The 144,179-nt window shown below is 35.6% G+C and overlaps 1 protein-coding gene and 1 pseudogene across 1 annotated transcript; one reads left to right on the top strand and one right to left on the bottom strand.

The window, feature by feature from the left end:
• The first annotated feature begins 45,725 nt into the window (after positions 1-45,725).
• Positions 45,726-143,789, top strand: UGT8 (UDP glycosyltransferase 8). Its single transcript, XM_004480884.2, has 6 exons — positions 45,726-46,303; positions 77,726-78,549; positions 124,177-124,319; positions 125,809-125,885; positions 131,310-131,529; positions 141,206-143,789. The coding sequence occupies exons 2-6, from the start codon at positions 77,728-77,730 to the stop codon at positions 141,567-141,569; spliced, it is 1,626 nt and encodes a 541-aa protein (XP_004480941.2). The 5' UTR covers positions 45,726-46,303; positions 77,726-77,727; the 3' UTR covers positions 141,570-143,789.
• On the bottom strand, positions 89,596-107,793 carry LOC139440182 (large ribosomal subunit protein eL6 pseudogene; annotated as a pseudogene).
• Positions 143,790-144,179: the final 390 nt, after the last annotated feature.

Here is a 144,179-nt window from a genome sequence, read left to right as displayed (position 1 = left end):
GAGCCTATAAAAATAGGATATTTTAGAAAAAGAAGTCTGATAATTATATGATGTACAGTATGGGTTGAAGTAGGTAAAATATATATGAGAATTGCAATAGCCCATGTTTAGATTTTCTAAGGATTTAGCACTGGGCAATGGCAAATGAAATATAAAAGAAAGGATGTTGGGAGCAAGGGGTGAAGAACTAATGAATATAATAGTCCTTGGGGAAAAGAAAAACATGTCATTGTTAAAAACTGAAAGGTAACAGAAAAGAGAAGGCATTTTCATAAGAAGCACTCTGCTTCAGTTATTTGTAATTTGTTAAATAAATATGTAATTCCCAGGTGCAAGAATTCTTTGGCTTTTATATCGCAGAGAAGCATAAATGACTCTAAACCTGTCAAAATAAATTAGCTAGATAAACCAATCAGATTTTAGTAGTTAGATTGGTCGAATTGTCTCAGAATAAGGTTTTACCCTCCTGGATTTTTAAAATCACTTGTGCAGAGATCACTTTAAGAAGAGATAATAAATCCAAAGAAATATAATGGTGCCTAATATACTTTCAGACAAAATTCTAAGTGGAAGATCAGAAAAATATCATGTATACCCATTCACAGAATATTTTGTTATGTATATAAGAAGGAATTTTAAGCTAACTTTATTCTCTTGTCCATATTTTCTGTACTGTTTACCTTTTTTTGCAATGACTATTATTTTTTATGATCACAAAAAGATATAAAACTATTCTCATTAAACTATAGGAAAATAGCAGTAGGTTAGATATATACCAAAAAAAGCTCTGTAATGTAGATTAATTTTGATATTAAGAATAGATTCATACTACATAGTAATTATTTTCTGTTCAAGGGTGTTAGTAAGTATTTAGTAAAGTGTGGGATAATAAGTAATATTTGAATAAGTTAACTGCTAAGTACAGTTTTTAATCTAGTGAGAACAGGTAATGTGACTGATTAAATGGAGGTTTTAGTCTTGGGAGATCAGACTTGGTTCCAATCTCAAAGACCATCTTACTTGCTGCTCGTCTCATCTTTAACATGGGGATGATGATCCTTTTTCAAAGGGTTAGTCAATAGAATAAATGTGATATTGGATATAAAGCTATAAGGGATATATAACTAGTGTCCAGCTGTTCCCAAAACAGGAGCTATTATTCTTAAGAAATGAGTAAGTACTAAAGAAAAGAAAAAAACAATGAAGCAAAGTCTGAGAATCAAGTTACATTTAATTCCGCACTCAATTTGGTCTACTCATTGCCAAGACCTGTGCTAGGTGCTGGAGATATGGGTATGACCAAGGCCCAGCCCTGTCTTTAAGAAACTATTGATACATTTAATAAGGTGTTGCAGAGGTCATGACTCAATTCCTGCAGGATAGAGAATTTAGACCAGGCTGACTGTCCAGTGGAAATTCAGTCCATGCAACCATGTGCTTTTGTGTGCCTTGGTATTTTTCACTAAAAATATACATAAAGCACTTTTATTAGGAAGTCATTCATTCCTTCATTCATTATTCATTCAACAGTTACATATTGAGCATCTTCAGTTTTCACTCTTCTTGCAGCATAGCAATGAAGAAGAAAAACCAGGTTTCTTCTCCCATGGAAGGTTCAGTCTAGTGAAGGGAGAACAAAATAAACAAATAAATAGACAAAATAAATTGAATTAGTAAGAAGTACTATAAGGAAGTCAAACACGATGGTATGATTGATGGCATCTGGGAATGAGGAGACACTTTAGAACTTGGGTCTGATAAGCCTTCTCTGAGAAAGAGCCATTTGAGCTAAAATCTGAATGATGAAATACCAGACATGTAGAGAGAAAATGTGGAAGGGCTTTCTAGGCTGGGGAAATAGCTAGTGCAAATCACTTTGTGGGAACAAACTTGGTCAGTTCAATAAACAGGACTATTTACCATAGTGTTTGGAGACACAGGGGAATGGGAAAATCGCAAAGTCAGGAAAGTATTCTCAACTACAAGCTTAAATATGAGCTCTTCCATGTAGCAGAAAGCTACGGTGACTGCCTACATTTCCAAATGCAAGAATTTAATGCAATGTTCTATTAAACTTGAGGCCTTATACTCTACCTAACCATGTTATCCATATTTATTCACTCAAGAAATATCTGTAAACACCAGCTACATACAAAGCCTTCAATAAATTCAATGCAAAGATAGTTCAGATGCATACACTTTGTGCCAGACGTAAAGGTCCAATGTAAGTGGACAAATCTGAGAATGCTTCCTAGTGCAGCTAGGATTTGAACGAGGCTAGGAGGGTAAGATTTAGACCTATAAAATACAGTGAAGCTGGAGGACACAAAGGGGCATTCTAGGAAATAGTAAGCTTCCTTGTTTTAAATTTTTATTTTAGAACAACTTTGTGTTGTAAATTTCAACATATCATTGCCAAACATAACATGACCTTAACATACTTTTCTGTCCCCCCTTTTCTTAACAATAAATTATATATGTGTTAATCAGGACTCAGTGAGATAGCTCACAAGTTCTTCTAAAAGCATTGAGCAGTAGGGGCAGCAGAGATCATTATGCTAATCCTCTTAACATCACCAAATTGTCATGGTGGGTCTTCTGCCCAGGAGTAAAGTGCAATGGAGGAGGAAAAAAGGCCAAAAGAGTGAGCTGAATACACAGTTCCACAGGGTTCTTGGAGATTTCTGAGGTTACATGTCACTGTGCACCCCAGTGCTTACCCAGGTCTAGTAAACCAAGAATATTATGGGAGTAGGAATGGCCTGATTTGTATGAATTTGTTTAATCTGTTCTCAATAGGTAAGATGATTTGAATCAAAAGATCTATTTATGACACACCTGGATTCAGAAATGAGGTCATTAAGTTGTGAACCTTATCTGTGTTCTAAGAATTTCAGGTCATGTATAGTCCGTTTCTGAAATAGCTTTTCTAAATTTTGCTACATGTCTCAATAAAGCCTCTTCAACTATTTATAAATATTGTTTCACAAAGTTCCCTTATTTCTAAAGTTTTTAGTGGGCTTTTACTATGACATTTCAGGTTGATGAATATGAGATCAAACAAATGATGACTTACACTGCTGATCTCTTGTGGGTGGGGTGGGGCTGGGACTGGCTGCCAGCAGAAAAATAGCTGAAGACAGAACAAGATTATATTTATAATAAAAGGACTGGTCTTAGATTCCTAAATAGTAACTCCTTTAGATCTATTTATGCAACTTGCTCTCTTCTACCCTCTTGTAGCTGTCCAGTACCTATTATTTATTAAATAATTAATAATGGGAAAATCTGGTAAAGAGAAAGATATCAATCTTTTGTGCGTGGTAGTGAAGGGGTAAATTTTTCATTCCTTAGACGATCCTTTGTGTCAGTGGCAGCAACAGTCTTCTATTTATTTATTTAAGGAATGTTTATTGAGGACTGTAAAGGTTAGTTTTATGTGTCAAGTTGGCTAGGCTATAGTTCCCAGTTATTTAATCAAACATAGAAACACCTGTGAAGGTATTCTGTAAATGAGATTAACATCTACAATCGATTGGCCCTCAGTAGAGTAACTGGCAGCATAATGCAGGTGGACCACAGCCATTCAGTTGAAAGGCCTTAAAAGCAAAACTGAAGTTTCCCAGAGGAAGAAGACATTCTGCTTCAAAACTACAGCATCAGCATCTGCCTGAGAGTTTCCTGACTGATGGTTTGCCCTATGGATTTCCAACATGTCAATCCTCACAATTGTATAAGCCAATTCCTGGAAATTTCTCTCTTTCTGGTTGTTTCTCTGGAGAATCCTGACTGATATAAGTGCCTACTGTGAAACAGCTACTGTACTGTATGTTAAGGATCAAAAACAGAGATAATCCTTGTGTCACGAAACTTGTAGGGAAGGACATAGGAATGAAGTAATAAGCAACTACATTAACTATGGCTGGAGTGTCAGGATTGGGATCCAATCTAAATTATGTCGCTCTCTAGTATTCTTTCAATGTGCTGTCTAGTTTTCCGACATAGCACTTAACACAATACCTTAGCACAAATTGTCTTTTGTCCCACCTATTTCTGGTGTTGATGTTAAATACATGCCCCCTTTATGTGATTCATAAATATGTACTGTCTCCCCACTAGGTTATAAGTGAGAATATGAGCTCTTGCCTGTTTTGCTCACCCCAGTTTTTGGTATATAGTAGGCACTCAATCAATATTTGTTGGGTCAATGGAAGAACAAATGCAGAGACGTGAGGGAGGGAATTGGAGAAAAGATGCTAGTGAGGTAACCAGGAAACAAATTAAGCAGGGCTTTCTTGGCCCTATTACGAAGACATTTCATTCCAAGAGTGTAGGAGACAGGGAAGAACTTTAAGCAACAGATTTGCATTTTAGAAAGATCATTTTGACTATAATGTGAGGAACAGATTATGAAAGCACAGACATCCACCTGTCAGTAACCTGAGCAATCTGTAACACAACTGCACATGGAGTTGAGAGAGATTTAGGAGAAGAAATTGGTAAGACTTGGAGATTGGTTCAACAAGGAGAGGTAGAATAATGGAGTTCTCCAGAATAACCCATAGGTTTCTGCATTGAGCTTCTGGGTGAATGGTGAAGAAAAACAGTGTTTTGTCTTCGTTCTTGGTGATGAAGGGAGATGTCATACTCATTTTTTAGCATATTGGGTTTAAAATGTCTATAGGCTATCTGGAAAATGTTCAAGAGGAAGCAAATTTAGAGATCTATCTCTGAAGCTCATGAATGAATGAAAGCTAAGTTGGAGATAGAGATTGTGAGCCATCAGAATATAGATTATAATTAAAGTTGTTTTGCACTGCTGTAGCTGCAAGGACTTCTGCAAAACTGCTTCCATTGCTAAACTCAAAGTTCTTTTCAAGTTGACTCCAATCAGCCCATGAACTAAGAAATCACACAGGGTTTATACTGGCATTTACATAATCTGTAGGAATAGAGTAATTTATCTGGTTATTACTGGAATGGGGAACAGAAAAAATAATTACCGGAACGGGGAACAGAAAAAATATTGTTGGCACATTTCTTATTTCACTTACAGATCAAGTAATTTTGCAAAATAATTGCAAGACAGGATGGAAGAAAACCACAGGTAAACTTTCCTGGAGTCGAGCCACAGCTTTAGCACTTATATTATTGTTTAAACATTAATTGCTGTAAGTTATTTTGCACAAAATATGTGGATCCAAAATCAGCAAAGTAATCAATTACAGTAAATACACAGTCTACTATGGAGTCTGTCCTAACACATATCCTATGATGACACAATTATACCCCATTTTTCTTTACTTGAACTACTGTAGAACTTTCCTTCCTACAGCATCCTGTACTGTTAGTTTGCTTTTATTTGATAGGAACACAACTATGAACACAAAAATAAATGTTGGTACTGAAATTGAGTAGTGTTACCAGAATAAAATGTTGTAATCCAAAAGATCCAGATATATTGAAATTAATTTTAATTTTTCACAGAGGACTCTAGGATACAAAAGAATACATCTGAGGAAACCAGTTGGAGAATTCTGGCCTAGATTAAAATCAGACCATTCCAAGGAACCCATAACCTGTTCAAGGAGTTAACATTATAGAGAAAAGGAAAACACAAGGGAGGAAATGAGTGTCAAAAGAAAGTGAAATCATCTTAAGGGCTAGAACACAGCTTACTAGCTTGTTCACTTCTTTACTTTCCATCTCAGGCCCTGACCTTAACTCCGAAAGGCACAAGGGAAAGAAAAGACAGAAAAGCCCCTCAAAGGGCACAGCACAAGCAAGGATTTTTTTAGCCCTTTTGAACAATAAAAGCTCTTTCCCCTTAGCACAAGTATTTAATGGTTTGGTTTTTACCCTTCTCAGCACTCGCCTCCTCAGAAGTTAATGGAGAAAGATGTTAGATCTCCTGAGTTTATACCAGAGTAGAGTGTGTAATTACAACGAGCCTAAGGGTGAGTGTGTTGGGCCAGAAGATAGACCCTGGGGGCTTTAAGACTCCAGGGCTGAGATTTAGTGTTTAACTCATTGTGTGACTTGAGGCAAATCATTTAATTTGTTTCCCAGTCTCCTGCTCCTTCAAACCAGCAAGCAGAGTTTGGTGATAGCAGGGTCTCTATTGTTCATTGAAGATTTAAGTTTCTCTGATTCTGTGAGATGACTGCAAGGCTTGATGCTACCCTGGATTCTGTGCTGTAGTTTTTTATTGAGGTCTTTTACAAATAACCCTCTGCCTCCTTGGATAGGTTTTTAAGACGTAACCTACTTATACTGTGCACATTGTATTCCAATGTACTTTTTTGGGGAAGAAGGGGTGGTATTTTTAACTCCTAGGAACAAGTTTCTATGCTTTCATTTTTAAAGGGCTAGTTGGAAGTGAATCATAAGTTTAAACCAGGAAAAGTAGTTTCAACCCCACACCCTGAAAATCATCTTTCAAGGGTGTAATGGTTTATCACATTAGAAAAGTAGCGGCAGATTTTATTAAGATAATAAATTGTCATTTGTGTACTTAGTCCTTATTTCCCAATAAGAATGGGCAAATGCTACAGTGTGTGCAAATAATGCAGATGATGATGACAACTAAAGATGGCCAGTTTGAGCTAAAGAGTATAACCTAATTGTGAAAACCCACCTTTTTTGCACTGTACATTGTGTTAGTAAAATGTAAATAGTTCTTTCTTTCAGTAATTTGAAATAGATGCAGATCAAATTTTGTATTCATAAGAATCTTCCGGAGAATAAATGCTGGACTAGAGTAGACTTATTGTTATTCTAGCATTGGAAGAACTTTTATCATTTAATCAGTGGCCACCATAGGTTTTAAGGGGAAAGAGAGGGAAAAATAGGTATAATATGGGAGCATTTTCAGGACATTTGAATTGCCCTAAATGACATTGCAATGACAGATACAGGCCATTATGAATCTTATCATAACTTACACAGTTGTGCATGAGAGAGTTTAAACTACAGTGTAACTATAATCCACACTTAGTAGCGATGCTCCAATATGTGTTATCAGTTGTAACAAATGTACCACACTAATGAAGCATGTTGTTAATATGGGAAAGTGTGGGAGGGGTAGGAAGTGGGGCGTATGGGAATCCCCTACATTTTTTATGTAACATTTATGTCATCTAAGTATCTGTAAAAAAAATTAAAATGAGTGTTTAATAACAAAAAAAAAATCTATTCTTTGTCACCACCCTGACTTCCTAAATCAGTCTCTGGGAAGTGATTCAAAACTTTGGTTGCATATTGAAATCACAGGGAAGCTTTAAAAAAATACTCATGCCCAGGTCTCAGTCCTTGAGATTTTTTTTTAATTGTCTTTAAAAAAAAAAAAGATACATAGATCACAAAAAATGTTCCATTAAAAAGTATAAGCGGGTTCCATATACCTCACACCCCAATCCCCCCACTCCCCCCACATCATCAACCTCTTTCATCAGTGTGGCACATTCACTGCATTTGGTAAATACATTTTGGAGCAATGCTGCACCGCATAGATTATATTTTACTTTGTAGTGTACACTCTCCCCCAGTCCATTCAGTGGGTTATGGCAGGATATATAATGTCCTGCATCTGTCCCTGCAACATCAGTCAGGACAACTCCAAGTCCCGAAAATGCCCCCACATGACATGTCTTCTTTTCTCTCCCTGCCCTCAGCAACTGCCGTGGCCACTGTCTCCACATCAATGATACCATTTCTTCCATTGCTAGAGGCACAATAGTTTTGATTTAGACTGCAGCGTGGTCTCGGTATATGAATTTTTAAATGTTCTTCTAATGATTCTATTGGACAGCCAAGGTTGGGAACAACTGCTCTAAGGATATGAAGCCAGGAATGATCTGTTTTCCAGTGTTCCCCAAGTGATAGTTATCAGGCAGGGTTGGAGAACAATGATTTATTTCCGACAGGACTTCAGAACCCATGCACTTAATCTTTATAATGTTCTGAATCCTAATCCCAAATCCCATCAGAGCATCTTGACCAGCTGCTATTACTATTATCGTTTCTAGAAAATAAGTAGCTGTGCACTCTTACATACAACAGTTATGGGATGATGTTTCAAAGGCTGTTTCATCAGTTTTTTCCCTTTTTTTTTTTTTTTTAGGTTTTTCCCTCTTTGGTCTTTGGTTTCTAACTGCCAATGTATTGTGCTACAAAGTCATGAAAGAACTATTGTTCTTAACATCTCAACAGAATTATCATTTCAGAAGGAAATGACTCTACCCATTCTTGGCTTCTTTTCACAATGGAAATAACTTATTTATAAAAGAAAATTTTTTCATACCTGATGCTATTAGTTGTAATATATCAAACTGGTCAGGAAGCCTAGATCTCTTAGTCAATTTCTACTCTCTTGTAATCATCCTTTTATTCTCCAAGTCAAAAAAATTACACATTATCCTAGATGAATATTTCTAGTAAATATAATGTGATAATCTATAAAATACATGTAATATTTATCATTAAGAAACCTTCAAGAATTATACAAAGATTACTGAGACAATGTTTTTAAAGCTGCCTGGTCTTCTTGGGTGGTGGGCAATACAGTGCATGAAATAAGCATTAATGGCATCAAATTGGAGAATACATCCACGTACAATGAGAAATAAGGAAAATTATTTATACTTTGTGCATTCTGAAACTCTATAAAGAAGGTAAGAGAGTCTTTTTTATAATATTCTCTTTCAGGAGGGAAAGGAGGCCAAATAGAAATGTACCTGTGTATTATGTGTGAGTTGAACAGAAGCTAGCATGGAAGTGAATAACTGGAAAACACAGCCAAGATTCTTGATGTCTCCATTTTACCAGAGATGGAACACACATGCATAATGGGACTAATCCTAGCAGGTACAGTCTGACCATACATTGTTTAGTAAACAAATGAGGGAAGACTCAGAAAGGAGGAGCAATTTTCTCAAAGTCATACAATTAGAGACAGTGGCAGAAAGAGGATTCTTAGCTACTAATCAATCAAGATGAAATCAGTGAATAATAAGCATGTTTTAAGCACCGTCTTTGGGAAATGTGGGAGAGAAGAAAATGAATAAGGCACAGTTCCTCAGAAATGTACAATCTAGTGTAGTTCTCAAGTCCTTATACACTTATATAATATTAAGGGAAATGATTTGAAGGAAAGGCCTGAACTGACAGCCTGTATGATAAGAATATATCATTTTGAGGGACCCAAAGTGATGTGTTGGGAGTTTCCTATATAAATAGAAAAGTTAAAATAATTCTTTTGAAAAAACAAGGTAGGGAAATCCAAGAGGTCAAAAGCATCCAAAATCTGCAATGGAGAATTTTTACACTAAGATAAAATGAATACTCATCAAATATAAGCACAATACCACAATACACCAAAATGCTATGTCAGTTTTATTTTCAAAATACCTGATTATCTTTCACTATTTTCTATTTACCCATTTTTATCTTGTATTAATTTAAAGATAGGAGTAGTTCTTTTTCTTGGTGGCACTCACTGATAAAAATATATCCCTTTCTTTGTAGACTAATTTCCCTTCTTATAGGTGTAGTTAAAATTATACCCACTCACTTTGTTAAGTAAAATACACTATAGGTTTAAAGGGTCTTTTCCATAAATAGTACTGGTGAAAATTATTATTACCCATTTGTGATGGTTAGGCTATTTTGCCAACTCGGCCAGGTAATTGGGCCCAGTTGTTTGGTCATGCAAACACTGCCTAACTATGATATAAGGGCATTTGTGGACTTTAGTCACCATTGACTTTACTGCAGTTGTAAATCATAGATAGCTGGTTATAATTACATCAATCAGGGAGATTGCCATCAGCAGTGAGTGCCACTTAATCCAATCAGTAGAATGCCTCAAAAGGGGAAGTGATTCCAGCATAAAGAGAGAATTTCCCAGCTTGTCTTTGGACAGCCAACATCTCCCCGAACTCATCAAAAACCTTCATTGGTCTTTCACTGCAGCCCCTGGTTGCAGCCTGCCTGCGGAATCTGGACTTGTGCATCCCCACGGCTGTGTGACAGACTTTTATAGAATTGCATACTATTGACAGATATCTCTTGTTGATTCTGTTTCCCTAGAGAACCCTGATTAACACAACATCGAAAAGACTAAATGATTCAGTGATCTTTTTAAATTGTTTACCACAGTAATTAAGACATGTACATGAGGGAGTGAAGTATTGAAATCTTCAGGGCTGCACCAACTACTGAGATTATTTATTGTGAAAGTGATTTCACAGTTGCTACAAGGTTTGCAGGTCAAATCCATGGTCAGTTACTTCATCCTATTTCATCTGCGTAGTTTTATTGCAGTTAAAAACCTAGGCAATTGTTCTATATTAATGAAACCTCTCTTGCCGGAATGTATCTTTGCATATGACTGTATTTTCTATTAGTTTCAATTTGTAGGCAAAGTGAAAATTATAGGTTCTATTATGATACACTTAAGCAGGTTATTCTGCCATCAGCTGAGTTTCCAAATACTGTCAGTAGAGAGTTACTTTTACTACCAGATAATAACAGTAAATTTAAACAGTACTTTAAACACTTATATTTTAAGCAAGCATTCTTCAATCTATTTCCTATTTGAGTAAGACTAAATCATTCATTTACTAACAGCATTTATTAACTGCCTATTATGTACTAAGCACTTATGATAAATAACTCTAATAGCTGAGTATCTCACTTCAAAGAGAGAATATATTTTATACTTTGAATGGAACCGTCTGTTTGAGGCTAAAGTTATTAAAATTTTGTTTGGTATGGATGTGACTATACATGTATAAACTGACTTAAAAACATTCAATGTGACTGTCTAAAATGGCTTTGCCCCTTCATCTAAGTCTTAAGAGACAAGACTTATTTCAACTATGTTTCCTTTTTTTAAAGTACACTTTTGATTTCCCACTTAGAATTGTTTCTAGATCATATTAACAAGCTACATAAAAAAATGTAAGATGTTTCTTAGTAGTCAAATTATTTTTTACCAAAATATGGCCTTATCCAGCTTAACTGCCTATCTAATTAACCAATGTTGGCTCTGAATGGCATTAATTACCAGCAAGCAAATCCATTTACAATAATCTAATTAAATATCTTAATTACTGAAGATAAGTGTAAGAATTATGGCACAGGCTCTGTAGGTGACTCCTCAGGTTTAGTTTTGGCTTTCTTTGACCAGTCACTGCTTTGGAAGTCTGTAGTTTCCCAAGGTAAGTACTTTGTCTGGAAATGCTAATTAGAATGTCTAAGGTCTGGTATTTTGTTAGCATGGTCTGTTTCATTAGCTTATAAGGGTATTTAATATAGGTGTGAGAGTTAAAATGTAATGTTCCTCTGCTATTTACAGCTATTTACACATTCTATAAGCAACTACCAATTCATCCAGGCTATGAATTCTTTTGGAACTTAACAGTAAAGCAATAAAATATTTTCAGAAGAGGCAAGTGTGACTGTTTGCAAAAAATTATAAAAAACATAAAAAATAAATTTAAAAATTAAAAACATTCAGGTATTGTTTACTATTTAATGAAAATCAAGGCCACCGAATACTTGCTGTTTATGTCACAATGCTTGTGTAAAATATCTGGTTTCCTATCCAGTAGGTTCTTGTCTTCCATCATTGTTTTTTGTTTGTTTATATATATATATATTTTTAGGAGGTACCAGAGATTGAACCCAAGACCTTATACATGGGAAGCAGGCATTCAACCACTTGAGCTACTTCTGCTCCCCAACCATCATTGTTAACAGAACCTCTATTTTGATTAGGCAGTGATATGTCCAGCTATCTGGGGTTAATTTCACATGGACCAAACAGATAAGAGCTTATCTTTCCTCAGTGTCAGTTATTAGTCTTATAACCCAATTTAGCCCATGAGAAGAGGAAATCTGCTAAGAAGGGTCTTCTGAAAAAGATTTTCCTCCCTTATAAAAGAGAGGTGCTCAAGAAGAAAGCCTTTCTTTCTGTATGCTCCTTACCTTCTTGCTTAGGAGACTGGACTTGCTGCTATGGCATCCATACTGCAACTACAAAAGCAGGAAGCTAGAAAGAGTCTAAAACCTTCATGGTACTATTGAGTCAATGCACCAAACCAGAGACCACCCACTTCCAGACTTCCTATTATATGAACTAAAGATCTTATTGTTCAGGCCTGTAGATGGGTATTGCAACAAGCATCCTAATCTATATAAGCAGTAAGTGGCATGCAACAGCTCCTGGCTGATCACCATAATGCATTTTGATGATGTGTAGGAACTATTGTATCCAAAGCTATCTGAAGCAGAGGTATTGCCTCCTCTAAGAAAGGAGCAATATAAATTTTCTAATATTGATAAAATATATGTCTACCAGTATCAGTGAGCATTCTTAGTACTGTATCATAGGGAAATTTTTAATTTTCTTTCCATTTTTTCCCCATAGCTATCTTAAACTTTATATCTTGCAGTTCATTGACCCACAGGAGCATTCCATTATAGATTTCCTTTATTTAAAAAAAAATAAACTCAAGTATGTTTTTCTCTTAATACATCAGGCTACAATTTTCTTGCAACATTAATTTAAGAAATGTTTATGGGTGCATAAAGGGAAGTTAGAAGAGATGTTGCCAGATTCGAGAATAGAAAATTATAGTTCACATGCACAAGGAATTTCACATCCTAATAGGAATTGAGATTAGATAAATAAGTATAATACAAAGCAGACATATTAATTCAAAAGAAAGATATAATCAAAGAGCTATGGGAGAATAAAGGAAGGAGGGGTATTTCAGGAAGCCTTTACTGATGTCAGTATAGCTGACATTTGAAAGATGGTTTGGAGTTTTAACGATGGAAATTGGGAAAATTCACTTTTTCTTTGTATTATTTCTATCATACACCACATGTCCACAGTTTTGGGACTCTTTAGTTTTGCTGGAGTGAAGGTTTATCAATGGGACACAGTCAGTTCAGACTATATCTTGCCTTGAAGAGCCTATGCTTTTTAAACATCTTGTTTCTGTTCATCTGATCCAAGAAATTGATCTAATAGCTTTGTCACATAATATTGCACTTGCTGAATTTTAGTACAGACCAGGAAACCTAGTGAGTGTATTGATGTGAAGAATTTTAGTGGGAGAAGTAGGTCTACTTGTCTCTTCTCCAACTTCAGACTGTTTTATTCATTTATATGTCATTATTATGGACCTTTTCTATTTTCTAAAACTCCTCAGGAACCCACAGAAATCCAAAATATCTGAGTCAGAGTCACCAGTATATAAGATTGATACAAGATACATTTAAAATTATTATGCAAAAATCAATAGTGTTAAGAGCTGTCTTATACATTTAGGCATGATTTTGCCATTTAGCATATCATGAACCAGACAGTATTTTAGGCACTGAGGATACAACAGTGAACATGAACATCAAAGTCCCTCTTTTCATGGAGAGTAATTCTTATAGTAGCCTCTATTTACTTGAAAATAACTTAGATATCAAATTTCTGCTCAAATATCATCTCAAGAAAGCCTTCTCAGACTTTCACTGCAATTTCTGTATTTCCCTGTATAATACACTGTATTTTGCCAGTTCTGCTCCCATATTGTTGTTTGTTCTTAGCGCTATGGAAACATTTTCACATATTATTAACATTTTATGTTAATTACAAAATTAAATTAAATTATTAATACAGTACAATTGTTACAATTAACAAACCGTTATTGATACATGATTATTAACTTAAGTCCAAAATTTATTTAGATTTCCCTAATATCCTTTTTTTGATCCATGATTCCATTTAGGACACATTACATTTAGTTTTCATTTATCATTAGGCTCCCTACATGGTAACAATTTCAGACTTGCTTTTTATTATTATTATCATTTTTAAAAAATACTTTGATTACATAAATGTTACATAAAAAATGCAGGGGATTCCTATATGCCCCACTCCCTACCCCTCCCACATTTTCCCACATTAACAACATCAGTCTTGTTTTGATGACGTTGATAGAATGTAGGAGTATTGCTCAGGTATTTTATGGACAGTACCAAAACTGAAGTTCTTCTTATATTTTTCTCATGATTGTAGTGGAGTTATAGGTTTTCAGGAGAAGAAAAAAAGCTTTTTAAAATACATACTCCTGTATTTATTTTTAATTTAATGAGTGTAGAATGGGATTTATAATTTCTCACAATCTCCCCAGGGACCACTGTTGGCCTTAATTCTCTCCCAACTGAATGATCTTGGCAAACTTGTCAAAACTCAATTGGCCATAGTTGTGATGATCTATTTCTAAACTCTCAATTAGATTCCATTGATCAATATGTTTATCTTTGTGTCAATACTATGCTGTTTTGACCACTGTAGCTTTGTAATATGCATTAAAGTCAGGAAACGTGAGTCCTCAGCTTTTTTTCCCCTCAAGATGTTGTGGGTATTCAGGGCCCCTTTTCCCTTCCAAATAATTTTATTTTTAAGATTTATTTTTATTTATTTCTCTCCCCTACCCCCTGGCCCCGTTGTCTGCTCTCTGCATCCATTCACTGTGTTTGTCTTGCATTATCCAGCAGCACTGGGAAACTGCGTCTCTTTTTTGTTGTGTCATCTTGCTGCGTCAGCTCTCTGTGCGTGTGGCACCACTCCTGGATAGGCTGTGCTTTTTTCATGTGGGGCTCACTCTTTGTTTGTGGGGCACCCCTGCATAGGGGCACAGGACTCCTTGAGCGTGGGCCAGCTTACCACATTGGTCAGGAGGTCCTGGGGATCAAATCCTGGACCCTCCATATTGTAGACGGATGCTCTATCAGTTGAGCCAGTTCTGCTTCCCCCAAATAAATTTGATAATTAGCTTTTCCATTTATGCAAGGGAGGCTGTTGGAAGTTTGATTGGTATTACAGTGAATCTGTAAATCATTTCAGGTAGAACTGACATCTTAATGATATTTAGTATTCCAATCCATGAACACAGAATGTCATTCCATTTATTTGATTTCTTTGAGCAATGTCTTGTAGTTTTCTGTACGTAAGTCCTTTTTGCCTTTGGTGAAATTTATTCCTAGATATTTGATTCTTTTAGTTGCTATTGTAAATGGAATTTTTCTTGATTTCCCCATCAGATTGTTCAATACTAGTATAAAGAAGCACTGGTTTGTGTGTTGATCTTGTACCTCGCCATTTACTGAATTAAGTTTATTACTATAGCAGCTTTGCTGTAGATTTTTCAGGACTGTCTATAATAAATATAGGATCATGTCATCAGCAAATAGTGAAAGTTTTACTTCTTCCTTTCCAATCTGGATCCTTTTATTTATTTTTCTTTGCTAACTGTTGTGGCTAGAACTTCCAGTACAATGTAATATAACAATGGTGGGTGTGGGCATCCTTGTTTTCTTCCAAATTTTGGAAGGAAAGCTTTCACTGAAAAACCTAATTTGCGGGTTTTTAATGTATGCCCATATTATGTTGAGGAAGTTTCCTTCTATTCCTATTTTTATAAGTGTTTTTATCGAGGAAGAATGCCAGGTTTTGTTAAATGCTTTTTCTACATCAATGGAGATGACCATGTAGTTTTTTCCTCTTCATTTGGTTAATGTTTCGTATTATATTAATTGACTTTCTTCCGTTACCGTTACATACCTGGGATAAAAGCCAATTGATCATAGTGTATAATTCTTTTCTTTGTAATAATAAACTTTATTTTTAGAGAAGTTTTAGATTTAGATTTACAGAAAAATTACTTCAAAAGTGTAGGGTACTATTGGATTTATTTTGTTGAGGAGTTTTGCTTCTATATTTATAAAGTGCTCAGAGATGTGTTCACCGAATGCAGTGTGTGTCCCACGATGTAGGAGGAGGTTGTTGTTATGGGAGGAGCGGGGTGAAGGGGGTGGGGGGATATATGGGGATCTCATATTTTTTTAATGTAGCATTAAAAAATAAAGGCAAAAAATAAAATAAAAAATAAAATAAAATTACCAAGAAAAAAAAAGAGAAATTGGTCTGTAATTTTCTTTTCCTGTAGTATCTTCATTTGGCTTTGATATTAGGGTGATATTATTCAAAGAACGAGTTCTGAAGTGTTCCTGACTCTTCAGGTTTTTGGAAAAGTTTAATCGGGATTGCTAGTAATTCTTCTTGGAAGGACTGGTAGAATTCACCTGTGAAGCCATCTGTTCTAGGTATTTTCTTTGTTGGAAGGTTTTAAATGACTGATTTAATCTCTTGCTTGTGACTGTTGTGTTGAGGGCTTCTTTCTCTTCTAGAGTGAGGGTAGGTTTTTCAAGTGTTTCAAAAGGAATGTGACCATTTCATCTAGGTTGTCTAAATTTTTGGCAAAGAGTTATTTATAGTATTCTCATAATATCCTTTTCATTTCTACAGTGTCTTGGTAACGTTTCCCCTCTCAATTTTATTTTATTTATTTTCTCTTTTTTTCTTTGTCAGTCTAGCTAAGGGTTTGTCAAGTTGATTGATCTTTTCATATAATGGACTTCTGGTTTTGTTAATTCTCTCTAACATTTTTTTCTCAATTTCATTTATTACTGCTCTAATCTTTGTTATTTCTTTCCTTGCTTTGGGTTTAGCTGCTGATATTTTTCTAGTTCCTCCAAGTATGCAGTTAGGCCTTTGATTTAGCTCTTCCTTCTTTTTTAATGTAAAATTTAGGGCTATAAATTGCCCTCAACAATGCTTTCACTGCATACCATAAATTTGATAGGATGTGTTCTCATTTTCATTCATCTAAAGATATTGATCGATATTCTTGCAATTTCTGCTTTGACTCATTGATTGTTTTAGTGTGTTAACTTCCATATATATGTGATTTTCCAGTTTTCTGCCTGTTATTGATTTCTAGCTTCATTCTATTATGGTCAGAGAAGATGTTTTATAAAAATTTTCAATCTTAAAATTCATTGAGAATTGTTTTGTGTCCCAATATGTGTTCTATCTTGGAGAATGATCCATATGCAGTTGAGAAGAATATTTATCCTGCTGTCTGGGGGGTACAGTGTTCTGTATATGTCTGTGAGGTTTTACTTCACTTATCATATTATTCCTTATTGATCATCTGTCTAGATTTTCTATCTATTGGTGAGAGTGGTGTATTGAAGTCTCCAACTATTATTTTACAGTTGTCAAATTCTCCCTTCAGTTTTGCCAGTGTTTGTCTTGTGTATTTTGGGGCACTGTGGTTAAGTGTATAAATATTTATGATTATTATTTCTTCTTGGTTAATTGCCCATTATGTTAATATAGAATCTCCTTCTTTGTCTCTTATAACAGCTTTTCACTTAAAGTCTATTTTGTCCAATATTAGTATAGCTACCCCATTTCTTTTTTGGTTACTGTTTGCATGAAATATCTTTTCTAACTTTTTACTTTCAACCTCTTTGTGCCTTGGGTCAGAGAGGAGTCTCTTGTAAACAACATATAATTGGGTCATGCATTTTTATCCATTCTGCCATTCTGTCTTCTGATTGAGGGAGTTTAATCCATTAACATTCAGTGTTGGGAAGCGGACTTGGCCCTGTGGTTAGGGCATCCGTCTAGCACATGCGAGGTCCACGGTTCAAACCCCGGGCCTCCTTGATCCATGTGGAGCTGGCGCATGCGCAGTGCTGATGCGCGCAAGAAGTGCCGTACCACGCAGGGGTGTCCCCCGCGTAGGGGAGCCCCACGCGATAGATTCCTGTGCCACTGACAACAACAGAGGCGGACAAAGAAGAACCCGCAGCAAATAGACACAGAGAACAGACAACCGGGGTGGGGGGAGGGGAGAGAAATAAATAAATAAATCTTTAAAAATAAAAATTCAATGTTATTATATAAAAGCAGTACTTACTTCAGCCATATCATCCTATGGTTTTCACATATCATCCTTTTGTGTGTGTGTCTCTTTTCCTTTATTGCAACTCATTTTCTGTAAATTGCTCTTTTGTGGTGTACCTGATTGAACCCTTCCTCATTTCTTTTTCTCTCATGTTTTACTTAGTGGTGAAGAACAACCAGCAAGATGGCAGTGGAGTAAGGTGCTCCTAGAGTCAGCTCCTGCTACAGGGCAGTTAACAAACACCAGAGCTATCTGAAACACCTGTTTGGGGGCTCTAGGAGATCAGAAGAGCATCCTGAAACATCTTTGAAGGAATAGAAGGAGGAGACTGCCCATCTGCAGAGAAGACTTGTAAATAGAGCACGGCACGCCATGGAGGCCGGTGCCCATACTCCATTGCAGACACAAGCCACCTCAGGAGCTGATCCACAGCTGGAATTGAAAACTCCACCTTCCAAAAATGGGGGAGGAAGAGACAGTTGGGCACCAACTTCAGCTACTGATGAGGAAATTCAGTGGGCTACAGTATAATCCTGAGAACAATTAAACTTTGAGCCTGTCCAAGTCAAAAAGACGCCAGCATCCGCCATCTTAACTTGGTGCCTGGCACAAGGGGAAGCTGGCAGACTGAAAACCATAGTGCTGGTGGGGACCAGCTTCTTTTCATCCAGATCAAATTGCAGCTCTGGTCTAGGCCCCAGTGCCACCTCCACAGAGAGGAAGATATGGGAACCTGTGCCAGCCTCTCCGGGAAATTACTGACCAAGTTAGGAGGCTGGTGATTATCATACTCTGGTGGCACAAGTCACCCCAGGAGCTATTTTGTCACTGGTTTTGGAAGTTCCATTTCCCAAAAATGGGAGGAGATGGTTAGCTGCCGATTTTGGCTACAGATTGGAAAACTCAGCTGGCTAAGATATAACCCTGGGAACAGCTGAGGTGTGAATCTGCCCACTTTGTAAAGAGCCTGGTAGCTGCCATTTTGTCTCTGCCCCCAACCTGAGGGGAAGCCAGACTCATGGAAAATCACAGTTTCTTTCACCCAGATTGGCCTGCAGCCCTAGACTAGGCTTCATTTCTGCCTCTGGTGGGGAGGAGGTTGGCAGGTCCTGCACCAGCCTATACAGGTAACTGCAGGTACATTTGGCTGGCACTGACTGATAATTGGAAGGCTACCAGGGCAACTGAAGTCATCTTGGACCCACACTGCATAGATTGCTGCTCACACCTGCTGCTCCATCCCCACCCCAGGCAGGGGAGAAAGGGGCATGAAGCTTCATCGGTCTCTCTGGGCAACTACATTCTAGGCCTACACATGGATTATTCCACATAGCTGTGACTCTGTCCCTACCCCTGGCAAAGGAGAACGTTGGAAGAAGCTACATTGGTCTCTGGCACGAGGGCAGACTGACCCTCCACAGCTTATAGCACCAACTACATCCTTGGCTCCTACTGCACAACCAACAAGGGAAAAAAGGGTAGGAAACCCTAAACTAAAGAGAAAAACTGTACCAAGAATAAATATTCCAGTAAGTCAGATGCCAAGATACCAACAAAAAATTACAATCCACACCAAGAAAGAGGAAGATATGGCCCAGTTAAAGGAAAAAGATAAGCCTTCAGATGATATAAAGGAGTTGAGACAACTAATCATAGATGTTCAAACAAATCTCCTTAATAAATTCAGTGAGATGGCTAAAGAAATTAAGGATATTAAGAAGACATTGAATGAACACAAAGAAGAATTTGAGAGCATACATAGAAAAATAGCAAATCTTATAGGAATGAAAGGTGCAATAAATGAAATTTAAAAAAACAACATTGGAACCATATAATAGCAGATTTGAGGAGGCAGAAGAAAGGATTGGTGAACTTGAGGAAATGGCCTCTGAAAGTGAACATACAAAAGAACAGATGAAGAAAAGAATGGAAAAAATTGAACAAGGTCTCAGGGAACTAAATGACAGCAAAAGGCATGCAAACATATGTGTCATGGGTGTCCCAGAAGGAAGAGAAGGGAAATGGGGCAGAAGGGATATTTGAAGAAATAATGGTAGAAGATTTCCCAACCCTATTGAAGGACACAGAAATCCCTGTCCAAGAAGCACAATGTACTCTCATCCAAAAAAAATCTGAATAGACTAACTATGAGACATGTACTCATCAGAATGTCAAATGCCAAAGACAAAGAGAGAATTCAGAGAACAGCAGCAGAAAAGCAATGCATAACATATAAGGGATACCCAATAAGATTAAGTGCTGATTTCTCACCAGAAACCATGCAGGTCAGAAGACAGTGGTCTGATATATTTAAGATACTACAAGAGAAAAATTTCCAGCCAAGAATCTTACATCCAGCAAGATTGTCTTTCAAAAATGAGGACAAAATTAGAATATTCACAGATAAACAGAAACTGAGAGAATTTCTAAGCAAGAGACCAGATGTTCAGGAAATACTAAAGGGTATGCTAGAGCCTGAAAAGAAAAGACAGGAGAGAGAGGCCTGAAGAAAGTCTAGAAATAAAGATTATATTGGGAAATGGACTTGGCCCAGTGGTTAGGGTGTCCACCTACCACATGGGAGGTCCGCGGTTCAAACCCGGGCCTCCTTGACCCGTGCGGAGCTGGCTCACGTGCAGTGCTGATGTGCGCAAGGAGTGCCGTGCCACGCAGGTGTCCCTGCATAGGGGAGTCCCATGTGCAAGGAGTGCACCCCATAAGGAAAGCCACCCAGCATGAAAGAAAGTCCAGCCTGCCCAAGAATGGCACCGCACACACGGAGAGCTGGCACAACAAGATGACGCAACAAAAAGAGACACAGATTCCCATGCTGCTGAAAACAACAGAAGCGGACAAAGAAGACACAGCGAATAGACACAGAGAACAGACAACTGGGGTGGGGGGGAGGGTAGAGAAATAAATAAATAAATCTTAAAAAAAAATAATAAAGATTATATCAATAAAAGTAACTAAAAGTGTCAAAAGAGTGGTGAAAATAAAATATGACAGATAATACTCAAATTGTCAGGAATAAACTTAACCAAAGATGTAAAGCACTTGCATTCAGAAAACTGCAAACCAATGTTAAAAGAAATTTAAAAAGCTCTAAATAACTGGAAGAACGTTCCATAATCATGGATTGGAAGACTAAATATTAAGATGTCAATTCTACTCTAGTTGATATTCAGATTCAATGCAATCCTGATAAAAATTCCATGAGCATTAAAAAAAAAAATTGAAAATATGATCATTAAATTTATTTGGAAGGCTAAGAGGTCCTGAATACCCAGGAATATCATAAAAAGGAAAAGCAAACCCTCACCTCCAAATTTAAATTATATTACCTAACTATAGTGGCAAAAACAGCATGGTACTGACATAAAGACAGACACATAAACCAATGGAACCAAATTGATGGTTCAGAAACAGACCCTCACAACTTATTTTGGACTAGCCTTTCAAACCCACACAGCTCAGGCAGAACAATCCATTTAATAAATGGTGCTGAAAGAACAGGATATTCATAGCCAAAAGAAGGAAAGAGGACCCCTATCTCAAACCTTATCCAAAAATTAACTCATAATGGATAAAAAACCTAAAAATAGAAGCATGAACTATAAAACTTCTAGAATAAATTGTAGGAAAATATCTTCAAGACCTGGTGGTAGGTGGTGGATTCTTAAAGGAGGTAAGAGGAGGACTGAGTGGACTACTGATGCTTAATGTATGTAGAAGTTTTAATAAGCTTTACTGTAAAAGTATGGAAATGTGTAGAGTGAATGGTAACACATAGTGAGTAACAGCTAGTTTATAAATGACTGAAAATAGTAGTCTAGGTATGTAAATGCCAATTAAAAGAATGCTAGAGAATAATCTAGGAACTGAATAGCACAGTAAACCACGAGGTGGATGAGAATTGTTGTTGATGGTGTAGATGCAAGAGTGTCCTTTGTGAGCTAGAGCAAATGTACATCACTACTAGAGGGTGTTGGGAATGTGGAGAAGCATTGGAAAAAATACAGCCAGAGTGACCTGTGGACTGTTGTTAGCAGTAATATTATAATATTCTTGCATCTATGCCAAAGATGTAATTTGTTGATATTGGGGTAGTATGGAAAATGTGAACCAAATATACACTATGGACATGGTAACAATCGGATGATATTATCTTATCTGAAGCAAATGTTCCACCACAGTGTGGTGTGGTAATGGAGGGCGTTATTTGGAAATTCTGCACATGCATGATTGTTTTATAAGTTTACAACTTCTGTCTTAAATATTTAAAAATTAATAATAGGGAAGATTGGGGGGAAATATGTCAAATGTAACATAAGGACTATGATTAGTAGTATGATTAATAGTATGATTAGTACTATGATTGATAGTAGTATGATTTTGACAATATTCTTTCATAATTTGTAGCAAACATCTCACAATGTTAGGTGTTGGTGGAAGTTTGATGCAGGTTTGCTTTGTAAGGTCACAACTTTTACTATACACTTAATTGTTTATGTATGTTCATATATAAACTATATAAAGATAATAATAGGGTTGGTTGGGGGGAAAATCTTTGGTTAGTAGTGATATTTTGACAATGTTCTTTAATCATTAGTTAAAAAGGTTTAACAACAATGCAAGTTATTGGTGATAGTGTGAGTTATGAGAGTCCTATATGATGTTATATGTATTTGTTTTGTAAGTTCACAACTATTATTATACACTCATTGTTTTTGTATGTTTATGTATGAGTGATATACTTCAAATTAATTTTTAAAAAGTTAAAAAAATTCTTACTTAGTGGTTATACTGTGTTTATACTACACAAAGTAAATATAATATCAACTTAGTTTCAATAGCACAGATGCACTCTGCTTTCATATTCTTTTGTTTCCTCTCTTTATGTTGCTTTTGTCCCACTTTACCACTTTATATTTTGCATGTTCTTTATCAAAAAATGTTTTTGTCTTGTTCAACAGTATTTTATCTTTTATTGGAATTACTAAAGAATTGTATATTGAGGACAGAGTATTACTGGGTTTTTCATTTACCCTTTTAGTTACCTTTACTGATGATCCTCATTTTTTCACAGTATTCCAACTCTTTCCTATCTTTTTATTTCAGTCTTCAGAACTCCCTTTAGAAATCCTTGTAGGAAAGGTCTCTTTTGACAAACTCTTTCAGTTCCTTTTTATGAATATTTTAAATTTTCCCTATTTTTGAAGGACAGTTTTTCTGGATAAAGAATTCTTGGCAGTTTTTCTCTTTCATTACTTTAAATATAGCTTACCACTGTCTTCTTGCCTCCGTGGTTTCTGATGAGAAATCAGCATTTAGTCTTATTGAATACCCCTTGTAAGTGATTCCTTTTCTCTTGCTGCTTCCAGAAATCTATTTTTTGCATTTGAAAATCTGGTTAGTATATGTCTCAGAGTAGGTATTATAGCTACGTTGCACTTCTTTGGCATGTACATTTATGCCTTTCATAAGAGTTGGGACATTTTAAGCCATTATTCCCTCAAATATTTCTTCTGCCCTTTCTTCCTTCTGTTTTCCTTCTGGGACACCGATGATTTGCATTTTTGTGTGCTTTGTGCTGTCAGTGAAATCTCTGCAACATAGCTTAGTTTTTTCTATTCTTTTCCTATCTGTTCTACTGACTGTGCTTTGATTGCCCTATCTTCTAGTTTGCTGATTCTTCCTACCTGTTCAAATCTGCTGTTGTATGCCTCTAGTGTATTTTTAATCTCTACTATTGTGGCTTTCATCCCCTTAGTTTCTGTTATGTCTCATTTTATGCTTTCAAATTCTTCTTTATGCTCGAGCATTGTATTCTTAATACCTTTTATCTCTTTTTGCATATCCTTCTTCATCTCCTTCAGTTGATTTTGGTGATTTGTTGAACTTCTTTGATTAATTTATCCAAATTATGTGTCTCCCATGAAGTTTTGATTGTTCTCTATTTCTCAGTATGGCTTGTAATTTTTTGCTGCTGTCTAGATATATGATTATTTTGATGAGTTAATGCTGATAGTCAGTTTCTCCCTCTGGCTTAGGGTTGTATTGTTGATTGCTTTGTATTAAGGGTCTTCCTTGGTGCTTGGTCCAACTTACTCTAGATAAAAACAGTCATGTTTTAACTGATTCAATTTTCTCAACTCTTTTTCACGATTCTGCCCCTGAATATGTCATACAATTTTTAAGACTGTACTTTTCATGTAATTGTTTCATCTCCAGGAGAAAACTTCCTTTCCTCTTCCTTCTCTGGGAATCTTGATCTGTTCTGTTGGTGCTTGTGCAGAAATTTCTCCCTAGGTCTTACAATTTGTTTATAATTTCTCACTCTCTCAATGACCCATTTTCCTTACTCTTTTCAGTTCTGTGACCCTCCTCTCTTACAGCAGTTCAGTATAAATGCCCCCTTATTGGTTTCTTCCCCATGAGGATGTCAATGGTCTCAATCCAGAAAGGTGGGTCACATCAAGAAAGTCCATTTTGTGTTTAGGTGGTCCAGTCAACAGATATTGAATTGAGTGCAGCCCTTTACAGTTTTACTGTGGTCTCTTTCTTTTTTGTTTTTATTTTTACCTTTGTATTTGTATTCCAGAAATCTGTTGGATTTCATAAAGGGTATTTATTTAGGGTAGCAGCTTACAGTTAAAAGGCCCTAAAGAGTCCAACTCAAGGTCTTTTGAAAAGTAAACTCAAGGTTACTTTTCTCACCAAAGTCTGTTACCGAGCATTGAAGAAAGGTGGTGGATGATGTCTGCAAGTGTTCAGCTTTCCTCTTTCCTCTTAAGGCTCTATTGGCCAGCTTATTCCAATCTCAGCTGTAGGCTGACATAGGCTCAGTTGCTCTGTACTCTCAGCTGCTAACTATCAGGCAAACGGCTCATCCTTCCCTGGAGCCGCAAGAAAAAGGCCCTCTCCTCTTTTGTGACTATGGAGTTCTCTCTCTTCCTCTGTGTATCTCTTTCCCTTTCTTCTTGATTGAGTATCCATTTATACAGCCCACAAAGGGGGTGGGGGCTCAGGTCACAGAAGAACACACAGCGAATGGACACAGAGAGCAGACAACTCGAGGAGGGGAGGTTAGGGGAGAGGAATAAATAAATAAATAAATCTTAAAAAAAAAAAAAAGAAACTATTAGATAAAAGTGGCCTGGAGAAAGAACTACAAGCATTAAATTACAAGACTGAGTACCCTGAGGGAATGAAAGTCTATATCAGGTGGTGTAAAGGAGGTATTTGAACTGCAAACAGGGGCATTCTTAAAGCCATGAGCAAGTTTCTGTGCAGGAAAAGAAATAGGCTCCATGCCTCCATGTAGGCTCTGATAAAACTGAGAGGACCCTACACTTCACATTGCCCTCTTAAAAGGAGGTCTAAGTTCTGAAGGAGATCACCAATCAAAGCAGAGTCAATTTTCATATACTGTGAAAGGTGTTCTTTGCATTGGTTGTTTATTATGGAGCGCTCAAAAATGTTCAGTGTGCAAAAAAGATTACATGATAAACAAAGAAATAGGAAATGATAGCCAAAGGATTAAGATAAAAATTCAGAAACCATCAACAAAGTGGACCAGATTTTGGACATGCCAGATAAAGACATTGAAATAAATGATCTTCAGTATGCTTAAGGAAATAAAGAAAAACTACGAATGACATTCATGAGAATCTCTTTGAGATTTTCAACAGGAACCAAACAGAAATACTGGAGTTGAAGTCTACAAAAATTGAAATGAAATATTCCCTTGAATGTTTCAACAGTAGACTGGAGCTGACAAAAGAAAAAAAATCAGTGATCCTGAAGACAAGACATTTGAAATGACTCAGGTTACGAAGGAGAAAGAATATATAATTAAAGTTTGAACACTGCTTAAGAGACCATGGGGGGAAGAGGACTTGGCCCAATGGACAGGCATCTGCCTACCACATGGAAGGTCAGCGGTTCAAACTGCGGGCCTCCTTGACCCGTGTGGAGCTGGCTCATGCACAGTGCTGATGCACGCAAGGAGTGCCCTGCCACGCAGGGGTGTCCCTGCGTAGGGGAGCCCCATGCACAAGGAGTGCGCCCCGTAAGGAGAGCTGCCCAGCACAAAAAAGTGCAGCCTGCCTAGGAATGGCGCCACACACACGGAGAGCTTACACAACGAGATGACACAACAAAAAGAAACACAGATTCCCTATGCTGCTGATATGGCTGGGAGCAGTCACAGAAGAACACACAGCAAATGGACACAGAGAGCAGACAACTGGGGGGGAGGGGGAAGGGGAGAGAAATAAATGAATAAATAAATCTAAAATAATAATAATAATAAAAAAAGAGACCATGGGACACCATTAAGGGTACCAATATATACATTATGGGAGTACCATAAGGAGAAGAAAGAAATAAAGGGACAGAAGGAATATTAAAAAAAAAATAATGACAAGAAGCTACCCCAAATTAATGAAAGACACGAATAAGCAAATTCAAGAAACCCAACAAATTCCAAACAAGATAAACTCAAAGAAAACCATGCCTAGACAAATATTAACCAATCAGTACAATGCTATACAAAAGGAAAGTGTTTTGCTGGCTGCAAAAGAAAAATAATGAGCTATATACAAGAAAATCTCAATAAGTTGAAGTGTTGATTTCTCATTAGAGGCCATGGAGTCATGAAGGCAGTGGTTACAAAATATTTAAAGGGCTGAAAGAAAACAACTGCCAACCAAGATTTTATATTGGCAAGACTTTCTTTTAAAAATGAGGAAGAGATGATCACATCCCTAGATAAATAAAACCTGAGGGAGTTCATCACCATTAGACATGACAAAAAGGCAATGTTAAAGGCAGTTCTTCAGATTGAAAGGAAAGGACAATAGAGTGTGGAAGAGGGTAAGAAATAAAGATCTTTGGTAAATATAATTATAAATGCTAGAACTATTATATTGTATTTTTTGATTTGCAACTCCACGTCATACTTCTTATAGGTTCTAAAATGTAAATGCATTGAAAAGTAATTGCACACAATGTACAAACATATAATTTGTCACAAGTACAAAAAAAGTGGGAGGAGGTAAAGGGAGAGTGGTATAGTGCATGTTATTGAGGTTAAGTTGCTGTAAAGCAAATATGATTGCTAGAGATTTAGGATATTAAATTTCAACCCATGGTAACCACAAAGAAAATATATGAAAAAATTTTTCAGAAAGAACAAGAAAGGAATAAAAATGGTACAATACTAAAATAAAATAAATATGAAGAATTATGGGTCAAAATGTTATAAGACACACAAAGACAAAGTAGGAAAGTGGCAGAAAAATTCCTGCATATCATTAATGATTTTATTAATTTTTTTGCATATGATAAACTATTTTTTCAGTAATGATTTTAAATAAAATGGATTAAACTCTCCAGTCAAAGTCAGAGATTGGAAAAATGGATAAAAAAGCATGAACAATTTGCTGTTTATAAGACAGTCACCTTAAAATATAAGACACGAGTGAAAGAATGGAAAAATATATGTCATGCAAATATTAATCAAATAATAGATGGGGTACATATATTAATACCAGAAAAAATAGACTTAAGTCACAAACTGTTAGGAGAGAGAAAGTAGGTCACTATATACTGATAAAGGGGTTAATACAACAGAAGACATAACAATTATAAATATATATGCACCTAATGGCAGAACCCCAAATTATGTAAAGCAAATAGTTCTACATTAATATTAACAGACTTCAAAACATCATTTTCAAAAATGAATAGAACATCTAGAAGATCAATAAGCATACAGAAGATTTTTATGACACTCTAAATTAATTAGATAGCAGACATATATAGAACACTTGACCCAAAAGCAGCAGAATACATACACTTCTGTAATGTACATGGATTATTTTCAATGACAGACTATATGTTAGAGCACAAAACAAGACTCAATAAATTGAAAAATGTCCATGACAGACCATATGTTAGAGCACAAAACAAGACTCAATAAATTGAAAAATGTTTTTGGCCGCAATGGAATGAATCTAGAAAAAAAAAAGAGGGAAAAATGATATTCAAAATATGTGGAAATTAAACAATGTACTCTTGACCAATGGGTCAAAGAAGAAATTACACTAGAAATTATGAAATATGAGGTGAATAAAAATGAAACTAGAACATACCCAAACTAACAGAATGCAGCAAAATCAGTATGGAAATTCATGGCTCTAAATCTGGGGTTCTTAACAAGGGGTCCCAGAGCTTGAATTTAAATTAAAAAAAAAACGCACAGTATTCTAGTGGGGATGTGTTGGTGTGGGTATGATATATTCATTAAATAATATAAAATATAACATGGACTTAGTAAGGGGTCCGTGATTTTCACCGACTGGCAAAGGGGTCTGTGGAACAACAACAACAAAAGGTTAAGAACCCCTCCTCTAAATGCTTCCATTATAAAGAAGAATGGTCTCAAATCAGAGAACTACCTCAAAACTGGATGATCTAGAAAAAGAAGAGGACCCTAAACCCAAAGCAAGCAGGAGCAAGGAAATAACAAAGGTTAGAGAAAGAGATAAATGAAATAGAGAATTAAAAAAATAGAAATAATCAACAAAACCAAATGTTGGTTGTTTGAAAAGATCAATAAAATTGACAAGCCTTTAGCAAGACTGACAAAGAATAAAGGGAGGATACAATAACATCAGAAATGAAAATGGGACATTAATACCAAACTCATAGAAATAAAAAGTAGTATAAGAGAATATTATCAAAATCTGTAAGCCAGTGAATTGAATAGCAGGGTGAAATGGACGAATTCCTAGAAACACACAAACTACCTACACTGACTCGAGAACGAGAAGATTTCAACAAACCAATAACTAATATGGAGATTGACAGTCATCAAAACCTCCCCAAAAGAAAAGCCCAGGACCATATGGCTTCACAGGTGAATTTTACCGAACATTCCAAGAAGTAACACCAATCCTGCTCAACCTCTTTCAAAATATTAAAGAGGAGGGAACACACCCTAATTCATTCTATGAGACCAAAATAACCTTAATATCAAAGCCAAGCAAAGATACCACACACAAAAATTAAGGCTAATATCCCTTATGAGTATAGATGAAAGTTTGTCAACAGAATATTAGCAACCCAAATCTAATGGCTAATTAAAAGAATTATACACTATGATCAAGTGGGATTATCCTAGGTATCCAAGGGAAGTTCACAGAAGAATTCAATTATGTAAATAGTGAAAGGAAGAAATATTAAAATAGTGAAAGAAAGAAAAGACCACATGATCATCTCAATTGATGCAGAAAAGGTATTTGACATAAGCCAGCACTCTTTCTAGAGAAAAATAGGAATGGAAGCACATTTCTTCAGCACTTATAAAGGACATATATTAAAAACCCATGGCTAACATTATTTAAAGAATGAAAGCTGTCCATATAGAACATATAGAAGAAATAACCAGGTTGCCCACTGTCCCCACTGATAGTGAACATTTTACTGGAACTTTCAGTCAGAGCAATTAGGCAAGAGAAAGACATAAAAGGCATCCATGTTGGAAAAAACATGAAATATTCCTTATCTGCAGATGACATGACCTATATACAGAAATCCTGAAAAATTCACAACATAGCTACTAGAACAAATAATCAAATTCAGTTAAATGGCATGGTACAAAACTAACTTGCAAAAATCAGAAGTTTTTCTATATACTTATAATGATAATATGAAGAGGAAATCAGAGAAAAAACCCATTTATATTAGTGACAAAAATAATAAATGTCTTGGAATAAATTTAACAAAAGACATTAAGGACTTGTACCTAGAAAATCACAAAACATTGCTGAAAGCAAACAAAGAAGGCATAAATAAATGGAAAGACATACCATGGTCATGGATTGGAAGACTGAGTATTGTGAAGATGTCAATTCCATCCAAAGTAATTTACATATTGAGCACAATCCCAGCCAAAATTCCAACAGCCTTCTTTGCAGAAATGAAAAGCCAATCATCAAATTTATGTGGAAGGATAAGTGGCCCCTAATGCCTAAAGTCATCTTTAAAAAAATAGGTAAAGGAACCTCTTCAAAATTAAAAAAAATTTTGTGCATCAAAGCCTTTGTCATGAAAATGAAAAGACAGCCTAGTCAAAGGGAGAACAGTATTTGGAAACCAAATAGCTGACATGGGTTTAATATCCAGAATATATAAAGAAATCCTAAAACTCTACAGTAAAAGGACAAACAACCCAATTAAAAATGGCAGAGGACATGAACAGACATTTCTTCAAAGAAGATATATAAATGGCCACAAGCACATGAAAAGATGCTCAGCATTACCAGCCATTAGGGAAATGCAAATAAAAACCACAATGTAATACCATTTCATAACCATTATAGTGGGTACTATTAAAAAAAAAAAACAACCCAGAAAACTACAAGTGTTGGAAAGAATGTGGAGAGACAGGAACACTCTTTCATTGGTGGTGGGAATGCAAAATGGTGCAAGTGCTGTGGAAGACAGTTTGACAATTCCTCAGAAAGTTAAATATAGAATTGCACAAAAAGTAATTGAAAGTAGGGACTCATGCAGTTCTTTGTACACTGATGTTCATAATATCATTATTCACAATTGCCAATAGAAGCAACCCAATTCCAACAGATGAATGGCTAAACAAAAAGAAGTATATACATACAGTGGAATATTATTCTGCTGTTTAAAGAATGGGTTTCTGATAAATGTGATGTGGATGAATATTGAAGACATCATGTGAAGTGCAATAAGCCAGGCACAAAAGGAAAAAATATTGCATGCTCTCGTTGATAGGAAATAATTGCTATAAGTGAGTTCACAGAGTCTAAACTATAATATAGATTACCAGTGTCCAGGGTGAGGATAGAGAACAGGGACTTATTGCTTAAATTCTACATTTTCTATTTGGGGTGATGGACAAATTTTAGTAATGGATGGTGGTAATAGTAGCACAACATTGTGAATGTAATTAACACCACTGAATTGAATCTTTCAATGTGCTAAAAGAAGAAATTTTAGATTACATATATGTGAGTAGAACAAAATTTAAAGAGAAAATAAACAATTTAGGATTATACAGCACACCTAAGGTTAATCATGGACTATAGTTAACAGTGCAATTATGTAATATTTTTCATTAATTAACTATCAGATGTTTTATTCTTTTAGTTGCTATTGTAAATGGAATTGTTTTCCTGATATCCTGTTCACATTGCTCATTGGTGGTATATAGGAACACCACTGATTTTTATGAGTTGATACAGTACCTCACCACTTTGCTGAATTCACTAATAATTTTTTCCTTCTCTTCAGTTTGATGCTACATATGTCTTTTAATACAGGGTGAGTATCTCCTGAACAGTTTATAGTTTGGTCATGTTTTTAAAAAATCCATTCTGCCAATTTCTGACTTTTTATGGAGAGTTTGACCCATGCACTTTTACAGTAACTATTGATAATACAGTAGTTACTTCTGACATTTTGCTCTTTGGTTTTTTAAGTCTTATACTTTTGGGTTTCTCAGTTTTTCCATTACTGACTTTCTTTTTTTTCAATTTAGTTGATTTTTGTAGTGAACTCTTTAGAATCCTTTCTCATTTCCTCTGTGTGTATTTAGTTATTTTCTTTGTGGTTACCATAGGGCTTAGACTTACCATCTTAAATCTTTAACAACCTCATTTGATTTGATGCCAAATGAATTTCAATATCATACAAAATCTATATTTCTCTACCCCTCTTTCCACCCACTGTTTTGCAGTTCTTGTCACAAATTATATATTTATGTGTTGTGAATAGAATAACAGACAAATCACTAATTTTTTAAATTTCTATTTTGGATCCTGTAAGATATAAACAGTGGAGTTATAAACCAAAAATACAATACTACTCGCATTTCAGTCTGTTTCTCAGACCGAATAATTTCAATAGTCTTATATTCAAGTTCATTCATGCTTTGTTCTAACAGCTCCAATATTTATGCATGTCATTACCTTTACTGGAGAATGATATTTTTTCATGAAGCTTTGATCTATTATCTCATGTCCTTTCCTTTCAACTTGAAGAACTTCATGTAGCTTTTCTTGCAGGGCTTCTCTTGGTGACAAGCTCCCTCAGCATTTTTTTATCTGCAGTGTCTTTAACTTCTCCCTCATTTTTGAAAGACAGTTTTGCCAAACATAGAATTCTTCTTTGGCAAGTTTTGCTTTTAATACTTTAAATATGTCATCACACAGCCTTCTTGCCTATATGGTTTCTGATGAAAATCTACTCTTAACCTTATTGAGCCTCCCTTGTACACAACACATTGCTCCTTTTTTAATGCTTTCAGGATTCTTTCTTTGTCTTTGGCATTTGATAATTTGGTTATAATGTGTCTTTCTATGGATATTTTTTAGTTTATTTGGTTTGGAATTTGTCATGATTCTTGGATATTGTTTTAGTTTCCTCATCACTAAAGCAAATACCATGCAATAGGTTGATTTTGATGATGGGGATTTATTAGCTCATGGTTTTGAAGGTAGGAGAGATCCAAATCAAGGCATCACTAAGGCACTGCCTTCTCCCAGAATACTGTTTCATTCTGGGGCTGGATGCCAGCTACCTATGGCCCTTGACTTTTCTGTCACATAGCAATGCACAGGGAAGCCTCTTCTCCCTTCTCTTCTGTGTCCATTGACTTTCATCTTCTGGCTGTTTTCTTTCTTTGGATTTCATAGTAAAGACTTTATAAGATTAAGACACATCCTGATTCATTTGGACTACACCTTAACTGAGGCAACATCATTGACAGGTCCTAAATACAATAGGTTCACACATGTGCCACAGTTCTCTCAGGCTCTGCTCACTTTTCTTAATTCTTTTTTCTTTCTGTTCCTCAGACTGAATAATTTCAATGGTCTTATATTCAAGTTCATTCATGCTTTGTTCTGACAGCTCCAATTCGCTGCTGAACTCCTCTAGGGAATTTTAAATGTTTGTTATCATGGTCTTCAGCTCTATTAGTTCCTTTTAATGATTTCTATCTCTTTATCAATATTCTTGTATTGTTCATCTATCAGTTTCCTGATGTCTTCAAGTTCATTTTCCGTATTTTCCTTTAGCTCTTTGAGGATATTTAGAATTTTTTAAGTCCTTGTCTGGTTGTCCAAGGTCTGGTTTTCCTCTTTGATGGTTTTTAGTGCTTTATCTTGCTCCTTTGCATGGGCCATTGTTTCCTGTAAAATAAAATAAAATAAATAAAATAAAATGTAAAATAAAGTAAAATAAAATAAAATAAAATATTCTTTTATTGTGCCCTGGATATTTTGATGTTTTGCTGTAATATTTCTGAAACTAATCAGTGAGGTGTTTCCTCACAGTTCCAGGTACTACTCTGTATATGCAACAGCCTACAATCCCAGGCTGCAATTTTTAAAGTAAATCAATATTATTGATACATATAAATAAAACATAAATTCATCCAAAGTGTATAATAAATGGTATCTGGTGTGATCACATAGCTGTGCATTCATCACTTCAATCATTATTAGAGCATTTTCACTATTCCAACAATGATAATAATAAATGAAAAGTAGACAGACAAAGAATCATCACCTCTCAATTTCTCTATGCTTACTCTGCCATACATAGCTGCTATTGTTTCTGTTTCTCTAGTTTATTTGCATTTTTATTTTGTAAAAACATTCATATATGCTGTATTACTCATATTCGTATTTCACATGAGGTTTCACTATGTTATACTGCCCGTTACAGTGTAATATACATGTTCTTAGACATATCCTTTCAACCACTGTCACACCCACATAATAGGTCTGCTAGTTAGAAGCACATGATGTGCTTTCACAAATTGATTCACTTCTGAGGATTTAAGAACAGCCTTTTTACCAATTATGCACAGATTAATGCTCAACTTCCCATTCTCTACCTTCATTCTATTTTCTAGTGACCTATATTCTAATTATTAACTTTGTGAGTTTACACAATGTATTTAGCTCATAATAGTGCAAACACACAGTATTTGCCTTTTTATGTCTGGCTTGCTTCACTCAACATAATGTCCTCCAGGTTCATCCTTGTTGATATATGCTTTAAAACTTCATTTCTTCTTATAGCTGCATAATATGCCATTGTGTGTATATACCATAATTTGTTTATCCATTCATTGGTTGATGACATCTGGGCTGTTTCCATCTTTTGGTAATTGTGAATAACACCACTATGAACACTGGTGTGAAGATGTCTTTTCATGTCATTGCTTTCTGTTCTTCTGGGTATATACCTAGCAGTGGTATTGCTGAGTCACATGGTAAATCTATATTCCACTTCTTAGGGACTGTCAAACAGTCCTCCACAATGGCTGAACCATTCTACATTCTCACTGTATTAGTTAGCCAAGTGGGTGCTGATGCAAATACCAGAAATCTGTTGGCTTTTTAAAAGGGTTTTTATTTGGGGTAGAAGCTTGCAATCACAATGCCTGAAGGGTCCAACTCAAGGTTACTTAAGAGGTACTTTTGCACCCAAAGTCTGTTGTCATGTGTTGATGCAAGATGGAAAGCAAGGTCTGTGACAGTTCAGCCTTTCTCTTTCCACCTATGGCTCTGTGGTCCAAGCTGTAGGCTGAAAAAATGCTCATCTCTCTTCCTGAGCTTATTTCTATGGAGCACTCTCTCTTCTTGCCTATCTGCTTCTATGTTCTCCTTCTTTGTGCATCTATTTCCATGTGAGCATCTGTCTTATCCCCAAGGGAGCTGGGACTCTATGCTGAGTCGCACTCTAATGACGTGGTTGGGTCAGAGTCCTAATCTTAATATAATTTAATCAGACATCTCAGCTGAATCTAATCCAGTTAAGAGGAACAGACCAGTTTACAAACATAATCTATGTTTCTTTATGTAATTCATAAATAATATCAAATTGCTACACCCACCAACAGTGAATAAGTATTCCTATCACTCCACATCCTCTCCAATACCTGTAGTTTTTCAGCTTTTTAATAGTGGCCATCCTAATAGGTGCAAAAGGATACCTCATTGTAGTTTTGATTTGCATCTCCCTAATCACTAGTGATGTTGAACAATTTTTCATGTGTTTTTTTGCATTTGTAGTTCTTCTTTGAAAAAATGTCCTTCAAATCTTTTCCACGTTTTTTAATTGGGTCATTTGTCTTTTTTATGGTTGAGTTGTAGTATCTCTATATATATCATGGATATTAAACCCTCATCAGATATATAATTGCCAAGTATTTTCTCACATTGAGTAGGCTGCCTTTTCACCCTTTTGACCTCACCCTTTTATTTGAGGTGCAAAAGTGTTTAATTATGATGAGGTCCCATTTATATATTTTTTTCTTTTGCTTTGGGTGTGAGGTTTAAGAAACTACTGCCTATCACAAGATCTTGGAGATTTTTCCTTACATTTGCTTAGAGTTTTATGGTTGTTGCTTTTACATCTAGGTCCTTGATCCATTTTGAGTTAATTTTTGTATAAGGTGTGAGATAGGAGTCCTCTTTCTTTTCTTTGGATATGTATATCCAATGCTCCCAGGATCACTTTTAAAAAATAGATTGTTCTGGTCCAGTTTGGAGGGCTTGACATCTTGTAAAAATCACTTGACCATGGATGGGTGGGTCTATTTCTGAGTTCTCAATTCAGTTCCATTGGTCAATCTGTCTTTATGAAAGTACTATGCTGATTTACCAAAGCAGCTAAGTATTATAATAAGCCTTAAAATCAGAAAGTGAGTGGCCTCCAACTTTGTTCTTTAAGACATTTTTGGCTGTTAGGGGCCCCTTAGCCTTATAAGTAAATCTGGTAATTTGCTTTTCCATTTCTGAAAAAAAGGTTGTTGGGATTGAAGGTGTAAATTAGTTTGAGTAGAATTGACATCTTAACAATATTTACTCTTCCAGTCTAAGAACACAGAATGTCCTTCCACTTAAGTCTTCTTTGGTTTCCTTTAGCAACGTTTTCTGAATGCAGGTCCTTTAGGCCATTATTAGGTTTATTTCTAAATATTTAATTCTTTTAGTTGCTATTATAAGTGAAATTTTTTTCTGATTTCCATCTCAGATTGCTCATCAGTAATGTATAGAAACACTACTCATTTTTTGTATTAATCTTCTGTCCCACCACTTTGCTGAACTCATCTATTAGTCCTAGAAGTTTGTTGTGGATTTTTCAGGATCTTTTAGATATAGGATCATTTCATCAGTGAATAGTGAAAGTTTTTCTTCCTTTCATATTTGGGTGCCTTTTAATTCTTTATCTAGCCTAATTGCTCTATCTAGACATTCTAGCACATACTGGAAAACAGTGTGACAGTAGACATCCTTGTCTTGTTCCTGATCTCAGTGAGAAAGCTTTCAGTCTTTCACCATTAAGTATGATGCTAACTGTAGGTTTTTCATATATGCACTTTACCTTATTGAGAAAGTTTCTTTGTATTCCTATCTTTTGGACTGTTTTTATCAAGAAAGGATGCTGTATTTTTTCAAATACCTTTTCTGCATCAAGTGAGAGGATCATGTGATTTTTCTTCTTAAATTTGTTAGTGTGGTTTATTAAACTAACTGATTTTCTTGTGTTGAAACACCCTCGCATACCTGGGATAAAACCCTTTTGATCGTTGTGTATAATTAATTTAATGTGTTTTTTATTTCTGTTTGCAATTATTTTGTTGAGGATTTTTGCATCTATATTCATTAAAGCTATTGGTCTTTAATTTTCCTTTTTCATAATATCTTTATCTGATTTTGGTATGAGGATGATCTTGACTTCATAGAATGAGTTTGGTTGTGTTCTTTCCTGTTCAATTTTTTTTTGCAAGAGCTTGAGCAAAACTGGTGATACATCATTTTTGAATGATTGGTAGAATTCAGTTGGGAAGCCATCGGATCCTGGGCTTTTCATCTTTGGGAGGATAACTGTTTTAATCTCTTTACTTGCAATTGGTTTATTGAAGTCTTCTTTTTCTTCTAGGATCAGTGTAAGTTCATTGATTTCTGCTCTGAACTTTACTATTTCTTTTTTTGGCTTTTGGAATTAGTTTACTTTTTTTTAACCCAGGCTTTATGTCTTGAAGGTGGGTGATGGGAGCCCTTCTGGCCACTGCCAGCAAACTCTTGTTTAATGGTTTTGGGTTCTTCATCTCTCTGTCCCTTGCCCTTCTGGGAGTTGTGCAGCACTGCCCTGGTCTCCTGACCACCAAAGCAAGTGCTTTGGTCAGCTTTTGGTCCTTTCCCCATTGTTTTTGTGAGAGAATTGAATGTTACCTGCCTACTCTTACACCATCTTCCTGGAGCTCCCCCAGGCTGCAATTTAACTGTTCTCCTACAGCATTCAAGCTTTCCAATGAGCTGCCTTTACACGTGGAAGTTCTGGGCAGATGAGCCTGCAGATAGTGTTCTGATTTAGTTCTTCAGGCTGCCACCAAACAGACTTACGGACATGCATGCAGCCTAGTAAATGTACTAGGTTACTCTGCTTCCCTGGAACTGGCACTGGGGCCTGTACTGAAAGCCAAGGCCATCTCTACACCAGGCCAAAGAGGAGATGTGTCAAAAGTCAGCAAGGGCACTAAAAGCTTTTCCTGTTTTTACTTTGCTTTTTTCTTAATTCACTGCACACTGTGTTACTGCAATCATTTACCTCTGTTCTAGAGCTTTGGTAAAAATGGTTCTGCCTGCTTTTGCTTGTTGTTTACAACTTACGTTGGAGGATGGAAACCTGGAGCATTACACTCTGCCATTTTGGTGACACCATCCCCAATTTTTCTTCCTGCAAAAAAAATTATTTCATAATTCTACATGTGACTATCTGAAAATTATTTATATTAAAAATCCATAAATCTTGCTAATTCTCAAAGTTTCTTTATTTTGCACTAATTTTTTAATGGGAGTTTAGCTTGAAATAAAATTCTAGGTTTACAGTGATTTTCTATCAGCACATTGTTACTTGACATATTATTATTGATAAGAAATCCTCTGTTAGCATAAATGGTATTACTTTATGGGTAAAGAATCTTTACTTTCTAGAATCTTTTGAGATATTTTTCTTTAACTTTTACCTTCTGCTGTTTCACGACAACATGGTCAGGTATAGATTTTTCTTTATTGTGCTTGCAATTGAAGTGAAGATGTGAGGACTTTTGCCTTTCTTCAATTTTGGCAAATTCTTAGTTTTTTTTTTTTAATTTTAAAAAATATTTTCTCCTTTCTTTTCTCCTGAATGTCCTATTACATGTATTGCTAAGCATTTCCATATATTCTCTAGGTATTAACTTTTGTACGTGTGTATGTGCTTTTATATAGATATGTGGGTTTATATTCTCTCTTTACTTCATCCTAAATGAATTTCTCAAAACCCACTTCTAATTTACTTATTTCTCTTCAAAAAGATGCAGAATTTATCTTATACAATGAATTATCTTTCATTTTTAAGATTTCTATCTTTTTTCATGTTCCATTTTTCAATGGGACATGCTTTTGATCTAAAAATTCTTATGGATTTTAATAGATGCTATTCCTTTATTACATGTATTTCATAGTCTTTGTCAAATCATTTCATGAAGTTTACTTCATCTGCAAGGAATTCTTGTTTGAAGCATTGTGTTTTCTGTTTGTCTTTCTTTTATTAGAGCATTGTACATACTTCTGGATTTTGTGTACATTTTATTTTGCCTTTTCTCTTGGTCTCTCTTCATTGTCTAGTAGTTTTGTAGTGCTTGCTATTTCTTTAACTGACCTTCCTGAGCTGTAAATCCAGAACCAAGTTTTATAACAGCATACTGAGCTCCTGGTCTGGGGAGATCTTGGGAATATCAAAAAGACGATCACAGAACTATTTGGTTTGAGTCCTAGTTTTGAGTCCTTCCCTCTGCATATAACCACAGTTTTCTATATAGCCACATGTATTAGTCAGTTGCATTGTTTCTGATGCAAAATACCAGAAATCTGTTGGCTTCTATACAGGGTATTTATTTGGGGTTGAAGCTTATCAGACCATAAAGTGTAAGTTACTTCCCTCACCAAAGTCTGTTGCCATGTGTTGGAGCAAGATGGCTGCCGACGTCTATGAGGGTTCAGGCTTCCTGGATTCCTCTCTTCCTGGGGCTCATTTCTATCTGGGCTCAGCTTCTCTACTTTCTCCATAAGGCCAGCTATACAATAGTGGGCAATATGGCTAATCTCTCTTTCCAGGGCTGTGTCCAATTGAACCTTCTCTCCTTCCTCACATATTTGCTTCTCTATGTGTTTACTTCCCAGGCTCCAGGATCAAAACTCCAACTCTCTTATCTGCCATGTAGTTATCTCTGTGAGTCTGTGTGGGGACTCCACATCCTACTGATGTGGCCCAATCAAAGCCCTAATCATAATTTAATCATGCCTAGAGGAACATACCAGTTTACAAACATAATCCAATATCTATTTTTGGAATTCATAAACATTATCAAACTGCCACACCAGGTCATTAACCTTTTATTCAGGCTTCATTCACATATGTGGGAATCCTGGCCCAGCCTCTGTTTTCCAGTACTGAGCCTGGCTTTAGTCCTCTTCCTGTATGGAGCCCTGTATTAGTTATTCTATTTATGTATAACAAATTACATAAATTCAGCTGATTAAAACAGCACACATTTATTACATTTTTGTGGTACAGGAATATGGGCATTGTTTAGCTGGGTCCTCTGCTCAGCATTTCTCAAGCCTGCAATCAAAGTAGTCACTAAGTTAATTCCACAATGAACAGTCTACTGGGCAAGAATATATTTTCAAGCTCATTCAGTTGGCAGAATTTGCATACTTGTGGCTGTATATGGAGGAATGTAGCTTTTTGCTACATTAAGGACCATCTCCTGATTAAGTCAGGCCCACCCAGGATCATCTCCCTTTGTTGAACTCAACATAAACAGATTTTGGGCATTAAATACATCTGCAAATTTCCTTCATCTTGACCTTATTCTAGTGACTAGATCAGTCACAGTTCCCACCTACACAGACAGGGAGGGATTATAGACAGCATGAATGCCAGGGGTGGGAATTACGTACTCACTCTAGGCTCTGGGTACCACAAGCACCTTTAGTTCTAAGACTAACATCTGTGCCCATTCACAGAGGTCACAGCCCTTGGCTCCCTGCTTTGTATTTCTGTTCTATTTGTAGTTTATAGAGATTCTGAACTTGTTTTAATTCCTCTGTGTCTTATTAGCTTTTTGTAGGGAACAGAGCAGTAATATGAAAGCATAAACTTATGAAGTCATCTTGCTCAACCAGTATTTTGTAGAATTTTAGAGTTAGGATAGGTTTCTGACAACCTAGGTGTGTTTTGTGGTGGGCAATTATTTAAGCAAATGCTTTCATAGTGATTATTTTGGTATGGGGGGATGTGACTTTTTGAATCTGGGTATATCTCAGAATACCATATCCTTTGAGCTAATCCATTCCTATGGGTATAAACCTATTATATATGGGACCTTTTGATTAGATCAGTTCAGTTAAGGGCCTTTGATTAAAGTTACCTTAATAAGATGAGACATAGGATGGATTTTAATCCTCTCACTGGATTCCTTTTTAAACAGGATGTATACAGAGAGACAGAGCAGAAAGAAAAGACCCAGAAAAGAAAGTGACTTTTTAAGCAGTATGATTTTAAGAGAACCACATGAAATAAGGGCCACAAAATATTGCTTATACCAGTCTGCCAGGGCAAATCCCTTATTTCAATCTTGAAACCCTATAAAATTAGTTGTTTCATTTTTTTTCTATTAGAAGGGAGAGGGTGTTTTCCTAAAAAGAACTGTGGATTCTGGAGGTTTTCTTTAATCTTCCTGGTAAGAGCATGTTGAATATGTAGATAAACTAGTCTTTACCTTATGAAGGATAAAGACCACTATGTGAAAGTGATAAAGCCCAGAGAGTTTATTTTTTAGAAATATGTTCAAAGGATCTGAGACCTGCTGTAGAAATGCAATTAATAAAAGGTTATAAACAAAGGTTAGCATCTATACAAGTATATAGATATGGTGAACATGACCTCATTCACCTAGTCCTGTAATGCTAGAACTAGTTGGTTTTCCCTGGAGCTTACAATGGATTTAGGTCAAATAAAATAAATTACAGTATGGCAGTTGTAATATATTATGAGGGTTTATTTCTAAGGGGCACTACAAGCTAAGCATAGGCTGGAATTAGTTACATCTGCCTAATGGTTGGGAAAAGAAGATAAAAAGTTTTGTGGACACAGCCTTAGCTTTGATAGCATGTAGTATTGCCTTACTCTCATTTAAAACCTTATTTGCTATCAATGCTATCATAATAAGAGACTCAATAAAGAGATATAATAATCCAAAATAGTAACCTTTTCAGTCCTGAATGGCCTAAGAGTATAGAAGACAAATGTGCTATTTCCATAAATTTCCTATGACTAACTCTGAACAGGGTTTATCATAACATTTTTGAAAGTATCTAAAAAGATTCAACTTACTGGGCATTGGAATTGGAAACTAAGTTTTGATGACAACGTTTACTTATCACAAAAATAAATATTTCTTTAGAAGGACATAGAAGATAGTGATTCCAGTGGTCATGTAATCAAAATTATAACTAGACTTTTTTGGCTAAAAAATAAATTAATTCACACATATAATAAATACCATGGAGTAGAACACATAGAATAAAGCGTGTAGTTGAAACTGACAGCAAAAAGGTGAGGTTTAAAAGAAAATAGAGATGAGAAAGGAAAGGGGAGGAAGGAGCCAAAAGGAAAAGTTAAAGCAGTGATGGTGTGCCTATTTTCATCTTGTGGATTTCATTCACAATCTACATTCTGCTTACTATCAGGTTTAGTGCTCTTATAAATATGGCAAGTTAGAGCCCATAGGAAATGTGATTAAAACATAAATTTAAACCTGTACACATATGAAATTAAACCTGTTTCATGGGGCATATTTGTACTTTCACTTGTTTATAAAGCAATGGTTCTGGAGGTAAAAGCAGACTGAGTTCGTTGTGTGCTTCTTGAATTTGGAGGGTTCCACCAATTGCCAGGATGAATCTATGTATTTCCACCTTTCCTCTGACAGGGTTTATATGGAACTATAAGATTCAGTCTGGCTATGCTAGTGGTCCAAGTGTTCAAGGGGTGATCTTCGAATCTAACAGATCTCAGTTCATTCCTTATTCATCCCTGTGGCTGGATTAACCATCGGTGTCTACACCTGTAGTATGTGCTCAACTGTCTATTTGTATTTAAATATTTTGAAAACAAAAACCAATTTAATAGGGAAGCGGACTTGGCCCAATGGATAGGGCATCCGCCTACCACATGGGTGGTTCAAATCCCGGACCACCTTGACCTGTGTGGAGCTGGCCCATGCGCAGTGCTGATGCGCACAAGGACTGCCCTGCCACTCAGGGGTGTCCCCCATGTAGGGGAGCCCCACACGCAAAGAGTGCGCCCCATAAGGAGAGCTGTCCAGCGTGAAAGAAATTTCAGCCTGCCCAAGAATGGTGCTGCACACACGGAAAGTTGACACAATAAGATGACGCAACAAAAAGAAACACAGCTTCTAGAGCTGCTGAAAAGGATAGAAGCGGTCACAGAAGAACACACAGGGAAGGGACACAGCAGACAACTGGGGCTGGGGGTGGGGGGTGGAAGGAGAGAGAAATAAAAAATAAACCTAAAAAAAACACAACAATTTAATAAAGTAATGTATTTCAAGTTTATATCATAGAAGTTGCTTATTTTATTTTAATATATGTACTTGAACCTAATAGGCTTTTTTTTTTTTTGGCTTATACAAATTTTGAAGAAGAATTAATAAACTATTTTTATCCCCCACACCCTGTACAGTATCATTTAGTTCTTAAAGAACTAAAAACCATATCTCTTCTTCATGCCCCAAATCAAATACAAACTTTTCTAAGATCCTTTTTCCAGCAAGCCTAGATAATATTAATCCCTTTTTCTCCTTTCCCTCACTATTCCTTGTCTTTATCATGCATTTGACACTTGATTACATTCAAATAAGCTATGATTACATATTTATATTATTTTCTAAATGATTATGAGTTTCTTCTCTCTCCACACTGTAGAGAGCAGAATCCATAAATTAATTTCTGTGGGGGGTGGTAGGGAGTGAAAGAGCAAATTCTCTACAATGCTTATTAAAATTGACTATCAATGGGGTGTTTAACAAATTTTTACAACTGACATGTTAAACTGATAAAAGAAGTAGAACTAGTGAACAAAATAAATTTAAGAATTTTTAAAAACTCAGGACATTAGGTCACATGTTATAAGAGGCAAAGCATTAGAAGAGTTTATTGATTTTATTTAATAAACTGTTGAGAAATAAGTCCTACAATCAAGAAAGGCAGCAAATTCTTGTACTATATTGTGCTGCTTTCAATACTAGATAATCCCTTGTTAAAATTGTCAATAAATATAACAGTCTAACAAACTTACAAAGCCAATTACAATTAGTGTTGTAAAAGGATAATATGGATAGCCAGCATTTATTGAGCACTTACGTGCCAGGTGCTGTGACTTGTGATATTTGTTTTAACTTCTGTAATTCTCATAAAAAAATTTATGAACTAGACACTATTATTATATACTGTACATTATCACTGTGTAGGTAAGGAAATAAAGGCACAGAGAAGTTAGCTAACATGTCAAAGAGCACACAGCTGGTGAGGCTGAAGTTCAGTGTTGGAAGTTCGGTTCCAGAGTTTATGGTTAATGAACCAGGCTAAGCTAGTATCTCTCATATGGTTATTGATTGTTTTCCAATTAAAATGATAAGAACACAACTGGCTGAAGAATCATAAAAAACATTTTTTTAAATAAAAAACCTGGGTGTCCTGATAAATGTTCCCTACAGAAAAAACAAGGGAAGTTTTTATCTTACTTCATACTGGCTTGAACTTCCTTACTAAAGATATGCTGTCCAAATCTGCACTCTATCGAAATAACACAGAGAATCTTGTGTGAGTCTGGATGTGTTTGGAGAATGAACTAAATATAAAAAAATTTCTTACATCCTTAAAAAAGTAGCAATGCTTCATTATTTACTTTATCCAGCCACTCAGTCAATAATAATAAGTGCCGAGTGCTTGGGGATTAAAAAAATTAACCTTAATAATTTATTGCTTTTATAATTTCGAATTCCAAAAATGTAATCCATGTACTTATACAATCATTGACTTAGCATGTTTTAAAATTTGCAGTTTTTTAAATGAGCAGAGCTGTAAGAAATACAATAATCATTACAAAAAGCAATAGACAGACATGTAGATATCCATACATAACATATAATAAAGTTTCTTCTATCTAAAAAACTGACAAAATTGTTACATGACAGTCAGTTTACATAATTTTATTCAGCAAATGGGTGTGAAAAACTTCATGATGATTTTCATGAAATTTTAAAAATTAAAATTTTCATTAATTTCAAATGATCAAGTTTTTATTAAGAATTTATATATGCCTTATCAAAACAGTAGCTTTCAACTGAAGCTTGATATTTCAGCAAATAGAACTATTAAATTAAAAGCTCAAGATATTTTAGGTCGGTTGTTATCAATGTTTTAAGAAATGCTTATTGTTGAAGCCGATGTGGCTCAGTGGTTGAATGCCGGCTTCCCATTTATTAAGTCCCCAGGTTCAATACTGGCCTGGTACCTCAAAAAAAAAAAAAACAACACACACAATTTCTTGTTATTTTAAGTTTTTCTAATGAAAATTTAAATAAAAAATAAATATAAGTTATCTCCCTAGGTCAGACACACAGGCTGGGAAAATATTTTCAATGTTTTCACAATATTTCAAATTTCTAATACGCAAAGAAAGAACATGCGTTATCCTTTTGAAATCAATTATTTGAAAATCTCTCCATTGGATAACATTCTGGGTTTCAGTTCCTGCACTTATTAAATACAGGATTAATAAAATGACAACAATGGTGCATTAGTTTTTAAAATTTATCATTAATAATATATAATTTCCATTTTCCTATCTAAAGGTAGAAAATTCCAACCTATTTCTGAATGTCGGTGTGGAGCAAGGAAAGAATGATTAGAATGAGCTCTCTTTAGATTTCCAGTATATAACGTTTGTGTGCGGAGGTAGCATATGTTTTTGGAGGTTATGCCAGACATGATTTTGCTTTCTGAAAGTTGGAACGTAAATAATACAGTGTTTGAATGAATATATATACTGGATCCAAGATCAATCAGGCTCAGAGGAAAAGCTAACTTTTGGGCTTTCCGAGTTCCCATGAAGTTTAAAATCTCCCATCAACTTCCTAAAGACGCTTGACCTCTCATCTGAGCCGCCACACGAAGGCTGCTCCAGCAAGCCTTGGGTACGCAAAGTTGTTTCCTGGCAGAGACGCCAACTCGGCATGGATCTCCTGCTGGCAAACAGACTAGTTAGATTGAAGTCGCCACAGACTCAACCAGGCAAATCCTAAGTATCACTTTAAGTAAGAGTTTGCGGGAATGGATGTTTCAGAGCCCACCAACCCAATTTACTTTTTCTAGAATCTCCAAACCCCGGCTCTTAACGCTTTCTGCTGCACAGGAGCCAGAATTGGACCTTGAATTGGCCACAGCACAGGTGCCTGATCGTCCAAGCGGCCCCCTCAGCATTTCTCCACCCGTTTGCTCGAGCGCAACTTTTGAACGGACTAGGGAGAAGTGAGGCAGTGGGAAGCCAAGAAGGTGTGAGAAGGCGCGCTACTGACACGCTCAGTGCGCTGCGCTGGCGACACTAAAAAAAAAAAAAAAAAAGGCGGGCAAGTGGACCAGAGGGAGGTGGCAGACAGGGCACAGGAAACGCCTTTCAGGGGCAACGGGGGCGGGGCCACGTGCCAGTCCCAGAGTTCGCAGCTCCACGGCGCCCTAAGGGATCCGGCGCGCCCCAGCCTGTGCGCCGTCCGCCGTTTTCGGAGGCGAGCATCCTTTTCCCAGGACGCTGTTCCTCGCTCAAACGGCGCGTGAGTGGCGCGAAGGCGCGTCCGCATCCATGCCCTAGCCACGGGCTGTGGAAGCGCTCGCAGCCAGAGCCGTGGGGGGCGAAGCTGAGCGCGTGGCGGCCAGCGTCGTGCCCCGCTGCGCCTGGCGCGGGAGGAGAGGGGCGCTCCAGCTTTCCTGGCCGCGCGCGGGGCGGGGCGCAACTGCGGGGGCCCGGCCGCCCGCGGGGAGCAGCGAAGGAGCAGGCGCGCTGCGGGCCCGAGGGAGGGCACGGTTAAAGCATTGCCAGCCACCGCGAGCCCAGAGAGCCCGTCCTAAGCCAAAGTACTAACTCCGCAACCTCCCTCACGCCCCCAAACCACCGAAGACGGCGATACCTGACCCAGCCTACAAACACGGGTGCCTTCTGTCCCCGGATACACTTACACGACAGAGACCTAGACAAACTCACGCGCAGCAGCTTCAAGGCACGAGGTAAGCGGAGGAACCACAGCGTCCCGCGGGTGGAAGGGGGGCGGGCTGCGAGGAGGAGAGGGGCGTTGTTTGTTCTGGGAGGTGAGAGCCGGGCGAATGGCTGCGATCCAGGGGCGGGAGGTAGGAATCGGAAAGTGCAGATGGGGTTGGACTGAAGGAGTTAGGAATGGATGACAGGGGTTGGGGGTTGGGGTGGGGAGGAAGGTCGGGGACTGGGGAGGAGGAGGGTGCGCGCGACATCTTTCTAGGCTGCTCCTCATCGCGCCTGCACCCCTTTCCCTCCCAAATGGCATCCGTTTGAGGGAATCTCTCATTCGCACGTGCAGGCGGAGGAAGGGGATCACTGGGCGCGCCAGGCGCCAGGACCGCCGCGTCGGCGGAGGACTTTGCACTTGACCTCGAGAGATGGGCACCGAGACGCCCAGAGGCTGGAGTTTGCTATCAAGCAGGGATGGGGGACCGGGAGGTGTGCTCTGAGGCTCCTTTCTACTCCGTCTACTTCCTAAGGGAGAAGCAGGGCGGAGTGCGTCGGGGATGGGAAATACCTCAGGACTGCACTGACACACACGGTGGGACCTTTCAGCCCCTGCGGGCCGCCTCGTGGCCATCGATCTCCAGAAATGGAGAGCGGTGCCAGCGGCGTGCGCGGGTGCTGCCGACGCTGAGGGAAGGGTAGCGGGAACCTTGTACAGGCCTCCGGGGTTAGAGGTGAGGGCGGGCGGATCGGGCAGAGAAGGACGCAATGTCCAGAGAAGGGCGCCTTCCACGGGCTGGAGGAGTGGCGAGGGGGGTCTGGGATGAGTGGTTTGGGATGTAGGAGGAGAAAAGAATTGGAAGGGCAAGTATGCTCAGTGCGACGGAGTCAAAGGACAATCACGGGTATCAGGGAGGGGTAACTAAAGTGTGCATGGAAAACCACTGGTTTTAGTGGGTAATAAAATTGGATACTGAGAATGTGACCCCTCACCCCTACGCTGCAGCACTTTCAAAGGGAAAGGATTGCCCTGTACTTGTCCCATCACCTAAAGCATCACGGGGGTGGCGGCGTGGGGAGAGAGAAGGTAGAGAACTTCAGAGAGAGTCCTGTAAACTAATGTGGAAGACTAGATTGTACTGAACTAGTTATTCAAAATAGGGAGAAGTCATGTACAAGGGGAAGAGGTGGATGACATTTTCAAACCAGGCTTACCCCAAGAGTCATCTCCATTATAGACCATTTTGGGTCATGAAGAAAGAGCCTTTAATTTCAACTGTGATTCATCCGGAAAAGTTCTAAAAACACTATACCAAAAACCTTCAGTCCCATCAGGCTTTTCTCCTGTACAGTGAGTTTTTCAAGGCTAATCCCATTAAGGTGTGGTAGTTTGGTTAGATTCCACACGTATGTTGGTTCTATATCTGAAAATTTCATATTCAAAAAATTCAATTTTCACTCGGAATTGGTATGTTTCATCCCCAAATATCCCTAGAGAAAATTGCCATTTGGAGGAAGGCTAGAAAGTGCTTTTTAATCGGTATTTTAATTAGGAGTAATTACACTTTGTCCCCTCGAGATTTTTTAAATAATTAAAGAGTAATGTACCTAAATATTATATGGAAAGGAGACCAGAAATTTGTGTTAATTGAACTAAATTTGATCCTGTGTTCTTTCCCTCACAGAGAGGGAAACAGCATTTAGTTTTCTCCTGTAGAAACTATCCGTTGGTGGATTGAGGTTTTGCTTTAGGAATGTGCCTTTTTTCAGCAACTCTTCTGGATAATTTCATAAGGAAATAATCCAGTATTGCTTGATTTGCCTACTATCCTCAAAGGTAGGCTGACTTCTAGTGTTATATGACTGAGAGCTATGGCGGTGTTTAAATACTACAGCTGAGCGTAGTATCCTGACATTTAGGAAAAGCTAAATACTGTGTAGAAACTTGGGTACAACTTAGCAGAAAGTACACTACTGACTTTTTCCAAGTAACAATACTGTGCAGATTCGAACTGTTTTTTTTTAAATTCAACATTTCCAGAGATTTTTGCTTGTTGCATTTATGCTTTGTGTTTTTATTTAGAAGTAATAAACAAGGTCAGTAATAAAGATATTTGAAACAAAATTTATTTTCTTAAAATCATTTTTTTGTTTAAAAAGTTTGACAATACATATTTCCAAATACTTTAGTTTAAATTACTTAATAATTCATGATGTTTTACAAATAGCCATCAACTAAATTATTGCTGAAAAATGGAGAAAATAACCATAATGTTAATCCTCACACTCTTTTTCAAAATTATTTGTGTGGCTTAATTTATCGATAAGGTAATAGTGTTTCATTCTGTTTATTTCACATGTGATTTCCAACATACAACTTAAGATTAGGAACTTTTGATTGTGAAGTATGCAATATTACCTTGTTTATCTGAAATCATCTGGGTTTTTGCTTACTTACATCCACAAATTAGATAGCTGACCCCTCACATAATTAATTGCTGAAACTTAAAAAAATTTAGTCATTATGCTGTAAGATTTAGAAATTAGCCATTTAGCCAATTTCTAAATCTTATAGTTTTCCTTGCTTCTTTGGAAGATATTACATATATATTAATCTTTTAAATTGGTTGTCATTATGAATATGAATTCATAAAGAATTGAATAGTACTATTAGTTAAGGTGTCTAGAGCTTTTTTGTTTGTAGTAAATGGTGTTGGCTTCTGAGTTGAAATACTAGAATGGAAACAGAAGTACCATTCTTCCTTTTATGGATTTTCAGGGTCCTCTTTCTTTTATCAGCTATCATTTTCTACTGCTGTCAGGCTGTAAGCGGGCTGTGCTGCTATATTATTTGTTGTCTTATTTTCCATGAAATGCTGCAGTCTATTGCCTATTATAAAGCTTGCAGACTTTGTGACAGCTGCTTGCTGTTCATAGGCATTACTTCTGGGATGGACCATGAGCTACAAGGCTGAGGTTCTCAAAAGGATAGCCTTTATATAATTGGTTTTAATGTTTTTTTATTTATAGTAAATTTGTGTGTGGGGTCATGAGAAGTGTGTCTTTGTCAGACAGTTCAGTTTTGTGGAAAATCTTTGCTTTTCTGAGACATTTAAGCTGCCCTTTAAAATAATTACTTTTCTTGTTGTAGGCCCAGATTGTTTTTGTTTAGCAATCTGTATACTGTGATATCTTACATATTAAATTCTTTCACTGAAACTCTCTAGTCATATGTAATGTTGGTAATATTTCCTTACTGTAGAAACCAGGAATAACAAATGTGATTTATAATCCTGATGACCATACTTGAGACTAAGTCAATTATTTAAATATTATTTTACATACCTACAGAGGAACTACATATTCAAACTAGTTGGAATAATGTAGCTAAAATTTAAATTTGAAAACAATCAGTAGCAATTCACAAATATTTTCAATCTTTTATTCAATAAACGTTTATTAAAATCATACTATGGACCATTCACTGTGCTCTGGTTATATGCAGACAAATAAGATACTGGAAGTGCTCTGGATTTTAAGCTGGAGACTTGGATTGGAAACAATTTAGTATAATAAGTACAATATAGTGCCATGAATTTTGTACGTGCTATGATAGCAATATGCACATCATAACCTGAGAGAGATTTTCCGTAGGTGCTAAAGACTAGAGAAGTTTTGTAAAGAAAGTGACATAAAAGAGCAGTTGATATATGCATGGGCAAAATCATGGAGGGTTGTTTGCCATCCTAAGGAGTATGGACCAACTATACACAGTTGTTTTAAGCAATGATGTGATATGATTAAAAGCCAGCTCTCACGGCAATCTAGATGGAGAGATGTGAGAAATTTGAGGATGGAGCCACGAAGAGCACTTAATAAAATATTGAAATGATCATGAACCAAAGCAATAACAGTGACATGAAGAAAAAGGCTAAAAGAGATACTAAGGCAGTAGAATTTCTAGGATTTAGGGACTGATTAGGCGATGGAGTGGCTGGGGGCAGGGATGATATAGAAATATGGGGTCAGGACTCTAATGGAGTTGCAGATTTGAAGAGCATAGGTGAAGAGTTGTTTTCAACATGTAGACTATGCAGAGCTTATAGAAAATCCAACTGGAGAAGAGTGTCCAGTGGACCATTGTGCCCAAGTTCTAAGTGAAGAGGTCTGCTCTGTATAGATGAATGGCTGGATGGCTGGATAGGCTGATCTAGCCATTTTCAGCGTATAGGTGGTTGTTGAAACAGTGGAAGTTCATAGGTCTCCCAGGAAGCATATGAAGAGTAAGAGACCTGGAGAAATCCTAAAACTTAATAGTTGGGTAGAGAAATAAGGAGCAGCAAAGAAAGAGAAGGTGCAGAGCAAGAGAGGCAAGAGGAGAATCAGGAAAGAACAACTTTTTAGTAGCTGAAGGAGAGAGTCTCAAGAAATGAGAGGTTAGGTATTAAAAGGAAGAACACCAAAACGTCTTGGTTTTGCCCCTGAATGGCTCTGTGACCTTTGACTCATAATTTAGTTCCATTTTTTCTCATCTGCAAACTTGGAATAAAAAAGCCTACCCTATTTCGTAGGGTTACTCTGAGGTACAAATGAGATGAAGTCTGTAAAGCATAGTCCCTTGGAAGTTATTGGTTTGTGTTCAATAAATGTTAGCAGTTTTTATGAAGAGCAGGTCTTGGGTTTGGTGATTAGGAGGTCAGGGGCTATAGCTTGCTCTCAAGGTTCAGGGACTGTGATTGATAAAGACACTTTTAAAAGATGAACAGAATCATATCTATAGGATTTGGAGAAGAAGCCAGCAAAATAGGAGAAACTGAAAATTTTGAAGAGAGCACAGAGAGCCATCTGAACCAAGGGTCTAGGAGAGAGGGTGGGAGTTTGTGTCAAGAGGTCTGGGGGAGAGTTGTTTTCTTCAGGGGAGTCTGGAATGGTTGATAGCATAGATGTTGTTTTCAAAGGCACCTAGTAATCAACATAGACATTTTTTAATGTCTTGTTTGAAATATTCTTATGATGTTTTAGTTTCTTAGGTAATCTAAAAGGGCGTAGGTTATTAATTTTAAAAGAATCTGAAAACAAAACAACAGAAAACAGGACAACTGGACAAAATATAATTTAGTATTTGATGACTCAGAAGACACTTCTATATCTTACCATAAGAAATTAACACCATCGGGGTGTGGGGGAGGGAGGTATACGGGAACCTCATCTTTTTTAATGTAATTTTTTTGTGATGTATATATATCTTCAAAAAAATACAATTTACAAAAATGATGAGGTCAGGCATGGGGAGTGGGTTATATGGGAACCTCTCGTGTGTTTTTTGTTTTTTTATGTTTTTCAATGTAACCTTCCTTGTGATCTATTAACTTTAATAAAAAGAAAACTTTAAAAAATCAATTAAAGAGCAAATAATTAAAACTATTGATTAGCTGGAATTGGCTTGGATTAAAAATGGAGCCAAAACAAACTCATTTTGTTTTAAAAAATATTGTCAGAATACTCAGTAACATTCCTCTATGGCTTGGATCAAGATTGACCTCGTTTCTTTAAATCATTGTAAAAGTTTTCTTTGCTTCATTAAAAAAAAAAACATTATGCAAAAAAAAAAAATTAACACCATGAAAAACAATTATTAACCTGTGTAATAAGGAAAGGACTGATTCAAAGTTGTTTTTTATAAAAAATAGCATTTGAGTCTTGTATAGCATTTTTCTTTAAATACCTACTTTTTTCCTTAAGATTTTCTCTATTCATCTGACATTATGTTCTATGTTAGAGATAAGCATTTAAAATTAGATTTCTATTTTAATGTGGACATGAATGTATTATCCTGTAATAGTGTTTAATTTGAAAACATGTTTATGTATATGAATTGGTTTGGAAATCAATCGATAATTTGGAAATCAATTGATAATAAACTCAGTGCATATTGTTTACAAATTGGGTGTAAAGCATACTTATTATTAATTGGTTATAAATAATACGTATTATTCTTTTAAGTTTAAATTATTATGTCAATGTAAATACATACTCATTTTTATTCACTACTTAGCATTTGTTTATATTAGAACACAACTTTTAGGACTCCCAGTACTTGTTGAATGAAAATGGAATCAAATACTCAGTTTTTTAAAGGCAAATTTAAAGTGACCTACGTGTGTAGTTTTAATGTATGATCATGTTCTTTACCTGAAATTCTTCATCCACTATTTTATCATTAATCCTTGCTTTTGGAGTTGAGTTTCGGTGCTTTTTGTCTATCGTGCTTACTCATTTACTGCTTAGGTCCCATTACTTGCAAAGCCCAGTGATTCGTGTAGGTGATTTTTGTAGTTTAGGGCTTCAGACAGTTCCATGTTGTATATTCACCAACCATTTTTAGACTCAATATTGTCGTACTCACCACTTTCTTAGAGATCACAGGGGCAGAAATCGAACTAGAGTGCCACATGTAGGTCGCCAGTTAGGAGTGCATAGCCAAACAAAATTGGTATGTTTGGATATATGACCAGCAGTATATCTATCACAGCCTAGATCACCTCTTTTCTTCAAGTGGAAATTTATGTTAGTATTAGAAATATTTGGATTAGATATGTTTAAGGAGCATTTCAGAGACACTGTGTGGTTTCCTAAGGGCCTTGTGCTATTTATCTGTTGACTTGGTTTAGGTTACAAAAATGCATCCTCAAGAAATCCAGTTCACCAAATAAATCATGCATTTATAACTGACTCGGTAAATATTTGTTTGATTTTTGGAATATTACTAATATAAAAGATGTCTAAAATCATCTTGAGGTTTTTCAATTTTATTTTGAAGAAATTTAACACTTGAAATGTTTTCAAGACACTGTCTAAATTGTTAACTATTGCATTAGATATACCTTGCTTTAATAGGTAATAACTATGGAGCTAATTTTCCTCTAAATAAGACATTTAAGTTTAAGTTATTTTTTCCCATGAAGTTGAAAGGAGAACATAGTGGACAAATATGCTACATATTACATAACAATATGTTCCTGAAAAGCTGTACATAAATATTCAGTTTTTATCAAGTGAATCACATTTGCTGAATTTTAAAATTTTAAAACACCTTGAAAAAGTAAACATATTTAGCACTTGTTAAATACAGGTGATGGGTATACAGATACTTGCTATAGTATTGTTTATACTTTCCTATATGTTTGAAATATTTTACAATAAAACTAATGTGGGCTTTGATTTTAAAGCATATTGTATTTTGAATGCACTGGGAGACTTTGTTATTCAGCAGTATCAGAGTAAATCATTTCATAAAAAGATTCCTTTATGATTAATGTATTTTGAAACATCAGACTTTTCTAATCCACTTAAACACACATACACAAACACAGCAAGTCACCACTACCCGGCAAACTCGTCATACCTCTGTACCACGTTTGGAATGTAGTCTCGTTCATCAGAAAAATTTCTTGAACTTCTAAACTTCATTCTCATCATAGCATCTATTATTCAGGAAAGAAAGCATCAGCTGGGGTTTTTTTTGTTTGTTTGTTTCTTTTTTAATAGCAATGAAATGAGGGTTTGATTTCCTGGTGTTGCCTTACTGCTTTGAGAGAGCTTCTCTAAAACCCAGCAGTTAGTGCAAGACTTGAGGCCCTCTGCTAGGGGCTTTCTTCCTGAAGAAAATCCTTGTGCTTTACATACTTCTGCATTGGTGCTGCTGTGCCTGTCCTTTAGTTGTACTCACTAGCCAGTCAGGAGAGCAGTATTAAGAAGAAAACTAGTCAAACAGGTTTGCCTCTTTATTTAAAACAGGGAAGGAAAAAAAAAACACACACAGTAGAATGTGTGGATAAGGTCAAGGGTGAAACTGACCATTTTAAAGAATATTAAGGAGAAATCTCTCTCTTTCTTTCCTTATTGGCTTTGAAAATACTTGGGGAATATCTGAGCGACTTTATCTTAAGGGAGTTAAAGCGAGAGAGGAACTAGAAACAGAAGTAAGTAAGAAATAGGGAATAATAGATAGGTAGAGAGAGGGAAAGGAAAAACACCTGAGGGGAGGAGGGAGAGGCAAGAAGGAAAGAACAGGACTGATTTGGTGTAATATTTGGGCACTGTGTAAGCAGAGTATATCATAGTAGGAACCCATAGTATTGATCCATGATGAGTGCAATTAAAACAAACACCTGTGGACTTCAGGGCTAAGGTTTATTGAAATATTGGTGGCAAAATGTTGTAATTGCCTTCTCTGGTATGAAATTTATCTTGAAAATATTGAGTTTCCCTTAAAAATAGTAAAACTCTACATTCATGCCGTTTTGTTGTTTGCCAATCTCCTGCACATGTATTCTATCATTTTTCTCCTCGTTCTGCTCTTATGGGTGTCGAGTAGATAGTTGCATTTTACAGACCATGATTTAGGAGTGCAGCATGCTTAAGTAGTTTCTCGAGGTCACCTGGACAATCTATGGAGGATTAGTTGATTGAACCCGAGCTTTACCTAGAGTAGTGCTGAAACCTTTATCCCATTTAAATTACCTTTAAATGGTCTCTCTTTAGGCCTCACCATATGTTTCTTTCCCACTGGTTGAGATTTCTACCCCCATTACCCATCATAATGGTAGTCTTCCCCTACCTCTCTGTGCTCTGCTTCCTTTCCTTGCATTTTTAAAAACCGCTTTTATCCTCTAACCTTTCTATTCTTTATTCTCATTACTTCGATGAGGTTATTCATGCTCATAGGCCGCAATTTTAATTTATAAATAATTGACTCAATTCTGTATTTCTAGGTCTAACTTCTTATCTAATTTCCCTAGCACTTAGAATTCTCCACTCAATTTCCAAACTCTGGGCTGATGCCCTTATTTGCACCAATCATATAGCAGTAGACTTTGGTGGTGTTTTTGAGCCCACCCTTTCCTTCGTCCATTATATCTAGTCTGGCCCATAATTCATCACTATGTTTTTCACACTTGCTTGATTCTTTCCATTCACCTTTAGCTATCTTTGTGCAGTTCCTCATCACTTCATGACCACATTAATGTCTCTTTCTCACCATTTTCTTGGCCTTGCATCTGTCTTTCCATCACCTTTAGTCATTTCTCCTTATTACTGACTCAGTTGCCTTCTTTGAGTGCCATTTAATTGTGTCATTCATTTTCAAATGAATCCAGAATCTTTTGCATGGCTTTCAGGGTTTTTATATTCCAGCCCCATTTTGATCACCCACTTAACACTGCAATTTCAAATTCTCATCCTTCATGTTTTTTATACTCAAATACCACCTTCGCAGACTATTGCTTTCCAGTCCTTCTTTTGTATTTTGTTAAATTCTGTTTTGTATTTGTTAATGATAATTCAACAATTAATTATGTTCATATTCTCCAAGGAGATTCTGAGCCCTTAGAGGGTAGAGTCTCACTTTTACTTTTTTTTTTTTTTGTCTTCCTTTGACTGCCTTGGACAAGCAATACTGATCAGAGATAAGATAATCATTCATAATTGATTAATATCATTAGTTACTCATAAGGCAGTAAGGATAGGTAAGTTCCTTGATTTTCTATATGTATTTTGGTGCTTTTTTATAACCTTTTATGTTTTCCTAAAACGGCATTATTCAAACTTAAAATACTCCTTTATTTTTTGTTTTTTTTTTCTTTTCTTTTTTTTTTTAATTTTGTTTTTAAATGAAATATTTTATATAGGAACAGCACACATCTTAAAAAGAATACTACATCATTAGCCACAACAGGAAAACTATTAACCTGGAAAAATCATATAATGGTTCATTGATCTCCTTATTATGAAATTATAATGGTTTGGCACTTTTTTTTGTTTGTTTGTTTTTTTACTGTTGTTGTTATCTGAGACTTCCAACAGATGGAAGTTCTTTCACAGTTAATTCTAGGTAATGACAATAAAAGGATATAATTGCAGAGATAATTCAGGATAATGAACTATATTTAGTTTCTATTTTTTTTTTACATTTGAATATAAATATGCCTGATGTCATGAAGCAATAGTTTGAAAAAAGAATGATTACACATTAGAAATATCTGACTTAGAAAGCAGTCTGATTGCCCACTCTCCCTTACTCCTGCCCTCTAGGCATTTTGTATCATTTAATTCAAGGCACCAGGCAAGAAGGTTCTTTTTTCATATTTTCTGTGCGTGCTTTCTTTTTTTGACAATTGCCAGTATTCTTCTGGTTCAAAATGTCTTCCTCAGCATCTCCCTTTGGGCAGGATAGTAGAAGCAGGAATAGGAATAAGAATACATTTTAAGAAATCACCACAACAAAGAAAGGAAATCAACAGGTTAGGTTAAGACTATTAATAAGTGATGTTTGTTGCATTATTTGCCAGGTTTAAATAATTCCTGAGGACATTGAGAGGTAATTGTGTTATTTTTATCAGAGTTTATCTCCTTTGGAATATACTTTTTCTTCATATTTCTAAAATATGCAAAATACATCGAATCAATGTCCAAAATATACAGAATCAGTGTCCTCTGGCTCACTTTCTCCCTCTTTTTGATGTCCCACCCTTGCCCTCTATTTTCACTCTTACATATGTCTACCTTTTCAGAGATAATGTCCCTCCCTGCCTTTTCTAGGGAACTCAGAGGGTGGATCCTAGTGATTGGCTTACAAATTGTGGATAAGGGTAAAAGGGGGTAAAGGGCTTACTACAATAGGATTTTGTCATTTTATTCTAATTGTAGTATATGGTAGTTTGCTAGTCTCCATGTGGGTCCTAAATGCTTTATGCTTTCTGATCATTATTTTTACCAGTAAAAGTAATTCAGGTTTTCATTCTAATACTACTTAAATGCATTGTTATTATTTTTACTCCTACCTACCTACCCAAATGGAGATGTAAGAGGAGACATTTCAACTAGGCATGTTAATTTCTTGCTCTGTACAGTGGATACCTGTCGTATAAGAATTAATTCAGTCATTCATTCAAGAGGGAACTGACTATATGGTAGAAACTCTTCTGCCTTAGAACTAAAATGTCCTGTGAAATTTTTTTTAACAATATAAAGGTGTAAGGTTTTTGTAGGATAAAGGTTTAAGAAGGTAATTAGTAAGGCTTTTCAGAGACCATTGTTTTGATTTGTATACCCCAACATTCAAGAAAAAGGCTTTATCTATTACCTGACATATGGCATTGACAACTTTGGAGAGTTTTCATATGGCACAGGGAAGATATACTGGATTAGGACTCAGGAAACCTGAGTACTAGTTCCCAGGCTGCCAATGAGTAACTAAAAACTAGCTATTTGATGCTAGGCAACCACCTCTTAGAAGGCTTGTCCCTTTCTTTACAAATAAAAGGGTTTGAACTCAGTTATCTTTACAGTAATTTCAAATAGTGACTCTGATTTATTTTTAAAATATTTGGCATTTTATAATGAATGTATTAATAGTGTTTAAGTATATTTAAATTATTATAATAGCAATGATACACAAAATACTTCTCTGAATTTACTTCATTGTGCTGAATGTCTGGTATGACCCTAGATGCTTAGACGACCTGTGTCAGTTATAGCGAGCATCAGAGAAATGCATTCTGTCTTTTTGCAGAACCTACCAGAATCCTTCACTTCTGGAGAGTAACCTAACATTGCTGTTTTACTTAATACTATATAACTACTTTCTCAGAATGATTTTGATGGAGTTTTAGAAGACAACAATGGGGTAGTTTGATAATTTGTTTACCTGTGGTAAGGACTTCCAAGGAATTGAAGAGGAAAATATCCAGAATTTTGTTTGCTTTGTTTTGTTTTTCAGTTATTCTTAGCCAGACTATTTTTGGCCCCAAAACATGTTTGAGTCTTTACATGCATAGAAAGAGTGTGGCATAACTTAGGCTAAAAGACTTAAAATAGAGTTGGAACCGTAGATACAGGAAGGCCCCTATGCCATCTTCCTCTTATGGCACCAAGGAAACCTAAACAGCTTGCAGAAATACCTTCCTTTCTGGAGAAAGACAACCAATTTATAAAACCCCCACCTTTACCAACTTCTCCCTTTTTCTTCCTCTTTTTCCCTTAAATAAAAGCCTGATTTGACAGTCCCAACTTGGGACACAATTTTGTTTGCTACTTGAATCTGTGCTCCCCAAATTGCAATTCCAATATCCCAAATAAATGCTTTTGTTGCCTTACAGTCCAATAGGTTGTTTCTTGGTCAGCTATAGAAATTTATTTTGTGACTCTAATAATATTAATGTAGAAATGTTAAAAGTCCACTTAAGCTAGTAATAATAAAGAAGGGATATTATTAAATAGTAGGTGAAACAAGTCTTATGATTTTTTGCAATACTAGTATATTTCTAAAGCCTAAGAATATCTAAGTAAAGGTGTAAGGAAAAGCTATTTTCCTTGCAAGTCAGTATATCTCATTGTGGAAGGAAATGAAAATTTGATCTGGATTTCCTCCAGGTGCACTTGTGGTAAATGAAAAGTTTATTTAAATAAATAAAAATTTAAAAATGAATAATATAAATAAAAGATTACATGATTACTGTACCAGAAACATAGGGAATTACATCACAATTTCATGTTGTAAACCTTTGCAATCATAACTGCCTTAGAGGAAAAATAACAGACAAACTTGAGTTATCTCACTATAATATATGTTCAGAAATTAGGTCAACCTTTATTTTTTCTTGATCATGCTCTCCTTATCTGATTTTTTAATTTAGGTTTTTCTAGTTTTATAAAATTGGTTATATAAGATCTGCTACTGTATATTTTCTAATATATTATTAGAATTTTTATTTTTTTATTATTTAGGTACTAGGTGAAGGACCTCATATGTGGGAAGCTGGTGCTTAACCACTAAGCCACGTTGGCTCCCCTGAGTTTGTTTTTTTCATCTGTTTCCTTGTTTGTTTTTTTTCTTTTTAGGAGGCACTAGGAAATGAACCCAGGACCTCCCATGTGGAAAGCAGGGGCTCAACTGCTTGAGCCACATCTGCTCCTCAATATTAGAATTTTTGATCTCTGATTATTTGGAGATGTTACCATAAATTTCCATGAAGTAACTTTCTCTTTGTGTAGATTTTAACTTAATCCAGTTGTGCTATTTATTATATTTTGTTTGTTTTTTAAAAATTTACTTTAAGGTTTGACAAATTTTCCAAACAGGTGTACTTGAGTTTTAGAATTTATTATATTTTTTTATATTATTCTCCGAACAGTTTAGTAGTCTCTCTAGAATTTGTTGTTTTGCCTTTATATTTTGCTTTACATTTTAAAAAATAAATCAATTTTATTGATTTGTATTAATAAAGCATGTGTTTCATCCACAGTGTATTACATTTTTAATCTTTGCCTTTCTTTTTTTGCTTCATCAATCTTTGCAAAGATTTGTAAACTATAAATTCAGCTACTTCTTAGTTTATCTTAATTCCTTTCATTTTCTATCTTTGTGTGTCTTAGGTAATTTATTTTATAGTTTCTTGATTATATCCCTAATAGTCAGTGCCTCTCTTACCTAATAAAATCTTGTGCTTCAATCTAAGTTTTTTTATCACCTGGTTATTACTCATAACATAAAAATTTACATGGGTTTTATAAATAATACTAAAATTATTTTTATAATTTGTAAATATGGATATTACTAAAACATAGACCTGTACACATTTTCCCAAAGTGAAAAAGAAAAGAAAAGTGAGTTATGAGAAGTCCTAACAAAAATATTTCAGTGTTTTCTTTTTTTAAGAATTCTTATTGCCTGTAGGTATTCAATGCCTCATACAATCTCAGTTTTATCATTTATGCCACTTTTCTCATTTGTTTAATGACAAGATCAGAATTAAAAGAAAGAAATTCTGTATTGTTCTCTGAATTTTTTTTTTTTTTAAGATTTATTTAATTTATTTCTCTCCCCCGCCCGCCCCAGTTGTCTGTTCTCTGTGTCTGTTTGCTGCCTGTTCTTTGTCCGCTTCTGTTGTTGTCAGCAGCATGGGAATCTGTGTTTCTTTTTGTTGCGTCATCTTGCTGCGTCAGCTCTCCGTGTGTGCGGCACCATTCCTGGGCAGGCTGCACTTTCTTTTGTGCTGGGCAGCTCTCCTTACAGGGTGCACTCCTTGTGTGTGAGGCTCCCCTACGTGGGGACACCCCTGCGTGGCAGGGCACTCCTTGCGCGCATCAGCACTGTGCATGGGCCAGCTCCACACGGGTCAAGGAGGCCCGGGGTTTGAACCACGGACCTCCCATGTGGTAGGCGGATATCTTATCCACTGGGCCAAGTCCGCTTCCCTATTCTCTGAATGTTGATCACATGATGCAGTTGCATGGAGTTAACTGGTAACAAGCTGGTCTTGGGTACTTGCAGGAAGAGAAACCCACATGTTATTCTGTAGGAAACATGTATTTTTAGTCTACTAATCCATTTTAAAACTGGGTTTGCTGTTAATGCTTGAAATTATTTTAATGCCACTATCTCTTTAAATAAAAATGAAAATTGCATTATTTAAACATTTCAAACTTTTATCTATGTTAGTGATTCTCAAAATGTGGGCCCTGACCATCTGAATCAACAACACTTGGAAACTTAGAAATTCTTGGGTCCATCCTAAATCTCCTGCATCAGAATATCTGGGGCTAGGACCCAACAGTATGTTTTAGCAAGCCAGCTAGTTATTTTAATGCTTGCTAAAATGTTGAAGCCCACTGATCTACGACACTGAATATCTAGTCTGTTCAGTTTTCTTATGTGATGAAAAAGTTTCTGATCATTTTATGGACAATGGAAAATTTCAGTATTTATTTCAAAATGCTTTCCTAGTTAACACCTTCCTGCTTCAACACATGATGACATGTTTTATTTACTAATTGGCTATTTAGATACATACTAGTATTCTTAGCTCAGTTGAATCAGACTCACAAACCTCAGTCTATTAGAAAACAAAACTAATGCCTCATGGATTAGTTATTGATTTATGTGTATTTTGCTGAGGCATTGTGAGGGTTTAGACCAATATTTCTTAATTTTATAATTACTTGGGGAATATTAAAATAAAAATTTTAATACCTAGGCTTCCTCTTAAGAAATTCTAATTTAATTGGTCTAGATTTGGAGATGGCAGGTTTCAGACAATTCTATTTTTAAAAAACTCTCCAGGTGATTAAAATGCATAGCCAGAATTGAGAGCATCTGGACTGTGGGAATATGTTTACAGATTGGCTGTAAGTCTTGGATTTTTATTTTAAAAAAATAAATCTCTTGAATCCTTTCATTATGCCAAGCAAAACATCTTTTGTGCTGGTTTAATTAAGAAGTAATTTGTTTTCCAGGAGGTTATAGGTATTGTTGACTGGTTGCTCATGTTATTCATCATTTCTAATTATTCTTCATTCTACCTCTTGGTTTTATTCTGAATCCTTGCTTACTCAAAGATCTATCCATTCACCAGCACCATCATATCACCTAAGGTCTTCTGAATCAGAATCTACAGTTTAACAGTATTTCTCAAAGATTTGTCTTAATATTAAAGTTTGGTAACTACTACTCTAGTGCATAAAGTGCATATTCCAGGTGAATTCCACTTTTTTCATTTTTTCCCCCTTAGTATCCATTTAGCTGATTTGAATTACTTTGATGAACCAAATTATATCAATTTTTAAAAATTTATTGAAATATATCACTCATACATAAACATACATAACAATAAATATTTGTGAATTTACAAAACAAACATATGTATCATCAAACAAACATATATAACATCTCACCTTACCACCAATAACTTGCATTGTTTTTAAACCTTTTTAACTAATGATTAAAGGGCATTGTCAAAATATTACTACTAAGCAAAGTATTTTTCCCCTAACCAATCTGATTATTATTATCTTTTTATCATTTATATATGACCACACACAAACAATTAAGTGTATAGTAAAAGTTGTGAACCTACAAAGCAAACATGCATAACATCATACAGGGGTCCTACACATCAACCCTCCACCAACACCTTGCATTGTCATGAGACGTTTGTTACAAACTATGAAAGAGCACTGTTAAAATCTTACTACTAATCATAGTTCTTTTCTTACATTCGGAGTTTTTCCCCCAACCCACCCTATTATTATTTTTTAAGTATACTTTTTTTTATGACAGAAGATGTAAACTTATAAAACAATCATGCACTGTGCAGAATTCCCAAACAATACCCCTCCATTGACACACCACAATGTGGTATGTAATTTGCCACAGATAGAATAATATCATCGGATTATTGCCAGTGTACATTTGGCTCACATTTTCCATACTGCCTCAGTATCAACACAGTACATCTTTTGCATAGATGCAAGAATATTGTATTATTACTACTAACCACAGTCCATAGGTCACTCCAGCTGCATTTTTCCCATGCTTCTCCACATTCCCAATACCCTGCAGTAGAGATAGACATTTGTTGTAGCTAACAAAGGACACTCTTGCATCTGCACCATCAACCACAATTCTCATCCACCTCTCGGTAACTGTATTATCCTGTTCCTAGATTATTCTGAAGTATTCTGTCAATTGGCGTTTAGGTAACTAGACTACCATTTTCGTCACACCCCCATTTATAAACTAGCTGTTAATCACTGTGTGTTACCGTCCACTCTATACATTTCCTCAATTTTACAGTAAAGCCAACTAAAACTTCTACATACATTAAACATCAGTAGTCCACTCAGTCCTTCTCTTATCTACTTTAAAAATTCACCACCTACCACCAGGTCTTAAAGATATTTTCCAATAATTTCTTCTAGAAGTTTTATGGTTCTTGCTTTTATTCTTAGTTTTTTGATCCACTTTGAGTTCATTTTTGGATAAGGTATGAGATAGGGATCCTCTTTCCTTCTTTCAGCTATGGATATCCAATTCTTTCAGCACCATTTGTTGAATGAATTATTCTGTCCGTGCTGTGTGAGTTTGACAGGCCAGTCAAAAACACTTGACCGTATCTGTGAGGATCTGTTTCTGAACCATAAATTTGGTTCCATTGGTCTATTGTGTCTGTCTTTAGGCCAGTACCATGTTGTTTTTACTACTATAGGTGGGTATTATGATTTAAAGTGTGGAGATGAGGGTTCACTTTTCCTTTTATGATGTTTCTTTTTATTCAGGACTCTTTACCCTTCCAAATAAATTTAATGATCATGTTTTCAATTTTTTCTTTAATGCTGGTGGAATTTTTACCAGGATTGCATTAAATCTGTATATCAATTTGAGTAGAATTGACATCTTAATGATATTTAGTCTTCCAATCCATGTTCATGGAATGTTCTTCCAGTTATTTAGGTCTTTTTTTTATTTGTTTTAACATTGAATTGCAGTTTTATGAATACAAGTGCTTTACACCATTGGTTAAGTTTATTCCTGACTATTTGAGTTTTATCTATCATATTTATTTTCACCACTCTTTTGACACTTTTAGTTACTTTTCTTGATATTGTCTCCATTTCTAGACTCTCTTGCAGGCCTCTGTCTCCTGTCTTTTCTTTTCAGGCTCTAGCACACCCTTTAGTATTTCCTGAAAATCTGGTCTCTTGCTTAGAAATTCTCTGTTTCTGTTTATCTGTGATATTTTAATTTCGCCCTCATTTTTGAAAGACAGTCTTGCTGCATATAAGATTCTTGGCTGGAAGTTTTTCTCTTGTAGTATCTTAAATATATCAGACCACTGTCTTCTTGCCTCCATGGTTTCTGGTGAGAAATCAGTACTTAATATTATTGGATATCCCTTATATGTTATGCTTTGCTTTTCTCTTGCTGCTCTCAGAATTATCTCTTTGTCTTTGACCTTTGACGTTCTGATGAGTATGTGTCTCAGAGTTGGTCTATTTGAATTTATTCGGATGGGAGTAAGTTGTGCTTCTTGGACAGGGATTTCTGTGTCCTCCAATAGGGTTGGGAAATTTTCTACCATTATTTCTTAAATATTCCTTCTGCCCTCTTTCCCTTCTGGGACACCCATGACATGAATGTTTGCACACCTTTTGCTGTCATTTAGTTCCTGAAGGCTTGTTCAATTTTTTCCTTTCTTCATCTGTTCTTTTGTATGTTCACTTTCAGAGGCCACTTCTTCAAGCTCACCAATCCTTTCTTCTGCCTCCTCAAATCTGCTATTATGATTCCAATGCTTTTTAAATTTCATTGATTGCACCTTTCATTCCCATAAGATCTGCTATTTTTCTATGTAAGCTTTCACATTCTTCTTTGTGCTCATCCAATGTCTTTTTAATATCCTTAATCTCTTTAGCCATCTCATTGAATTTATTAAGAGATTTGTTTGTACATCTATGATTAGTTGTCTCAGCTCCTTTATGTAATCTGGAGGCTTATCTTCTTCCTTTAACTGGACCATAGCTTCCTTTTTCTTGGTGTGGATTGTAATTTTTTGTTGATGTCTTCACATCTGGCTTCCTAGAGTATTTTTTCTGGATGTAGTTTTTCTCTCTAGTTTAGGGCTTCCTTTCGTTTCTCCCTTGCTGATTGTGCAGTCAGAGCCAAGCATGTAGTTGGTGTTGTAAGCTGTGGAGGCTCAAGCTGTCCTCATTGCACCAGGGACCCTTGAAGCTTCTTCCATCGTTTTGCTTTGCCAGAGGTAGGGACAGAGTCACAGCTATGTGGAATAATCCATGTGCAGGCCTAGACTGTAGTTGCCCAGAGAGACTGATAGAGCTTCACATCACTTTTTCCCTGCCTGGGGCAGGGATGGAGCTGCAGGTGTAGGCAGCAATCTATGCAGTGCGGGTCCTAAGATGACCTCAGTTGCCTTGGTAGACTTCTGATTTTCAGTCTATGCCAGCAAAGTTCCCTGCAGTTACCTGTATAGGCTGGTGCAGTGCTCCTCAGCCTTCTCTCTGCCACAGGTGGGGCGAAAGCCTAGGCTAGGATTGCAGGTTGATCTGCATGAAAGAAACTGTCAGCCTGGCTTTCCCTCAGGCTGGGGATGGAGTCAGAATGGCGGCTACTGGCCTCTTTCTGACTTGGGCTGGTTCACACCCCAGCTGTTCCCTGGGTTATATCTTAGCCAGACAGGTCTCCCAATCAGTAGCTGAAATCGGCAGCCAACCGTTTCTCCACCTCCCTTCTTTCCGGTAAATGGAGCTTCCAATTCCAGCCACAGAGCAGCTCCTGGGGCTGCTTGTGCCACCTGAGTAGGACAATCACTGGTCTCCGGGGCTTGGCCGGTAATTTCCCAGAGAGGCTAGCGCAGGTCCCCGCAGCTTCCTTCCTGCTGGAGGTGGCACTGGGGCCTAGACTAGACCTGCAATATGATCTGGATGGAAAGAAGCCGGTCCCCACCAGCACTGGGATTCTCAGTCCGCCCCGCTTCCCCTCGTGCCAGGTACGGAGTTAAGATGGCAGCTCCCAGCCTCTTTCTGACCTGGACAGGCTCAAGCCTTAGCTGTTCTCAGAATCATAGTGTAGCCCACTGAATTTCCTCATCAGTAGCTGAAATTGGTGACCAACCATCTCTTCCTCCCCCGTTTTCGGGAAGTAGAACTTTCAATTCCAGCCGTGGAACAGCTCCCGAGGCAGCTTGTGCCTCCAGTGGAGGATGGGCACTGGCTCCTTAGCATGGAGCGCTCTACTTAGGAGTCTTCTCTACAGATGGGCAGTCTCCTCCTTCCATTCCCCCAAGGACGTTGCAGGATGCGCTTCTGGCCTCCTGGAGCCCCCAAACAGGTGCTTCAGCTAGCTCCAGAGAGCTCTGGGTGTTTGTTAACTGCCCTGTGGCAGGAGCTGACTCTAGGAGCTCCTTACTCTACTGCCATCTTGCTGGTTCTCCCAAATTATATCAATTTTATTAAACCTATTCTTAAACTTATTTTTTCAGTAAACTTTAGAATTGTGAAGTATCTTAGGGACCATCTACTTTAATATCATTACCTGGAAGGTGAAGAAAATTAGGCCTAAAGATATTAAATAACTTGGCCTAAATTACAAACGCTAGTAATTTAGGGGATTCATAGATGAATGACAGAAATACTTTTTAATTTTTCCTTTCATTAAAAGTCTTTAAAATATTGTTTTCATAATTTAAATTACTTAATTTGAGCTACGTCTTTGAAAAGACGGTCCCAGATTTCTCAATTATAATACATACACACACAAAAAAAATCTTAAATATGTACGAACATTTATTTTAATTCTATATCTGTTTAACTTGGTTTTGATAACACTATAAATACACTAACATTTCAAATTAAAATTGAATTTTTGTAATTAAAATATGTGGTAATGGGAAAGTAGAACTTGTGTTAATGAATCGTATATAACTATGTCCTTATAAGGTACTTTAAACCATACTCATGTGTTCCTGAAAGATGGCAGCTATTTTGAAATATTTAAAACATGTTTTTTGCATTGTTTGTTTACTGGGAGATCCTCGGGACCTGTGGTTGTTCATAATGCTTCTCTCTTCCTTAGGACAGTTGAGCTTTAACTCAGATCTTTATATTTCATTCGAATTTTACTTTGTCATATCACCTGTCTTTTTCTCATTGCACATAAATATTAGGCATTAGTTCCTCCTCTCTCAGTCTGGTGAGAGAATTACATCAGAATTACCAGCTTCTTATTAATAATGCTGATTCTTGAGTTTTGCCCCAGGCCCAATAATTGCCTATCTGGTGAAAAGACCCAGAAAGATGATTTTTTAGTGCACACCTCAGATGATTCTTTAAAATTTGAGAACCACTGCATTAGGTGATTAAATTTGTTTCAAGTAATTTATTCACCTCCAACAGGTATTAATTGAATGCATATTATGTACAGGGTACTGACTGTGATGTATGTTAGTATCTGTTTTTTATTATTTTACTTCCCTCTTTGTTTTCTGGCTTTTACCTTACCTTCTTACCTGATGATTGCTGAGAAACTCACTAGCTGGGCCTGGGCCAGCTATCACAGATAAGTGGGTAGCATTGAGTGTCTCATTACAGCTTCACCACCTGTACTATAGATGCCTGAAAAGAGATAACAGATACTTGTATACCTAGAAGAAATGATAACTGCAGTTAGCTTGGACTGCTGCAACAACAGCAACAACAAAAAACAACAACAAAAACATTCCTTATAACCTCTCCTTCCACGTGAGGTTTTCTTTATGTCCCTTGGCACTCATCAGAGTCATAGAGGCAGAATTGAACTTTTTGAGTGGTATTGCTGATGGCCAATTCCTTTCAATATTTCATGTATATAAAGAAAGCGCTACATGTATAATGCATCCAGGTATTTTTATTAGTTCTATTTTCCTTCGTGACATATTAGTGTAAGGAGTATAAAATAAATAATAGAATATTTTCTATCAAGCTCTTTCAAATTATTTTGTTATTGTTCTGTACAATATCTTTTTCCTTTTATTTGTCTTCTGGTTTTTGTTGTTGTTTTTGTTATTCTGTACAATATATTTTTAAAGCAAAATTTATTTTGTTAGGAATTTTCACCATAACTTCTAAAAGGGAGCTTTGGGTTAATTTAGCTTGTCTAAAATGAACCAAATTTCTTCTTCCTTTCCATTCATCATTTTTAGCTATATTTCTGCAATTAAACTATGTGTCCATGAAAATAAATTACACTCCTTAATTTTCTAAATGAATCAAACCATTAATTTGCAAAAGTGTCCTACTCTGAAAATCTGAGAGATATCCATCTTTATTTCATAATTGCCAACAGCCAACCTGAATTGTTTTATTTCCATTGTAAGTTTTTCTCCTAGATTGCATTCTTAATAAGTTAAAGAAGCCAGGCAATTATCAAATCAGCTCTTTGTATGGTGGCAGAGGGCTATTTTCTAAATTATCTCTTTCTCTCCTTCCCCTCAAGATAAGTGTTTCCATTTAACAGTGGGAAGGATTTTTAAAGTATTACCTGCGTTTAGCATTTTACTTGCAAAGAGCCAATCATAATTAACTTCAGAACTCAAAAGTATCGCCTATGTATGATGAATAAATGTTTAAAACATTTATTTAACAGTTCTTAACATTAAAGCTGTGTTTCCTTGCAGTTTATCCATGGTCTGCAATAGGATTTTTCAGCTTTCATTTCTTCCTCTCTTCATATTGTGTGATAGAAGTGGATTAAAAATGGAGTTGAGGCTCTGTAATTTACCTGAGGCTAGATCTTGGTCAAATTCTTACCCCTCTCAGTCTTTCTTTATCACTAAAATGGGAACTACTATTCTTGCTTTTTTTGGTCTTTCAGTGCAAAATGAAATAATGCTGGAAAAACCTTTAATGCAGGGAAAGTAATACAATGATTGGTAATAGATGCAGTTTATTGATAGATATATATTAGGATATAGGTTCAGAGTTTAGAGTGAGCAACTTGTTCTGGTTTGCCAAAGACTTTTCTAGTTTTAGCACTAAAAGTTCCTCATCCTGGGAATACTCTTGGTCCTGGGCAAACCAGGATGGTGGGCCACACTAGTACTATGAACCAAGACTGAAAATAACAGTGGCTTTAAAAAGGTAGCTTAGTTGCCTCACAGATAATAATCTGGACAGAGGCAGGTAGATTTGATATTCTAGTTCCAAGTGTCCTTTTTGTTACACCTTTCCTGGTTTATACTTTTGTTTGCATGATCCAGGGTGTTAATCATTACCACGTCCTCATTCCAGCCAGTAAGACGGTGAAAACTGAAACCCCTACTTCCCTATAAAGGCATAAATTACAAAATGCATGTATTACTCTTATTACTACCCCCTTCACCAGAATTTAATTACATGGCTAAAACTAGTTGCTATGAACTTGGAAAATGTTGTTTATGCTTTTTGACTAAAGTGGAAGATTCCATTAGTAGAAAAGAACAATATATAACACAGCTGTCTCCTGTGTGCCAATGTATGGCAACAAATTCCAGTTTCCTTTCGTATTATTGTTTTGCTGTTGTTTTGGAATATAATTCTCTATTTAGAACTCTGCCATGAGGCAAGCTCAGAAATAATATGAGAAAAGACCCCAGGCTCAGGGAAAAGCCGTAATGAAATCTATACCTTGATTTGCTGCTTTTTCCCTCTAGCTGCAGTACCCATTGGTCAGAAATTTTCTCCATTGTCAAGGTGTGGAGCTAACTTCAGATACTCAGGTAAAAGGTTTGATTTAGAATTTTGTTAGAAAGGAAGGCAATTGATATAATTAGAAGGTTCATTCATTTAAAATTAAAATAAAAATTACGGTCCTTCCACAGCTCAGGACTTGGTAATAAATATATTTATTCCCTATCTTCCAAAGAACTTGCACTTTAATGGAAGACACAGGTATGTAATTTTAGATCTCTAATAAAGTGTGAGAACTTCCCTGATAGAGTAACCTTACAAGTCTTGGAACTTTTGGTATATACAAGAATTTTTATGTACTAAATCTTAGCTTCATTTTTCTGTTTCTACTTTTAATTTTCTTATCTTTATGCATTTGTTTTCTATTGTTTCATATACATTTTTGCCGGCTACTTTTAAATCCCTTTTGTAAGGGATGGCAGCATGGAATCAAATATACCTGTGTTTCCATTTCCACAACATCTAGCATGTGGAATCTGGAAGGGGACTTGTGTTAGTTCATCATATCATTCCTTTTCAGAACTTCCAGAGGCTCTCATTGCCCTCTGGATAAACTTGCCAGCAGGGTTTCTGCAGCTCTCCAATGGGTTCCTAGTTCTATCTGCAAACTCATCACTTCCCAGCTGCACCATCTGTTTATTATTTCTTCAGGCAAGATACTCAACCTCTCTAAGCCCTGGGTTGGTTTCCTCAACTGTGAAATGAGATTGAGAACAAATCTTGTACTGGGTTGTGAAAGTGTGATAAGATATGTACATAAATCACTGTGCCTTTGCAGAGTAAATGCTTCGAGATCTAGCTGATTTTGCAAAAGAGCTCAGCTTCTGGACTCAGTAGTCCTGAACCTATCTCCCCTCACTTCCTCTTATTGTTTGCTAAATGTATAATCAGATTCCTTAATTTCTCTCATCCCAGTTTCCTCATCTGTTTGGGTTATCCTGAGGATTAAATGAGATAAGTAGACCATAAGTGTTAGCTATTCATAAGGGTAAAGTTATTATTTTTTTAATTTTAAAAAATTTCTCCATACCCACTCCTTGACTCCAGGCATTCTGAAACTTCTCTTTGTGTGCAACCATCTCTCTTGGTCTGGACCCTTGGGCATGCTACTCCGACTTGCTCCACACTAAGTCTTCAGTTGTCAGTTTAGACATGATTTTCTCCAGGCAGCCTTCCTTGACCCTGTGTCTGGTTAGGTACACCAGGGTAGGTCTTTCTGCATAGCTTCCTGAATTTTCCCATCATAGCACTATCTCAGAGCCTTTTCCAACTGTTTCATTGTCTTACCAGAGGGTTACAAGTGCTCTCAGTTGTGTTCCTGTTGCCTAGCCAGTGACAGGTAACATTCTAGGTGTTTCTTGGGATGATGCATGAATGAGTGAATCTTCACATCTTTGTAGGTTGAAGGGATACAGCAAAATAAAGAGGTGGTACAGAAAGAGACCATGTAGAAAAGGACACAGTGAACATTGTGATAGCTGAAAGCCTGGATGAGACAGAAGAGCTAACCATAAAGTCACATTTTAGTGGGCCTGTAATGGTGGCGCACATGATGCATCCATATATCCTGATTCAAAATCACAGTCACAGTTATTCTTTTGATAATATTTGATACTCTTTATTGAGCACTTACTGCATGGTTAGGCAACTGGAATAAAATGCTTGCCAAATTTTACTAAAATCCCACCTTCTGTTTAAATTATGGTGGGGAGGGAACAGAAAAACGTGTTTTTTTTAAAGGAGAGTCATTTTTATTCAAAAACATTAGTAATGGTACCATTAGTATTTACTTTGCTGGATTAGTATTTACTTGGCTGGATTTTTTCCTTCTTTTCTTTTATCTCTCCTTCCCTCTCTCCCTTCTGCCCTCTCTCCCTCCTTTCGTTCTCTCCCTCCCTTCCGCTTGCTCCCTTTCTTTCCCTTCCCTTCCTTTTCCTCTCTTTTTTTTATCTCCCTCCATCCCCTCCCCTCTCTTTCTTTTTCTGCATGACCTTTTTCTACTAGTAGAAGGTGATTTGAAGAGAGAAGGCATTACTCGCTCTAACAATATTGGATATAGTCCAAGGGGGACCTCTGGTGGCAGTTATGATTGGTATATTTGCTCATGTTATTGTGGTCCATATAATACCAAATGCCAGAGAAACTTGAAAGTACCGAGAATCTCTCAGTTATTCAGCTAACTAGATTATATAATCTGCTTTGAGGACTAATTACCATTTTCTTTTTCTAAATAACCTAATTCACCATGTACAGACATGATTTAAAATTTCCCTTTAGCCCTTATTTTATTTTCCCTTAAATGTGAAAACAGATTGATTAATTCTTGTTCAAAATGACAAACTGAATTGCTAAGCTTCAGGGATGGTAGGCTGTCAAAGCAGAGCTTTTTCATGTAGTTTATGTGCTTGCCGTCTTTTTCCTATATGGTTCATACTCACAGCTGCTGTCAGTTGAGAGTTATTCACAATCTAACCTCAAAAAGGAAAAACCAGAGAAAGAATTCTTTCAAGCATTGACCAAAGACGATTCCCCACTTTTTTTTTTTTTAATATGTAAGAGGCAGTAGCATTTTAGAGTAGGGTTGCCAGAAGTCCATTGTGCACTTAGACTGGTATTTCAGACTCCTGTTTGAGGAAATGGGAAAAATAAGAGCTTCTTAAAAGTCTATTATTCATCTTTTTAAAAATCCCAATATTGGGAGGTTCTATATCAAATTTCAGTGTCTCTGAACTGTTGCTGTGTCTAGGGACAGACACAGGATAGCTCATGCAAAATTTTCTGGGGCACTAAGGATATAAAAATCTTCATTTGGCCTTGAAGGGATCACATTTGCAAGTGAGTGTTTTGGACATGCAAATTTCAGCAAATCACCTTTCAGAATCCTTGTTGTTTTGCCCAAATCAATCCATGCTTAAATGTTAAATGGGGAGGAAGGGGCACACCTATTAAAATTGTCTTTGTTTCCTATCTTAAATGCAGGACTAGAAATAATTTTTAATGTAAAGAAGAGAGGGTGGATAGATGTACAAAACAAAATTAGTATAGATTTTTTGAATTTTTTATTTTCTTCAATATTCAGGCAATGAGGGAACAGTAAAGTAGCAATAGAATCCCCAAAGCCAAGAAAGAATTTGGAGGTGGAGGAGTTTGGTAGTGACTAGTGTTAGAGAGAAGAGATTTGTGCTGGAAAAAATAACATTTGCATGAACATTAGGAGGTGTAGGTAGTGCCCTTAACAAGTAGAGTTTAGGCCGAGCAGTGGTGGAGTCAAAGCTGGTTATAACTATTTGGGGAGAAAATGGAACCCAACAAATAGAGAATAGAAGGTGAGTGTGAGACTGTAGCTCAAAGGGTATGCAGAAATGAGAGCTTGTGTTTTAAAATTATGTATTTTTGGTAGAAAATGTCAAAAGTCTGGAAAATTATAAATAGGAAAAGAAAAGAAAGTTACTCTATTTGATAATCCAAAACTACCACTAACTGATATTTTACTTTGCTATAATTATAACCATATTTTATGTATATGATTCCTTTTCTTTTTTTCTTAGTGTTATTTTAATAACATTTTCTTATCTTAAAATTCTTTCAAAACATGCCTTTTTTTTTTTTTGAGGTACCTGGTCTGGGGATTGAACCTAAGAACCTTGTATGTGGGAAGCTGGTGCTAAGCCACTGAATCATAGTGGCTCCCCTGAGTTGGGTTTTTTATTTGTTTGCTTGTTGTTTGTTTTTGTTTTTTAAGGAGCACTGGGGACCAAACCTGGGAAGTCACACATGGGAAGCATGTGCTCAACCACTTGACCCACATCCAGTCCCAAGATGTGTTTTTTTTGATGGTTTTGTAATATTCCATTGTAAAATATGTTATAATTTGATTAATACTCTATTAATGGATTCTCAGTGGTTTTAGACTCTTTGCTCTTAAAAATGAATGCAGTGAGCAACTTTGCACATAAATGTTGGGATTTCTGATTTACTGGGTCTCACAAATGTAAAACAAATGTAAAATGTAAAACTATTGTTTCCCTGAATATTTTTACCCTTTTTACAGTTTCATCAAGTGTTACGACAACATTTATATCTTTGTAAGGGCTGAGCATTGTCATTAAATATATAAAATTCTTGCCAATTTTATTAAATGAAAGTGTAGAATATTCATTTGTCTAATCATTTAGCAAGTGTTACACTTCTATTTCTAGTTAGGCTCTCTGTTAGGTAGTGGGGATATGATGGTGTAGCAAAGGGTAGAGGGATTGACTAGCAATGTATTCAAGTTTGTCAATTTTTTAAATTTATGGTTGTTGTTTTCTGAGATTTTGCTTTTGAAAGATCTTCCCTACTAGAAGACTAAATTTTCATATTTCTTTATATTTTTTCTTTTTTTCTCACTTAACTCTTGAGCTTTTATGAAACTTTTTTGTTTCATGGTTTAAGGTAAGGGTCTAACTTATTTTTAACTAATTAAAGAGTAAACAATCCAGTTATTTGAATGATTCATTCTTTGCCCACTGATTAGAAATGTTGAGGTTTAGTTAATATATCTTCATACAAACACTGTACATAAACATATATACCTTTTGGGGAGCTTTTTTCTTTTATACAGGTCCAGTTCGCTCTTCTGCCGCTATTACTACAATATTTTAATGAAACCATACTTTATTATTTTAATGTAAAATTGTGTATTTTAGTAACTGTAAGTGTCAGCCTCTTCATTATTTTTCCTTTCCAGTGTTTTCTTGCTGTTTTTACAATTCTCTTTTTCCAGGTAGACTTAAGATTAGTTTTGTTTCTTTCTCAGGGTAAGAAGATATGTAAGACTAGATTTGATTGTTATTGTTTGAAATCTATATTTTGAGAAGACTTTTTGTCTTTATATTATACAAGTTTCCCACTCAGTCATTTTCTTTTATAATTCTAAGCAAAATTTTACAACTTTCCTTACATAGCAAGTGATTAAACAAGTTTGAAATAATGATTAAATAGTGAACATAATTGAATAGGGAATATAATTCACTTAGCCATTCAGTTTTCCTCAGAATGCAAAGTTTAGATGCAAAACAGTTGATAAAGTTTAACATTCATTTCTGATTTTCAAAGTTTCAAAATCAAGTTTCATTAATGGATATTTAGTATTAAAATAATTATTCTCAAATCAACTATTTAGTGCTCATATCTATTTAGTGCCATAAAATTTAAAGGCTAAACTATTTTTTTGAGAAAATGAATATTGAGGGTTTTGCAATATTTTCTAAATGGTTATATAGTACAATTGTTTGTGTGTTTATTTGCTTCTTATTTTTCTCTTTCTAATAAAAATCAAGCTTTAGTCTAACAGAATGATAGGGATTTTAGTCACTTTTTATTTTCTTCCCACTTCTGACTAATTCCCAGTGTGTTGCTGAATAAATAAATAAATTAATGTATGAATACATAGTTATTGGTGGTGGGTAAAATATATGTGTGTGTTATAACTAGAAACCTTCTTGATCTTTATTATTACTTTGCCTTGATTTTAGTTGATTCATTTGCATTTTCCATGAAGAAAATCTTACTGTCTTCAGTAAATCCTAATTTTGTTTCCTGCTTTCTAAACTTTGCAGCTCATTTATTTTCTATTACAATAGCTAGAACATTCAGATTTATATTACAAAATTGAATAATTGACATCAACCTTCTGAGTTTAAAAACCATTGGTAAGATTGGATTTGTGCTTTTGTTGACTGCTTGGATAATACTGCCCTTAAGTCCCACCTAACCCTGTCCTATTGTAATTATAAGAAATTAAAGAACATTATATTTTTATTTTGTGTCACACACAGAGTATATTCTTGGCTTTTGGAAATGTCAAGTACTGTCATATATCTTATATTGAAAATGATGGGCCGTGATTAAAGTTTTAAAATCCTTAGCGTGGTGTCTACAATCTTCAGAACCAATGTATTAATCGATAAATGCTTATTGGCCTATTTTGGTGATGAACATAAAGTAGTTAAGTGCTTATATTTTGACAAGAAATTATGGTGCCATGTTCTATTTTGTATATAAAGTAACTACCTATAAATATTTTTTAAAATATTAAAATTGGGATAGGGAACAGTAGGGTGTATCAAAAATTATTCCTCCAAAGGACACACTCAGAAAATTCAGAATTAGCAAGAACATCAATATTAGTTGTCAGTGGTGCTATTCATTCTGTCACCCGTAAGGATGATGTTTGTGAGACTAAAGTGCTTTCAGAATCTTTCATAATTAATTTTGTATATGAATAGAAGAATAGTATTGTGTAAATAATGCTTCCTTGTTGGTAATCACTATTGTTTCATTAAACCACATGAAGATCTAGTAGGTATTATTTTTTTTAAAGTATATTGCCATGTGAATATTGATTTTTTTGAATAGGGAGTTTTACAATAAAAAGTTGTACTTTTTTTTACATTATTCTAGAACTGCTTTCACTAGCATGGTAGCAGTATGCTCCTGCCTGCTCAATTAGATGCAAAAGTCAGTGGAGAGAGCAGTTTTCTACCATTGGTCCATCATTAGGTGTATTTTCTTGCACGTGCAAACAGTGACAGGCAATATTGATAACAGCCGTGGACAGTGACTACAGAAATATCTATTTTATCGCATAAATCTTATTGCTGAAATTCATACGTGTCCACTGACTTCCCCTAAGGTTTTTCCTCCTCGGGATTCAATGAAGGCAACATCCTAGGGATTCAAAGAAGGCAACATCAGAGAGAAAGACAGTGGAAAGGAAGTTTTTCTCTACATTTGCTTAATTTTCTTCTTTACTTAATTTTTAAGTAAAATGAAGTAAAATTTTAATTTTACTTAAAATTTACTAATTTTCTTCTTTCATTGACCTTATAATTGTAGTATAAACTTACTTTTCATTGCTATAGAAATAGTGCTTCCTCCAAGTTTATTTTTCTTAAAGCCCTCATAGTAATTCAAGCAACAGTTAACACAGGCTTTATGCATTGTTTTGAATGCACATTAGTTTTATTTGCTCTTGATGGTACAGTTTCAACTTACCTGGAAATTTGAAATTTTCCTTGGAGTGGAAGAGGGTAAAAGCACCTGGAAATATATGGTATTTTATTTATAGTTCAGTCAGTCCTGATATTGGAAAAACCCATCATTTGCTTGCTATTGATTTTTTTGCTAGATTGCTTGCAGTCCTTGGGTGCTAAGAAGCTATAGTTGTTAAAACTGTGTTTATATGGTGAGATGCATGCAAATAGGATGATTAGTATATAGTAATGAATAAATATAGGTATTGATTTGGTGTTGTACATATAAATCTATTTTGCGTTCCTTAAAATAAAAGTATCCGGTTTGCATACACAATTATCTGTTAGATCTTTTGTCTATTTGGTGGCTAATTTAGAGCCTAAGTACAAATGATATCGAGTAGTGTATAAAGTTTGCACTCTATAAGGCCTCTACATGTACTTATTTCTAAAAAATAATGTAACGATTTCACATAATCTATTAACATGAAATGGCGATAGAAGCATTAGTCTCCAGGCGTACAACTAACATCTGACTTTGTGTCTGCACCTGAGTTACAGGTGCAGCATAGGAAGTGTGGCCTGGATGTATTCATTCATCAGTCCCTTCTTCCATATGCATTTACAGAGGTGGAGTTAACCTTCTCGAACTTTTCTATCAGAAGTTACTTTCCTAGATAATGGCTGGAAACAAATCAGCAAATTGGTATAAATTAATAAATTGAGATTGCCAGGATATATATGGTTTTTAAGTAAGGGGGAAATGCATATTAAAGATAAATTTCTCAATTATAAAGTCTTCCTTTTAGAAATGCTACTTTAGAATCACTTTCTAAAACAAATTTTCTTTGGTATGCTTAGGACATAACTGGGAATGTAACTCCTGAGATAAAATCATTTAAATAAGAGAAAGACATGCTGATATATCTGGAAATCAAAAATCCTGGTTCTTCTTCCTGAGATTAACATTGGCTTTCACTTAGATGATAAACAAATGTTTCATAGATATTTTATAGATATTATTCAAGAAGATATTTTATTTGTCCTTCCACCTTTTTAAAGTTTCATTTCAAATTTTAAAAAATCGAATTCTCCATTACTGATGCAATCATATGTTTCAAAACGAATACATTTTAATGTATTTCAGTTTATGTTTCTAACTCTATACTTAAAGATACTTAAAGTATCCTTTAAAAATAAAAGAATAGTTCAAATAACTATTAAGATAACTTTTAAAACAATTTCTTAGAGAAAGAGGAGGTATCCACCTAGTGGATCATCAGATATTTTGGGAAAAAAAAAGACTTTGTGATTATTTATTTTAATTGTACTGATTGTATTCAGTTTTAAGTAGTGTTCTGGTTGTCATTTCAGCTATGAAGTCTTACACTCCGTATTTCATGCTCCTGTGGAGTGCTGTTGGGATAGCAAAGGCTGCCAAAATCATCATCGTGCCGCCAATTATGTTTGAAAGCCATATGTACATTTTCAAGACATTAGCCTCGGCCTTGCATGAGAGAGGTCACCACACAGTGTTTCTCCTTTCTGAAGGCAGAGACATCGCTCCATCTAATCATTACAGCCTCCAGCGCTACCCAGGGATCTTTAACAGTACCACCTCGGATGCTTTCCTGCAGTCCAAAATGCGGAATATTTTCTCTGGGAGATTGACAGCAATTGAACTGTTTGACATTCTGGATCACTATACTAAGAACTGTGAGATGATGGTTGGCAACCATGCCCTGGTTCAGGGGCTGAAAAAGGAAAAGTTTGACCTGTTGCTGGTAGACCCTAATGACATGTGTGGATTTGTGATAGCTCATCTTTTAGGGGTGAAATATGCTGTATTTTCAACTGGCCTTTGGTATCCTGCAGAAGTGGGTGCTCCTGCTCCATTAGCTTATGTTCCAGAGTTTAACTCACTTCTTACAGACCACATGAACTTGCTGCAAAGGATGAAAAATACCGGTGTTTACCTCATTTCCAGATTAGGGGTCAGTCTTCTGGTTCTTCCCAAGTACGAAAGGATAATGCAGAAGTACAACCTGCGGCCAGAGAAGTCCATGTATGATTTGGTTCATGGGTCCAGCCTGTGGATGCTGTGTACGGATGTAGCATTGGAGTTCCCAAGACCTACTCTGCCTAATGTTGTTTATGTAGGAGGAATCCTAACCAAACCAGCCAGCCCACTACCAGAAGTAAGGTTTGCTGAACTCTTTGTTAATTTTTTTTAACATAAAGGTTAATTTTGATTTGGGGAAGAGCTAGGATTGTTTATTGTTTGATACCTCATGCCACTCTGAAAACCAGATAGGACATAAAACCTATCGAGGTCTCTTTATTAGTGGATGTCACCAGTTCTTTGGAACATATTCCTGCTTTGAATGAACATTTATATAATATTGCAAGGCCACTCTGCTGTAGGGCCAATAGATTGACTAAGAAACAGATTGCTTTTACTAAGTTATAGCTATAGTAAGTGAGAAGACTGTATTAGATGATTAGTTTTAATGAGTGTAAATGATAGTGCTTTTAATTAATGGTGGAGTCTCCTCTGTTCTACTCTAAACAGTAACAATCACAGTCTCTATGTCTAAACACTGGGAGGTGTTAGACAGGGCCAGTGAACCGAAAGGTATATAAATGATGTGACTTCTTTTGGAAGTGAGAACGACCAGAAATTTATGTCCCACAATGAAATCAGGTATAATGACTTTTCATTAAGCTAGGGAGTCAACTAATATTAAGTTAGTAATGTCATTTCTTACAGGAGAATCATACCCTAATACTATATCATTTCAAATAAGGAATTAAAGAGACTAAGGAAATGTGTTCATTTCTAAGTCAAAGCTAAATTCTTTCTGCTGGTTGAGCCACTAGCAGATTCTATTTTCCATTCTAGTTTTTTCTTATTAGGAATTTCAAATTAGAAGCAGCTATACTTGTGTATCTGTTGTAATGAGTTTTCTGACTTCACGATGACTCTCTGGACTTAACCCTGACATCTGATACCATTTACCAGGTGGCTTAGGACTTGTTTCATGATTTTCTCTATTGGAGCCTCTGAAAAGAGCTACTTTCAGTAACTCTGCTAACTTTTTCATTTCTAGCTCTGGTCACTATTAAAAAATCTTTTGGGGCCCTGGCATAGTAAATCCAGATTTTCTGATATAGGCACTAGGTAAGTACAATCACAGAATTTCCTCATGAGGTAATGATGTGATTGAAATATATGTCCTGGAGACCTTTCTAATATGTCTATTACAAGTATAATTAAGATATAATACCTTGATATAATTCATGTAACGTGGAAACTTAGAATTACCCAGATCCATAGCCCATACAATAACAGATTTCAAGCTGATGTCACCAGTAGAGCTTGCAAGGGTGCAGTTGTTCTATCTAACATCAGCTGTGAAGACTGTGGCTTGTTCTCAGTTTATCACAGCCACTCATGTATTTCTCCAAGCCTGTTTTTTTTTTTTAAGTATTTATTTTGAATTGTGGTAAAATATGCATAACATAAGTAGTTTTAACCATTTGAAGTGGACAATTCTTTGACATTAAGTACATTGACCATACTGTATGACTTCCAGTGCTATTGCCAGGCTATTTTCATCATCCTAAACCAAAATCATATTTATTTAGCAATAACTCCAAAGTCTCCCCCCAACCACCCATGGTAACCACTATAGTGATTTCTGTCTCTGTGAACTTGCTTATTCTAAGTATCTCATTTGAAAGAAATCATGCAATATTTGTTCTTTTGTGTTCAGCAAATTTCACTCAACATGGTGCCTTCATCGTTCATCCATGTTGTACCATGTGCCAGCACTTCACTTCTTTTATGGCTGAGTGATATTTCTTTGTATCTTCAAGCCCATTTTGAATTCTTAAATATTCTCTGCCAGAGTCACAGTGTGATATATCAACTCCCTTTCCTAAGGGTAGCTAAAATCAGATTTTTAGAAGCAACTTCTAAAAGATTTGGGAAGCAAGCTTATCTTTACCTCAACTGAATCATTCATGATTTATAAACATCTATTATGTTCCCTACTAGTCCTTACTTTTTCACAGCTAGAGCAATGCTTTTAGTCTTTGCTTAAATGCTGCCCCTCTTCTTTAATCCTTTGATTAAAGAACGAATCATTGATAAGGAAGCATCTGATTACCTTCTTTATCCTCTTTTTCTCTAGATTTTTCTTGAGTTGCAGTGACTTGAACTACACAGTATAAGTGTATAATAATACTTTATTATTGTATCTTCTAAACTGTACCTTTCACTAGTATGCTTAGCATTTTCCCTGTTTATCTTTTCTTCCACGTTTCCTTCTGCACACTGATGTCCTAACCATTTTCATCATTTTGCTGTATTTTATTTTTTTTTTTTATTTTTTATTTTTTTTAAAGATTTATTTATTTATTTAATTTCCCCCCCCTCCCCTGGTTGTCTATTCTTGGTGTCTATTTGCTGCGTCTTGTTTCTTTGTCTGCTTTTGTTTCTTTGTCCGCTTCTGTTGTCGTCAGCGGCACAGGAAGTGTGGGTGGTGCCATTCCTGGGCAGGCTGCACTTTCTTTTCACGCTGGGCGGCTTTCCTCACGGGCGCACTCCTTGCGTGTGGGGCTCCCCCACGCGGGGGACACCGTTGCGTGGCACGGCACTCCTTGCGCGCATCAGCACTGCGCATGGCCAGCTCCACACGGGTCAAGGAGGCCCGGGGTTTGAACCGCGGACCTCCCATATGGTAGACGGACGCCCTAACCACTGGGCCAAAGTCCGTTTCCCATTTTGCTGTATTTTAAAAGCCTTTTTTTTTTTTTTTTTGCATGATTTTTAAATCTTCCTATATGCTATTACTCAAATTGTTTTCAGATTTGTCACGCTTTCTAGTTTGGCACTTTTTTGACCTAGTTATGAGCTTCCTTGTCCTTTTTTTCCTACTTTGAGCTTTTGCAGAAAGTCTTTCTAAAAGTGTGCTTTTTAAAAAAATAATCATTTTTACTATGTGAATAAGTTAGATGACACAGCACACTATATGTGAATGTGTTATATATATATGTGGACATAGATAATTATATTATCATTGAAAGAATGTTAGATTTTAAGTGTGAAGGGCTATTTTCAGTTCAATGTGCCATTTATAATTCTTTGTTAGGGAATATTTTGAAGAATGATGGTTCTAAAGAGTAAGTACGATATTCCTTACTCTGGTGAGGTTTTATATGGCTAAGAATGCATGCTTTTCTATTGGGATTACTTTAGTAGATTTATCTGATACAGTAAACTGTATCTTCGAGTTCTAAAAGTTAATGAGTTTCTCAAATGCCTATCTTATTTACAGGCAATGGTTTTAACACTAAAACAATAGGACATAACAAATGACCACTTACAACACTGTTTCACTAATAACAGGATAATTGTTACTAAGTTGGTATATTATACCAGTACTGGATTAGGTTTTCCAGATGTCTGGAAATGTTTTGACAGTGGGATTTCAGTTTCACAACCTGGAATGAAAGGATAGAGGAAATTTATTAAGACATTTTAAAAGGTTTCATAATGTTTGAACCTAAAGAAAATTTACAGAGCACCTAGCACCATTAATTTTATTTATTTTTCTCTGAAAAATAACAGAATACTCCATTCATTGCATTAGAAGAGACAAAGAGTTTTAGTGACTTGCCCAAGGGCATACAGCTAGTTTGTGGGAAAGCCAGAGGTAATGTGGATGCTTCTGCCATTGGTTAGATATTTTGTCAAAGTTCCTGCATCTCTTGTCATTACACATTTCAAACTATGTACCAGACTAGGAAGGAACAGCAGTTTCTTTAATCTTGTTTATTTGATATCTGAAAGGTTCTTGGGCTTAATATGAGAGTCAATTAAACCATTTGGACCTTTATTTATACTTTAATTGGAGGTTTGATAATAGAACATGATCAAAACACAATGCTTTTGATTACAACGTGTTGTGTTGGTGTAGAGTGAAGAAATCGTCTGCCTTCAAAATGCATGTTATGGATATGACTGAAGGGACCAGCCGTTCATCATATTATCTACTTCTTGGCTGCTGTGGTAGTTGATCCTTAAAACATGTGAGTTAAGGGGAAGAGGTCAAGGCAGTACAGACCATGGATGCAAATTAAAATAAAAATTTTTTTAAAAAGGTTACTTCAGCCAGAAAGGAGGTCTGTATACTGTTTCCTATTTGAATATGTCTTTAAAATATTAAATGTGAATGAAGTAATGGCATCTACTAGGGAGTGATGATACCATTGATAACTTTATTAGGGAGTAATAACAATAATACCATCAAAGACTAATGTAAAAGGTCTGTCAGTTATTAAAAACTTAAAATATTTTGATAATTCTTTCTGATAATTTTTACGTGGTTTCCTGTTAGCCAAAATGGTGTGACCCTGCCAGGCAGTTGGTCTTTGCCACATTTCAGTTTCTAGAACCCTGAACTTTAATCACTCCTAAAAGATTGTATTTAACTCTTTGTTTACAAGGTTTTCTCCCTGATAGAGTATAGTTGACTGAAAAGATTAACATCCTACTTTATTCATCTCTCTACCCTCAGTGCCTGGAAAGCTGGAGATGGAATTATAACCATTGTACCATATTGATTAAAATAAGTATCATTTAATCAAAATATACATCCTCTATAGTTAGTTTCTTATACTATCATTTTCAGGTAACTTTTTTAGAATGTTTTTATCTATATAGCACTAGGTACTATATAGAGAGGAGAAAATTGAGGACTAATGTTTGGAAGAGACTAATGATTTAATTCCAATTTCCAATTCTGAGCACAAAGATTCACCACAGCATTTTGGTTGAGCAAAATGAGAGATTCCATGTGGGAACTCATTAATATAAATAATTCTTACAGATACTTCTTGCAGCAGTTTTGTAGGTTGACCATATATCTTGTTTTTATTTTGTATTAAGAAACCAGATTTCCTTGCTATGTAAATTTATCTGGGAAGCAAATCATCTATAAATTAATTATTAGTTCAGTAAAATGGCCATTTTTTCTGAGGAGAAACGTAGTTTTAAATAGTTTATCACTTGCTTTATCTTTAAGAATGATGGGATGGGTTTTCAAGGATTTCCTGATACTGTAGACAAGCAAGTTTTATGAACAAATTCAAAGAAACTTGTTTATATTTGATTTTGCATGATTTGACATAATTTTTAACACCTCCCTCCTCTGCTATTAAGTATAAAAGCTTTAAGACACCCTATGGAATTGTTCATTTAGCTATTAATTCAAACACTGGTGAATGCCAAGGGAAATTTTTTTAGGTGATCGTTTTCACAGGTGATAAGTTTCACAATTAAATTGTAGTTGATACCAGTTTTTGAGTGATATTCTTCATAAATGCTCTTACTCAAGCCAATCAGTTCCATTTTGAAAATTAAAATCACACTGTCAATGAATTCATCAGTTCTTTTCCTAAATGCAGATTTTGACAGAGAGAGGATAAAATAGGCATAAGTTCTGAAGAAATAAACTCCAATGACATTGAAGATAAATGACCTATTTCATAATTTTGCTTTTAGAATTTATTATACTAACTTTCCAGAGTTCTAGTAAATAAGCAAAGTGGAAAAACTTGGACTGATTTAGCCAAATAGTACTGACTTTTAATCTTAACCTTAATATAACCTTAGGTAAGGAATTCAACCTCATTAAAATGAAGATAGCATTACTTCACAGGGCTCTGGTAAATGAGAATCATGGCAATTCATGTTAGTGGTAGTTGTTGGTGTGATTATTGTTGTGATTATTCTTATGTAAGGTGCACTATAGCTGCATCACTGCACTATCACAATCACTGACCACTTCCTATTTTCCCCACAGCAAATAGAGAAGTGACTGGGCGTTTGGTGGGGACGAGGGAGTTAAGTGTGTATGGCTTCACCTCCACTCATTCTTGGAGTTGACACTTGTACTTCTACCTTGGGAATTTTTATTTGTTTTTCCTTCATCTTCTTTCTCATTAAAGTAGAGGGAGGATGACAGGTAAGTGAGATATGTGATTTTCAGTAAATATGTAGTGCAAGAAATGAGCAGAAGCTGATGATTTTATCTTTGCAAGGGCAGAAAAATTAGGGGAGTATCTTCCTGATCCCTCGGAATGTGAGTGACATTGACTGTGATTGTGCAGGCCTTTAGATGGAGGAGAGAAATAAAGAGGTAGAAGCAGAGGCAGAGGTAGAGGTAAAGGAAGAGAGAGAAAGAGAGAGAGAGAGAGGTGCTTAAGATGCACTATCACTACTGAATCACTGACTACTTCCAATTTTTTTCCTAAAAGTTTTATCTGCTTTGGAGAAGAATGCCTATTCATGTGTTCATTTACTTAAAATTAGAGTACTTCATGTGGGTGGGTTTTTGACAAGGTGGCTTTTCTGCAGAATTACAGTATTAAGATGCAAGAAAGGTAACTTAAGACCATGTTGTGGATATTATTTTTTTCACTCTGTTTGCTTCTGCTCTTTTTCCTCTGTCTGTATATGATACAGCTAAAATGAACTTGTCAAAGTAAGCTGACCTGTTTTTACACTTTATTGAATATAGCAGCTACTTAATAAATGTCTGTTGAATTGAATTGTTTGATGCTCAATTAGATTTTATAGATAGGGCGTTTTTATAGCAGTTAGAAGATTTAATTTGCAGAGATCTTAAGGAAAAACTCCAGAAATATTCTTTAAAAATTGAAAGTGTTTAAGAAAGAATAATGAAAAAAGTAGACTGCTTTGAAAAAGCAAGGATCTCAGCTCAGTCATCTTTCATGTTTCACCCACTTCCATACCTGGTCCTGCAGCACTGTGTAGTTTATAAGCCTTAATACATATGCTTTGAATTAATGTAGTTTCAAGTAGGGAAAAGCTAAATACCTGCCTAACTTATTTTGCAAAAAGAATATAAAACTGCTTTTATACTCTAAATTACCAACCCTTTTATCAGTGAAAAAGAGCTCAAGTAACTTGATAAATGTTATCAGAACCTTGAGGCTAACTAAATCCCCAAACTACCATTCCCAAGCTATGGTGAGGAACAGGTAAACCAACTTGACATTTTCTTTCTCATTGCAAAGTCTTTTTAGATGTTTTTCACATGTGTAGCAGTGAAAAGATTTTTCAAACCACAAAGGGATAACCCTTCGTAAAAGTAATAGATAGTGAATTATTTATGCATTCAGGGCATAACTATTACGTTCCTACTGTGTGTCGGCACAGAGTTAGGAGTTGGCTAGCATTAGTTTTTTTTTGCTCATGCAAGTCATAGTTGCTTTGTTCATGATGCTGACAGTCCAAGGGGGGAAATGAATAATAAAGATGAAAGCAAATTAATAGGTGTATAAGTGCATCTCTGAAGTGTTGAGAACAAGAATGGAGAAGACTTCTTAGGGGCTCAGAGACAGACCCCAAGAGAAGGTGGAGCCAGTCTGTGGAGGAAGAACATTCCAGGTAGAGAACACAGCCTACCCGTCCCAAAGTGGAAAGTAACTTGCCTTATGAAGACCGAGAAAGATAACGGTGCTGAAGATTTGAAGGCAAAGAGGGCTAAAATACTTTAAGTGAGTTTTGAGAAGTGAGCTGAGATCATTTCGTGAAGGGCTCCCAAGAGATTGTATTAAAGCCGTGGGGATAAATGAAATTACTTATAAAGCAGTATAGACACAGAGCAGAGGATTTAGACCTGAACCCCAAATACTCAGCCATTTAGAGGCTGAGCAGAGGAAGAGGAGTCTGAGAATTCTGACAAGGCATGGTCTGAGAAGGGGAGGATAACCATGTGTGGTGGTTTGAAGCTTATGTATCCCATAAAACTAAGTTCTTAAAGTTAATCCATTCCTTTGAGTGTGGAGGACCCATTGTAAATAGGATCTTTTGGTGACTGAGATCTTAAGTTAGGGTATGACCCTCCTCATTCTGGGTGGGTCTTAATTGTCTTTCTTGAGTCCTTTATAAGAGAGTGAAATTCAGACAAAGAGAGAAAAAGCTGCAGAAGCAAGAAGCTGAACATATTGAAACCCAGAAGAGAAGAGAGAGACCAGCTGAAACTGCTATGTGCTTGCCATGTTTCAGAGAAGTCCAGGAACTTGAGCAGCTAGTTTTCAGAAGAAAGCAGTGTCTTGATGATCCCCTGATTAGGACATTTTCACAGCTTTGAAACTGTAAACTTGTAAGCTAATAAATTCTCACAGTTAAAGCCAATACATTTTTATGCTGTCTTCTTTCTGCAGCTTAGCAATCTAGAACACAAGGAAAAAATGGTGTTTCGGAAATAGAAGATCCACCAGTATCACTGATGCCGAATCAGATGTTTTCGTGCAGTAGTTAGGTCCATCTATGCATGATAGTATGTCCTTGAACAATTTTAGTTGTTCTTAATTAGATAAAGGGCAGTAAAAAAGACTAATCCATACTCTTTTTAAAAAATATTGATTTCATTTTTTCTTTATTTACACCCCTACTCCCCCTCAGATGGTTCTCTCATCTGTCTGCTCATTGTTTGCTTTCCTTCTCCAGGAGGCACCGGGAACCAAACCTGGGACCTCCCACATGAAAGGTGAGTGCCCAGTGCACAGAGCCATATCTGCTTCCCATGGCTGCAGCGTCTGCTGGCCTGTAGCATCTACTCGTCATAGTAGGGGTAGTGTCTAGTCGGTTTGCAGTGGTGATGGTGTCTGCTCAGATTCTTTTAGGAGGCCCAGGACCCAAATCTGAGACCTCGTGTGTACTAGGCGGGTGCCCAATTGGTTTAGCCACATCTGTTTCCCTCCATTTTCTTTTTTAATAATCCATTTACATCTGTGGTGTCAGTCCACTGGAAAAGTTGACAGAGCACTCAGTGACAACCAGGTATATATATGCAGGGTCTTTGGGAAGATCACTTTACCTTTCTGTGTCCCAGTTTCTTTATCAATAAATTATAGATGTTGCTTGGAATGATTTTTAAAGTTTCTTCCCACTTCATTGATGGTGTGAAAATAAGCATTCTGATCCCATATGTACATTAAAATACAGACTCATATTCTTAACTTTACATTCCTGTGTCTGTTACAGTCATGTTGACAGAAGCAAAGTCAAGTAGACCTTTCTGTGTAGGTGCATTTTAAGTAATCATTTATAAAGGTGGAGGCTTGTGGAGAATCTCTAAGAGATAGGTAGTTTAAAGGATGTGTATTAAATTTTAAATTCCTATACTAATGAAGCTTTTGATTTTCTCATAAATCATGAGCAATAATTAGAAATAGCTTTAGACAAGTAATTTTTAAATTTTTTTAAAACTTGCAATTAAAATTTCAAACTATATTGGTTTTATTTTGCATAGTATAGAAAATGTATGTGCTTTTCAGTTTTTACTTTCAGGGAATAAATTTGAATTACCACTTTCATTGAAGGGTTTTTCTTGAACCTTAATCTCAAAGAGAGCTTTAAGACGCATCAATTCATATAAATAATTTGGCTTCTCACCTTTTAAAAATATCTTCGAGGTTTTTGTAATAGAAAATTGGAAAAGGATTTTATAAAATGTTTCTTTCAAAAAGCAGAATTGAAATTCTAGGAAAATGCTTAACACTTTTGCAAATTTGCTTTTGTTTTAGTAATGATCAAACTTAGGTGAATACTATACAGAGTAGTAAAAAGGACAGGAATCTACCCACCATGCTGCCAAAGCTTTGATGCATTAACACTTGGCTTAGTTATAAATAAAAATGACTGTGAGCAACCATTGGAGCCACTTGATACTATCCTGTTTCCTATTAAAATCTGCCAAACCACATTTGCTTTTTTTTTTAATAACATAGTTATTTCAATTAAGGTTTTAAGTAACTTGTTTCATAAATAAAACTTCTAATAGGCTTGATTACAGGGTATTTATGGATTTAAGCATAGAAATTTATACGGATGTATAATTTGGGTCAGTTTTCTCATCTGAAGATAGAAAAATCTACATTGTTTTCCACTATTTATAAGTGTTAGCTGTTATAAAGAAGAATGTAGATGGTTTAGTTTATCCCTCTAAATTGGTTTGTATTTAGTCTTTCTTAATAATGATGAATTAATGGAAATCATATATAATATATATGTGGTTTCAACTGAATAAGCCACTTAGATTAGGCTTATTTTCTTTTTGGTCCAAATAGCTTTTCAACAGAATGAACAAATACTACATAGCTTTTAGCTTTATTCATCTATTAAATATAATCAGCTTGAGTTCATATATCAATAATTTTACTTCTGTAGGCAGAAGCAGGCCTCAAAAGATTTATATTCAGTATTTGAGTACTTTTGTTTTTCAGTTAAAAGAAATCAGTAATAGGCACTACTGGTTACTACCAGCTGGAACCTCACTCTTAAGTCACAGCTGCGTATTTAGCATTTAATCATGCTAAGAATTGCTAATTAGAAAATCAAACTGGACAAAGCGTTCCCAGTGGAGCTGATACAATACGATTTTTGTTCAAGAAACATAAATAAATAATCTTTATCTATTAGTGGCTTCATTAATAAGCATTTGTGTCCACTGTGTAAAGCGGACAGTCTTTGATGAAATGTTTTAAACCTCTAGGAATAATTTACCAATATCATACTTTCACAGAAATCTGTAATTTCTCGAAAAGTATGGCCAACCCTTGTCAAAATTGTCAGTTTTATATTTGGCCTTTCAACTTATGTTTTTATTCTTCTCTTTCTCCATTCTACTCCCTTTCAGCATATTCTCCCAACCCCCAACCCCCTACCCCACACGGAATCTTTCTACTGCTTTCCTCCCCTCTGCTTTGTTTTTTCTCGGAATTTGAACCCTTGGCCCACTCACCCTCAGTCAACCTTATTCTGACTTAGGATACCCAATGCTCCAAAATCCCCTTCTTCTTTATTTTTTTGTTAAATCCACTTTATTTCTAATTCTCAAATGCAGTTAGTGGCTGCAGCAATGAATGAGGACTAAGAAATGCATTCAGTGCTATATGTTAATGGCTGGTAGCAATTTATTGTATTACCTTTCTAGGAATAGTGAATATTTTATGCTGAAATAGAAGGTCTAGAAGATGGTAAGGCATAATTCAGAAGAATCAATTTCCAGTAGCATAATAATAAGTCTGGTTAGTAAAAGTCATATAGGCAGTGGTGCAACAGCATTAAGGGACACAGTCTGGGTGTCCCTTTCTCAGTTCTTTTTTTTTTTAATGTACTAGTTATTAGGTTCTTTGCAAGAAGTTTAGAACACCAATTTTTGAGGATAAACTCCATTTGTGAGAGAGAACACAGAACACAGGTCGTCTTGGAGCTGAGGAACAGCTTTGATTTTTGGCATAAGCTTTGAGTCCAGAGCTTTCTGATCAATCCTGTGCTGCTCTGTAAATTCATATTTTTCTTGCCCTGTGTCCAAAATCTTACCCTCCTGGTGTCTGGGCTTACACAGCATCTGCTTCTTGAAATAAGCATTTGTGAAATGCTTGGGATTTTCACATCATCATCATTTGTGTCAATTTGGTGGAGGTAGCAATGACACATTCCTGGTATGTGCTACGCAGAGAAGCTCAACTGAGGACCAGGGATCCAGTCATAAGTAACCGCCACTGCTCTGCTGCTTCAGGAAGACCACTCTCTTGCCCCTGTGGCAAACAGTGAGGATGAGCGGACTGGCCCCGGGAGTGATGCTAGGTCGCAGCTTTCTCACTTGCTGACTGAATTTTTTTTTTTTTTTTTTTTTGCCGTGGTTCAGCAGCTTTCGAGGCACGTCTTTGGTAGGATAATATCTCGGTGTTTTGCAAAGTTTAACCCTCACTTGAGTCCCTCCATTTTTGTCACCACTAGTGGGTTTTGTGAAAGTAACAAGAACCTTCTCCTTTTTGTTTTCGATCCTGTATTTAGCTGCTGTGTAGTTCCTCTTGCACATGGCCTTTCTGGAATACGTTGCATATTGGGAATATCTGCCAATTCCGCTGACTAGGTCGGGGTTTCAGCTGCAGTGAGGCCTCTCTTTCTTGAGCTTTTTGGCTTGGAGTCTACCCTTCTTAACCGTGCCACTGGCACCATCCTTCTTGGCTTCAGGTTTCTTTTCAGTAACTGCCAGTTTCTCAGCTCCTCTCTATGTTCTTTTGGGTGATTCACTTGGGTGATTATACTCCTAACTTGTCACACTATTGAAGTTGGAGGTAATGCATCATTTTCAGGCTTCTTAATAGCACCAAATCTTATAGTCACCGGGTTTGAAGGTTACAGTGTCTGACATTGTGCTAGATCTAATGGTGCTTTATTTTCCTTTATCTGCTTTGAGAATAATACCATGACATGAAGCTAAACTATGCCAAAGACATTTATGCATTTACAATATTTAAATTGTACGGGTTTGTTGAAAATATTTCCTTGTTTAGAAATCTGCATTTTGGAAGGTAATCATGTAGGATGATTGAAATTCAACTAGTGCCCACTTATTAGTATGCTTTGCCCTTGTAAACTTGCTCTGCCCTATAATTCATATTATCTAACCCATATTCCTATAGTAACCAAATAGTCTTGGAATTTAAGAAACGAATTTGAGTCTAGGGTTTGCCACTTACTAGCTTTGTTCTATGGGGCTAATCACATGAACTTTCCAGATTCCTTTTTCTTATTTGTAAAAGGAGAGAAATGATAATATTTTGTCTTTATTATAACTTTCATTGAAAATCAGGAGAAATAATATATATATCTGTAAATTATAGAGCATCACATAAAACTAAAGGATTATTCAAATACTTATGTAAGGACTATATATTATGAACTTAAAAAAAGCTAAATTATTTACTAAGTTGAGCTATATTTTTAGGAGAGCATTTAATAAAGAACCAAAGATCTGAGTTTTGGTACTATTTCTGCCACTCATTTTCATAACAGGCTTTTTTTTTCCTGGTAGTATAACTTTTTGTATAACAGTATCACTTATCTGGATGAAAGTAAGTCAGAAGGACATTTGACAAGGCAAAATAAGTGTCAAAATGTCTTAGAACTAAAGCCCATATACTTAACCACAGTAGATCCACTCAGACCTTCTTCATGTGGAGTTAATTCACTCCTACAATATACTTTCTTGGTTATTTTATTTCCAAGCCCATTGAAGATTAAAACTAAAAATAACATTTTTAAGGTAAGTGTAGCAGTTTGATATAGCTATGAATTCCAAAAATAGATATTGGATTATGTTTGTAAACTAGTCTGTACCTGGGCATTGTTAAATTATGATTAGGGCTTTGATTGCTGGGTGCGAACTCAAAGATAAAAGTCATGGAAAAGGACAGAGTTGGAGCTTTTTGATTATGGAGGTTTTTGATGCTGGAGTTTTGATATTGGAGTTTGACACTCAACTTTTAAGCTGGAGATCCGGGAAGTAAACACCCAGAGGAAAGGGAAGCAAGCCTCAGGAAGAGAGAAAAACTGAGCCCGGAGAGAAGTAAGCCCTGGGAAGGGAGGAACCCTGAGCCCGGAGAGTAGCAAGACCCAGGAAGAGAGGAACCCAGGAAGTCTGAACCCTCACAGATGTTGGCAGACATCTTGCTCCAACACATGAAATAGACTTTGGTGAGGGAAGTAATTTATTCTTTATGGCCTGGTATCTGTAAGCTCCTACCCCAAATAAATACCCTTTAAAAAAACCAACAGACTGCTGATATTTTGCATCAGCACCCCTTTGACTGACTAATATAGCAGGCATGCTAGAAACAACAAAAACGACAATTTAATAACCTGGCAAAAACTTCTAAAATAACTATGAAAACAATGAAAGGAATGCAAAGGGCATAACTCTCTTGGGCCATAACTTTCACAGTGGTACAAAGCACAACTAAGTTAATGTGTTATAAATACTCTGTAATCAGGGAAGAAAATGTATAGCACCTTCTAAAGGACTTCCATCAACAGTAGGCCTTAATTGTCATGCGAACTGAAGTACCCAGAGTGACTCAGTTCTCATTAGGTAGAATTTAGATAGCTGCATTTGGACTTAGGCTAAGGGACCCAGAATAACTTCACCAGGATAAGCCCCAATTGGCCCAGCAAAATCAAGATGACAGAGCTCTCCTTATGTCTGTGTGAGTGTCCATTTATATCAGTCCCATCAAGAGGGCAGGGACTCAGCCTGAGTTGAAATAAAAGCCCAAAGCAATCTTATCAAATAATCTAATCTCAATGGCCCCTTAGCTGAATTTAATGCCATCAAAGGGTATCACACCCATAGGAATAGATTAGTTTTAAAACATAATTTTTCTCTTTTCTGGATTCAAGTTTGGACAGTTTGTGGAGAAACAGAGACACTCATTCATTGCTTGTGGCAATATAAAATGGCACAGACACTGGAAGTTTGACACAGTTTGCCAGTTTCTCAAGAAGTTAAGCATAGAATTACCATATGACATAACAATTTCGCTACTAGGTACGCCCAAAAGAATTGAAAGCAGGAACACAAATAGACATTTGAACACCAATGTTCATAACAGTATTATTGACAATAGCCAAAATATGGAAGCAATTCAAGTGTCCATCAACTGATGAATGGATTAAGAAAATGTGGTTTATACATATAATGAAATATTATTCAGTCATAAAAAGGAAGGAAATCCTGATGGGGAATTATACTGGGTGAAGTAAGCCAGACACAAAAGGACAAACATCTTGTGATCTCACCTATATGAGCTCATTATAGTAAACAAACTCATAGAGTTAGAATGTAGAATATAGGTTACCAGGTGTGGCAGTTTGATATTATTTTATGAATCTATAGATGTGAGGGTCTATTTTTTGAACTCTGGATTTGATTCCGTTTGTCAACATGTCTATCCTTGCACCAATACTGTGCTGTTTTGTCTGTAACTTTGTAATATCAGAGGAGGCACATTTTAAGGGCATTCATCTGTTCTTTCTTTCCACCTTCCCTCCCTCTTTTTTCTTCCTTTTTCCATCATTTCCATAACAATTTATTGAAGGCCATTGTGCAAAAGGTACTATGCACTCTATTTTAAACCATCTCTTTTAACAGGGGACGCGGACCACCTCCTCCTATATTATTGCTGAAATTTTAGGTCTTTCTGGTCTTTGGTTCTTGCTGAATGTTCTCCACATTATTGGAAAGTTACTGCCCCCCATTTGGTTGGGTAATGAATTCTCTTTGTCATTTTGTGATTCCACTAAGTTTTGACTGTGACTAGCACATCCAAAGTTAGGTACAACTATCACTCTCTTTCTCTTAAATTTTTAAATTTTATTAAAGAAGTTGTAGGTTTATAGAAAAAAATCTTGTGTAAAATGCAGATTTCTTGTGTACCACCCTATTATTAACATCTTGCATTAGTGTGGTACATTTGCTGCAATTGATAAAAGCACATTTCTATAATTGTATTATTAACTATAGCCCATGGTTTATGCAGAGGTTTATTGTGTGTATTGTACAGTCCTATGGATATGTTTTTAAAAGTTTATTCTAGTAATGTATGTTGAACTTAAAATTTCCTCTTTTAACCACATTCAAATATAATTTTTAGCTGTTAATTATAATCACAATAAACTTTTCCATCCTCCTCCATCCTCCCAAATAAAAACTCTTTACATTATAAGCATTAATTCCCCGTTCCCTATCCCCACCCCAGCCCTTGGTAACCTATACTCTAGATTATTAATCTGTGAATTTGCTTTCTTTGAGTATGCCTTATACGTGAGATCATATAATATTTGTACTTTTTGTCTGGTTTATTTTGCCCAAAATAAAATCTTCAGGGCTTATCCTTGTTGTCACATGCATCATGATTTCATTCCTGTTAACGACTTAATAATATTACGTTGTATGTATAGATCCCACTTTGTTTATCTGCTCATTGGTTGATGAACACTTGGGTTGCCTCTTCTTCTGACAATTGTGAGTAATGATTTCATTCCAAGCTCAGTGAGCATTTTCAGGTCTCACGCACTTTCCTTATCTGATGGGGATCATGGCTGAGAACATCATTTTATCCTTGTAAAAGAAAATATCCATTCATACTTATATATTTGGTTTATTAATTCATTCACTTGTTGAGTGCCTACCATGTGCAAGACACTGTATTATATCCTGGGGATACAGAATAAAATGATGTAGTTCTTAAAGCTGTCAAGAAACTTATATGCAATCTATTAGTTTTATAGTCTGCTCTGATTCCACAGGCAGTTCCATTTGTGAAAGAAAATTTCACGTGGAAATAAAGGACAGCAGTCTTTGGCTCTCTGTCACTCTCTTTACCACACTCTTTTCATTCATTTCATTCATTCACCAATTCTTTCAGCAAATATTTATTGAGCATGAGGTGTTATTTTAGATATCACAGCCAAGTAGCATATAAAACATGCCTTCTGTTAAAGGAAATGGATTTTTTGTGTAACATTTATGTAATCTAATTTCTTTTTTTTGAAAAGTATATTAACAAAAAAACAATCTATCTCCTAGTAACCTAAATAATAAAATAAAAATAAAGGAAATGGAAAAGCCTGCCATCCCTAAACCTGCCCTTGTGTGCATTCTGGTGTCTCTGGCTCTTGTTTAACATGAGGATCCTCCTGCTCCCCTTCAGCCTAGGCAGAGATGACGCATGAGGAGGAATGGAATTATGTACTCAGAAAGTGGTGGCAGGAAAGGCAGTCTCTTTATTTAATTGGAACAAAACACCTGTGTTCTGTCCTGTAATGCCTCCCATTTCCTTGCTTTTGCCTTCTTTTATCTTCTTTTATTGACCCTCTGCTTTTGACATAACTTCTGAAGATTCTGCCTTATTTTTAAGAGGTACCAGGGATTGAATCTGGATCCTCATGCAGGCAAAGCAGGTGCTCAACCACTGAGCTGCACCCAATCCCCTATAATGCCTGTTTAAAAGCATTGTCATGTTAGCTACTATGAGGTAAACCTGTTTAAATTTTTATTTCACTATTTACTGGCTGTAAATTAGGCAAATTATTTAATCTCTCTGAACTTCAACTTCTTTATCCAGGAAAATGAGAAAAACATATTTTGTTATAAAAGTAAGATAAATTATGTTAAGTACCTCTTACATGGTAAACTATTGTCTTTTGGTCCTATGGTGATTTGAAACTATGTACTCCAGAAAAGCATGTTCTTAAACTTAATCCATTCCTGTGTGTGTGAATCCATTGTAAGTAGGACCTTATGCTGCGATTTCTTTAGTTGAGGTATGGGCCAGCTCAAACAGTATGACTCTTATTCCTATTACTGGAGTCCTATATAAGCTGACAGAGAGAAAGCCAAAGGGAGCAGCCAGAAGCTGAAGGTCAGTGGAACCCAACCTGGAAGAAAAGGTGGAGTCCAGGAAAGGCCACCATGTGCATTGCCATGTGACAGAGGGGCCCAGGAGCAAGAGTCATTGGTATCAGACTTTGGGAAGAAAGCATTGCCTTGATGTTGTCTGACTTGAACTTTTCTTAACCTCAAAATCATAAGTCATTAAATTTTCACTGATTTGGCCAACCTGTTGAGGATATTTACTTGAGAAGCCAAGGAAACTATATATCCCCTAGCATTGTCTTACAAAAACAGAGCTTGGATGGAGGAGAATATCACTTGCAAGCAATTAATAGACATGATTGATGCATTATTAGATGCATGAAACAAAAAAGTATTGACTTTAGTGTGGTAATTGGTTCATTTTCCTTTCCACTATTGTATTAGTCAGGGTTCTCTAGGGAAACATAACTAACAGGAGCTGTCTGTAAATAGTATGAGATTTTATAAAATTGTCTCATGAAGCCATGGAAATGCACAAGTCCAAATTTTGTAGGGCAGGCTGCAAGCCAGGGACTCCAGTGAAGGTCCTCGATGAGTTCCCTAAGAGATGTTGGTTGTCGGAAGTAGAGTATGGGATGAGGCGTCACTCACCGCTGACTATCTCCTCCGTTGAATTGTAGTTGTTAACAGCCATCTAGACAGTCAACTCACTGATGATTGAAGTCCATGAAATACCCTTGTATTGCAGTTGGCCCAGTGCTTACTTGACCAAACAACTGAACATTGTTACCTGGAAGTTGACACATGAACCTAACTACCTCAACTACTAAGGTTTCATAGATTCATAGTTATCATATGAAGAGATATTTCTTAGATGAGAAAAGTTCCTCAGGTTCCCACTTCTGTAATATTCTTCAGGAGGAATAGATTTATAGCTATTGACACTAGTGACACTAGCTGCCATCCAACCTAAATAAATAAGAGAATAAAGATAAAGTAAAATAAATATGATGCTATAGGAACATATAATGCTAGATTTTATTTAATCCAAAGAACTATGCTTGAAAATTTCATCAAAAGACATGAATTCGGAAAGCGGCTGTGGCTCAATCATTTGGGCTCCTGTCTACTATATGGGCGGTCCTGGGTTCATGTCCCTGGGCCTCCTTGTGAAGGCAGGCTCGCCTGCACACCATGGAGTGCCACAGGCCTGCAGAGAGCCGACTCAGCAAGGTGATGCAACAAGAAAGGGAGACAAGTAAAAACATAGAAGAGCGCTTAGCGAATGGACACAGAGAGCAAAACAACAAGCAAGCCGCAAGGTGGGGGAATAAAAAAAAATAATAAATGCAGACACACAGAAGAACATACAGCGAATGGACACGGAGCAGACCGCAAACACGCCGTGGGGGAGAAGGTAAAAAAATAAAAGACATGAATTCTCATCTAAAAAATGAAACTCTGATTTTTATGGTCCTTAATTATTGTTGTCAAGCTTAGAGTAATTTCTGTGGAGAAGTTCTACTGTACTTTTGAATGTTGCTGTGTTTAAAATACCTGATGGGCAAAATCTCAATTTAATGACCAGTAGCTAATTTACTTTCCTTACTCCCCTCACAAAAAAGTCAGCTCACCGAACTCTGCTTAATCAGTGGGCTCCCTTAAGTGTTCTTTTACACAAACACAATGGACTGTTTATTTGCAAATCATTTAGCTCTTGGGCAGAAGAGAAATCAGATCATGGACTTTAAAAATAGTCATAAGACCATTTACTGGGTTTTCAGACATCAAAATATATCTGAAATTATGGATTAGAGAACTGATGTTTCTAGGGCTTGATATATCATGAAAGTTAAAGTTTTATATGTAACTCATTAAATAAATTACACTTAGAAAGGCTAAGACTGAAATTTGAATTATAAGTAATGAATATATAATTGATAGTCAATTGTTAAAAAAACAATCACAGAAGTTCCGTTGTTGGTGGCATGCTGTTTTCATAGCTACTAATGTTACCTTAAATATAGCATATTATCAGTTTATTTTTCTTTCCCCTTTCCTCTAATCAACGGAGACATCTGCTGATCAACAGAGACATCTGCTGGCTTGGCTAGCACCCACATACTTTTTTTTATTTTTAGGTATTGGGGATCTGGGGATTGAACCCTGGACTTTAAGAACACCAACTTTTTCAATAAAGATAAACATTGATTGAATTATATTTCAGTCAGTCACTTCTATCTTTGAGATATTGGGGCATCTGAACCTATAGTTTTCTCATCTGTATAAAGGGGGAAACTATCTGCCTTAAAGAGATGCTTTATAGTCTGAATGGGATAACAGAGTGAGTAAAGCATATATTTTAATATCATGCTCAACACATAGTAGTAGTTAATAATTGGTAGCAGTTAGTTAGCTTGGAGCAGGATGAACATACAGTTATAATTTCCTTGGCTAGAATTTTATTTACTTGTTCTTTCCAAGACTCTTCAGTTAAATCACTTCTCCTGACCAACTTGTTACACTATGGAATATTTTGCTTCCTGAATTCTACTCCTAAATTTTTACCTGAGTGAGCAGCTGTGTAATGAATTACCAGCATGGACAGCTGAATAAACTAGCACTCAACACGTCAGTAAATAAAACTTCATTTTATTTGTTTTACCTTTCTTTCATAACTATTTAACTTGTAAGCAACAGGATTTAAATTTAATGTTTTACTTCTGTTAGTATATGAGACAAATATTTTTATTTCCAGAGACATATTGTTTTAAAGACTTTTAAAGGGTTAGATCATAGAAAAATAAATAGGGTAGGATTAATTGTTTATGAACCGTTTTCTGCTTTCATTTAGAAAAATTCTTTTTAATGTAGAATAGGGTGCCTTTGAGAACAGCTATGGGATATCTGAACAGCATCATGGTTCAATCAGGACAAAATTAGAAACAGCTACCCTATTAAGGGATTCATTTCTCCCAAATAGGAAATCACTATTTGGGGGCTCCGAAAGAACAACAAAAGACCTTTTATTTGTTCTGTTGTTTAATAATGTTTTTGTTTGTATAATTTGAATTTAAGGTCAAAAGTAAAAACTGAAAAAGCAGGACTTAAAATACATGGAAATTTTTCTGACTTTTTTATGTTAAAACATAACATATGAGATATGAGAAGATCGCAGTGGCATCAAATACAGCTTCTATGTGATTAGGTGCTCATGTGTTCAGGGGAATGGCAAGGAATGCTGTAATCATAGGTTTAAATTTTAATTGTGACATGTGGTGTTGAGGAATGATAAAAGTACAGATAAACCACTTGAATTACAGTTGGGAAATTGGGAAAATTCTAGGAAAAAAGTAGTGCTGAGCCATATGGCAGGCAGAAGTCCTTATGTTTTGGGGTACTCCATTTAATGCTGATAAAGAGAAATTTGTGGAGATTAGAAAAAAGTTATATTATCACATTTTCCAGAGCAAGGGTAATAATACTTGTAAATAGTTCTTCAGGGCACTATTTCTGAGTGACATACTACTTCACAAACAAAAAATAAATCACCCAAACATTATTTCTTCATGACGGTGCCATGCTGAGTAATCGACATAGGTACTCAGCAAATCTTTTGGATGAATGCATGTGTTTATAATTTTTATATCAGTCTCAGATGGTGGCCAAACTGCGATTTAAAGCATATTATAAGAAAGTTATAGAAAGGGAATCACTTCGGCTAACACAGAAATTCTTTTTAAATCTCTCTTGAAAGCCATGGCACATCAAAAATGAAATATACATCCTTAAACTTTTTATGGTTTTACTAAATACTGGTTGTTCCTCTGTGGAAATGTTGTCCATCTCATTTCCATTTCATTTTATTTTCACTCCCATTTTCTGCAAATGGTTTACAACTTCAGGTGTGAGCACAGTTTCCACTAATCTATTTCCCAGCCTTCACAAAGCCCTTCTTTTCTGAATCTAATCTACGCTAAAAACAGAGAATGATTAATCTTCAAATAATATAGCACTCGCCAGGTTACTTCCCTTTTGACAAATTATCAGGGCTTCCCATATGTAAATAATCAAGTTCAAATGCCTGAGCCTTGCATTCAGGCCTCCTGCTTCTTTGTACCCTCTAATTTCCAGACAACCTGATCCGTTCCCCATTTTTAGCCTCATTCCTTATTGAAAGGTTTTCTAGGCCCTCTGATGTTCTTTATCTGTGGTTTTTATCTGAATTCCTACAGTTCCTCACACATAACCTATTTTAGCACACCACATTGAATTACAGTGATTTGTTTATTCATCTTTTTCTCTTTGAACTATGAGCCCCTTGAAGTCAGCACCATGTTTCATCATCTTTGCTTTCTTGGCATTTGAAATATTGTAGGTCTTTCACAAATGTGCGTAAATGAATGAGTTAATGAATGTAAAGTTTGTGATCTATGCATTTTCAAATCTTTTCTGCTGAAAAATCCCTTTCTTTATGTCTGTTGAAAATCTCTTTTTCATCATTTAATGCTTACTGTTGCTCAGTACTGCAGGACACTATGTCAGGTGCTGAACGTACAGTGGTGCTATAGGCATTCTTCTCTTCGTGGTCCCTTTCCTCTCATGTGTCACCTGGTGATGTATTTCCCATCTGAAACTCCTCACATTGCTAGTTATTCATTCGGGTCAGCATGTCTTATATTTCCAGCCTGGTTTTTAGCTCCTTAAAGTGACGTTCAGCTTCTTCTATGAAAATTAAATAATTAAAAAACAACCGTTACATACAAGGTAGAGTCTTCTTAAATATCTTCAAGGACTGAAAAAATAAGAAAACCTTGTGGGTGAAAATTTAGACCATGCTAATAAAAGATAAATTTCATGAGCAAATAAATTTAAAAATATAATAATTGGTTAAAAATTGCAAAACCTTTGCAGAATTTCTTGGATGGGAGTAAGAAGTACTAGTAGCACCAAGAGTTTCACTATCAAGGAACAATTTGGATCTTTTAAAACAATATTAGTGGTTATCATTTGGTGAGTGCTTACCATGAGGTGACATCGTGTTTAATACTTTGCATACAATGTAACGTATTATTTTTCCTTATTATAATCCTATGGAAGTGTAAGAACTTGGCAACCTCATTTTTCTTACCTCACTTGATAAGATGAACCACTTCACCAAAGTCAAAATTGCATAGTAAGATGCCCAGCACTGTTAAGAGAGCTTGTGCTCCCAGTCACTATTTATGGCAAATATAGAGTTAATGTGACATCAGAATAGGCTAAACTATTGAAACAAAACTAGAGAAAATAAGGATTTTTGGTGTGTTTTCTCAATTCCTCAAAGATAGCATAATTAGATTAATTTGGTCCTGTCAAATTATATACATAAGAAATAGAGATGTACTTATACATAAAATTATTGGAAACTGAAAGAAGCCCACAAATGGTAACTCACAATTTGTTGTTATGCTTTATACAGGAGGGGGAAAAATAGACATGAGAAAGAAGTTTGTCATGTCGTTATAGGGAGAAATTGCTTATAATAATAAAGAAAGCCATTCAAAATATAACAACAACCTTAAGTTAAAGTGCTATCCAGGGAAAAGCAATTCTATAAATGTTATTTTGTGGATTTGATATGATCCATTCATATGTTTTCTGGTAGTCTGGCTTTTGCAGGCGTAGATTATTGACCTAGGTAAAATCTGGCTTTTTGGACATGTCCTTAGCAAGTATTTATTTATTTTTATTAGCTTACACTTTTCTAGGGTTCAGAGGAGTAAAGAAAACAGTGTCCCTCAAAAATGTACAGTCTGGACCAATTAAGCAGATAATACACAGACTATCCTCCAACAATATCTTTTATCATCTTATTTTGTATGTACTTTAGAAAATATTGCAGAATCATGATTTAACTTTGAATCTTTGAACATTGCCAGGCTCACCTTGGAAGTTTCAAAGTGAATCAGCTCAGGGTAGCTTCTGGCAGATGCACTCAGATACACTGTTTTGAAAAGTTTATATCTGATATGTTAAATATTTGAAGAAAGATTCTCATGGGATTGATTACTGACAAGTACTTTTCAAGAATATAAGATCTCCATTTATTTTTATTGCTGAATAAAAGCAGCCCTGAGGTGGAATTTTGTTCACACACACTATTTATCTGTTTAAAATTCACTGTGAACAAAGGTAGCTGCTAATTGAATTTACAATAAATATACAGATATATTATATATGACAGTCTTTCTGAGTTCAGCAGATCCTCAATCTCACATTTTTCCTGGCTTGGAAAATAAAACACTTCAATACTCATCAGTGCCACAGAATAATGCAGTGAACAGTTTAAGTAGAGTTGTCATCATCACCATCATCTAGAGTATCATGGGACACAATTTTTGTTTTAATGAAAATAAATTTTCCCCAGAAATTGCATTTCTCAGCTGGGGTTCCACAGAAGAAAGAAGCCCTAACGAAAGTTATTTGAGTGACTATTTTTCCAATTCTCCCATAGATGGTACAGAGCTAGTATCATTCTCAATGCATAGGAGAAAAGTTAATCCATTACAGACTAGGGATGCCTCAGATAGAGGCCATTAGGTTTTACTTCTCTCACAAATCCCTCATGAGAAAGGGTCCAGATTATGGCTTATTTCAAGGCCAACACCTTGAAATAATTCTTAGTGCCCTCTGATGCTAATGATTCTTGATCATAATTTGAAGGTTTTTTGAAATGCCCATAGATGAAGAATTTCTTCTTTCAGGTCAGTGTTTTCAGGTTGATTTTTAAAACATTGTCGTCTTCAGAGTCCACTGGTCTGCACAGCACATTTCTCACCATCATTGGGACAGGCTTTTGCAAAAGTTTTAGAGTTCGAGACAGAACAGACTCCTTTGGAGTTTAGAATTGTGACGATGGATTTAGGGAAAATAATCCTTTGAATATCACTAGGATTTATTCTGGCCTCTTCCTTCTAGAAAGGATTTTATTTGTAAAAGAGAGCACAATTAGACACAGGCAGACAATTTCAAATAATGCATCCTTTAGTCATCATAGGATGTCATTTTGGCAAATACAGAGATTTTATAAAATGCATCATTATAGTTTTAATCCATAATTAAAATTGAAGTCTCCTGAGCCAGTGCCCAGGAAGGTTTCTTTTTTTTTAACTTTTTATTTTGAAATACTTTAAAATTTACAGGACAGTTACAACCTCATATAAACTCATATAGAGAGCTCTAACATACACCTACCCCCCTACACACAGATACTCAGATACACCACTTTTGACACTTTGTCATATTTGTTCAATCATTCCATCTGTCATCTATTCATATTCTGAGCACTGGATTATAGGCTGTACACATCATGTTAAATTTAATATCTTAAATTTATAACAATCTGGTTTGCTTTGATACCAACTTAAATTTTATAATATACACAAACTATGTTCCTATATCCATTTGTCCCCTCACATTTATGTAGTTCTTTCCATAAATTAATGCTGATACATTATGAATCCAAAATCACTGATTTATCATTACATATTATGCATTTGCTTTTTATGTCCTTAGGAAGTAGAAAGTAGAGTTACAAATCAACAGTACAGTAGTACTGGCATTTATATTTGCCCATGTCATTTCCCTCAAGGAAGATCTTTATTTATTCATGTACTTCAATCTGTTGTCTATTGTCCTTTGCTTTCAAATTGCAGAATTTTCTTTGCCTTCTCTGTAGGGCTGGTCTTGTGGTGGCGAACTTCCTGTGTTTTTGTTTATCTGGGAATGTCTTAATTCCTCCCTCATTTTTGAAAGACACTTTTGTCAGGTATAGAATCCTTGTTTTGCAATTTTTTTTTTCTTTCTTCACTTTAAATGTCATCCCACTGTCTTCTTGTACTTAATCATGTTGAGGCTTCCTTGTGAGTAATCCATTTCTTCTTTCTTGTGACTTTCAAAATATTCTTTTTATCTTTGACATTCAAAAGTTTGATTGTATTATACTGCTGCATGAGTCTATTTAGGTTTGTCCTATGTGGAATTCATTGAGTGTCATTGATGTGTCTGTTTGTCTTGTTAAATTTGAAAAGCTTTGTATATTCTCTTTGCCCCTTTCTCTCTTTTTTCTCCTTCTGGGACTCCCATAACACATATATGGATACTCTTGATGGTGTCCCACAGGTTCTTTAGGCTCACTTTTCTTCTTTCTTTCTGCTCCTCAAACTGGATGATTTCAATTGTCTTGTCTTTGAGTTCACCGATTCTTTCTTTTGCCAGCTCCAATCTGCTGTTGAACCCTTCTATGGTTAATTTCTGTTACTATGGTCTTCAGCTCTGTTTGGTTCCTTTTCATAATTTATATCTCCCTATTGATATTCTCTTTGTGTTCATCTCTCATTTTCCTAATTTCCTTCAATTCTTTGTCCATGTTTTCCTTTAGCTGTTTGAGAATATATAGGACCATTTTATAAAAGTTCTTATTATTTACCAGGTCTGGTCCTCCTCATTGATGGTTCCTATTGTTTTGTCTTCTTCTTTAGCTGGGCCATCAGTTCCTGATTCTTTGTATGTTGTGTGACTTTCTGTTGAAAACTAGACATTTTGATATTTAACATATTATTGCTGAAGTTTATACTCTGAGCCATCTATTCTTTAAGGATGTATCTAGCTAGTATTATGACAGGCAGAATTCTCATTAATTGCTCTCAACTAACCAAAATTTAAAAAAAGGAGGAGGAGGAGGAGGATCAAAAAACATTTTTCCCAGTCTTTGCTAATTGACCTATGTGAGTGTTTAGAGTAGCTCAGGCCAAAGCATTGGGACCTCGCAGAACCTTTCTGTGACTGTATTGTATCTTGGGCATGCACCTTAGCTCTAGAGATTCTTCTATTTCTACAGTTCCAAACATCACCTCTTCCCTAGGAAACAGTTTCCTTGTGATCCTGGGCACTCACTGTATATTCTACAACCAGTAATTCCTTGCCCTTGGCAGCATGACTTGACTGCTCTCTCATTGCATTCTGTAGGAGAATTCTGTGAGCTGCCTTATACCCAGGGCAAGTTCTAGAGTGGCAAGTCACTCAGGCCACCAGACAGATTAGGACAGACATACATGCTCTGTTTTCTGGAAGTTTGAGAATGATGCATTTGCCAGTTCTTGCTGATTGTTCAAAGTTTCTATCAGGGGACAGAGCTCTGAAGCATCTCATTCCTCCTTCCTGAATGGGCCAAAGAAGTTTTAAAAGATATGTCAACTGTTTTTTTCCTCTTGGGTCAGTGGCAATAATCTGATTTTCTTTTTTTGTTAGTGCTCACAATGAGAGTTAAATAATAGCTAATACTTATTGAGTGCTTTCATATACTATTTAGCATTCTGAAGTATTTAACAGTACAGATTAATTTTTTAAGCCTTGTTTTGGTTTCCAGCTGCTAAAACAACTATCATACACTGGGTTGGCTTAAACAATGGGAACTTACTGGCTCACAATTTTAAGGCTTGGAGAAGTCCAAAAGCAAGGCATCAGCAAGGTGGTACTTTTTCCCACGAGACTGTGACATTCTGTGGCTGGCTGCCAGTGATCCATGGTCCATGGCTTTTCCGTCAAATGGCAGTGCACATGGCAGCATCTTCTTTCTCTTCCTGGTCCACTGACCTCCAACTTTTGGCTGTTGTGCTTAGCTTCTCTCTCTGTAGCCTTCTCTATGAGACTTCCAGTACTGGGTTTAGGATCCCTCCTGATTCTGTTGGGCTGCACCTTAACTGAAGTAACCTCATCAAAAGGTCCTATTCACTGTGGATTCACCTCCACAGGAATGATTCAGAATATGTTTTTCTAGGGTACGTAATTCCAAACCTCTTTAAGCCTAATAACATACCATGGGATAAGGACTGTTTTTATGTGCATTTTATAGATTAAGAAATGAGGTCTAGGTAAGCTAAGTAATTTGCCTGAGTTCACCAGCCAGGAGTGGCAGAGGCATAATTTAAACTCAGGCTGCCTTCTCATACATTTCATACTCCTGTTGCCCTCGTATCCTGCCTTTATCTTCTCTTTCTTGTGTTTTCATGTTAATTGACAGAACTTCAGAGGATGTTTGTGAACAAAAGCAGATATTCCAGTTCACGCACCATATAATGTTCCTGCTTATTATTATAGGTAGTTGATATCAATTCATTGTCCTTTGTTTACCCATTCTGAAGATTTTCTTATTCCCTAAAGACTATAAAATCCAATTAATTCAGCTGGTTTTTTTAAAAAGTCCTTTGCCTAGTCTGTCCCTAGACATACATAATAAAAGATTCTTTGTTTGGTTTCCCTTTATTTGTCTGCATTATATAAGATGGAATGTCATTCCATCAGATTTCAGCTTACCCTGATCTATCAGTATGTGTTAACATTTATGAGTTTTACTAATACTCAAAAGCAGATGAAAAATGAAGAGTATATCCATTTCTTGGCTGTGGTGAGAAAGAAGGGTTGTAAGTGGTGTAAGAAGGAATGTTTAGTACTATCATTTATATGTTACCACAGACACATAGATAATATTATATTTCTAATTCTTTATATATATTTATTAGTCAAATCAAATCAAGCATACTGAATGACATATATTTAGGCTGTATGTAAGTTTTAGGGGCAGGCATCATTTTTTAATCTTGGTATTACAGCATAAAAATGAGATTTGATATATTTGTACTTTTAGTCTAATTTCGTCATGGATCATAATCAAATAATATAAACGTATGTATCCATTGATATAGATATATGAGGATGAAGCAGTTGACATTTTTTAAAACTACTGTAGTGCATCAGGTGGATAATACTTATATACTAAAGAAGGGAAGTAAAATTAATTTTAGAACAAAAGGCCCAATGGATAGGGCATCCGCCTACCACATGGGCGGTCCGCGGTTCAAACCCTGGGCCTGCTTGACCTGTGTGGAGCTGGCCTATGCACAGTGCTGATGCACACAAGGAGTGCCCTGCCAGGTAAAGATGTCCCCCACATAAGGGAGCCCCACGCACAAGGAGTGAGCCCAGTAAGGAGAGCTTCCCAGCGCAAAAGAAAGTGCAGTCTGCCCAGGAATGGTGTCACACACACGGAGAGTTGACACAACAAGATGACACAACAAAAAGAAACACAGATTCCTGGTGCTGCTAATAAGGATGGAAGTGGTCACAGAAGAACACACAGTGAATGGACACAGAGAGCAGACAACTGGGCGGGGGGGGCGGGAAGGGGAGAGAAATAAAAAATAAATCTTAAAAAAAAAAGAATAAAAGGACACACAACATGTTTACCATGTTGCATAATTGGTTAAGGTTTCTTTATGCATATTGTTTTTCCCTTCCTTCAAGTGCAAAACATAGGGACAAGTGAAATGTAGTTTTGGAGGATATAATACAACTTAATGTCTTTTCATTGAACAAATAAAATTTTTCTTATGAATTCCTTGGAGTGATACCTTCAATTTACATAGCTTTATCCTTCCAGGGAAGTTAAAATTTTCTTTGCATTATTTCATAGCGTGTTTGAACATATTTGCATTTTAGAATTGAAGACATTAGACCGGAACTTAGGAAAATTTAACTCTGTATCTGATTACTTCCTGTCAGTTAATGTCGGGCTTCAGTTTCTTCAGATGTAAAATAAATTAGTAGGACAAGAAGAGTTTTAGCTTTCCTTCCAAATTAGTAATACTATGAATGATATTGAATTTTCAGTTGCAACTCCTGGTCCTTAGGGTTTTGGAGGTTGATATCTATAGATGTTATTCTAGTATGGGGTAAAGTACACTGGCTTTAAAGCATCCTGCATTGTCCAGAAATTAGTATATTAATAATTTACATTGCAGTCTTTCTCAAATCCAGAGACCAGAGAAGAATGAGTTTGTTCATCTGGGTCATCACCATATTTAGTTGGTACGTTTCTTTGAAGTCTGCTATTTTGCATTCTCCTTTATGATGGCATCTAATGGATTACGTTTTAATGCATATAACAGAATATAAGTAGCCGTACATGATGGGAGTTTATTTCTCTGTCACTAAAAGGAAGTCCTGAGCCAGGCTGTCCGGGTGGTAGGGGTAGTTCTGAGGCGTCAGTGGGGCCCCAAGCTCCTTCAGCCTCTGCTCTTCCTTCCCTGCCGCTGCAGCTCTCGTCCTCAGGGTCAGCTGCTGCTGCATTGCAGCCATTGGGAGTCAAGGTTACTTCTCCTTAACCTCCCTTTAGCCAGAACTTAGTCACATGTCTACACTTAGCTCCAGCTAAGGTGGGAAAAAGTAGTCTCTACCTTAGCTGCAGTATGCCCAGCTAAAAGTTGGGAATTGTTACTAAGGAAGTTGGGAAAATCAATACTGATAGGCAACTAGCAGCCTTTCCCACAATGAAATAGCTGCTTGTTCATTATTTAAAAAGCACTTAAATGTTATTTATGGATTAAAATGAGCACTCCAAAATGATTACTTATTTTAGGGCTTTGTAGCTTGTATTCCCTGGTACAGCTCAGTTTTTCTCCAGGGATGTCCTTAACTTCTTTGTGAAGTATAGATTTATGTGGGATTGTATAAATTTTAAAAACCCTCATTTAAAATTGTGTGAAAACTGTTCATTAAAGGTAGCATTATTTTGAATCATGGGTGTTCTTTGCCACACTCAATTGTGCAGAGCAGTCCCCAGCTGAGCTCTTATGGAGCTCTCCTCTGCATTTGCCTGGGGACCTGATGTGTGTTAGGATCACTGATTCCTTCTGCCTAGGTATTAAATTCTTTACAGTGACTCTAGCTGGATAGTCACATTTGTTACCTCTGGAATTGCGTTATTTCAAAATGGCTGGCAATTGACTAAACTCTGAGCTCTTTTTCCTACCAGCTTATCTGCATGTTCTCCTTCTGGAGTGTATTATAAAAAACACTTGTTGGACAGTTTTCCCACATTCACATTCCTCTTATGTGTGAGTTAATTTTTAAAGATCGTAATATTTGAAGCACGTCTACTACACACAACTACCTTAACTTTATTATACTCTAAAATGGTACATGTGCATTCTCTTACAAAATTTTATGAAATACTTTGTCCAATATTATAACTATTTCAGTTTTTGTTGTTATTTGGATTATAATCTGTCTTCAGTGTGTCAGAGTCAATCCCTAGGTAGCCGGACTACAGGATGAACTCATAAATTTGTGTTTTGTTGTTGTTGTTTGTTTTTTACCTTCAAGCCCTGTGTCACCTGGTCTTAAATGACCATGTTACCATGTTCATTTCCTGCTTTTCCATAGAAAGGAGTTTTCTGATGTAGATGTGCAAGTATTCTTTCTGTTCCTCAAGCTTCTTTCCATTGAACATGCAGTCCCTCTTGCTGGAAAAGTCCTTTTTCATCTGCCATTTCCCATATCTTATATCATAAACTTTCCTACCTGAAACATACCTCTTCAAAAACTCCTTATTTGATTGATCCTCAAAAAATCTGATCTCTGCTTTACTCAGTATTCCTTCAGAGTTTTTGTTCTCAGTTTGCCCACAGTTAGAATCATATTTTCAGAATTAGATGGTGTATTTCAGGTCTTTGCCAGCCAGCTCTTTTATACTTTTTATTTAGGGAAAAATTTTGCTTATGCATTTTTCCAACTTTTCATTCTAGTACATGACTGTCATAACCCATTTTCCTTTGGAGTCATATAGTAGACTGTATTAGCTACGTGAAGAAAATATGTAAACAATTTAACTTTAAAAGACTTGGCATCTTACAGCTGATTCTTTGCATTGTTCCTCAATTGAGAATGCTTAGAGAGTTCTCATCTTGGAATTGTTGCTTAAGCCTTTTTCTTTAGCAGTGTTACTCTTTTTATAAATACAAAAGTATCACATCCCCTTTTAATATTATGTAAAATTTAAAATGATTTCAGGTTAAAAAGAAGTACCAGCTGGTTTTCCAAATGTATATCACTTTTGCTCTCATTCTGAAATTCTCTATATGGGTTTCCTTCCTGCCCTCCCCCCCCCCCCCCCAATGCTACAAACAGGTTCATAAGCTCTTTATGTGTATACTGTTAAGGATATGCAGAAAGGTGATTTCTTTTGAACAGTTGAATCACGTCCATCCATTCTTGGTGCCTATGAACAGACAACATGAATTTGTTTTCCTAAGGTGGAACTAATAAAGCATTTTTCCACTGCAACCAATGTTATGCGTCACACTAGTTTCCCAAGGCATTTCCCAAATACGTTTTAAATTAATAATTAATTCATAATATACCCGAAATACTGAAGAACAATTTCAGTTACCCTAAACTTCCAATGCATAGTAATAGAATGGGAAAATTCATATGGAGTTCTGAAAAGAAAAATGAATCTTTGAAACAAACCCGTATGTAAGTTGGTGGATGTTTGTATGGGTTTGAATTAGCAAAATGATAGTGAAAATTTAGTATAAGCTATCAGATATATATTCAGTGAATGTTTATTTAGTGTACATGAATTATTGGCAATACACTATTTAGATGCTTTGATATTCAAGGAATTTTCAGCCTGCTAAGGGAGATGGTGTATTTATACAAATAATTTTATAACAAGTTAAAAAATGAACAGTTGCCATAAAGAAGATACAGTATTCTATCAAAGACGAGAACTAAAGAATAACTTTTTAAACTGGGAAGATGAGGCAAAGATTGATATAGAAAGTTGCATTTGAGTTGACTTTGAAGGACTTGTTGAATTTGAACAGATGAAAGTACAGTAATGAAAGGAAAATCAGAGCGAGCAAAGGCATGAGATTGGGCAAGGATGGGAGAGGCTGAGAGAATCCAGAATGATAAAGTGTGATTCAGTGTAGGAAGAAGAAAAACAGATCGACTTTGAATATCATTTGGTTGTTGAACCAGTGAAAATTTTAAGATTTTTCTCATTGTGGATAAAGCCTTTTTAAAAAGTAGTTAGTATTGAGAATTTTATCATTCAGCATTGGGTGGGGAGTACTTGAATAAGACTTTTGGAATATATGAGTTGGGATTGGAAAGTGAAATTTTTGATAGGGTACTGGGATTAAGATAGAAGGAAATGGGTGAGAAAGTAAAGTTTTGGGTTACTTAAAGATATACTTCTACAGACTTTAGTTAAGAGCCTTGTGGTTAATCGTTTTACTGGAAAGAATTCATGATATTGGTGGATTAGAAAAAGAGATAAATCCAAGTTTTAGTTCTACAGAATGGACTCAATTGTATATAATATGTGCTGATGGAATGTTCCTGTCAGAGCAACACCTAGAAGAGAGACTGACGGGCACAGCTTCCCCAAACAGCTTTCCAGTGTTTGTAGATTGTCTTTGCTTGGCCTACCTAGGATTTTACTCTTACTCTGGTCTCTTAATTCTGTATCCAAGCAGATAGTAAGATTTAGTCTGTAAAACTGTTTTGATAGAGGGTGTTGCCTAGAAGACTACACAGTCTGACAGATACTGTCCCCAGAGCTCTGTATGTTTCTGCCCCAGGTACAAATGCTTTCCCTGAGAAGATGGATTACTCATCCCAAAATCAATGCACCAATGCCCATACCCTTCTGGATCATTAGCTTGTTGCAGAGGAGGAATTGCACTTCCTGAATAGTTGTGGAAATAGGTTATCTAAAGGGAAAGTGAGATGAAGGGAAAGGGGCAGATCAGCTCCTAGCTTGCTGATCTGTATAAGTAAATCTAACAGGCAGACAGCATAAGTAAAAGAAAGCTTTCTCCTGCCTTCTTCTTGGCCACATTCACTATTCAGCAGGAGAGACACTAAAGTTAATAGGATGTGATCTTATTGTAGATTTGGATCTTTGTCCAGCTTAATACATTCTTAACTAAACCTTTTGGAGAAGCTGACTCACTTGCACTCTCATCCTGCTGTTGAGCTGGGAGGAGCCATTTGAATGATTTGCCTGGGAAATGATATAACCTAGACTGGTTTTAGGCAAGTTCTGCATTTACTGCTTCTCTCAATACAGATATATAATCCAGAAACACCAAATAATAATATTTATCAAGAAAAAGAGAAATTTTCATTTATTTATGAAGAAATTCTTTGATGTCAGGGAACCTTTGGTATTTGATTTAATTGAACTGCCCAAAGTACATTTCTAATAGATGGTTTTGGAGAATAACTTACTACTTTTAATTGCTCGTGACCAAACTACTGCTTTAGAAATTCATCTCTAAAATCAAGAGGAAAACTGGGGTATAATTTATGGAAATTTAATGTACATTAAATTTTAAAATATTATTATTTATTACTTAAAATTCCCCATAGTGGAGGGAGGAAATAGGGCAAGGCTATAGTAATGTACTGATAGTGAAGTCCACAGTCACTGGACTATGAACTCCTGGGCAGGGAACCATATCTTGTTCTTTTGTATTTCTAACACCTAGTACCTGATACAAGAAGGTGACCAATAAAAGTTTGTTTGACTATTATTAAATTATTGATGAAATGAATATGCCTACAGATAAAAGAAGGGCACTGAATTCCTGTCCCCACTGGTATTATCAGTAAACTTCAAAAGGGAACGTGACTACAAGAATGATTCTGGAAATATACCAGGAAATTTTGCATTTTCTCTATTGAATATTAGTTGAGGACCATAGATCCACGGCTCAGAATTAGCTTCTTTGGTAGTAATGGGATTCATCTTTATCCACTATCTTATTTTCTTAGAAGAGATAACTTAGATGGATTTAGTTTCACAAAATACATGTTTAATGTTTGTTACATTCTGTTCTTCCTGGTCTTTTTGGAGAATAGTATTAGGGACTTCATGTTTTAGCCCTGCTTTTCAAATCCATTTGTGACTCTTGAGAAAACAACTGAATGAAAATACATTGAGATATTCCAATAATAAGCACTGGATAAACAACCCTAGTGGTGTTTAAACAACAATTTATTATGCCCTCAGAATCTGTAGTTCAGGAATTCAGACAGTGCACAGAGGGAATTACTTGTCTGTGCTTTATAATATTTGGGTCCTCAGCTGGAAGACTCAAGAGCTAGGCCTGGAATCACCTTCAGGTTCATCAGTCATATGACTGGCAGTTGACCCTGGCTCTTGGCTGAGGCATTAGCTGGGCTATTAGCTGCATACCTACTTATGATCTTTCTGTTTTGCCTGAATGTGCTCATAGCATGATGGCTGAATACCAAAGGTGAGTATTGAAAGAAAGAGAGCAAGGTAGAAACTTTATTCAGTTTATGAATTGGCCTTGGGGAGTCATATAGCATTACTCAAAGAGAGGGGACAGGTTCTCTTTATGGGAATTAGCAAGGTACTGAAAGCACATGTGGGACTGGAAATATTACTTTGGCTATTTTTGGAAAATTACAACCTACTAGGCAATATAATTCCCCTGTCTATAATTTCAATGTGTGGTTAATAATGTATTTATTTTTCTTTAGGTTGCTTTTACCAAATAAACTTATTACCATTCTTTGTATTTAGTTTTTTTTTTAAAGATAACTTGCACTTAAATGTATTAATCAGTTCCTGAAATTGATAGAGGGAAGTTTTATTTTATAAATAAAAGTTAATTATCTAGAATTTTTTATTTGTGTTTCCCAGTGAGGAGATTATCCATTTAGTAATATAGTAGAGAGAAAATAGTATTTGTAAAAAAAAAGATTTTAAAAGGAGTAAAATGACTATATCCTTCTCCTGTACAAGCAAGTAATGAATAGTCAGTGTCTAGATAATTTTTTTTAGGTTTTTTGTTTTTGCTGTAGGTTAGCTAACTCTTCTCTTGCCTTTAGTTTTAATCAAAGCCATCTTAGTTCTGACATAAAGAAACATTGTCAGTGAACTGCTGCTGTCCATCTCCTTATAGTTGTAAGTTATATTATGTGATAGGAAAGGAGAATATAGAGACATTTTATACAGGAATTTCTGAATGGAAAATAGTGAGTTCTGAAAATTTCAAAATAGACGGGGTCCCTCTTCCTTAAACTTTCTCATTTTGGTTTTTATTGTCTTCTCTTAAGATGAGGTGTTAGTTTTGCCAGTCAAGAAGTTATTGCCTTCATGAGTGCTGAATTTGAGTTAGAGTCCAGAGAAAGCTCAGCCACTTCTGCTAGTCTGAGGGTGATTTGGAGAGACAGGGTATATCCCTAGCATGGGACTTGCATGTATTAAAATCATTAGAGGAAGTTGGACTAGTTCTGGAATCAGTGTAGTGGTCATTTAGAGACTCTGGTTTGGTTTGGGATCTTCCCTGAAAAAAGTTGATTGAGTTTTGGAACAAACTGACTTTATGGAGAGCCCCTGGATGAGGATTTGAGACATGTACCACAGAGCCTCCATAACTAACTTAGCAAATTTCGGATCATTTTCTAATTATTTCTGTGAATAGAAATATAACTACTATATTATATAGCTTTTTAGACTTTCTAGACTCAGAATTTCTTTTTCTTATTCCTCCTTAAGAATTGCAATATTTTCTTTCCCATACTGTCTTCGGAAGAAAGATAACAGAGATGCCTCTGGTTGCTCACTGTCTATCCTACTCACATGTTTCCCTTATCTGCAGTTGATATACCCTTTACTGCTGTGCCTGTTGACCCATTTTCCCTTCCAAGTTTCAGTATTTTCCACTGCTTTCTAGATAGTTCCATCTGGATATTACACAGAAACCTCACATTCAATATTTTAAATGTGAACTCTTTCTCCTTGTCCTCAGAACTTCTTTTTATGTGTTTCTTCTCTTGGTTAGTTATATAATTAATCCAAGTCAGCAACCTGAAAATCATTCTAGACCCTTTCTACCCAACCTCACTCTTAAGTCCCGTTAGTTCTTATTAATAAACACTTAAATGTATATCCCTTTCTTAATATTTTCACCAGCATAGACTTGGTTTAATACTTTCATCTTTTCTTCCTTTGTATCCTCACTTTCCTTTCCCTATATCATCTAAAACATATCTATGATGATCTCTCCCTGCACTAATCTCATTTTATTACAACTGTTTCATTTATATGCCTCCATAACTAGATACGGATTTTATCTTGTTCATCTGAGTATATCTGTGGCATAACATTGTAATTAACACAAAAACAGTGCTTTGTTTTGTTTTGTTTTCTCTAAGGAAAGGAGGCAAACAAGTAGGCTGGCTGGTAAACAAAAACTATTAATTTTGTCTATGCAGCCCACATAATTTAGTAGCTAAACTTGAATTTAAAAATGTGACATTTCTATAAACTGTCCAACATTTTCTCTGCTAGTTCAAATTCTGGGGAAAATGGACAGAGTTATAATGAAAAAATAAAAAATGTATTTATTGCTTATCTTTTGTATGAGATAGATTACTATTAGCCTTGATTTATTAAAAGAAATAAGTATTGCACTGTATTTCACCACCTAGAAAGAAAGTATTGTGCCTAAACACTGTGTAACACTGTGATAAATGCTATATAAACCAGTAGGTCTCAAGGGGGAGATGGTGAAGGTATGCCTTGTCAGGGCTTTGATAAATAAATATGGTGGCAGACCACATTTTAGGAACCAAAGGGTAGACTGTGTTTGGGATATGAAGAGTAGATAAAGTGCTGGAAAGTGATGGGAGGTATGTGTCGAAAGCTGTTCTGTGGCCCCTATGTTAAGAATGTGAACTCATGAGATAGGAATTTTGTTCATTTATTCATTGATAGATCTAACCCGAGTCAGGAGAGTATGTTTTAGGTACTGAATAAGTGTTTGCTGAATTAATGAATGGACTTTGAAACCCACCTCACTTGACAAGACATTATTTCATAAGTGATTATTTGGTAGCCAAGGCTGTTTTGTTCCAGCAGTACACTCAATATTTAGCTGACATCACATTAAGAAAAAATGTTCTAAGACTGCAGGTCATATAACACTACATTCAAAGGTGAAAAAAAAGTGTGTTTTCTCTGCTCTGCATCTTTATCCTACCCCACTCACCCCCCCTTCTTACTCTGTATTGCAAATAAACATGTTCAAATCACTTCCACCCCTCAAACCTTCTCTGGATTCTTAATTTCCTTTTCTAATGCAAGAAAGATTTCAATGTCATATTTAGACTGATTTTTCTTTTATGGTGAAATTTTCAACTTTATTTATTTAATATTTCTGCCCCTTTTATATTCAGTGGCTTTTTCCTCCAGCTCCTCAGAACCTTGCCAGGGTAATATCCTTGGCACATTCTGATTGCTTATATGCAGTTTCTTGAAGGTCTAAATTGTGAAAACTTAACTATCATCAAAGTCAAATCAGGGTTTCAAATTTTGCTTGCTTTTCTTAATCGTAACAATTAAAAGCCTTATGAGAGAGTAAAAAAGATACTGCAGAATCTCAAAGGATATGAATATACCCTTCTAAGTGCTTATTTCATTCTCTTGGATGTTCGAATGTTTGTCCTGTTAATGAAGGCGAGCTCCTGAGATTTTTGAAAAAATAGGACCATCACCTTAGTGTTGATCTCTCTATTGTTTCCTCAGGTTGGTTGTGGCTTAACAACTTTGGAAAGTTTTAGAAATCATTTGACATTCCTGAAATCTGATTACTAGATTTGAATCTGCATGTAAAAACAATTTTGGTATGATTTCTCATTTATGTGTTTATTTTAACCAGCTTTATTCTAAAGAATTTAAAATAATGTGAAAGGTATAATTGAGGGAAAATACCTTGGTTCAAAATGGTAAGTTTTTCAATGTAACTATAATGTCAGCCCATAATCTGTGCATTCCTTATCAGATGTCATATTCAGGGAAAATAACAGAATGGTTTTTAGCTAATAAAGCACTCTTATGTGTTTGATGTCATTTAATCTTTCCAATAGCCCTGTGAAGTATTATTGCCATTTTTAGAGATGAGGAAGCTGGGGCTCAAAGTTAAGTGACTTGATTAAGATGACACAGCACATTGTGAAATTGGAGTTAGAATCAAATCCCTTACCATACAAATTAGTGAAAACAGCAATTAGTACATTTCATTTTTAATGGTAACTTTTATACTTTCAATGCAATTTTTAAGAAGTCTTGGTTAACTATTTGTCTTAGAAGTAGTCAAATATGTTTGAAAACACAAGACATTAAAAGTCATTTTGTATCACAATGCTTATTATTATCTTACCTATTCATTTTGCAGAAAAAAATTTCAATTCTCTGTAGCTTACCTGACTATGTGGAACATTGTTTATACAGGGACTTTAAAATGGGAAAAGAGGTCTATTGATGTTGGTATTTGGAACAAAAAAGAGGCCCCAGCACCCATCACCTTCTTTTCCCATCATCGTCTCTGTCAAGGACTCACTCACAGTCTAGACATTCTTTGCTTCAAAATGGCTGAGACTGACAAAGGATAAATGTAGTGTTATTGGCTTCTTAACTGTTGTTGCCCTACCTTGAGTCCAACTCTTGGGGGACTGAGAGGAATAGTAGGTTTGGGCTATAGGATGCCATCAAGACAGATCTGGTGCTACCCTAGTGACCTGATCTGCTCCCAAAGCTCAGACCTTTGAAGATCTCCCTAGAGGTTTACCCAGATTCTGATGTCCACAGAGTCAAGCCTAGTGAGGATAGAGGTGAACTTGTCCAATACACTTTTAAATTATTTAAAAGTAAATACATTTTAAAATTAGTTATTCCTTAATTAGCCCTGAAGCAGTTTCAAAAAATCAAACAAACTATACATATCTGGAGTTGGGACATGCTTTACCTTGAGCATGGCTAGCATGAAGTTTTTTGTTTGTTCTTAGAGGAACTGAGAATTTTAAAACAAACGGGTCCCTCAATGATTATCTTCTCTAAAAGTCTCAAGAACTTGCTTTTCCATTCCTTCTTTTACATTTATTCACCATCCTCCATTTCTTGACATCCTTTGTGTGAAAATAAAAATTATGGAAAAGTTTCCACTTTTGGAGTAGTTGCTCCCCATGCTAACTCTGATGCCTCTCTCAGTTCTTCTTTCACTCCAGCTCCTTTCTCTCAGAGTCAGGCTACTTTCACCTGACTTTTCCTGAAAAACACCTACATGAAGGAACATGGGGAGGGGTAGGAGCATATTCTTCTTTAAAACAAGTTGGGACATTTGGTGTTTAGCTCTAGGAAAAGAATCCTGTCAAAACAAGAAATCAAATCATTTTCTATGCAGGCCATGATCAAAACAGCTTTTCATTATAATAAATGTAATCATTTCATCCATATTTATTATCCCACATTTTTCCATACCAGCCTTAAGACAGCTTACTTAACTAAACAAGAAGATACAATGATTATTTTTGTTGTAAGGTTGTCTTTTCTAAATTACTTACAGCAAAGAATAGGTAGATATCTAAATTGATTAATTGATTAGTTATACAGGAATGGAATTATCCATGTTTATGAGAGGAGCACCTATGACTGTTGCTGATTTCCTACTCAAGATTTAATCCATTATTGTAATAATTTTTCTTTCATTTACAGTTTGAAAATTACCAAGTTCTACCTAGACAATGAGCTGGAAAAAACATAGAGGTGGGCTCTGAGGTGGGACGTGGGATGATGGTTAAAACCTGGGAAGCACTCTGCACATAGAGCCCAGACACGCATGCTTCCATTCCGGTTATGCTTTCCAGTGGATCAGGGTGCATGCACAGAGCCAGCACCTACTTATGAAGGGCTGAGCGCAATTTTAAACTCGGATGTTGAGTCGAAATAAATGTTTGTTTTGTACAGATATATATTCAAATATCTGTTAACATACAGAAGAAGTGGTAGTGCAATAAATGGCAGTTGAAGTGTTAAATAAAAGATGGGTCTTTCAAAATGTATTAATATAAGAATAACCAGTGAAATTTATAGGGGAAAGTAATGAAAAGAATCTACTCCTGGAACTATTAAAATGTATTTTAAAATAGATGTAAATAAAAATCTTTGGTATTAACTCAGGAATGGATAGGAATACCACTGGAACAGAACAGAATTCAGCAATTGACGGAGAGAGCAGAATTTTCAATCAGCGAGGAGAGGACGAAATGTTCCACAGACAGCGTTGGGGACCTGGCTAACCATTCAATTAAAATTAAAACTGGATACCAGCCTCATTCCTACCTCCAAAATAAATTCAGGATGGATGGAAGATTAAAAGGTTAAAGAAAGGAAACTATAAAATTACTTTTTAAAAGTTGGGCTATTTAAGATGATATTGAAATGGAAAAGGTTTTTTATAATGGAAACCATTTGGGAAAAGACATTTTATCCTTTCAGCAAAAAAATGAAACAACCCAAAAAATGTTGAAAGAAAATTGCAAGACAATAATATTTAAAGGGTAAATACTACACGGTACTCCTATTAAGACAAATATAATTAGAAGATAATATATTAACATCATGTAATAGAGTGATCCAGAGACTATAAAGTAAATGATGGAAAAGATTTGAACTTGTTTATCTGATTACCAGTAAGGCAAAGTACCTTCTCTATATTTATGCCATTTGATTTCCTCCTGTGATTGGGTGTTTTCTCCAGTTGTTTTTTTCCCCGTCATTATTTTTAGATAGTAATCCTTTTACTTTTTGTGTTACAGATATTTCTGCCAGTTTGTTGTTCTTTAACTTTTTTTTTAAAGATTTATTTGATTTATTTATTTATTTATTTCTCTCCCCTTCCCTGCCCACCCCTAGTTGTCAGCTCTCTGTGTCCATTTGCGGCGTGTTCTTCTGTGTCCACTTGTATTCTTGTCAGCAGCACCAGGAATTTGTATCTCTTTTTCGTTGTTGTTGTTGCATCATCCTGCTGCATCAGCTCTCCGTGTGTGCAGCACCATTCCTGGGCAGGCTGCACTTTTTTCGTGCTGGGCGGCTCTCTTTTACTTTTTAAAGAATCTTTCATACTCTACAGGTTTAATTGTTCTATGGTCACATGTGTCCTCCTTTTCTTTATGAATTCTGGGATCTGTGACTTGCTTAGGAAGATCTTTCTCATCCAGATATCAAAAATTATTCTCCAGGATTTTCTTAAAGTAATTTATGTATTTTAATTCAATTTAGATTTTTATTCCTTCTGTAATTTTTGCTAGTAGAGGATCTAACTTCATGTTTGCTTGCCTTTTTTCCCTAAATTAGTAGCTGGATGATTCCTTTTCCTGCTGCTGTTGTGAACACCACCCTATTGCTGTTTCTTCTTTTGTTAATACTGAAAACTTTTAATTACAGTGGTCCTAGATTCTGAACAAAACTTTAATATCTAAACGGGCCAGCCTTCTCGTGCTGTTCCTCATCAAAATTTACTTGCCTTTCTTGTTCATTTTCTTCTGTACATTTTCTTTTACAGATGAATTTTAGCCTCAGCTTTTCAAGTTCCTTTGAACAATCTTCTTGAAATGTAGGTAGAAAATGTATTGAATTTTAGATCATTATTATTTTTTTATAGTATCTTCATTACATTGATATTTCTTATCTACCACATCTCTCCATTTATTCAGGTTCTCTTTTATATCCTTCAGCAAAGATTTCATGTTTTCTTCAGGTAGGTTTTACACATTTTCTGTTAAGTTCTTTCATAGGTATTTATGGCTTTTGTTGGTAATATAAAAGAAGTTTTTTTTTTCAATCCACAACTTTAGTTGGTATTTGCACAGGGGATGGATTTTAAAGATATTTTTAAACTTTTTATTGAAGTAACATATATACAATTCAAGTCTCCATTTTACCCACTTTCAAGTATGTAATTCAGTGGTGTTAAATACATTCACAATATTGTGCTGCCCTCACCAACATCTATTACCCAAACTTTTTCATCACCTCAAGCAGAAACTTTGCACTCATTAAGAAACAACTACCTATTCCCCTCCTCCTTTCCCCAGGCCCTGGTAACCTAAAGTCTACTTTGTCTCTATGAGTTTGTTTTTAATAGTTATATTAATATTATACAAGTGGAATGATAAAGTATTTGTCTTTTCATATCTGGCTTATCTCACTCAACATGATGTCTCAAGGTTCATCCCTATAGTAGCATGTATCCGAACTTCTTTCTTCTTTACAGTTGAATAATAATGCCATTGTATGTTTATATCACGTTTTGCTTATCAGTTCATCTATTGATAGACATTTGGGTTGCTACCTCCTTTTGGCTATTGTGAATAATGCTGCTTTGATCTTTGGTGTATAAATATCTGTTCATGTCCCTGCTTTCAGTTCTTTTGTGTGTATGTCCAGAAGTGAATTGCCAGGTCAGGTGAAAATTTGAGGTTGAACTTTCTGAGGTACTGACAAACTGTTTTTCATGGTGACTGTACCTTTTACATTTCTACCAACAATGTATAAGATCACCTTTATTTTTAAGTGTTACATTTCTGAAATTGACTTATTTTTTTTTTGTAATATTAGACACATTTAAAGTGTTCTTTTTAACAGCTGTTATTAAATCAACTTTATACTTGATGGGATCTTAATTCCAGAAAATGTATGTGTGAAAATGTATTTTAGAAATACCATCCGGGACTTCCTAGCCTTTTGGAGACCTAGGATACTGTTCATGAAGTTCCACTTCCAATGTCTTTACCAAGAGTTCAGCGAATTTAAGATCCCTTTGGCCTCTGGCTCCTGCATATGGCCATGCTGTGTGAATGTCACCCATGTCAGCCAGACACAAAAACTAAAATACCAGTCACATCAAACATGTTGTGACTTTAGGCTCATGGGTAGAGATTATGTCCAGCAGAGGCCAGCGCCCACTATCTCACTCTCTCTACTCTACCTTTCACTTCCGGAATATCTTATACCTCCAGCTCAGTTTGGCTGTCACTCAGGATCTTACTCTCTTCCAAGCCCAGTAGAGTCTTATCTCTTAAAAATAATGAAAAAATTTTCTTCATTACTTTATCTATCAGTAAAAGGATATATATTTCAATATATTCTTGTTTTAGTGAATGAGTATAGTAGGAAAAGAATGGAAAAATAGGTATGTAGATTTTATTTTATATCATGCAAAGCAAAGAACACACGACTGAAGAAGTGTTTATTGCAGAGACAGTTAGAGGCCTTTTAAATCCTTGAGAAACAAAATTTAAATAACATAATTTCCATATGATTTAGAATGAATGTCTGAATGTAAACTTTTTGTAAATGGCATTGACCGGAATGTTCCAACTTTACAGAATTGGGAAGCAGGTGAAAAATTATTTGAAGACAAATCATAGTGATAAACACCATATTATAAAAATCATTCATCCAGCTTAAAGCTGTACATATTTTAAATTAAAATTTAAAATCGATTTGCACTTGTTTCTTGCTACGAAGCCACAGATAACTGCTAAATGTTCTGCACATGTGACATTCTAGGTAAATGGAACTGAATATAAGTAAAAAGTATCAAAAGTTGAAATAGCCTCTATTTCTGTTATGTATTTATAAATAAGTAAAATTTCCTGGAAAATGATGTATTGTGGTAAGGTTTCCTTCCCTCTCAAATAATTATTGCCTACCTTACTCACTAGTAGCTAGAAGGATGTGTCTCTTTTCCATCGTTGCTCCTGGTCTTACTGTGACCTTTATTCACTAATTCATTTTGAGCACAAAATGAAATCCATCCTCATGCATTGCCCCAAGAATGAATATGAGAGAATACGTTAATATCAGATCTCATTGAGTGATTTAAAAAGAAGGGGAAGAGGAAAGAAAAGAAAGCAAAGCATAAGAGATGCCTAAATTTCCATTTAAATACTGAATATTTAGCTACATGTGATGCTATTTTGATGAAATTTCACATTGTGCAGTACTGCCAAGCTGCAAATCAGGTTATTCTAGAAGATGGTGTGAAATGCTAAGAGCAGGGGCAATCATTGCAATCCTTCATTAATCTTGGAAGAGACAAGGGAAGGTCTGGGAGATACAGCCGTGACACTCACTCTGCATATGTTTTCATGACTATTTTATGGTATAGGTGTTATTGTTGTCCAGCGAGTGTATTTTCTGTACAGTGGAACTGTGCATTCCACAGAGTGCTGTGACTTTATTAGTTTTCATATGGGAAACTGAAGCTCAGTGCTTTGGCAGAGACTTATGTAAAGGGATGGCTTATGATAAAATCAAGCTTATGGCTACAGTAATAAATAAAGGCTACAGAAATAAAGTATCACTTAAAGCATGGGTAGTATCACTTAAAATGAACCACTTTCATTTTCATTACAAATCAACCTCACTGAAAATATTTGTGAATGTGCCTTCCTATAAAATAAATATTTTTAATTTTAAAATTGTCCTTATTTAACACCAGGTCTATTGTGACCCAGAATCTATTTGCTGTCTAATGACATTCCTGAGAATTTAATGCATTCCCAGTGGAAGGAGAGCACCCACTGAGAGAGTTCTAGAACCCTTGGATGCCTCACCTTAGAGCACAGGAGGTTTCTGTCCTGTGTAAGAAATATTTAGAGAAATAGTAAAACTCTTAGGTCTGTGGACATTTGGAACTGGTGGTCAATCCCTCTCTGTCTCATAATATAGTATAGCTCTTGACAGATGAAAATTACTAAGCTTAGAACAAGATAAAAGTCCATTCCAAAATAAATATCTCCCCTGGGGGCAGTGGTGGCGGTGGGGTTACTATTTTCATCATCTGTTCAATCCACAGCTTTAACTTGTAAACTAATACAAATTTATCTCTGATCATGTATCAACCATCAGTTTACATTCTTTTCACTTCTGCCTGACATCTGAAGCCATTAGCTCCTGATTTTTTTGTTTTTGTTACTTAACATAATTTACCAAATATGTGCTCTGACCTCCTAATTTCAGTTAGCCTTGTCAATTAAAATATTTTCAACAATAGCAGTTATTTAAAGGGAAATATTTTATCCTCTTCTTTATTTTCTAATGATTAACAAAAATGACCTGAAGACTTATTAAACAGGGCTGTTAATGGAAGAAATTATATCACTGATGTGGAAATAGTGGCCCAAAAGAGGAGTGATATGGGCGCACTTTTGGAGTTTGGAATTGTCCTGAATGACATTGCAAAGTCAGATACAGGACATTATATATCCTACCATAACCTACAGAATGAAGTGGAAGAAAGTGCAAACGACAATGTAGACTGTAATCCATGCTGTGTGGCAGTGCTTCAAAATGTGTTCATCAATTGCAATGCATGTACCACACTAATGAAAGAAGTTGTTTATGTGAGGAAAAGTGGGAGGTGTGGGGAGTGGGGGCATTTGGGAGTCCCTTATATATTTTTATATAACATTTCATGTAATCTATATTAAAATATATTTAAAAAAACAAAAACAAAAAAACACATTTTTGCTGCTTACTGAAGTCTGAGTTTTAAAACTGATTTTAAGCTGATATAAGTACATAGCACTCAATAAAGAATGTGTTTTACTTAGCTTTCAAAACTAAACAAGGTAGTGTTTTCGCAGGTCACTAAGTGAAGTCTGTATATAACACTGTTGTAAGCTCATATATGCAGATAGCACTCAATAACACATGTATTTTATTTAATTTTGAAAACTAATAAAAGTGGTGGTTTTGCATTCAATAAATAAATAAACAGGGCTGTTGATGACACTATGAACTATTTGGGACTTTCATAAAATTAACTGTCCTATTTTGATTTACAGGATCTCCAAAGTTGGGTAAATGGTGCTAATGAACATGGCTTTGTGCTAGTATCTTTCGGAGCCGGTGTCAAGTATTTGTCAGAAGACATTGCTAACAAACTGGCAGGAGCTCTGGCAAGATTACCTCAAAAAGTGATATGGAGGTAAGGTAATAATTCAGAATACAGAATATTTAATTGCTGTAGATTTTCAGTACCCCTTTGTTTAGCCTGCAGCTCCCAGTAAAGCATATTACATTGATCCCTGAGTAAATAGCAGGATACTCCTGACTTTTTCATTTTGCTTCGTAGTTATTAAAATCTAGGAGTAAATTTGCAAGACTCCGATGGATGGAGAGACATCTGGCCTGCAGCTTAGAAAAAACATATGATTAAGAATGATTTATACTTGTGTGGGATGCTTTTTTATGTTAACCTTGGCTTTCAACCCTCAATTACCCTTCAATTATTATTATTTTTTAAGCTTAGTTTGAATTTGTATGCACTTCCATAAACTACTTCAAATCAGTTTTGAAATGAGGTAGATAAAGATGGATGAACAAGTAAATAAGGAAAATATTTCGTGGACCCTTTTCAAACTCCCACTTTTTGTTTCCTTTGTGAAAGCTTTCAATTCTTTTATCTAAGAGATTGACCTCTGCAAACAATAACTCACCAGTTAATATGGTTAAAACAGACATATAAATTTACCCCAACATCTTTTTGAAGAACTTCAAAGGCATATCTGTCTCTGGAATTTCTGACTAGTGTTTAAAAATTGGGCCCAGTCACTTTATTTAACATTTATTTATCTATCACATGCAGCAACTGTTGGCAGTGAGCACCATCGACCTCGAAGTTAATATCACAATTAGATCAAGCCATTACTAATAGGGGCTAAGTAATAGGGGCTTGAACTTTCCACCCATTGTGTTAGAATTAGCTCCCAACTCTCTGGCCAAAGCTATGAAATTGTACATATTTTATTCTAACCTTTCAGAACTTTCCACTTTTGGATTCTAGTCCTGTTGGGTTTCCTATACTGGGCTTAACCTATAAAGAATCCCTTCAGGTTTATATAAGGCCATCTGTGTCTGCTCAATTCAGTTTCTTTCGTTATTCTCTCAGTTAAATGCCTTTTTTTTGCTTTATCTTTTAAGGGTCAAGACAGTGAACAACCTAATTATGACTTTTGCCCTATGGAACTCATGTTCACTAGGGCCAAGCAAAAGAACAGCATCTTCATCTTTCTTTCAATACTTGAACCTTCTGTGGGTGTCAAGGATTGAAGTTTATTGAAGGCCCAGTGATGATCTTTCCTGACCCTTGGTTTTCTAGTTTCTAGGTAGTGGTTGGGAATGAACTTTCTATCACAGGTTTGTTTGTTTGCTTTTTTCCCATCTCTGTATATTGGTGAGAGAAGCTGATGAAAATTGATTTCAGTAAAAGCAAATTGTTTCTTATTTATGCCTCAGTCAGTGAAAGTGAAACGGAATCAATTTTTGTTGCTACTAAAGAATGGTTACATTCTTAAGACTATCAATAAAAAGAGATCATGCAATATTTTATTTTATATTTAATAATTTAATCCTAGAGTCCATACCATAGGTGAGGTTTGACTTTTGGAAGATTTACTGTCTGTTGTGCATTTTAGGTTTTCTGGAACCAAACCAAAGAACCTAGGAAACAACACTAAGCTCATAGAATGGTTACCACAAAACGACCTGCTTGGTAAGTTGCTGATGTGTTTGCCGCTTATTGGCTTTTGGGTTTTAATTGTGTAAACATGCTTTTATATTTGAATTGTTTGCGCATTGTATGAGTACTTTATGATAGTCATTATGCTTTTCAATTCTTAGATTTCAGACCACAAATCAAGTTTTTATTTATTGGAAAATAACATGCAAAATGTAATCATTTGGGCCTATAAATTAAAGTTTCCACATATAAAATTTTTATACTGTTCAACAATCTTAATTATCTGGAAAATATACTTAATAGACTATATAAATTAGCAATGAATAAAGTTTTACCTGTTTAAGCTAATCAGCTATAAGCAGTAAAATTAAAACAATGAAAATGTGGATTCGTATTATAGTTTTATTACAGATGTGTTGGAGAATTCAGAGTAATTAAACATTAATTTTTTTTTTAAACTGAAGAGACGTTTAAGGCCAACAATAGTCAGTTCATTTTAACTTTACTTGGATCATCTGCCTAGATTTCATCCTAAATCATCTGGCATTTCTGAAGCACTTTATTTCTTTTGATTATGAAATTTTTATCCTCAAACTCAAAATTAAAATAACATTTATCATATGCATACCTTTTAAGTTTATTGAGCCTTAATAATTTAATTATATGTTCAATAATCACAGATAATAAAATGTAAGTTACATTTTCTTCATTAATTTTCTACAATATTATTTATTAATTATATTATTTCAAAGGTATTATTTATTAAGGAACTTGTAAAAAAGTTATTTATTTTGACATTCTTAATCACTGCTTTTTCAATAATACAAATACTTAAGAAATTATATAATAGTGACTTTAAATTTTAAATTATACTAATAAAATAGACATTTTGAAAGTATTTTCTATAAGCTACAATGACCCTCCCCCTGAAATACAGCAGATTTAATTTTTAGTAACTGAAAAAGCAGCAGAGATTTATAGTTATGTTTAAATAATTCCTTTTCATCTAGTTAAGTATAAATACTTTATAAATGATAAAACTGAAAAGGAAAAAACAAGTCAATTTACCTTGCTTGACATTTGAAATTTTTTCCCTTTTTTATTTTTTTAACGTTTTTTGTCTTTTCCTATTAAGACTTCAGAATCCAAAAATGTAGAGAAAAAAGTGAGTAATTTACATAAATTCCCTATCAGCTAGCTCCAGACACCAGTGTGACCCCAATATCTAAGAACATTTGACCTTTGATCTGTTTTTTAAGCTGTGAAGTTCTAAAGAAAGCTGTGGATACCCAGTGGTCCATACCAGAGTGCTCTCCCCAAGCCCATTTCTCCTCCAGATAACCGAGAATCTCAGCTCTTTAACTTTTCTGAATCAGTGTCCTTTTTTTGGTAAATTTTGTACAATAATTTATTTATTTTTAATTGTGGGTATGTAAATATACATAACATAAAAGTCATCTTAATCATTTTGAGTGGACGAACAGTCCTTTGACTTTAAGTACATTGACAATACAGTGTAACATTCACTACTATTTTCATCTTCCTAGACGAAAACTCATATTCATTTAGCTATAACTCTCAAATTTCCCTTTCTGTCACCCATGGTAACCACTATAATGATTTCTGTCTCAATGAATTTGCTTATTCTAAGTATTTCTAATAAGAAATCAACAATATTTGTCTTTTTGTGTCTGGCTTTTTTCTCTCAACATGAAGTCTCCGAAGTTCATCTGTGTTGTAGCATGCAGTAGTACTTCACCTCTTTTATGGCTGAAAAATATTCCATTGTGTGGATATACCATATTTTGTTTACCATTTATCTCTTGATGAGCACTTAGATTGTGCCACCATTTGGCTATTATGAACTTTGATGTAAAAATACACATTTGAGTCCCTCCTTTCAATTCTTTGGGGTACATACCAAATGAGTGAAATTGTCAGGTCATATACTAATTCTGTGTTTCACTTTCTGAGGAGCCATCAAACTTTTCCACAATGGCTACACCATTTTACATGACCACCAACAAAATGTATGAGGGTTCCTACTTCTCTGAATCTTTCCAACATACGTTTTTCAGTTTTTAAATTTCTTTTAATTTTTATAATAGCCATCCTAATGGGTATGAAGTGGTTTCTCCTTGTAGTTGTAATTTGCATTTCTTTAATGGCTGATGATGATGAGCATCTTTTCATATCCTTAATGGCCATTTGAATATCTTTGGAGAAATGTCTATTCAAATCCTTGACCTCTTTTTAAATTTTTTTTAAAAGATATTTTGGATTACGTAAATGTTACATCAAAAATAGAGGGGATTCCCATATACCTTACTCTTGCCCCTTCCCACACTTTACTCCACTTACAACATCTTTCATTAGTGTGGTACATTTGTTACAAATGAGGAACATGTTTTTAAATCAAGTTGTTTATCTTTTTGTTGTTGTAGGATTTCAAAAATATAGTCTTGATATTTAAACCCTTATTAGATATATGGCTTCCAAATATTTTCTCCCATACTTTAGGTTGTCTTTTCACTTTCTTAGTAATTTTCTTTGGTGCACAAAAGTTTTTAATTTTGATATAGTCCATTTTATCTATTTTTTGTTGTTTATGTACATGCTTTTGGTGTAAAATCTAAAAATCCATTGCCTACTATAAAGTCCTGAAGCCCTTATAAGAGTTTTATAATATTAGCTCTTGTATGTAGGTATTTATCCATTTTGAATTAATTTTTATCTGGTGAAAAGTAGGGGTCCATATGCATTATTTTGCATGTAGATTTTCAGTTGTCCCAGCACATTTGTTGAAAAGACTGTTTTTCTCCATTGCATGTTTTTGGTACCCTTGTGAAAAATGACCGAACTACAGCTGTGTGGATTTTTCTCTGGATTTTGAATTCTATTTCCTTGGTCTATATGTCTATCCTTATATTAGTACCACAGTTTTTAAATAACTGTAACTATTCATTACTGTAGCAAATTTTGAAGTCGGGGAGTGTGGGTTCTTTAGTTTTGTTATTTTTCAAGATTGTTTTATCTATTTGGGGCCACTTGCAATTCCATATGAATTTGAGGATCAACTTTTCCTTTTCTGCCAAAGAAAGGCTGCTGGAGTTTTGATAAGGATTGCATAGGCAGTATGACGTCTTAACAATATTGTCTTCCAATCCATGATGTCTTTCCTTTTATTTGGTCCTCTTTAATTTCTTTCAGCAACTTTTTTTTTAGTTTTCAGTGTACAAATCTTTTACCTCCTCGATTGTATTTATTCCTAGGCATTTTATTCCTTTACAGCTATTCTAGATGGAATTGTTTCTTTGATTTCCTTTTCAGATTGTTCATTACTGATGTAAAGAGAACCAACTGATTTCTGCTTGTGTATCTTGTATCCTGCAACTTTGAATTTATTTATTAGTTCTTGTAGCTTTCTTGTGGATTGTTTGGGATTTTATATATACAGGATCATGTCATCTGCGAATAGGTATAATTTGACTTCTTCTTTTCCAATTTGGATGTCAATTTTGCCTAACTGCTCTGGCTAGAATTTCTAGTACAATGCTGAGTAACAGTGGGCATCCTTATCTTGTTTCTGATGTTGGAAACAATTTGCATTGAAAGTGATATTTGCTGTGGGTTTTTCATAAATGACCTTTGTCATGTTGAGAAAGTTCCTAGTGTACTTTTAAACTTTAACATGACCTTTACAGGTCCTCTAATGGCTTCCAAACTGTGATCATAAGATTGCTTCAGGAGGAGAAATAGGACTTTTACTTCCCACCACCTCCTCCAACACATAAATTTATTTATTTATTTTTCCCTGCCCCAGCCCCCACCCTTGCCCCTGCTACCACCCTTTTTTGCTGTCTGTCTCTTCACTGTGTGATCTTCTGTATTTCTCTTTTTATTTTCTCTTCTCATCTTTCTCTTCTAGGATTCACTGGGATTCAATTCTGGAGAACTCAGATGTGGGGAGAGGTTCCCTGTCAATTGCGCCACCTCAGTTCCTGGTCTCTGCTGTGCTTCACCTTGACTCTTTCCCCTTTGTCTCTCTTTTTGTTTTATCATCGTCTTGCTGCATGACTCACTTGCGTGGGTACTGGCTCACCGCTGGGGTACTCGGCTTGGTGTGCAGGTGCCTGACTCACCACATGGGCACTCGTGCAGGTACTCGGTTCACCATATGGGCACCCACACGGGCACTCAGCTCACCGCACGAGCACCCAGCTCACTACACAGGCAACTGGCTCACTATGCACGCATACTTTCTCTTCTTTTTCACCAGGAGGCCCTATGGATCAAACCCAGGTCCTCCCATATGGTAGACAGAGGCCTTATCACTTGAACCTCATCCACTTCCCACACGTTTTTATGATTGACTACAGGACTTGCTGATAAGGATTTCTTCAAAGAAAGGATTCTTCTGCTAAAAGAAAGTTTAAAATATAGTGCTAGGGCAATATACCTGAACTGGTCTCTTATTTGGGTCTAGGAATCTGAGAAGCACTTGTGGGTAAGGGCTAGAGACACTGGTTGACCAAACCCCACTAGCTGTTGAGGTGTAAGGGGCTCTGGAACCCTACTGAGAAGTGGTTCACACCCATAATCACTATTGTATATGGGTACATATACTTACTGTGCATCTTAAAGGATTTGTAGTCTACAAGTCATAATTCCATTCTGGCCATACAATGGTTTTTCTAAGTGCAGTGTTTCTTTTTCTTACACTAAGATGAAAGTCTTTGGATCCCTTTTATGAATCTTAGGCTGCTCACTAGCAGATGTGGATTTTGAATACCTCATTAACTCTTACCAGTTTTCTTTTCTATTCCTCTGACAATTAGGTATTGCATGATGTTTCATATTTCACAATTAATTTTTACAGATGTCTATCCCTACTTGCTGGTATACCTGAAATGTACGACTGGAACCTAAAATTGTGAAAGTGAATGTTGACTTCACTTGAATGTTGTAAATAGCTCTTGCTTTAGATAAGCATATAAGCTTTTCATGGACTTACTATAATCCAGCCCTACATTTTTCCATGTTTTTTTTCCTAAGTGTTTTTGATTTTGATATAAATGCTTGAGTAACCAGAAAGTAGCTCTTTTTAGAAGGATGTGGTTGCACCCTGATATTCATGCCTATATCTTGCTTTCAATGATTTATTGATTATTGGTCACTTAAGTAGGTGTTGCAAGCAAAATGATTGTTTTTTAGAGCAAGTGGCAATATCAGCTATTAAAAGTGAATTTTAATTGTTATGTACAAATCAGGTAATATATGTGTAACAAACATATTTTAATTGGTGTATAGCGGGAGTCAGTGAATTTTTGCCTTTAAAAGTGTGTATCTGAAAGGCAAGTATACTTGAATGATAATTTTAAAGAAATGTCTGGAAAAAATCTTTCATTTAGAGTAATCTGCAATGTTGTAAGTTGTTTTCTTTTTCATTCATTTTAGGGCATTCAAATATTAAAGCCTTCCTGAGCCATGGCGGTTTGAATAGTATATTTGAAACTATGTATCATGGCATACCTGTGGTGGGAATCCCACTCTTTGGAGACCATTATGATACTATGATACGGGTACAGGCAAAAGGCATGGGAATATTGCTAGAATGGAAGACAATAACTGAAGGAGAACTCTATGAAGCATTGGTGAAAGTTATCAATAATCCCAGGTAAGGTTTTGATTAACATTAAAGCAGATGAAATATATATGTCATACTGTACTAGCAATAGCCAGTTATTGTCAATAAATTGCCAATAAACCAACTATAGAAGTATCCTTTAGGTTCCTATGTAATGCTTTGTGCATGTTTTCTATAATTCAGAAATTTAAAAATAGCAATCATTTGGCAAGCCATATTATGACCTTGAATATTATTCTACTAAGATTTGCAAAACCTAAGTAGAAACTACAATGGAAACTACCATTGGATAACTGTGGCATGTCAAATTATGTGAGCTTTTATACTAATCATATACCACTGTTTTTATTATCTACATTATAGAAATGAGGAACCTGAAACTCAGAGAACTTAAGCAATTTGCCCACAGTTACACAGCTAATGGAGTAGAAATTTGAAACCAAGCCTGTCTGATTCCAAAGCCCTATGTTTTTTGGATGTCATGGTAAACCTAAGTCCTGGGCTTCCCTAGCACTGGACATCACTGTAATGCTGACATTTACTTACTCAGAAGAATGACTAATCAGAGCCTTTTTAATCTTATTTTTAAAACTCTTGATGGGTCCTGAGTTTATCCAGTTCACAAATGATCTCAAAGGGTGGAAAGGAGGCCTGTGTAGTTTTAAAACAAAGTAGTACTTTGTCTCATCTTTAGACATGGTATCTAGTTTATCTTGTATTTTGTGTTTCAAATGACATGAAAAATTTTGAAGATTGTGAAGTTTTCTGTTTCTACCTGGGGGATATGTCTTAAAACTGGGTTGAGGAATATTGTCATAGTCTAAGGAACAACCAATAATAAGAAAATTCCTTAATATAAAATGATGCAGCTTTCATATAAAATGCTGGAATCCAGCATACTGAAGGTACATTATGCTGTCTTTACTGGGCTAAGAGGAGGCCTCCGTGCTCTGGCTCAGTTACTCGAAACCAATATTTTGATCACACCTCTGGCACTTGTAAAAATAGGTTCTGTGTCCAAGGTTACCTAAGTATATCCCATCTTCTGTATTCTGTAGTTTTCCTTTTGAAATCTAGTGCCTTTTCAAAATATGTTTTTTTTTAATTAAAAAAAAGTATGCACCATACAGGTTTTAAAGGAAGATTTGTAAAATATAGCAGTAAAGTAGAGTTTATAGGGGGAACAGTTGCAGAGCTATTGAGATTGGGTCAGTTTTGTAGAAAAGAGCAAAACGCTGGCTTATCCATAGGTAATCCAGTCCACTAGTGTTCTATGAGGTATGATTCAGGTGGAATCAGATAGACAACAGGCTATGATCTTAGGTTACACTGCAGGTAATTCCAAGCTATACAATTTTGTAATGTGCTAAGTGCTTAATTTCAGAATTTGTTTTTCATTTTGGGTGATGAATAAATTTATAACATTCTGAAATGTATTCATGTTAAATACTGAATTCTTTGCATATAACCATTGAAAAATCTAAATATTTAACTAAAAAGCTCTTGCACATTGAAGATAGAAAGAAATCTTAGTCAATGTAAAAATAACGTTTGAGTAATAGGTCTTTTGCTAAAATCATTATGTAAACTGAAGTTATTAATCTGTCTTCCTTTGTTTCAAATATCTGACAGATTTTCACCTTAGCGTACAATAATCATTTAAAAGTATAATTTGCTTCACTAACATTGTGTTCAAGATATTCTAGTTTAAGCCAAGTGATCAATATTGCTAATGAAACATTACTTATTTTTCATTCATAACTTAAAGGAGATTAGTACACATCTTTCTCTTAATCTTACTAATGATTTGGATTTATTTGATAAAAGCCTATTACCATTCTTCTTTGGGAGAAATTCATTAGAGGTGGAAACAGAAGGGGAATTACTTCTAACTAACCTAGCACTTACCAGTCTGTCACCATTAACTTTTACTTACTAGAAGACACTTAAACTGTGATGTTCAAGTCACAGGAGCCTGGTACAAGATAATTAATTTTATTAAAAGGAGCGTTATCCAAAAGATTCCTAGGAATAGTTTGGAGCTTGCTTGAGTAACCATTTCATTTTAATTATGTTATTCTTTTTTCTTTGTTTTCATTTTGCAACATTCATATTCTTAGTGTAACACAGACTGTGCTGAAAGGACAGTATGACTTACCAGCAAATTTGAGGCCAGTTCCAAAATAAAAACTACCTTTCCTTCACAATAATCTATCTGTGAAGTCCCCAATATTCCATCCCAGTTGTTCCATGGATGTGTTACCTCTGAAAAGAATAGTTGTGGAAAATTGGAACTGTTAGTAAACATCCCAGCTTTATGAGTCTACTGGTAGGAGTAAGGGGCTTATTGACAAGATTCCTTATCCCATACCTAGAAAACGTGAGGCACAGTGGTCAAGACTTTTCTAATAGTGATCCAGACCAAGTGAACCTTGTGGAGTTTTCATATGGATAATAAGTTTACTAATAGCAAGATGTCAAATTCCCCACTAGAGAATCTTTGTCAGATGTAATCTGTATAGTATCTCTGCATCATCATATACACAGATTTACACTTTTAAACAACTGGATTTACTATATAAAAGTAATTTTGTTGTGAGACTATGATAATAGAGAAAACTTGCCTTTTAAAAATTGAGTCCTTTGAGGATTGTGTGAAAATGGCAGAATAGGAAATTCCAAGAATCAATCCCTCCAGCGGAACAATTGTTAAACAGCCAGGAACTGTCTGCATGAGCTTGTTTCAGATTCCAGAGATGGTAGAATACTGTGCAACATCCAGAGAAAAACAAGCGAAAGAAGCTGATACATTTTTTTTTTTTTTTGTAAATAGTGGCAAATTTCACTCTCTGTGCAGTGGCTGCCATCACTGCAGGCTCGTGGCAGGCAGCAGTAAAGTTCTCAATCCCGGCTCCTAGTGAAGCTTGCTGGTGCCATGGTGGGATGTAAAGTTCCCCAGGATCCAGGTTGTGCAGACCAGTTGCTGATCACTGTTTTCAGTCAGCTACTTCAGATCTCTGGGGGTCTGGTTCTGAGATGGCCATTGTTCTATCCCACCTCAGGCAAAAGCTGCAGAGGAGCCTTAAAAGCAATATCTTAACTCAAAATTCAGAAAAGCAGTTCAAGGGCGGCATTTACTGGGCAAATGCCGAATCAACAAGTTCAAAGAGGCATAGGAAAGCTTCTGGCACCTTTACTGGCCCCTCTTTTATCCCTACCCTAGGGAAGTGTGGAGCCATCTAATGCATTCTTTGTGGGTCCCTCACCTCTTGGAACTTGGAAGTAGCAACCTAGGTAACTCCTCTCTGGCTTGCCCTGCCTCGCAGAATTTTCTGTATAGCCAAAGCAGCATTGAACAGTAAGAAAGTGGTTTAAGAAACAATTGAGTCTGGCAGGATGAGACAAAAGCTTACCTGCTTTAAGTACAGCAGTGTGACACCCAAGAGAGAGAGGTCTGTTTCCTAAGGAATGGAGGGACATTGACATTTCTGAATACAAGAAAACACCTAAAGCACTACCAAGGCCAGGACAAGACACAAACAACAGAAAATCCAGGAAGAATCCAGAACAAAGGTACTAGAGCTAATAAATGAGTTCAGCAAAGTGGCAGGATACAAGATTAATAAGCAAAAATCAGTAGCGTTTCTTTACACAATGAGTAATCTGAAGAGGAAGTCAGGAAAAATTTCCATTTATTAATACAATAGCAACTAAAAAAAGTGAAATATTTTGGAATAAACTTTACCAAGGACATAAAGGACCTGTGTTCAGAAAACTATAAAATACTGCTAAAAGAAATCAAAGATGACCTAAACAAATTGAAGGACATTTTGTGTTTATGGATTGAAAGACTAAATGTTAATACATGTCAATTCTATCCAGGCTATTTTACAGATTCAATGCAATCCCAATAAAAATTCCAACAGCCTTTTTTTTTTTTTTATTTTCAGAAATGGTAAAGCCAATTATCAAATTTAGGGTAAAGGATTCCAAACAGCCAAAAAAATGTCTTAAAAAAGAACAAAGTTGGAGGACTCTGACTTCCTGACTTTAAAGCATATCACTCTCTTGTAGTGGTAAAAACATTATGGTACTGGCATAAAGACAGATATATTGATCAATGGAATTGAATTGAGAGTTCAGAAATAGACCTTCACATCTGTGGTCAAGTGATTTTTGACAAGATTGTCAAATCCACCCAGCTGGGTCAGAACAATCTATTCAGCAAATGGTGCTGAGAGAACTGGATATCCATACCCAAAAGAAAGAAACAGCACCCTATCTAATGTCTTCTACAAAAATTAACTCAAAATGAATCAAAGACCTAAATGTAAAAGCTAGAACCATTAAACTAGAAGATAATGCAGACAACGAGCCAAAAAACACTAAACAGATAACAAGCACAAACAGAGCAGAAAATGAGCAGAAACAAAGAGCAAAACAGATAAGGGAGCCATCTTGGGAGGGTATGTATTTACATAAAATGATGAAAAATTTATGATTTTGGATGCATAATGTACAAAGATATAACTTTTAACATACCAAAAAAATTGGGGAATAGAGGAATAAGAACAGTGAATTGCATATGCTATTGAAGTTAAGTTGGTATCAAAGCAAAAATGAATGTTATATATTTAGGATGTTAAATTTTACATAAAGAAAATATCTGAAATATATATTCAGAAAGAAATGAGAAGTGACTCAGTATGATATAATACAAAAATAAAATAAAATAGATATGAAAGTAGGCATTAATGGAAGAAGTGTGGATCCAAAAAGGTATAAGACTTACAAAGCCAAAATAGCAAATAGGTAGAAGAAAATCCCACATTATCAGTAGTGACTTTAAATGTAAATGGATTAAACTCTCCAGTGGAAGTCTGAAATTGGCAGACTGATTAAAAAAAGCTTGAAATAACTATATGCTGTTTACAAGAGATTTATCTTAATTTCAAAGACTTAAGTAGGTTGAGAAGAAAGGGTGAAAAATACATGTGATGCAAGTAGTAATGAAAATAGTGGAGCTAGGTATACTGATATCAGAAAAAATAAACTTTCAGTCAGAAATTCTTACAAGGGACAGAGAAGATCATTATATACTGATAAAGGAGTCAATTTAACAAGAAGACATAACAATTTTAAATATATATGCACATAACAGCAGACCCACAAAATATATCAAACAAATATTGACAGATATAAAGGGAGAAATGGACAGTTCTACACCTCTTACAACAGAACATCTACAGATGTTCAAAAAGTAAATAGAAGACTTGAATGATACTCTAAATCAACTACACCTAACCTAGGACAATTCAGCCAATAGCAGAATACACATTCTTCTCTATTGCACCTAAATCATTCTCCTAGTATAAACAGACCATATGTTAGATCACAAAATAAATTTCAATAAATTAAAAGATTATGGAAATCATACAGTGTATCTCCTCTGACCTCAATAAAATGAAACTAGAAATGAATAACAGGAATGGAAAAGTCACACATGTGAAAATTAAACACCATACTCTTAATCAGTGGTTCAAAAAAGAAATGACAAGGGGAATTAGGAAATATCTTGAGATGATGAAAACAAAAACAAAAACATAGTAAAATGTATGTGATACAGCAAAGGTAGTGCTGAGAATGAATTTTAAAACTCTGAATGCTATATTAAAAAAAGAAGAGAGATATCAAGTCAGGAACTTAACCTCAGAACTGGAGGATCTGGAAAAAGAAGAGAAAACTAAACACAAAGTGACCAGGAAGAAGGAAATAACAAAGATAGAGTGGAGTTAAGTGAAATAGAGAATAAAAAAAACAATAGAAAGAAACAATAAAACCAAATGTTGGATGTTTGAAATGATCAATAAAGTTAACAAAGCTTTAGCTAGACTGAAAAGGGAAAAAGAAACTGGAAACAACTAAAATCAGAAACGAAAAGGGGCATTACTACCAACCTCACAGAAATAAAAGGGAGGCTGCTATAAACTACTGTATGTCAACAAATTAGATATACAGTGATTTAGAAGAAATAGATCTCAACAAACCAATAACTAGTAAAGAGATTAAATCAATAATCAAAAACTTTCTAACAGAAAAGCCCAGGGCCAGATGGCTTCACAAAGGGACTTTTACCAAACATTCCAAGAAGAATTAATACTAATCCCACTGAAACTCTTCCTCAACTCCATCAACATTACAAAGGGCATATATGGAAATCCCACAGCTATCATCAACATTAATGGTTAAAGACTGAAAGCTATCCTTCTAAGATCAGGAACAAAACAAGGATGCCCACAATCACTACTGTTATTCAACATTTTAATGAAAGTTCTAGCCAGAGCAATTAGCAAGAAAAAATTTTGAGAATCATAGACATTGGAAATACAGAAGTAAAACTTCCCTATTTGCAGATGACATAGCTTCTATACAGAAATCCTGAAAAATCCACAACAAAGTTACTAGAGTTAAGTGAAATCATCAGAGTAGTAGGGTACAAGATTAAACCCCCAAGTCTGTAGTGTTTCTATACACTAACAATGAAAATCTGAAGAAGAAATCAAGAAATAAATTCCATTAACAATAGCAACTAAAAGAATTAAATATTTAGGAATAAACTTAGCCAAGGACATAAAGGGACCTATATTCAGAAAACTACAAAACAATGCTAAAAGAAACTGAAGACCTAAATAAATGGATGGACATTCTATGTTCATGGAGTAGATATTAACAATAAATATTGTTAAGATGTCATTTCTGCTCAGTGTGAATTATAGATTCAATACAATCCTAATAAAAATTCTAATAGTCTTCTTTGCAAAAATGGAAAAACCAATCATCAAGTTTATATGAAGGGGGTAAGGAGTACCAAATGGTCAAAGCCATTGCAAAAAAGAACAATGAGATTGGATGACTCACACTTGCCAATCTTAAAACTTATTACAAAGCCGCCGTAATCAAGACAGCATGGTACTGGCACAAGGACAGACATATAGACCAATGAAATCAAATTGAGAGTTCAGAAATCAACCCTTTTGTTCTCTCTGACATGAATAAGTAAATTCATAGAATCAGAAAGCAAAAAATAGTTACTGGGGTTGGGGTAATGAAGTGAGAGTTAATGCTTAAATTGTACAGTTTTATTTGAACTGGTGGGAAGATTTTTGTATTGGATGTTGGTAATGATAGCACAACATTGTAATAGTCTCTCTCGGCCCATTAACATAGCCATTTGAATGGTCTTCCTACCATCGACTCTTCCTTTCATTAAGCTTCTTCCCAAATAATCTGGTTTACTAACCAATATCTCTGATCTAATGAGTTCTTGGTTCTAAGAACTAAGCTACTTATCTTGTCATTCAGAGCACCCATGAGCAAGATTCATCTTTTCTTTCCAGTGTAACTTCTAACCAAATACCCCTCATATTATATACTCTTTACAAATGTACTTGTTCTAGACATATTCTCACTCTCCCACATTCATGCTTTAGTTCACACTCTTCCCTCAACCTAATAAATTTTCATGTGTCCAAATTTTTCTTTCTTTATAAGGCAGAGCTCATAGGCCATCTCCTTTATTATGCATTTTTTAATACCTACCAATGTTAATTATTTCTCTTTGAATGTTTCTGCCCCTCTTTGGTGATCATTTTTACATTTAACTTGGTATTTATAATTGCCTAAGTTTGTTGCACATTATAGATGCTTTATGGCCATATTCCTTTTTAGATTCTTAGTTGTGATGTTCTTAGTGACTGTCACAGGATCTTGGTCTAGGACAGGAGTTCTTAACCAGGGTTCCACAGATCCCCAAAGGGTCCATGGAAAGATTTCAGTGGGCCTGAGCTTGAATTTAAAAAAATCAAATTATCTTTGTTTTCTCTGATCTCTAACTGAAATCTAGCATTTCCTTCACTTACGAATGTATGCAATAAATAAATTACAGTAGTATTAATTTCACTTGACTGGCAAAAGAGTCCATGAAGCAAAAAAAGGTTAAGAACCCTTGGTCTAGAAGATGCTCAGTATGTCTTTATTACATGAATTGAATGAACAGATAGAAAAATAATGAATTCAAATGATAGCGATTATTTTCAACTCTCTCACTCATGAGCTGTGTTGGCTTATTCCAGAAGAGAATATACCATGATGAGTCTAAAGATGAAAATGGAAAAAAAAAAAACAAGCCCTCAATAGGGGCATTACTTATATTAGATCCATACATACTGTTTATTTCATCTCTTTTAACTTGCCTTCCCTTTGATTAGTTCCACTTAGGTGATTTACCTGATATCTAGCATTCTTCTTTTCTTCCATATGGTCACTGAAATATACTTCATCCTGAAGTTCCAGCTAGTAGACCACTCTGGACTACCCATGTAATTCTATTCCTACAAGTTTAGCAAGAGTCCATTGTGTTTCTTCCCAAGCCTTTTTAATCCTCTTCTTAATGTGATAATATCATTGAATTAAATATTACTTAAGTGGATGAAATTTTGAGTGTTGAAAGGTTATGTCTATGAAAATTAAATTGTTTAGAAAGATATGATAAAGGTGATTCGCTGGGGAAAAAAAATGTTATTAAAACTAGGGGGGAGCGGGTGGTTGTAAGTGGTTGAGTCCTTAAGTTCAATTTCTGATACCTCCTAAAAAAAAAAAAATCTAAGCAGAGTACAACTATACCAAATGAATAAAATGTCAAAAACAAAACAAAACAAAAACCCCTAGGCATCAGGAAGTGAATAGTGAAAATCTGAGAGGGCAGAGAATAGAAAGTAAAAATTTAGAAAGATTCTGCCTTCAGATGGCTTCACAAGTGTCTGTTACTTCTCACTCCACTTTAACGAATCTTAAACTGGAAATCATAGATTATGATGTGGTTTATGCAAGAAAGATGAGACATGTGGAATCAGTGCAAACTCCAAATAGTTATCTGTGTTCAAAGAGGCATTGGCCTTTAAAAATATATTTAAGTGAGCAGTTACAGATTTTTAAATTCAAACAAAATGCTTGCACTATATTTTATCACTTCTTATGATTCTCCACTTTGATTTTTTACTAACTGCTTAAAGGAGTCTTCTTTATTAATCATACATATATGCAAAATACATACATTTATTGCATATAATACCATCTATAGCTCCATAGTTACTGTTTTTTCTCACCCATTTCATCTGTTTAATAATAACTTCACACTATCCTTTAATGCTATTTTAAACTAAAACAAGACCAAATATCATTACTTAAGAAAAAAAATTAAAGCAATGGAACTAAGTTTTGCATTTTTTTCTCCATCTCCTTTTGTAGAATCTAATAAGTTTACTCCCCTCCCTGGCTGCAACCCATTGATTCATAGATATATAAAAGCATATGGAGAGAATGACTAGATGTGTATAGGCAGTATGGGGTAGTATGGACAGAGCATAGAGTTTGGAGTTAGAAAAACTTGTATTTGAATCTCAACTTTGTAATCATAATAAAGTTACCTAGGCTATCTGATTTTCATTTTCTTCATTGTTTAAAAACTTGCTAATGGGTTTACATAAGAAAATATATTTAAAGCACTAAACCCCTAACACCTGGCACATATGAAGTATTTAATAAAGGATGGTTATTGTTCTTATTTCCCTTTTTTTAAACTGAGAGAGCCGAAATAATGAACCTTGCTACAGAAATGATCTTTCTGTGTTTTGCCCCCAATCCATAGCTACCGTCAGAGGGCCCAGAAGCTTTCAGAAATTCACAAGGATCAACCTGTTCATCCTGTCAATCGGACTGTCTATTGGATAGATTACATTCTTCGTCACAATGGAGCCCATCATCTACGTGCTGCTGTTTATCAAATCTCTCTCTGTCAGTATTTTTTGCTGGATATTGCCTTTGTGCTTTTGCTTGGTGCTGCCTTGTTTTACTTCCTCTTGTCCTGGGTGACAAAATTTGTCTCCAGAAAAATCAAAAGTCTCTGGTCTAGAAATAAGCATAGCACAGTTAATGGACATTATCACAATGGAATCCTCAATGGCAAGCACAAAAGAAATGGCCACATTAAACATGAAAAGAAGGTGAAATGAGCCAGCAGCCTAAGTGATATTAACAAATCTGTTCAGTCTGACATTTTACACTATAATTTAGTCTAACAACTACTAAAAGTAAAAGCATCAGTCAATAATTCTAACTCTCCCTTATCAGATCTTACTAATGAAATTCTGTGGAATTAAGATAGCTGTAAAAAGCACAAACCTAAAATGCAAAAATGTATTTTTATCCAAATACGGATGCAGAGAGTTTTGGCACTGAACCTTTTAGAAGCCTTAATTATTTAAATCAATTAAGTGACTGTGTCAGACCTTAGTTTTAAATCTTCATGTGTGTGACCCAGAATAAGGAATGGTTTCTTTTTTTCTTAAAACAATTTTGTGTATATATGTGTGTGTCCTAATTAAGAGAATTTTAGCTGACTGCTTGCTATATTTCTTGAATGTACAACACATTCAAGAATGTGTTAGCAGCAGTCAGGGTCCAAAACGTTTCTCTTCTAGCATTTCATATAGTGAACTCAGAACACTACCATGAAAGAACATTTTTCTCTCAAAACTGAATGCCGAGGAAGAAAATGAAAAGATAAACGGCAGTTTTTTGTACTTTGTTGTTCTGTTGTTTTAGTTTATTTTTCCTTTGTTTTGTTTTTTGTTTTCCTTTTCTTACAGACTATGGACACTTCTGGGGGGGACAACATGTAACTAGGTAAATGTATGAATTGGTTGTCATGTTTTATTTTTGTTTTCCCTTAACAGTTTTCCTCTGGGAAGAATTTTATAGCTTTTTTTTTTTTTTTTCATTTTAGTGAGTTCATTATGTTAAGTGTATAATTAAGACCTAGCAACAGAGCCCCAGTTTTTGTTCAAAGTACTGAAGATTACTGAATTGTTAAGCAGGGACATTGAATGTTTATATAATTGTTTGATGGCTTTTTAAAAATGTGATATTTGAAAGTTCAGGTATTATTCTTCTGAAGTTATATCTTTAAAGAAATCATTTTCTTCTCCCCTTTTATTGTCTGGGTCACACAATCTATATTAAATAGTTGCCAACATTTAATTCTTTGAGATGAAACATTCGCAGTACTTTGTATTGGTACCTGCTTTGTCTGGATGGTTTTGAGACCTTATTTACCATTCAAACCTTACATGATATACGAAAGTGACAGAAAAAAATGTACTACTTGTTTGTGAAAATGAGTTCCTGTGTTCCTCCTTATTTCTCAACCCCCAACTCAGCAGCCTTTTTTGTCATTGTGGCTGACATGGAACAGTGACAGTACTCATTTGAGAACAAGGTTGCAAGGTACAGCCATCATAAAATCAGGACCTTCCTGCTGAACCATTCTCTGGTTGGCAAATATGAGTTTATTCCATGTCATTCTGTTTACTTAGCATTTGCACTGCACATGTGGAGTGTATGCTTTATTTATTTGTAGTTTAAAATCCCACATCTGACAGCTGAAAATAGAAAAATATATCATTTACCTAATGTCAGTCACTAACATGGGAAGAGTTGTGAAAATTCTAGAATGCTGTAAATCCTTGTCATACACAATGACATACAACCACATTACAGTCCCACCAGGAGCCACTCTCTATTTAGAAATAATGTCATAAGTAGTTCCTAATATACAGTGCAGGCAAATGTACTGCTCTCAGAATACTTGAAGAAATGGTATTATTCATATAAACCTATTATACCTTTTCACAATCTCATCACAATATTACATTTAAAGGGAAAAAGACAAAGGCAATGAGTGGTGGGATGGTAACAGGATTTAAGAGTGTATGAATGAGTTGATTTTACTTTTTTGGAATTGGATGAAGTTGACAGTAGGCACTGATTGGATGATTAAGCATAAATTAATCTCCACTGTGATAAAGACTTAAACAATAAACATGATTTAAAATAGATAAATGTTGTTGAAAGAAAAATTTTATTCTGCTTTTATTTTACAATCCATTGTAAACATGACAGGTCTCCCATGTTATATATGTGTATATGAGTGTGAAAACAGAATATGATGCATGAGAATTTTTTTTTATTATTAAACAGAGAGACTGGCTTTATAATTGCATCAACATGGATATTAAAACTCTGTCCCAGAATTAAGGTTGTTAACTTTAGATATTTAGTGATCATTGCTGTTTTTTTCTAGTAAGCGAATTGTTAGCCAGTTTGGGTAAATAGTGTAATTTTAAATTTTCTACTCATGGGCTAGATTCTCCAATAAAGTTTTCAAGAAGGTATTTATTCATTTATTCTTTTAGAAGGAGCTTCTGTAAATATTTGCGTGGCTGGCCATCACCATATCAAAAACAAATGAAAATTAAGATATCTACTTAGAAGTCCTTTGTAGCAATAATTTCTAAATATCCCTCCACATAAGGATATAGACAGAATTTTGATGTCCAGATTTGGAGGGGAGTTTTGTTTGGGGTAAAGCAGTGGTTTGTGATCTTTCAGAAATTGAAGATAGCTAGAGATTCTCAAGATTATAGAAACTTTGTATACAATTCGGGGGTTTTCTCAGTCTTCTATGATATTTATCAGATTAGCCATGAGGATCCCAAAGAATCACCTCTGAGCTTTATTTAGCCGTATATTGCACAGCCCATCAACATTTTCTGACATACAAC

This window comes from Dasypus novemcinctus, chromosome 1 (genome assembly GCF_030445035.2).
Source record: "Dasypus novemcinctus isolate mDasNov1 chromosome 1, mDasNov1.1.hap2, whole genome shotgun sequence".
NCBI classification, from domain to species: Eukaryota; Metazoa; Chordata; class Mammalia; order Cingulata; family Dasypodidae; genus Dasypus; species Dasypus novemcinctus.
The sequence above is the reverse complement of the archived record's forward strand: the minus strand, read 5'-3'. Positions and strand labels throughout refer to the sequence as shown.

Coding starts and splice junctions, on each gene's coding strand:
- UGT8 (XM_004480884.2), top strand. CDS start 77,728: ATGAAGTCTTACACTCCGTATTTCATGCTCCTGTGGAGTGCTGTTGGG. Junction 78,550..124,176: donor CAGCCAGCCCACTACCAGAA/GTAAGGTTTGCT, acceptor TTTGATTTACAG/GATCTCCAAAGTTGGGTAAA. Junction 124,320..125,808: donor CCTCAAAAAGTGATATGGAG/GTAAGGTAATAA, acceptor TGTGCATTTTAG/GTTTTCTGGAACCAAACCAA.